The 144,179-nt window shown below is 41.5% G+C and overlaps 3 protein-coding genes across 4 annotated transcripts; 1 reads left to right on the top strand and 2 right to left on the bottom strand.

Moving 5' to 3' along the window:
- Window positions 1-32,358: 32,358 nt before the first annotated feature.
- Window positions 32,359-34,707, bottom strand: LOC147617879 (uncharacterized). The gene is made up of 3 exons (XM_086775592.1): window positions 34,191-34,707; window positions 32,850-32,952; window positions 32,359-32,748 (listed from the first exon to the last, which is right to left on the bottom strand). Exons 1-3 carry the CDS (start codon window positions 34,499-34,501, stop codon window positions 32,692-32,694), a joined length of 471 nt encoding a protein of 156 aa, XP_086631718.1. The 5' UTR covers window positions 34,502-34,707; the 3' UTR covers window positions 32,359-32,691.
- Window positions 34,708-48,302: 13,595 nt separating this feature from the next.
- Window positions 48,303-76,868, top strand: LOC147617878 (uncharacterized). 2 transcript variants are annotated; one of them, XM_086776130.1, is made up of 10 exons: window positions 48,303-48,930; window positions 74,656-74,741; window positions 74,869-74,935; window positions 75,011-75,153; window positions 75,417-75,465; window positions 75,555-75,692; window positions 75,776-75,856; window positions 76,076-76,252; window positions 76,436-76,522; window positions 76,621-76,868. In XM_086776130.1, exons 1-10 carry the CDS (start codon window positions 48,673-48,675, stop codon window positions 76,681-76,683), a joined length of 1,149 nt encoding a protein of 382 aa, XP_086632256.1. In that variant the 5' UTR covers window positions 48,303-48,672; the 3' UTR covers window positions 76,684-76,868. The 2 variants fall into 2 exon arrangements, with proteins under 2 accessions (XP_086632256.1, XP_086632257.1); XM_086776131.1 differs by having other exon boundaries at window positions 48,325-48,925.
- Window positions 76,869-127,444: 50,576 nt separating this feature from the next.
- On the bottom strand, window positions 127,445-128,567 carry LOC147617877 (syntaxin-121-like). Its single transcript, XM_086775591.1, has one exon. The coding sequence runs from the start codon at window positions 128,528-128,530 to the stop codon at window positions 127,631-127,633; it is 900 nt and encodes a 299-aa protein (XP_086631717.1). The 5' UTR covers window positions 128,531-128,567; the 3' UTR covers window positions 127,445-127,630.
- Window positions 128,568-144,179: the final 15,612 nt, after the last annotated feature.

The raw sequence follows: 144,179 nt of genomic DNA, 5'->3' as shown, positions 1-144,179 counted from the left end.
GAAACAAGTTTTGACTTTTCACTCAATGCACCTCATAAACCAATCAAGAAACTAGAACCCACCCAACCACCCCAAATTGAAAATCATGATCATATGACATATGCAAAATTCAAAAAGCAAGCTCAAGAGAGCATGCTTAGCTTGGTTGAGTGTCTTATAGGATCACCGGTTGTGATTGAGCCTAATAATGTCAAACCTAAAAAAGCAACCAAAATACAAAACCTAGAGGAGTATCACTTCCCCTTTCAAGAGGAAGACATACTCTCTATAGAGAAGAGTCATTCGAGAAAGAGTGCACGAATTATGCGGTTGAGAAAGCACGTGAGGAATTCGCATTAGGAAAAATGTGGACTCATTTTTGGGCCCTCTAAGAAATGCCAAGTCATCATTCTATTACAAAAAGGGGGATCGTGGATAACTCTATCCATAGTACCTCAAAACTATATCATGTAACATATCATTGGAAAGATCTTGAGATGAGAGGATTCTAACGCACCAACCTCTGATAAATTTTGAGTTTTTATGCTCAAGTTATGGCCTCCCCACCAAAAAGTAACCTCAAAAGTTCTGTAACGGAAGCCTCACCCTCATTGGTCCTTATGGAATATTCCCTAGAATCTCAAATTGCTTAAAAGGCCCAAAAGTGAGTCCAAATTTTCCCTAATGATAAGTCCCTTACAAAATTAAAGCAGTCTCTCAAAATCTCATTTGGAGGAATGCTCTTCTCTCATGGGGTGAAGCTAGCATAACATCAACACTTGCACCTTTAAGAGCTCAACATGAGTTATACTAGGACATAAAGAACTTCATAGAGCAGGACTATAAGGATTCACAAGTTTCCAAACAGAACTCATTTAGAATTGTCAGAGGACCAAGTGTGCCAGTGTACACATTCGGTACTCTTAAAAAAGCTGAGAGCCAAAAAGAGGATGAAAGTAAATGGGAATATGAAACAGAAACGAGATCTGAAGCTGAAACAAAAATTGAAACGTCCATGGTTCCTCTTGAAGATTCTATCATGATATGGTTGGATTTTCCCACAGGCAATGATGTTAAGTGTAAACATGCATTGATTAGGCCTCGAGCTAGTCATAACATCATGACAATAGACACTTGGGTGTCATTGGGACAACCTACACTTATCCCTACAGACAATGGTCTTGCAAGAGAAGCCAATGGAAAAAAAATTAAAGTTCCAGGTTTCTTTAGCTATGCTACTCAAACAATCGGTGGAGATGTGGAATTTACATTCCAATGTTATCCTAGATTTCCTTGAGTATGATGTCGTCCTTGGTGGAACTTGGATACGTGACTCGTTGTGTTCAATATATAAATCCATGGAAACAGTCACCTTGAACACTCCTAGAGGCACTGTACAATTGCTATTACAGGAGGATGAGACTTTGGAGGAGCTAGAACTTCCAACATATCTTACTGAAAAGATCCCTAGGATTTTGGTTGGATTGAAAATTTGAAATAAAATCACCACAGCTCAAGCACAAAGAACACAATCTCATGACCCTCGAGTAATGGGATTTGTTAGGTCAACCAACACTCACGGCTCATCCTAAAAGAATTCCCTTTACACAAGACTTGAACATGCCATGTTTGGGATACTTTATCCAACACGAGAACACAATCTCATGACCCTTGAGTTATGGGATTTGTTAGGTCAACCAACACTCAAAGCTTATCTTGAAAGAATTCCCTTTACACAAGACTTAAACATGCCATGTTTGGGGTACTTTGAACATACAATGAACATACAATGTATATTGAAACTAACCCCTGTACTTGCAAGTTTTTTGCAGTTGAGTATGTGTTGGAATAGATTCGATCTTGGGGTATAGATGGTCTATTGCTGCCCAAGCACCATTGTGCTTTGCTAGCGATAGAGTCATCATGATGGTCAATGATAAAAAGTTATCAATACCATACTGCAAGGAAGAGGATCCAACTTTAGTGGATTTCTCTGATGCTGAACGTAAAGGGTTACAAGCCTCTTCCCACAGAAGCCCCTTTACACAATAACCTATCATATGCGGCATCAACAACCGACTCTGATCAAGCATCTACTCCTTCAACCCCATCCTCATAAATGAAGTTTGATGTTGCTGATACCTCGCAAAAAATCAATAGCGATTCCTGCTGAAGAAGTTCCCACAACGCAACCATCTATCTCTAATAAGGAACTCAAAGGAAAAGCCCTGGAGCCTATGCCTCTTCATTGACAAACCTTACCAAAGGAGAAAGCCGCATGATTGAAAGCCTCGTCATCAAATGCCACTCTGCAAAAGAGACTCAAACTTCATTGTCAAAATTACCCATAAGTCTCAAACCTGCAGCCTCAGTGCCAACCAATGTGAAGGAGGTCCCAAAACCTTCCACTTCCACCAAAAAGAAAACTCCACCAAGATAGCCAAGATCAAGGTAACTTAATGGTATCAAGATGTGGGTGGAGAAGTAGCTACTTCTTTCTCAAGGCTACTATGAAGGTGCCAATCAAATATGGGTGCCTCGACAGTCATAGCCTCTTCCTCAACACAGCACTCAGAAGCCAAGGAAAAAGAAAAGTACTCCGTAACACCGTCCACAAAAGCCTATGTGAGTTCCTCAAAGAACTCCACCAAGTCAACAATTGTGGGTACCAAAAAGATTACTGCAAGCACAGGGTTCTACCAAAGTAATACCAAAACTTGGATTCCCAAGCGCATCACAAAGCCCCATAAGCTTGCACAAAGAAGGAAACCTCAGAACTAAGCACATCAGCCACCACCAATTTATAATGTTCATAAAAAATGGGTGCCTGTGCATGTGCTTCAACAACAAGGATAATATTATGATAATGCCATCATATGGTTACCAAAATCGAACAATGTGAAAAAATCCTCACCATCAAGTTCAACCCCAACAACTTCACCTAAAGTTTCACAAGAATGGAGTCCTAAGCAACACCAAGCAAGTCACTCAACCACTCTCGTAATTCATCACCTACACAAGAGCTTGTGTGTTTGAACAACCCCAATGGTAACCAACCAGCAGTCTCACCTACTGCCTCGAGAACATTTGAGCCAAAAATTCAAGAATCAATTCCCACGTCTACAATGGAGACTTATGAGTGCATCGAAGACAAACTCACAATGCTCTTTTCACCCCTCTAGATGTGAAGTGTAAGAGCAGAAGCTAAGCGGCAGACATAAGAACCTATTCTCTCAAAAAAGAGAATAGCCACAAGAACCTATTGCTCGCAAGGTGGTTTAAAAACACACACACACACACACACACACAAACATAAGGGAGTCATACATATGGCCTATCGAATAACTCCCAAGGATCTTAAATAGCCATTCCATTTTTGTTAAGCTTATAGCTTACTATTCTTTTGGTTATGATAATGTGCTGCTCCATGAGTACATATCCATACTCATGCACTGGAGGACATTTGCACCAAGGCCTCAATATCAATAACTTCCAGGTACATCTCTGGATGGGGGGGCCATGGTGGGTGAAAGCCTGGTCAATGGTACGACCCATCGCCCCCATGAAGTTTCCTTCACAATTACAAATGTCTCCAAACGACACTACCATCTTCGAAAATCAATGATCTCCAATCCTTAGTGAAGATATCTATATTTGCCTTGCAAGTCAATGTAATTCTTTCAACCTCACCAACAAGTGGCTACTTTAACACATATCAATTCAATATCAGAGTCTATTTGACTCAATTCTTGTACTTCATGTATATCTACTTCATAAGAGTACTTAAATATACATAAAAACATAAAAAGCACATGGGAAGAAGCATGCACGAACATGTCCTCCTCAACAACATTTGAGAAGAATCCTACCACACAAAGGGACATCATCGAAGGCAAATTTCTTCAAATGATGAATGTTTCGTCAATCAATCAAATGAGGAATTGACAATCACCATCTCATTTTTCTGATGATTATGTCTACGTTCCTCCAGATCCTTCCCTCTCTTTTCTCCCATTATATCTCTTAGTGTCCCCACTAACACAAATCACATGTAACCTTGCTTATGATTGCCAAAAAAAAAGAAGTGAGCAAAAAATTTAAAAAAAACATGCTCACACAAATATAAAAAATGTAATCATTCACAAAAAACCCCACTGCCACCCCATTAGGAATTCCCAATAAACCACTAACCTTTTCATTCACATAACTAGCTTTTCTTATTCCTTCCGGAGGGACAAAGACCATTGAGCGTCAATCAACATCAAAGCCATCGATAAAGCTTGTCCATTCTCCCCACACAAAGGTCTTCAATGCGATCGCCATCAAGAAGGGGGATGTTAACCCATTCCTAGGGTTAACAAGAGCTATCGCCATTATCTTACATCAAGGAGTCATGGTAGATACACCAAAGGGTCATACATTCAAGATATGAAGCAATGGTGTTCAAAGCTATAACTTGGACGGGCACCCGTAATGGTGTGACATAGTAATTATGGCGATTCCCGCTTCAAGAGCGTGTGGTAGCAAGTTAGGATGAAGTCCTAAGTGATATACTTCATGGATATATTATGAGAGTAGTCATTGTAATAGCATTAGGTCTCTTATGAGCCTAAAGTACCTGGCCGACCATAATTTAAGTGAGTGTGAACACTTATGGCCATGTATATAAGTGCACTTCTCTCATAATACAATATACTCTCCCATTGTACAATTAAGTCTTGCTCTTGCTAATCTCTCTCCCTAATGCATGATGCTAGTGAGTGTGTGTGAGTGAAGTGAGGTGAGAGGAGGGACGAGTACTCGTAGTGCAACGTGGCAGTGTGACAACACTCGTGGGAGGCATGATGGAATTGCTTCTCAAGGAGTTGTAGAGCTTGGAGACCTCAAGGGTAACGAGACCTCAAGGAGTTGTAGAGCTTGGAGACCTCAAGGGTTACGAGCTCGGCCATTGGAAAGATCCTCACACGACAGTTGCGGTTCACCAGGTAATCTCTTGTTTTGGATGTGTTTCAAGGAGAGTTAGGGTGAGCCATAACAACAAGGGCCAAGACAAGAGAGAAATAAACCTGCCCATATTTCTAAACTGATTACCAAGTTTGATGGGACTGGAGACCCCCCATACCCCATCTACTAGAAATGTTCAACTAGATCTGTGAGGCATTCAGCCATATGTAGACGATCAAGTTAAGGTGAGTGCCTTCGGCCTCACCCTAGATGTAAAAGCAAGACAGTGGTTTTGATCACTGAAGGTAGAAGACAAGGCTACCTTTGACGCCTTGAGAGAAGCTTTCAACGTGGGATATTTATTAAGAGACTAAGGTTATGTAAAAGGGGAGGAGAAGGGTGTGTGTGTGAAGGGGAGGAGAAGGTTATGTAAAAGGGGAGGAGAAGGGTGTGTGTGTGAAGGGACTTAAGGTCCACTAGCTCACCTATTTAAAGGTGAAGCTAGGAGGCATTTAGTATGGAGCGAGAAGCCTAGTTGTATTTTGAGCAACTTAATAAGCAAGATATTTTCTTGTATTTTGTGTCTCTCTCTCCTCCACACAATGATCTAGCATGAGCACCACAAAATTCTATCATGGTATCTAGAGCTTGGAAAGATTAGGCCTTTTTGTGGTGTAGAATAGGTCAATTTTATCCCTTTTTCTTTTGTGGAGCTGAACCTCTTGCCAGTGGAGGAGCTCTAGCAACCGTGGAGGCAAGATCCTGGAAAGATTAGGCCTTTTTGTGGTGTAGAATAGGTCAATTTTATCCCTTTTTCTTTTGTGGAGCTGAACCTCCTGCTAGTGGAGGAGCTCTAGCAACCCGTGGAGGCAAGATCTTGGGGAGCTTTCAATTGGGAAGATGAAGGAGACTGCTGGGCGCTCAGATTCGTAAGATCAATCGATGGAAATCTTCCTTCGCTACCGCGGCATTGCCGCCTGAGCGTGCCGATGCCATTTTCAACACTCCTGGAGGTCGTACAGCCATACGCCGTGTGTAGGCGATGATGGCAGACTATGTGGGCTTATGGCTTTTGAAGCCATTGTCTCAAGAGTCTACAGTCCAAATCCTAGCCCTAATGGTTGCTCCAAGCTCTCACAATCAGAGAAAAACCAGGCTGCTCTCCTTGAAAGCCATTGAAGCTTCCATTAAAGCTTCAAAATCAAGTTTTTTCTTGCTCTAATCCTCTCCTCTTTGCTCTAATCACCTAAGTGCTCTTGTGATGAGAGCTTGTTGCAAAGTAGAAATGGGATGAGCTTGATAAGCTCTATGGAGCTCGTGGTAAGAATTCCAAGATCTCACTCAAAATTGAATTTTTCAGCTTGGAACTCAAAGAGGGAGACGGCATTGGAGCCTTCATCTCTCACTTGAAGGGCCTTATGGCTCAACTTACATCAGTAAATGCAAGAATGGATGAAGATGATGCAGTGCTATTTTGTTAAAAGCAGTCAAGAAGGTGTACCCCACCTTAGTCACCACCCTGAAGAACATACCTAATCCCACCCTTGAAGGAGTCATTCAATCTTGTCTTGATGAAGAAAAGAGGCCAAAGGGAGGAGCTGAATGTTCAAATGCAACAACTTCATCAAATATCGAACAAGCTTTGTCACATCAAGTGATCAAAGTAAGATGTGTCCATTGCAAAAAGGTGGGTCATTTGGCAAATAATTGTTGGATCAAATATCCCAACAAAATGAAATGTAACAAGTGTAAACAAATGGGACATATCACTTCTAAATGTCTTAACAAAGAGTCAAAGGCTAACTTTGTATCAGCCTCTAACTCCACTGAGAAATTGTTTTAAATCTTAATGTAACCACACCTATATTCCTAACCTTGTATGCCTAATGTTATAAAGGCATCCTATGTCCAATACCACCTATTCCAATTTTTTTCATAGTTGGTATTGAGGGGGGGATATTAAGAGACTAAGGTTATGTAAAAGGGGAGGAGAAGGGTGTGTGTGTGAAGGGACTTAAGGTCCACTAGCTCACCTATTTAAAGGTGAAGATAGGAGGCATTTAGTATGGAGAAAGAAGCCTAGTTGTGTTTTGAGCAAGATATTTTCTTGTATTTTGCGAGTCTCTCTCCTCCACACAATGATCTAGCATGAGCACCACGAAATTCTATCAATATTCACAAACAAGGAACTTGATGGAGCCTAATAGAACAATTACACAATGTAAGATAGAGGGACGGAGAATCCATTTGGGATTATATCAATCAGGTGAGATATCTTCATTCTTGTTGTAATGATAGAGACAAGTTCTCGGATGAAAGATTGGGAGGTTTCTAGAGAGCCTTGAAGATGTACCCTTGCACAACTCCCTGTACACCCTAGCCCACACTTCCTTTGAGAAATGCTATAGGAATGCCATGGATTTTGAGGATAACTTTAAGGGAACTTGTTCCCTGAGAATTGCATGAGGGCAAGTCTGAGGCATCTTTCAAAGTTGCTAGCATGATATCCAAAGGGAAAGGGAAAGAGTCCTCTTCATGATAATAGGTGGAATAGAGCAGCTACCTTAATGTAGAAAATGTGGAGAATAGAGGCCAAGGTCAAGCTAGGTGCCCAATTTGTCGAGCTAACCATACCTATAAGGAGTGTCCACACTTGAGACCCCAACCTACTCTCTATTGTGCTTACTGTCAAAGGTGGGGTAATCATAAAACCACCAATTGTTACCACTAGAGAGCCACCCAAGCACAGGATCTACCCCAAGCCTTTCCCCTAAACCCTAGACAATTGGATGGCCCTGCTAGCACCGGTGACATGTTCTCATACCCTATACCCGTGAAAGCCTAATTACGAACAAGGGTGATACAACCCAGGCAACTGTATCCGTTCTTGGTCTTTCCTTCTCAAATCCAAATCCCCATTGGCACCTTACTTCAAGGCAGCCCAAGCTTATGGAAAGATTTGAAAGATTGGATAGAAGGACGCCTTAAAACAGGAATGGAAGAGCCCATAGAACTAGGAAGTTCTTATGAGACTGAGGAGTATGGATTCATAGAACCATAGGGAATCACTGGCATCCCCATGGTTTGAGTAAACAAATTAGGGCATTACTTTGAAGGAGATGAACTTAACGTAGCACTGCCCCTAACTTTCAATGGCCATCCTAGATGGAGGAGCAGGAATGAGCATTGTTACTAAACAATGCTAGGAGAAATGGAGAGCACCTACCATGGATGATACAACCTTACTCGTGAAACTTGCTGATGGAGCCACCGTTAGGCCCATAGGCCTTTTGCGGGATTTGAAGATAAAGATCATTGGAACCAACTTCCGCCGACACACCTTCGTGGTATTGAATTTTGGCTAGCAGCTTTCTTACAATTGCATCCTAGGACGTCCCTTCATGAGGGAAACCAAAATGATCCATGACTAGGACACGGATCATATAAACATCCAAAAGAAAGATCAAACACTAAAGGTCAACTTGCGCACCTAGAAAGTCCACACTATGAGTGGTCAACCTTTCGCAGTAACAACCCGATCCACTACAGTCCACTTGTGTCAAATATGCCATAAGATGATTGATGAGGAACAGGATAGCATCGAATTTTCACCCCTTCCAGTGCCAGATGACTCTGAGAATTAGATGCATATCCTTGCTAAGTTGGACATACTCCCAAGACGCATAGGTACCATATTTGCTGTGGTGGCTGACGGGTGAGAAATTACATCCCTCTATATACTCAGTGTCGCGTGCATGCCCGATGCCACAAGCCATAATCTTGGGAGTGGTAGTGAGGAAGGACCATTACGGGGAAACCATTTACATAAAACTCGTAAACCCAATGAATTTCCAAGAAAAGAGGCGGCATACATCTTCCCAACCAAGTTGGAAGAACATTGGCTGAGATACGTTAAGGCTATTGACACGCATGCATATTTTTACCATGCTTGGCAAAAGGAGCTTAACGACACCCTCATTCTAGCTACTAGCACAGTAACTGCAAAGCTGGAAGAACCAACCAATTCCCATCTTGAACCTCAAAATCTTTGCTTCTCTATGTGCAAAGAATGAAACAAAATGCTGGCACTAGTAGGAAAAGAAGCCAAAACACTGATGGAAGAAGAAAGCGCTAAAGGTGAGGAGACCCCAATCACTTCACGACCTTCAAAGTAGCAGACCGTTTTGTACAATATGACATGGCCCAAAGAACTCATAATGGGAAGTTAGGAACATCTTATGGAAACTAACCTGGCAGTCCCAGGCAAAGATCCGAGACCCATCTACATAGGGGAAGTCCTCTCTACTAAAGAAGAAAAATACTTGGTCACTCTCCTCATAGAATTTCAAGATTGCTTCACATGGAAGTATACAGACATGAAGGGCGTGCCTCTCGAAGTGGTCAAACATACCATCCCTATGGTATGTTAACTTCCTTGATGGATTTTTTTGGGTTCAATCAAGTTTTGATCGATCCAAAGGATCAACATAAAACAGCTTTTACCAGTAAATGGGATACGTATGCGTACCGAGTCATGCCATTTGGGACTGAACAATGCCTTGGGAACCTTCCAATGCCTAATTTGCATGGCCTATAAGGAATATCTCTAGAAATTCCTTGAATTCTTCATGGATGACCTCTGTGTCAACTCTAAGTGGAAAGCACATTTGTGGTGTCTACTACGAAAAGTGCTAAAGATATGCTGACTCTACAAAATCTCTCTCAACCCTCTCAAATGCCAATTTTGGGTCTGACATGGGGTAATCTTGGGACATATTGTCTCAAATTATAGAATCTCCACTTGACGACAGTAAGGAGAAACTCATTCTTGAGCTAGCACCCCTGACCAATTTCAAAGGAGTTCAGCGATTCATGGGACATGTTGGATATATCGATGTTTCATCTTTATGTATGTCGACATTGCTTGTTCCCTTTATGGACTCCTGTTAATCTTTTAATGGATAGAGGAGTGCCAACAACCATATGATACCCTAAATAAATCCTTGGTAAGCACCCCCATCTTGCGATCTCCAAATTGGGAGATCATATTTCATGTTCAGAAATTGATGCCTCTGCCTTTGCAATTGGGTATGTACTGGTTCAACCCGGTGAACACAATAGGGATTTCCCTATTAGCTTTGCCAATCGCCAATTAAATGAGGTAAAATGGAATTATACCGCCACAAAAATAGAAGGGTGACCCATGGTCTAGATGGTTAAAAAGTTTCGCCTTATCTTTTGGCAACCAAGTTCATTTTCTTTGCAAACTATCAAGCTCTCCTTTACCTTGTAAATAAACCTTGTACCACTTTGGCAAAATCATATGGCTCTGCTGATTTTGCTAGAATTTGACTTAGCCAACCATGGTACGAAAAGGGTCATAGCATGTCTTAGCCGACCATATGTCACGCATCCCCAATGGTGAGCCACTGGTAGGTGTTGCTGATGACCTGCCAAATGCCCACTTGTTTCAGCTATGATTCATTCTTGAATCGGGAGAGGAAATTACACACTTCCTCACTAATGGCCTACCCACTGAAGCACTTATCAACAAAGACAGAGCGAGATGCCTCATCAACAAGGTTGCCCCCTATCAGTGACCAAGATAGTAGAGGCTAGCCAAAATGATTAGGAACAAAATTTTTTGGTAGCACTTTGGGCCTATCGCACGGTATATAAAGTAGACACAAACGCGACACCCTTTAGTCTAATCTATGGTACTGAAGCTATCATGCCTATGGAATTCTTGGTGCCCAGCTTAAGAGTGGCAATACAGGAAAAACTCATAGGAAATGTCCTAAGCGACTGGTTTTTGGAGCTTGAAAAGCATGATGAAACACACCTCACAACTGTGTACATCATGATCGTGGAAAAACGAAGGTGCAAACATTGGTTTGATGACCAACTTAAAGACAAGGAAATGCTAGAGGGGGATACAGTCCTCTTCTACAACACTAAAAATCACAAAAAGAAACTCAAATACAGAGGGCTAGGACCTTTCCTAGTGATTGAAATAACCTCCCAATGTGCAGTGTGCATCAAAACCCTCGACAATGTTGAGATGGTAGGTTATTTCAATGGTAGCACACTAAAACCCTACTACGATTCCCTCACACAAAATACATTAAGGGCCATCCACCTCAAAAAATGGCAAAAAGATCAACACAAAGAAATGAAATAATTGGCACAACACGAAGCCAAATAATGGCAAGAAAAATTTAGGGGCAAACACATCATAGTAAACATGGCCCAAGTACTGGACCTCGAAGAAGAGGACTCGGAAGTGAAACCCGCACGGTTGTGGTTAGGAATGACCACCCCAACGAGTTTCACACAAAAACTAGCGCTTGTCAATACACAAGCTAATCATAATCTAATGTCCTATGGCACATGGCACTCCCTCGAGAGGCTAGCATTAGTGAACACCCTAGCCATGGTCACTACTACTGTTGCTTTGCATTTGGTCCAATGTGTAGGTACTATTAAAATTTTGTTTCACATTGGAAATAACCCCTTGGGAGGAAAGTTTTATGTTATGCCTATAGGGACAATGCATGAAGAGATCCTTTGAGGGCACAACTGGATTGGACATAACCAATGTTAGATTGACTAGGATGTAAGGATGGCAACCTTGGAAATTGGCCTGGCAAGTTACAGTCCTGATGATGATAGAGCCCTTGTCACCCAATCACCCACCCCAAGTTAACCACTCTCTTTCACTAACCCCAATCACCCTACTCCCCTACCAACATAAAACTATGCCACCCAAAAAGAGGCCTCTCCCTCACCTGAATATTCCATTGCCTTGATAAACCTCATCTGCCTCGAGCTCCTCAGCAACTCAAGCACAAAAAGAGGCAACTAACAGTGCTAACTTCACTAACACAACTAACAAGCCATAGGTACACACTCAACCCCACTGCACCCAACCCAATAATCCTCACTGTTGGGTGCCCAAGAATATTCTTAAAGCCCAAGGATATTATGAGGGTGCTACAACTTTGTGGTTTCCCCGAAGATCCAATTCCCCCAAGTAAAACCCAATGCTCATACCTCGGTGCTAGTTGGAACGGATGTAGCTTATGAAGGAACAATCATATTCTTGTAGCAGTATGGTCATTCACTTTACAGGGTCGGCAAGTCCGTGTCTCTTGATAGTTGCCTTCTGATATTCCCCTAACAGTATAGTTGTACCCTCTTTATACCCTCCTTCAATACTCTATATGCTCCTTTTAATGCACTTTATTCCTTTTTAATGCTAACTTCTCTCATTAATATCACATCATGACTAATGACGACCCATTTTGTCACTAGATTATTGTTGAAATATACAAGTGAATAGGGTGTGTGCAGGAACAAGCCCTTGGCAAGAGGCTATAAAAAAGAATCTGTAAATGTGAGAGAACCTATGAAAAGGTGAGAAGCATCTACTAGGAGAGAATAAAGGGTAGCACATTGAGGAGATTTAGGAGGTGTGGAGATATTCTGGGAGGAGAGGTGGAGAGAATCAAGCAAAAGAGGTGGAGTGAATCAAGGAGAAATCAGTGGGATTGGATGCTTGGATGTAAATCCTATAAATTGAGGCATTGGCCTAATGAGAATTTACTGGTTTTTTATTATCCATGCCTACATTAAGCTATCAGTTAATTGCTCACTAATCACATCTTAATTATTGTCTAATCTCTTTGTTAATGATGTTGATTCTAGCATTTGATCCACCATAGCTCATCACATTGCTATAATTTTATGATAATACTATGCCAGTTCACTGGAGCTAGCCTGTGTGAATTGTGTGGGCCATGTATGCATTACATTGGTTATAATGGTCCATTGTCATGACATTTTTTCTTTTTGGGACCACAAAACTAGGTCTTTAGGTGTTTATACACAAAAAATTTAGGTGTGGGATGTTACACCATCCACAATGCCAACTTATCCCTATTTCTCAGTTGAATTTCCCATAAACCATGGAATCCATGTGAAGGAAGCATGACATTGACTTAAATGCCATCTTCCTTTATTACTCACCTATATTGGTGTTGGGGTTACAAGACACATCTTTGGTTGGATGCTATCATCCAACTGAACTATTACCCTTTTTAAAGGTGTACAAAAATCATGGCCATGATTCAAAAGTCACGCCATTCAAAGCTCAACAAATAGTCAAAGGAGCATGTCAACAATGAAGCATAATTTGGAGTGCAAAAAGGAGCATCAACATCACCAAAAACATCAACTTTGGTCACCATGGTTTTGTAGTCATGCCACACATGAATCATGCCGTGATTTATAGTCACACCATAGAGGAATCACATCATGATTTGTAGTCATGATTGTGATCAATAATCACGCCAACAAAGAATCACCCACCTCAATCATTGGCACATACAAGGATGTTGCACATGCTATATACATCTTTTGCTTTCAAATTATACTCTACATGCATATTCTACAATCATTTGTTGTGTTGCATTAAATCTTATTGCTGTGATTTTTTTTAGGAATCACGTGCGTGATTCCTCAAAAATCATGCCAATATATCTTTATCCAAATGTTCAAGTGCATCATATTTTGGCATTCTTTCATCATGTTTGAACTATTAAAGTCATCTCCCCTCAGTGTACATGAAATGTTATCACTATGAATCTTCAAAGAAGCACGCTCATGATTCTTATCTCTCCATAATCACACTAACTTGGCTATCTCAAATTCCCTCAGAATTATCTCTAATATGTGTTTCCCTTGGCATAGCAATCAAAAACTGGTGTAAAGACAAGATTTTCATCACCAATCACAGCCACCATTGTGATTTCTATCACCTGAAAAATCATGAAGGCTAAAACTCACTCAACTGTGCAACCACAATCAAAGGAAGTAGTTGCTCTCAATGAATACACTTTCACTCACCTACTAGTGGAAACCTCGTCATCAAAACCTTCTAGGTACATCTCTAAATGGGGGGACCATGGCAAGTGTATGCCTGACTCATTGTATGACCCATCACCTAGAATTCCTTAAAGTTTAGCCTTGCCACCAACAGCAGCTAGCCAATGATCTCATCCAAATAGCCTCTAATCCTTTACAATAAAAATCTCCACAACATTGCAAGTTGACTGAATCCTCTTAATTCTCTCCAAATATTTCAGTTGTATTAGCTCCAACTAGAGTTTAGAGACTCAACCCTTTTATACTTCATTGTGTCTCAGCTTGACCAATGGGTGGTTAAAGAGCACCTAATTATCGTTAATGGATAAAAAATCACATGGGAAGTAAAGTAGGTTAGGTCATTACAAAATCCTCTCATAATCTACAAAGGGAAACATTAAACCAAAAAGATGTGCTCATAGGGATTTCTTGTCAATGCATCTTTGGAACTCTACCTCTCTTATTCCATTCTTAACCACCACAGAATTGCCACTAACCTCAATAAATCCCTGCAAATCTTGCATGTAATTGTTAAAGAGAGAGAGAGAGAGAGAGAGAGAGAGAGAGAGAGAGAGAGAGAGAGAGAGAGAGAGAGAGAGAGAGAGAGATCACATACAATGGTCCCACCCTAATTAGGATCCCATCTGCTATTAACATTTTCTTTTTCACTAGCTTCTTCGTCATCACTCTGAAGGATCAAAGACTTATCAGCACCAAGCACACATCTACCCTTTGACAAAGTCTGTAATCCGGTCTCATGAGGATGCGACCGACATCAGGGAGGGGGTATGTTAACCTATATAAGGCTTAACAAAGTTTGCCACACCCAATTATATGCAAATCATGACTAATCTACATCAAATGTCAAGGATGGATATATTAAACACATGTAAAAACAAGTCATGAAGCAATGGTTTCCAAATCTCAAACTTGGATGGGCATTCATAAAGGTTTGATAGATAATTAATGGTATTTTCCAGCTCCAAAAGCATGTGATACTGAGTAGATGTACTCCTAGTGTTGTAATGCATCAATGTATTATGAGATGAAGCAATGTATAAGAAATAGGCCAAATAGAAGTTCTGGGTGCCTACCTGTCCGTAGTTTAAGTGTGTGTAAACACTTATGGCCATATATATAAGGCAATTTATATACTCTCCCATTGTGCAATTGGATTTTCCCTCTTGCTAAATCTCTCTCTAATCTTCTCTCTAATGCATGCTAATGAGTGTGGGTGAGTTATTTGAGGTGAGAGGAGGGAGTTGTTCCCGTATTGTAATGGGAAGGCATAACAATGCTCTCCAGAGAGGGCAAACGGTAAGCTACTTGTGGTGGTGTTGAGCTTAGAGACCTCAAGGGTTACAAGCTCGGCCGTTGGAAAGATCACCACCATGACACATTGAGGTGAGTGGAGGTGAGTTCTTCTCTTGAAGGTACGACCTCAAGGGTTACGTGCTCGGACAAACCCCCACCACGACAAGTTGAGGTTCTTTTGAAGCTCACCTACAATGCCAAGAATTGTAGCATGAGTTTGAGAATGGGAAGACAATGAAGGTGATATACAAGAAACTCACGTAGTAATCATGATCATTTCTTTTATGTTTGCCTTTTTGAATATGCTCATGAATCAACACTAGAAGCGATAAGTCTCATGATAAAATGGGAACTGATTAATGCCTTGGTTATATGGTGTGAGGAGAAGTTGAGCTATTGGGTGACTTTTGATGATTTCTTTGGGAATGAATATATTGATGCCATTGCTTTCTTTTGTTATGCCCTTGAGGAAGACTACAACATTCTAAAATTACTATATACATTACCTATTATGAGAGGGTTCAATTGGATTACATTCACACTCCAATGCGACTATCCAGGTTTTGAGGCGGATGATGATATCTTTATAGAGCCTAAATCGTGAGAGGGAGCCTAGCCATACATGTTGGCTACAAATGGGAATCCCATTAGATATGTTGCTGCGCATAGTGAGGCTTTTGCAAGGTAAGTAAAGCTTTGCCTATGGCACTCAATTCATTATAATTCGTTTTAAGCAGTGCAATCATACTATATTCATTATCTTTTTAATTGTTGTTCATTAACACACACACACACACACACACACACACACACACACATATGTTAATGAAAGAAGCATGTATGGCAAGTGGTTACTCAGGACATTCACTGATTGAGGGGGTGCAGTCCTAGATTGCTTTGTCAGAACTAGGACCCTTGCTAGAACATGCAAGGGACTACATTGGCATTGCATCTTTGTGGAGTGGGATGAGGTGGGATTTAGTTCTTATATACGACCACTTTTACACGTTTTTGAAGACTTAGGGAAATAGTATTTCAAGGGTGATATCAGTGTGACTATGCTCAATGGAGCAGCATAGGGACATGGGGACATCGTCTCCATACGTTCCTCACCACCCTCCTTCACCTGCCCCATTACCCATGAGCCCAACAAGGTCAAGTACCTCGTCATCTCGCCACTCGATGTTCTAAGGGAGCCCCCATTTTGTCTTGTTATGCCATATATGTCCCCTTTGGCTTTTTTTACAATGCTCTCATCATGGGCAAAATGTCCCAAACTCGTAAGGCCACTATTCCCACCTACACTTGCATAGTTTGGTAGAGCTCCCCATATGCAGCCACCTTCTTTCTTCCATTATAGCAGCAGAGCAATGCCCTTTTTTATGTAATCCATCTCTTGTAATGACAAAAAATATTGATTTACACATTATTGTGATGCACTTTTGATGGCATTGCTTTTTGGCCTTGCTGTGACATTTTAGATAATTGAATTAACAATAGAGAGAGAAAGAGCAAGATGGAGAGAGATGGAGAGGGAGAGAGAGATTGAGTGGAGGAAAAGTTTGAGTGAGAGGGAGAGAGAGATTGAGTGAAGGAGGGAACGTTTGAGTAAGAGGGAGATTGTGTTGTTGCCTTTGTATGCTGCAAGTCACGTGCATAGACATTTGATATTTTTATATGCTTTCAAAAGTTATTTTTATATTATATTTCTGAGACCTTATAAAATAGAATAGAGATTGTCATGTTCCACTACTCTTATGGAAGAATACTCTTATTTCTGAGACCTTATAAATAGAATAGAGTTTGTCATGTTCCACTACTCTTATTGGAAAAATACATCCTAACCCACCTACCCCTTATTCATATTGTCATAGGTTGGGCATAAACTCTATTTTTATGGGTTTATCCACCAATACCTCTAATAATATGACATTTGCAAGCATCTTAATTAAAGCTCTTGTATCTTTCATACACCTTAAAGAAAAATAACCAAAGATCGGATGTCCTTTTAGAGGCATGGACAACAATGTCCGAAGTGCAAGAGCTCTATAAGAAGCTCACAATAGAGAAGGTGGTAGACCTTGCACATGCGAGAGGTGAAGTGAAACAACCATTGGGATGTGGAGAGCTTTTGGCATCATTAAAGAGTAAAAAGAGGCTCCTCTTTGAGGAGAAGTTGCCACCTTCATTGTAAATTTAGGGTAGTTAGAGTAGTCCAAGATGATAGTTGAGGTCCCACATGCTTTCATGTATTGTTGCTTGTGTTCAACAAGGTGTTTGTCATAATATGCTATAGTCTAGTAATTTTGATTTGGAATATAATGGAAGTTCTTATTTCTATGGTGTCTTTGTTAAAAAGTAACAGTGATATTATAGTACATTGAGGGAAGATAGAGAGAGAAAGATGATAGAGCTGAGTCCCAATAGTATTACAAGGTTTCAAATGCTTTCTTGCATACAAAAGTCTTGAAATATATTGGAAGTTTCATCTTTTTATGGTGGCTTTTTAAAAAAGAATGCTATGAAATTTGAGAAAATTGAGAGGAGAGAGAGAGAGAGAGAGAGAGAGAGAGAGAGAGAGAGAGAGAGAGAGAGAGAGAGAGAGAGAGAGAGAGAGAGAGAGAGAGATAAATCGCTAGCCTTAAACCCAAAAAGCATTCACCAAAAAATGCTACCAAAAGAATACATCCGAATATAAAAAACTCATCCCATGAGAGTGGTGGACCTTTTGCCAAAAGACTCAACAATTCACCACTCACAAATAACTCCACATAACTAAACATGTGCTTCATGTCATAAAACGTTAGACGAGGACTGTGAGAGCTTAGAGTTTTCTTCACTCCCATAGTAGGATGACTTTGAGAATTGGATGCACAACCTTGCAAGACATCTTCTCAACTAGAACAGGCATGAGACATGCCACATCGAGATTGCAACAAGGAAATTTCTTTGGCCTATATGTTGATACAATGGAAAAAAGAGCTCAATATTTCCAAGGTTCCAGTCAAGTTAATGGCCACACTCTTGTGCCTATATGTTGGGAATAAAGAGCTCAATATTTTGAGGTTCCATTCAAAGCACACCTTGTGCCTCAACCAACTCGTGCAACATCTTACCCATAACCCACCCGTTGCTTCCAAGGCCATCCATGTAGGAACCTTCAACTGCCTACATGTCATTGTTGTCTCTCTATCCAAACCATAGCCTCAACCTCCCATAACCACAATACCCATTCCCCAATCCACTCAAGAGGAATATCCTCTCATCTCTGCAAGTGATATCTAAGAACTTTTTGCACCAAATCCACATCCGAGTGAGGTATGTGGAACCTAAGCCAAATATGCCCATCAATAGAGTCATCAAGTGACCCATGAATAGGCTCCCCCAACACCACCCTTCCCAAATTTATCACCCACTCCTACTTCATCCCAACCTCTACCACATGCCGCTTTTGGTCAGCCTTTTTCCCTGGGGACCATCCCATAACCACCTTCATGAGAAACACTCAAGGATGCCATACATTGGTCTCTCATGGAGGACCATATTATTCCACAGGAATTGACCCATGCCTTTGGTGCTCCCTTCGTGCACTTTTTCAAAAACTGACACTCACTAATGGGTCAAGCTTATTAACCATGTAGCCAAGACTTCCAAGAGCCACATCCTCTTTCATGGCAGCAACAACAACAAGAGCTCAAGACCTAGGATGAAAATATCCAAGAAGATTCTCTCCCCCCTCTCTCTCATGCTGAGAGAGAGAGAGAGAGAGAGAGAGAGAGAGAGAGAGAGAGAGAGAGAGAGAGAGAGAGAGAGAGGAATTCAGAAATAAAATCTAGATGAAGCTACAAGAGTCAGGGAGGGAGGTGGAGCTATAGTAGAGAAAAAGGAGAGAGAATCAAATTGTAATGAATGTGAATCACGTATACCACTATGCATTTCTCCAAAGTTGTCAACAAAATGATGGCCTTAAGAAAATGATGGCATGTTTGAGTTTAATGTGACTAATTTTATTTTTATTTATTTTTCATCTCATTTTACAAGTACTTGTGAGAGTGCCTATTTAAGCACATAAAAAGATCACTAAAAGTGTACCACTTACCTTGTTTTCACCAAGCAAGAGTGCCTATTAAGAACACAAAAATATCACTAAAAGTTCACCACTTACCTTGTTTTCACCAAGCAAGAGAGAGAGAGAGAGAGAGAGAGAGAGAGAGAGAGAGAGAGAGAGAGAGAGAGGAGAGAGAGAGAGAGAGATGCAATAGAACTCAAGTGTGAGAGAGATTGCACATGAACACGGTGATTGTATTATGAATGATAATACTCACACCATGTACAATGTATTTATAGGCACTAAGGCCTTTATCTTTTGACCTAACCCTTAATAAGGGGAGTTCACACCACCTAAGAGGGTGTTAATAGGACAAGACCTTATTACCTTTATACCATTGAGACATAGATAATTCCAACAGAAACCTTGGTGAGCTATGGTGGCCTAAAGTTCAAGGTAGCCATGGCTATGTTGTAGATAAATATGGAGAGACTTTAGAGAGAGAATACAATGCTAGAGAGAGTATAAAGTACATGACTCAATGTTGTGACTGTTGATTCATAAATTTTAATAAAGTACATGCACCTTTATAGGTTATAGGTTACCTTAATGACATCATTGCTTATGTCAAGCACACACAAATACCTAGATATTATTTGTTACCCCTCTAAGAGGTGGTTAACATATAGATACGACAGTATCACTCGTTCGGAGTTGGTTCACACACACATATAAGAAATATCGTGATCCCAACAATCACATCCCTTCATCCTAATTTGGTGGTAGCCCTCAATCTTGGTGAAGAATATTCCACCTTTCAATTCCTCCAAAAGATCACCTATCCTTGGAAAATATACGTGGGATCACTCATAATATTAATAACACTGAGTATAGAGAAGCTCTACAAGTTTAGGAGCTTACTTGGAGTGTAGTGTGTGGAGTTGAGCTTGAGAGAGGAGTGTTGAGATATCATGCTCAACTAAGTGCTACGGACATTCATGATGCGCTTGGGTGATAGCTTCTCCAATTACACCACATTGGCTAGGTTGGTGAGATTATGGGTGATATGCCGCTATAGTAGTTTATAGGATAGAGTTATGGCATAGATATAGTGCTAGCTCATGTAGTGGGGTTCACACTATGGACCACGACATTTGTATGTTATAGTAGGAGATTACTCTTCCATATAGTATATACTATATGGAAGATTATGGGTGATATGCCACTAGTAGTTTATAGGATAGAGTTATGGCATAGATATAGCGCTAGCTCATGTAGTGGGGTTCACACTATGGACCACAACCTTTGTATGTTACAGTAGGAGATTACTCTTCCATATAGTATATAAAAGAAATAATAGTATATACTATCATTTCTTTCATGTTGTGGTTGTAGAGAAGATAATAGAACAAAATTCAACCATCCATCTCTCTTGTGTGGTTGTCTAATCTTGTGTGCATGTGTTTTCTTGCAAGAATCTCAAGCTCATCCTCTCCCCTGCATTCTTCGCATGCTCGAGTAAAAGTACTGAGTAGTCTTTGTAGATGATGTACGCATCCCTCCTTCCTCCTGATTTTAGTAAAAATTGGATATATACTAGCCACCATTGATGATGATGCACTACCTCACAGAGGAACCAAGTTACACAGGGAGACCTAGGCCCCTCAAGTTTGACATTTATTGTAGGCGTTAAAACCATGGGGATGTTGATTCGATAATATTTCATCTAGAGTGAAAATATCTCAGATGGTGATGAGGAGCAATGGAGAGGTTCATGATTTAGAAAATGGTTGAAATAAAAACACTATTATGCTAAGTGCAATGACACCTTGAAAGCTGATGTCTAATGCTCAATGGTGTTTTAGATACATTGAAACCAAAAGAGTACACGAGGAATTCTTTGAGAAGTGGGGTGAAGAACTAAATAAACTAGTTAGTAATGATGAGAAATGAATCAAAATTTGAGAAAAAGATAGAGCCTCGACAACACACCAAGACTAAGAGATGAAAAAGAAATAAAGTCTTAGTCGAAGCTGAAAGGGAAGCCAAGAGGATCATGGCCCAAAAAAAAAGAGAGGAAGATGATGAGGCGCTAGATCTAAGAACACCAACTTTGGGCTATTTCAATTTGTACACGATTGATGAAAGAACTAAAGTTCAACTTAGAGCACAATGCTCCCAAGAGGGACACAAAGGCACATCATCATTTGATAGGACTATAGAAGTTAAGGAGATCAACATAGTAGAACCTGGTGAAGATCCTAAACTAGTGTTCATTACTAAAGGCTTGACCCCTTGTGTCAGAAGAAAGAATTGGTTGATCTCTTATAATAATTCAAGGATTACTTTGCATGGAAGTAAATGGATATATGAATGGTATTGCACTTGAAGTGGTGCAACATACCATTCCTATCATATAAGGTCCAATGCACTAGGGAAAGGCCTTATCAAATGAACCCAAAATACTCAAAAGGAGGAAACTCTTAAACTCAATATAGGGTTCATTTATGAAACCAAGCATAAAATTAGGGCAACAGCTGAGCCTTGAAGAAGAAGCTTGAGGTTTGGTTGAGCGGAGAGTGTGGAATCACTAGCAAGAAGATAACCAAAACAAGGTAGCCATGGCTAAATGATTTTATAACTAATCCTAATTGAGAGAGGATGATTAGGAGTAGATAATGCAAGCTTAGGAGGATAACCTAGCTTTGATACCATGTTGGATTAGGGTGGATTAAGAGATATTATGATGATACTCATTGTATTAGCATAGAACAAAGAAGATGTGAGAGAGTGATTAATGCTAATCACATGATTAATTAAATGGAAAGCATAATGACACAAGAGGTGGGATAATGGAGGTTGTGTACCCATGCATTAGTTGAGAGCCTCTTATAGAGGCTGGAGTATAAGAGATTTGGGTGTGATTAACCCCTAAGCAAAACCCTAATAAGTTCTTGAAGAGAGTACCCAAAATCCTAGATTTGAGTGCAAGAAGAGATCCACCCCGCTTGTTTTAGGTGCCTAGAATATGCTCCAAAAGATACTACTAATCATAGTCTATGAAGTCTTCTAAGGCTAAAGAGACCCTTGGACTGTATGCCCTTATCCCCAATGTCACATGATATATTTTGGTGTATTGTTTTCAACAGTCCTAAGATGCAATCGTAGGAAATAGGCTGTTAGCCAAAGTTCATCACCACAAAGCTGTGTTGAAAATTGGTTTTCTGAGAATCTTAATCTTCAAATCCCACAGAAGACCTATGGCTTTGTGGTGGCTCCATCAACTAGTTTCACAATCAATGCGGTGTCATCCATAGGAGGTTTTCCCCATTTTTCCCAGCATTGTTTGGTAGCAATGTTCACTCATGCCTACCATCTAGGGTGGCGGTGACTTGAAGCTCATCAAAAGTTAGGCAGTGCTGCGTTGAGTTCATCTCCTTCAAAATACTGCCCTAACTTGTTCACCTGGACTGTAGGAATGCCAGTAATTCTATCTAGTTCTATGGATCCTTCCTCATTGGTCTCATTGGAACTTCCTAGTTTTGCCTATTCTTCCATTCTTGCTCTAAGCATTCCTTCCATAGAAAGGGGGAAAGACTTGTAATATCTCTTAGAATGGCCATAGGTTTATGAATCTGGTATCCCTATTTACACTTAGGATTTTCAAGGTGTAGGGTATATGGATATAAACTTAATGTATAAATGTTCTTCTTAGGTGGTCATCCCTCAGATTCTTTTACGATACACAGCAACAAGGTCAACTTGTTGTAGGACTAGTGGCTTTTGGGTCTACCTCTCGAGGGAGTGCTTGGTGGGGTTAGGACTTCTTTTAAGCTCTTGGGTTTCCTCAATTGGTTTAAAGTTAGGTATAGAGGAACTTCCCGCGTTTGAACTGCTTGAGGTTTCTCCTCCAATCAACCTTGATAATCCTTGACTAACTCTTGAGTAGCTTTCAGCCTCCCCTTCTTGATTGGGTTTGGATATTCGGCTAACTTCTTGAGAAGATGATTGGGGTCTATTTGCTCTCTTGCTTGACGGGCAGATGGTAGTATCTTTTCTTCATCAAATGAGGAAGATGACACATTGGTAGTTGTCCCCTCGTCGGACCCACGTTTATGATTATACAGGACTATGTCCCTTTTTCTTTTCAAGAACACCTAGTTTCTCGTGCTTGTTCAAGAACCTCCTTTAGAAGATAAGATCCTTGTGTGTCGGGGGCTTTTTTGCTTTTGCGAAGTAGATGCTTCAACAGCGGTGGCAACATGGGCTGGGGCTCTCCTTCTACATTGCATTTGTGTGACTGCATTTAGAGGCACTATGTGGATGAAGCCGTCCTGTATACTCAGCAAGTTAATGTTGGTACTCAGTTTAAATTCATTTTCCTTTCCTATTGTACCCATTCTTAATAGGCAATCCTTGCACATATGGTCTATCCCGTTCTTAATGGGCAATCCTTGCACATATGGTCTATCCCACAACCTGTGCATAAGGGAGTCAAGTTGGGAGTACTCACAATAGTACTACCCTCCCTTTCTTGATTAGACATTCAGCTATTCGATGAGGTCCAACACAGTGACATAATTGCATAGGCGATTGTTTAGACATGTTGTTCAAGTCTCATCCCCATGTGGTGTTTTAGGTATATGGGGTACATATGCTCACCCTCCATCACGTAGTGACTCACGATTTACGAGGGTGGTGGGCTGCTTAGCTCAGGGGGTTCGAAGATGGTGTTGTTGATAGCTTCTCCCTCCTCACCTTCTTTAAAGATTTTGGTCTCAGGGTCAACTGGTGAATAGGGGGGTCAGTCAAGGTAAGAGTGGTTATGGTCGCGAAGGATTGGGGGTGGCAAAGGGTACTTTGGGTACATTGAGGGTTCCTCGTGCGCGGGGCCACTTCATGGCTAGGTTGAGGTGCATTATGTTGTGATGGGGTTGGCAAGGCGAGCGGTTGCCTTGGGTTCGGCAATAAGGCTTGTGATCCCTTGGTTGAACAGATCTTTGGTGGTAGCAGTTTGAGGTTTTATGATTGCCCCACCTTTAGCAATAAGCGCGGTACAAAGTAGCTCTGGGTCTCAAATGTGGACATTCTACACTAGTATGGTTTTCTCAATAAATCAGGGCACCATACTAGTTCTCTCTTGGGCTAAAGACGAGGTTGCCCATGGCTCTTCATTGTTGGGTCATTTATTGCATTAATGTAGTTGCTAGCTGCTCCACATGTTGTCATGAAGAGGATTCTTTTTCCTTTCCTTCTAATTTTGTACTTGTGGTTTTAAAGGCAGCTTCAGAAGTGCCCTCGTGCAATTCTCGGGAGGAACGAGTTCCCTTGAAATTGTCTTCAAAATTCATGGTGCCTTTGTAGCATTGCTCAAAGGAGGTATGCCCTAGAGCATATAGGGAGTTATGTAGAGCTACATCTTCAAGTCCCTCTAGGAATCGACCAATCAGTCTTTCGTCAGAGAACTTGTCCCTATTGTTATAACGTGAGTGACGATATCTCACTGGGTTGATATAGTCCCGGATGGATTCTCCCTCTTTCTATTTTACATTATGCAATTATTCATTCAGACTCCATAGAGTTCCTTGTCTTGAATATCCTACTTTGAAAGACTCTTTCAAGGCATCAAAGGTATCCTTATCTTTTACCTTTAATGATCGAAGCAATTGCTTTTCCATTGAGGGTGAGGCCAAAGTCGCTCATCTTAACCTGATCTTGTGGCTAAATACCTCACAAATTTGGTTAAGCATCTCCAGATGAGGTAGGGGGTCTCCGAACCATCAAACATAGTGATAAGTTTGGAGATGTGGGCCGGTTTATTCCTTTTCAGTCTTGGCCATTGTACTCGTTGTGCAGCTACTGGTGTTACAATTGCTGAAGCTACCCCCTCCCTATTTCCTTAGATATCCTCAATATTTTTGATGCTAATCCTTCCATAGTCGAGGCTGGTATGGGTTGGGGTACGATAGGAAGGGGACCTAGGCCTAGAGGATAGTATCTCATATGTGGGGACCATGCCACATCGACGAGCTGGTGTGTGCTTCCAGAAGGATCTGTATGGTACCTGAGATACACCTCGTGAGTGGGTGGCTGTACATGTGTGTTGTGTGTTGGTGGCTAGAAAGTTCTGGGTGGACTCTTTCTCTTTGGTAGAAGGTCTCTAGACCTTGGTGAATTGATTCTTGACCTAGGCTTGGTGTTGGTCTACGATCCTAAAATGAATCTGTTGACACACGACTGTCAGCATGGCTCCTCAGACCATTAGATCATTTTGGGTTGGATTATCTAGCAGAGGTGTAACAGTTCTCTCTAGTTGATGATCCTTGCTCATGTCGCTAAGATGAGGCTCTTCTGATTGTGTGTTTCCTAGGATAAAGTTTTTCAATCTCAAGTCAAGACTCCTTTGTGAATGTGTAGGGGATCCTAGGTCTTCCTCTTGGGTCAAATGTCTATCCATGCATTGGGCAGCCAATCCTCCTGTCTCTAAGTCGGGGGTGATTCATCACATTCTTGGATGTTCTTCACTTTCATTGGTGCTATCAAGGATCAACACCGTTTGACTCCAAGCTATGTTGACCAAAGCGTCAGATCTAACAAGTGATTGTGTATAGGATGGTTCAACATCGTCAAATAAGGGATTGTTTCACACCAATTTCCCTAAGGATAGGTGCATGAATGTGTCGAGTGAAAATGTAGAATCACACTACAGGGAAATTTTTTCCCTTTGGGAGCTTAGGAATAGTTCATTCAGAGAGGAACAGGAGTTTGCCTGATGTTGGTACGGGCGTGGCTTAATCAAAGCTACGAGCGTTCATTGTCGTAGATACGGTCGTGGCTTAACTGAAGCTACAACCATTCGTTGTCGTAGGTATGGTCGTGGGTTGAAAACAAGAATGGACCTTCGTGCATCAGAAGGGTATGAACGGGGTGTTCCCCGGGATGAGGAACGATCATTCAATTAGAAAAGGTATGATTATGTTCTGTGTTAGAGCAAAAGACTTCACAAGTGGGGGGAATGGGCGTTCACTCGTGAAGGTATGGCCATTCACTTTGTGAAGGAATTGATGTACATATGTGAAGGTATGGACGTACGCTCATAGACTAACAGGCAAGTATCTTAACTTCACTGAAATGGTGTATCTTCTTACAGTCGCCTTTAAATATTATCCTGATAATTTAGTTGTACCACATTTATGCCCTTTTAATGTATATTTATTCTTTTTTTAATGCACATTACTCTCATTTATGAGATAGAATTGGAAAGATTCTCCAATAGGAAGTGAATAGGCATGGCTTAGGAAAGGTACGCCTACCTGTACCTCTATAAAGTGAACAGTCGTTCACTTGTCAAAGATGCAACCCGAGACTGAATTGTGCCCAATGTTTTCCTGGTCTTTCCTTTATTTCTCCCCCTCAATGATGATTTTTAGGGTTTTCTTTTTATGGATGGCTTAGGCTAGTCCCAAGATACCTAATAATGCAAGGAATGCCTAATTAATCCTAATATCTTGAGGATTAATGGTGGGATTAAGCTAATATGTAGTTTTTTAACTACTTGAAGAAAAAACCAAAATTAATGGAATCAAGAGAAAAATTAGGGCACTTACTTGTAGCTTCCACTTTTGGTGTAGCCTCCGAAGCTCCTCATGCTCCCAATGCTCCATTGCACTCCATTGTATAATAAAGAAAAAAAACTGACACAAATCAAACAAACATCTCATAGCCAACTCCTACCGGTGGATTCGCATTCCATTCGGGCAAATCAAGACTCTAGCTTAGGGGGGAATAGATTGTGGAGGAACCTAAGCTAAGTGCTATCCTGGCAAACGGTGCCAAAGATAGTCACCTAAATGAGCATTCTCCTTGCATGAGCAAGGAAAAAGAGAGGAGAAGAGAGACAATGCAAGGGTTGCTTTGGGAACATGCACTTAGCCAACCCTAATGAGGGTTAACTCCTTGATGTGAAGTCGCTAGGGGCTCACTATACCACCACTTGTGTCACTCAAGTAGTGGAGCTTTCCTTGAGCTCTCGGTAGGGAGCAACGAGAGAAGGAACTATGGAGAGCTCAATTCCTATCTCAATGCCTTGGTGTGTGTAAGAGTCAAAGTGAGATGGAGATCAAGAAGAAGAAGAAGAAGAAGAGGCAAGAAAGGGAGCATCACCTAAAAGCTCACACATATAATCAAGCAAGCAAGCATGCATCAACACACAAGCTCACCACCATAGCCACAAGAGAGCAAGAGGGGGAGAGAGAAGAAGACTCAATTATGATAATGGGATGGTATAGCCTTTTCATATTTGATAAGTCACTTGTATACATGAGCTCTATTTTTATAATGACCAACCGCCCATTTAACAATTGGGGGCCCGTAATTGTTCTCTATCTCTATATACACCTAGGCTTGTTACTCATGGCCGGCATTACCACTTGTCATAAGGTCAATCATCCCATATTTTTTACATGAAGTGCTTAGCATGGTTTTACATAAAAATGAATTACATGAAGCGTAACCACGCTTAAAATAATGTTAACCATTGTGGTTAATAATAGCCTTGATTGATAATGTTAACCATTGTGGTTAATAATAGCATTGATTGATATGGAAGCATTTCATAACTTATTGTCCTATGAAACATGGAACGCTTTGGGTTAACCAAAACTTGATCCCACAAGTGCTAAAGTGTGTAGTGTTACTTCATGCATGGTTCAAGTTGAGGGATTTTTATAAGTTGATACCTCTGTCAAAAATAATCCCTTACATGGAAAGGTGTATGTGTGATGAATACAAGGACCTATGTAAGAACACGTACTATTCGGCCCAGTACTACTTGTTCCATAGTCCTATACTCAAGTGTACCATCCAATGGGTAGAAGAGAAATGGCTTAACTCAAGAAGGACAGTGACATAATCATAATGGATAAAGACTCTAGAAGAACAAGTATTACAACATCCACTCAAGAAGGACAATGACACAATCATAGTGTCAATTTGGATCCCCATCAAAGCTGTAGTACCTCAATAGGAAGTCGTCACACAATCAATAGGGAGTACCATACAAACCTCAACATTGTCTTTTTCTATGGTCTGAAACTTAACAACCCTGCATTTTCACGTCTCCATGCATTTATGTGTTTGAATTGTTTTTTGTTGGCTAAATGCACTTCATATATGAAAAAGGGTAAGAAAATCTTAAGGTTTTCATGTCGCAAAAAAACTAGAGTTTTTCACGTTGCGAACAACTCTACTTTTTCATGGGCTGAGAAAATGCACTCCAAAAGAAGGGCTCTTCAAGAAGTGCAAGTTGCAAAAAACACATCATGCACATTTACATGAAAATAATACTCCAATCATGCTATTGTAAGAAGCACTATCCGTTGTTACTAGGATACCAGAAACATAATATGGAATACATAACATTATCACAAATAAAAGATGTAGCAAATCTCATGTTATTAAGCCCACTATAATTTTAAAACTTAAACACATAATATGAAGATTAAAAACCTATGACATGATAGGTGTTTCCAAATAGGCATTTAAAACTTGAAAGAACATAATTTTCAACACAATAATTTATAGTTTGAGCACAGAAACACTTCATAAATATTTAATTCTCTTTTAATATTATGGCATTTGATACATGCTATGTTTGCTCTTTCAGTCTCATGTATATTCAAGATATAGAATGTTTTCAAATTGTATTATGATATTTGAATACTCTAACAAGAAACATATAGGGTAGTTTTTATGCAAAAGGTTACACAAACAAATGTATTTCTATATACATACCACCAAAGTTCAATATAAAACTCTGTTTGAGGATCTCTTTGAGGTGTTAAAATGATCTTATACAAATAGAAGATATGAAAATCTCTTTGAGGACATCTTTGAGGTGGTGTTGCAAATGATCTTAAATAAAATAGAAGATATTGATTTGTCATGTTGTTGGAGGTTTTCACGCTGATTTTATAAAAAATATTTAATATTGAACACACATGATCATGACTTTAAAATTCCTTAAACCAAAACCACACACTTATTTTAGTGGTGATAGATCATTTGCCAAAATATACTATTATAAATGGCACCACTAAAACAAAATTTACAAAACCTCATTGTCATTTGTCAGCTTATGGGACAAAGGTAAGACAAAAGAACTTATTTTTGGTGTTGTTTAAAAGTATACCAATGCCAAAATTCACTTAACCAACTTATATATACTCACTCTTTATAAATGGAACACAATTTGCTTTTTGGGGATAGATCATTTGCCAGTATACTCTTATACCACTAAAACAAATTTACAGTCATTTGTTTTAGTTTGTCACTATAAAGGCAAGACAAAAAATATATTTTTGGTGTGGTTTAAAATCATATAGTGCCAAAATCCACTTAACCAATTTCTACAAAATTCTCTTTTAATCCCATTGAATCTACTATTCTATGCTTGATCTTTTAATCTTTTGTACATGCAAGTCATGCGAAGCCCTATAATGTAACATAGTTACTCCTCCCAAAAGACATTTAAAACTTTTAAGTGGACACACAAATAGCTACAAAGATTAATAATATAAATTGAAAGATGTTTTCAGATAGACATGCGTAACTTTAAAGAGCACAAACTGAATAATTTATAGTTTTAACATGCAAGCAAATGGCATACAATATACCATGATTTACTTCTTAGCCTAATATTAGTATATGTGAGTCATTGGAGCTCTATATTGTATTGCATCATTCAACTAGTCCACCAACAAGGAAACCTACAAAACAAATGAAACTGAAAAAATAAGGGCAATTTTCATGACAAAAGACTCACAAGTAGGCATACTTTTCATAAAAACACAAAACTCCAAAATCCAAAACTTGATTTGAGGAGGAGGGGCCAAGTCCGCACTACTACACTTGTGGGTCCACTAGCTAGAGAAAGAGGAAGACTTCCACAAGTAGAAGCTACGTCACAACCTCTTCCAAAAATTAGAGAGGATGTAGGAATAAATACGAATAAATACAATAGGCTTGCCAATGTTAATAAGCAGCAACTTGTGTGTCCTCAATTTAGTGGAGCTAGAGCTTCCTTCCCAAGTGAGCATAATAGGAGAAGAAAATATAACTTAGGAACAGAAGAAAATATAACTTAGGAATAGCCCAGCCATGGGACCCACTTTAGTGCCCCTCACTCAAATCCTAGAAAATTTGGGTGTAAGCATAATTAGTTTTTTGATAAGGACCCAATTTAGGATGTTTCAAATTGTTGCATGTCCACATTAAGTGGGAGTAGAAAAATATCGGTTGTAGCATAGTGCAAGCTCAAAGAAGGTTGGCACACATTTGTTCTTGAAAGACTTGTCAAGCTTGCAAAGAGGAGCCTCAGTGAAGCTCCATGGAACGTTGTCAATGGGAGTGGAAAAATATCGGTTGTAGCTCAAAGAAGGTTGGCACACATTTGTTCTTGAAAGACATGTCAAGCTTGCAAAGAGGAGCCTCAGTGAAGTTCCATGGAATGTTGTCAAGGGGCCAAGGGCAATGAAGAGCACCTTGCTCTAAATCATCATATCAATGAGACTTGACCTACCTTTATGGAGGTTGAATGATGAGATTTCATGTCCACTTGGCTCAAGCAGTATGGTCATTTCTTCTTACCCATAGGAAGTTGCAGATAAGTCATTTCTTCTTACCCATGGTCTATGAAGGAGTGCAATAAGAAGCTATGTAAACACCCGCAAGAAATTTTGGATATGCTGTAGTGTTCGATGTTTCATCAAATGCTCTGACTAGAGGGGCTATTTACTACTCTAGGGTTGATATCCATGCTAACCTTACACCCTAGGTAACACTCTTAGAAGTTCCCCTAGGTACCTTATGAAAGAGGGGGAAGATCCCATCCACACACCATATAATTTATGCTAGTAAAGTTTAATTATAGCTCCTCAAAGATTTAGATGGGTAGTTCAAGGCCCCCAAAGAAATGTTTACGGCCACAATGAGAATTGAGCAAGAGATGTAGAAGCCTTGTAAGCCCTAGGCGAGTACCTGGCTATAGGTGGAGGGTTATAGAGATAATGCTTCCCCTTACCAAGGTAGCTAAAATTCCATATAGACCATAGTTCCCTTCAAGAGGGCCAAGTTAACCTTGTTAGAGGCCTTCTCAACAAAGTCTAGCAACAACAAGTACTACAAGAGAATTCAAGCTAATGACTGTCCTAAACGAATCTTGTCTTGGTGCCATGAATCATGTATAAAATCCTTGCCAAAGCCATTAATAGCAAATCTCCCCTCAAGTGGATAGCACCCTTTGAAAGGCACTCTAGCAGGAAGTTGGAACTCTAGCGGGACACTCATTGCCATATTATCATTTAAGGCCATAACGAGACTGGCTTCAAGGGATCTAGTGCTACCAGAGGAAGAAAATTGTGAGTCCATTTTTGCCTTAGCGCCTAAAGATGTTTTTCTAGGACATTCTTTGAGGTTGTTGACTCTAGGAAAGAGCTCAATAATCGAGGAATGATGTTGGCTTAGGATGATTCTTTACTTCTTATTTAGCTATGTCCCTTTGGGGACATGAAATTTGCATCATAGAATTGCAGAGTCAATGCTTAATCGTAAGGGACTAATAGTTTTGAGATAGGTCTGAAATTGCTAGCTCTACACACGAGCTCCTTGAGAAGGCTGATGAAAAAAAGATACTAGAGCTAGATGTGAAGCTCCTGCCTTGTCTTCTTGACATGCAATGCATTCAAAGCAGCAGTACGCAGACATCATGCATTTCGGCATGCAGTGATGGGCACCAAAGTTCTTTGAACTGCAAACAAGAACAGGCCACCGCCATTAAGTGTTGAATTGGGTGAGGGGAGGAAGAGCTGCAACTTGCAACCTTTGTTATGGTTCTTAGGCAAAGGTTGCTTATTTGTGTGGGATGAGGTGTTCCTCAAAGGGAGAGAGCTTGAGGTCAACCATTAAGTGTTTGTAACTCTCTCTCTCTCTCTCTCTCTCTCTCTCTCTCAACATTGAATGGCAAATACCTGTCACAGGCACACACACACATATTTAAAAACAAACCAAGACCCCTAATTTGACATTAGGTTTTGAATAAAACAAAAAAAACTTCAGAAAACACACACACTGAAAAACAAACGATAATTCCCTTTTTAGCTTCTGAATAAAACAAGATAAATTTCATTACCAATCTGAGCTATGAGCTATTACTAATAATAGTCCAATACATTTCTCCTTCAAATTAGGCCCAAGATGTATATCACCGTGAACAAAATCATGACAATTATTCTGTTCTTAAAAACATTACAGCATAAACCTTGCCCTTTGAAATTAGTGCAGACCCGTACATATATTATATGAAAAGATGTGCGACCATCATTCTTTCAAAGATGACAAGAAAAACATTCAAAGAACAATGGAAGCCGATCATATGGGTTGCTATGATAAGCTGTACAAAAGCAGAAGGAAATTACAGCTGCTTTTTAAGCTGTGGAGCTGGTATCGTCAAGTTCTGCATCCTGAAATGTATGGTCCAAGGTCTGCATTGGCAAAAGAGAGACAGCATAATGAGTATGTACACATATAGTGAGTACATGGATGTCCACAAGTGCATATGGATGTGTATCAGCAGTCTCTCTACCTTAGGAGGAACAAAAGCTGGGGGCGGCCTCATGGTCCTCCGGCTCCTAGCTAGCAAACCCCTCGATATGGGTGACATGAGCGAGTCCGTGGGGCTCATATACCTGCAAGCAAAAACTTTATGTTAGGAAGTGCACGGGAAAAACCTGTATTCCTGTTTGTTTTACAGTTCAAAATCTTGTATCATATCAGAAACCAGCAAGCATTGATCATAGACAGGCCCAAGATACATACATTCAAACCCCTCCATAGTCAGAAACCCACATCAAGTGCATGGAACCTACATGGCACACGTGCATGCAAATGCTTATTGCGAACCCCATTAAATATCAGAAACCAGCAAGTATGCATGCAATGATCATAGACAGGCCCAAGATACATACATTCAAACCCCTCCATAGTCAGAAACCCACATCAAGTGCTTGAACATACATTGGCACACGTGCATGCAAATGCTTATTGCGAACCCCATATAATATCAGAAACCAGCAAGTATGCATGCAATGATCATAGACAGGCCCAAGATACATACATTCAAACCCCTCCATAGTCAGAAACCCACATCAAGTGCTTGAACATACATTGGCACACGTGCATGCAAATGCTTATTGCGAACCCGCACAGCAAGCGGAGCTGCAAGTTCTAACAACTTTCTAAGCTAAACTGGTTTTCTTGGGAACCCTAAAAACCATAAAGCCTGAAAAATCAGAACACAAAGGGTTGGTCTGAGAGTCGTTTGCGATTTAAACCCCTCTGCTGCACATCCTATTAATTTCCATTAATCCACTGACAATCACTACACCATTAAAATCAGTGGGTTACGGAGAATTATTGTTGGATTTTTGTGGGAAACACCCTGATTAGCATTGATATCAATTGATTAGGAAGCAATTTTCTTGAATTTCTGGGGTTAATTATCAGTTCGATTTTGTTGAATTTCACTACAGAAACACACACATCACCATTAAAATCAGTACGGGGAACTATTGTTGGATTTTTGTGGGAGACACCCCGATTAGCATTGATATCAGTTGATTAGGAAGCAATTTTTTTGAATTTCTGGGGTAGACCCTAATTATAAACGGCTAATCACGCAAAATCCCAAAAACTTCGGGTCATCATTCTGCAGCTAAGCCCTAGTAATCACTTGCCTGAGAGAGAGGAAGAGAAACAACAGAGGAACCCTAAATCTAAACCCAAAAAAACCAGAACATTAAAGAAGACCCTCACCCCAATATGCTAGAATAATTTAACAGAACATAATAAACACAACAAGAGAGAGCCCAACCCCCAAAAAAAAAACCCTAACCCTAAAATCAGAGACAATCAAAAGAGGGCGGACCTTTCTGCAGGAAACCCTGCAAACTTCTTAGGAGGAACCTGGACAGGATCAACGGGGTTGGCAGGGGTGACCCTCTTCTCCTGGTTGCGTCGGAGCTTCAAGAGCACAGGAGAGACCATCTTGTTGGTGTTAGAGATGGTGCTGTTCTCTGCGTTCCTCTCCATAAGGACTGGCACAGGAGGAGCGATGGCGGGTGCATTGCCTTTGCTGTCTGCACCAGCAGGGGAAGCCTCCATCTCCTCCTTCATAATCTTCTCCTCCACCACAACCTTTACTGTCGCAGAAGTAGCGCCTTCTGCGAGGTTCTCCATGGTTTGCGATTAGGGGAAATCGGGGTGTATGCAGAGAAGTCTGCTAGGTAACAAGAGGGGGAAGCTCAACGCATTGGGCTGCTTCTGCACCTGCTGTAGGGTTAGCTTTTGTGCAGGGGGGTATACCAGAGTTGCCTGCAGGGAGCAAACAGGTGGGCACATAAAGTAGGGAATGCATTGCATGCTGGGTAGACGTTGGAGGTCCAAACGGCTATACTGAGCGAGAACGGCAATAATTATTGTCCTAATACAAGATTAATTGGGTAACAGTATTTCCTGATGGACGAAGTGTTCACACAGGCCCAGGCCAAGTTGGCTTATGGGCGAAGTGAGTTCACACACTCCAGAGCCTCCTTACCTTGCGAGTCTATTTACTGTAACATGAGTGTTTAGTGCCGCAACCAAGCCTTCGTACTTTTGTGGAAGAATTTGGATACACCTCTGGGCTAATTCGTCACTAGTCTTTGTAATCCCCACTCTAACCATTTGATCCTACAGATTTTTAATTTGCGTGATAAATGTTTCAGTAGCTTCTCCTTCAGCAAACTTGTCAGCAAAATCAGCAGCAGCAAGTTAATTCTTTAGGTTCTGAATCTTAGGCTGATTCTAGGTCTCATACTGATTCCTTAGTATGGTCTAGGCCTTCAATGCCTTAGTTATGTGTGAATCATGAGAAAAAACATAATCACTTATGTTGGTGATGATGATGCAAAGTGTATCAGCATTACACCTCTTCTATGCTAAAAGAAGTGTAGCATCTGGTGAAAGCATGTGTGAGGTGTTGTTAGGGTCGAGGGTTTCCACTGGTTCTACATCTCACAGAATAGTTTTTAGAAGCTCAAAAGATTCTAGAATGACGTTGATTTTGAATTTTGAGAGAGTGTAGTTTGTCCCACATTAAGCTTACCTTTTGTGATGAGGGCTAGTGGACGAATACACATAATTGGTGTGCAACACAATGACTGAGGTAGAAGCCATCACTCCTAGTATTCTATGCAAAGAAAGACTAGACTTCATGCACTATTTCTTTTAAAAGAACCTAAGCTCTGATATTATATAAGAATATAACACAGTGGAAAGATAGATAGCAAAACAAAGTGCAATAAACAATGTAATAGATAGAGAATTCAAAATTTTGAGACAGGTACAATGTGATGGTGCTATCCACCCATGCACTCTCAAGAAGAGCTTAGATGGCAATCTACACATACTCAAGTTCTAAGTGTAGAGGGTGTGGATACTCACAAGTATTGGATACCTTAGCTTGTGATAACTATGTTTATATATAGTGCTACCAATGGTGTGGTATGCAATGCGGACGGGTACACCTATACATAGTCACAGTATCCTCAAAATTTGACCAAATCCTACCACTTCCCACCACTAATAATGAACCCATACCATTGGGTCGGGGATTTTCGCCCCTACTAGGGGGACCACTCCTGGGCCCCCTAGGATTATCTGACTCCCCGGGCCCTAGCCACTTAATGCTTGTACCCCTGACCATCTCCTAACCATCAATGGTCACAATAACAACCCCATCAGTGTTTAAGACATGTACACCAATGGCTTCTCCTCATAATAGGGACCTTTATAAATGTGTACCAAACATAGATATGAGATACATGCTGAGAAGAGAGCATTGAGTGTATATGAACAAAGGTCACTTACACTCTCATTCATAAGAGTGTGTACACACGCTCGAGGGAAAAACCTCCTAAGGAGGGAAAAAGTGCCTCAGCCCATTAAATGCCTACATCCATATATCACTACCATATTCTATCATAATCTCAATATTGCTTTTAATAAAACCTTAGCAACATCAAGGGAACAATAGGTTTTCTTTAATAGAACTAATTGGTCTATCTTGTTAACTACAACCAAGATAGAATCATATCTTACGTAAATTGAAGACAATATAACCAAATCTATACTTATGCACTTACATTTCATCTAAGGATTGTTTAGAGAGGATGCAATTTCCTTCGCATTTAAACCCTCTTCGCTTTAATCTTCTAATATGTCATGCATTGATTCACATAATGTAATGCATCCCTATTGAGTCCTAGCCAGAAGAAACTTTAAAAACCACCATATATGTCTTTATGTAACCAAGATGTCCTGCTATCAGACTGTCATCTGCTTCATTTAAAATCTTGTATTTTATCTCACCTACATTGGGAGTACATAGCTAATTGTTGAAATAAAGGCATCCATTCTTTAGCTTTTATCCCTAAATCTTTCTCATTTTATGAGGAGTTTTTCTTTCCTACATGAGAAAGGTGATGATGGGGGTATGAAGAAACTATCATGAGAGATCTTGTCTTTCACCTCATTCAACAAAAGGATAGAAATCATGATCATTGCAAGGAAGGGAACTTTTCTACTGAGTGAATCTACAACCACATGCCTATATCTGATCTTAAAATCAAACTTTTAAAGAGCTTACATCCATCTTCTTTGCCTCATGTTCAAGTCATTATGGGTAAGGATCCATGTTACTACACTCTTAGTTAACAGTATGAATCTTTGTCCAAGAAGTTATTGCCTCCATAACTTCAAATCATACACTACATCAAGGTAGTTACAAGTCATGGATATCATAATCCCTTTCATGGGGTCTAATCTTGTGGGTTTCATATGCTAGGTGTCCCTCTTACATGAGGACTCCACTAATGGTAAATCCACTGGCAGCAATAGCTACCTCAAATGACTTTTTAAGCTCACACAATTTTAAGATAGGTTTAGTTACCAAAGTGGCCGACACATGGGGGTCCACTGAAATAAAATTATGTTTCTTTAGTAGCGATGCCAATGGAGATGGTATCCTGGCATATCTGGGTAGTATGAAAATTTGATACCATCTTGCTAGTATGAAAATTTGATACCATCTTACTAGCCCTAAAAATCTTATTAGCTCTGGCCAATCTATGTCTTGCACCTTGCATCCTTGGAAATAATAAATCCTAAGTACTCACTACAATCAATGAAAAAAGTACACTTGCTTCTCTTAGCAAAGAGCTTATACTACCTGGGAAATTTTAAGACTTTGCTTACATGTTTCTCATGATCAGCAATATCCTTGGAGTAGACCATAATATCATCAAAGAAGACAAAAACAAAATCATCCATGTTTCTCATGATCAGCAATATCCTTGGAGTAGACCATAATATCATCAAAGAAGACAAAAACAAAATCATCCATGTGTTCCTGAAGATTTCCTTGCATTAATTGATTAAGGTAGGTGGAGCATTTGTCAATCCAAAGGAAATCATTGTAAGCTCATAATGCTCATATCTAGTATTGAAGGTTATTGTTAAGATATCTTGGTACTTCATCTTGATTTGATTATCCCAATTTTAGATCGATCTTAGTAGTGAACAACTAAGAACCATGTAGTTAGTCCAAAAGTTCAATCCTAGGGATATGGTATTTGTTTTTGATAGTCAACTATTTAATCCTTTATAATTAATACATAAAGTGCCTCATCCATTTCTTCTGAAAGAGAATTGGTGCCTCATCCATTTCTTCTGAAAGAGAATTGGTGCTCCCCACCATGGTGACACAGTAGACTATATAAACCCTTGTTTCAAGTGTTGCCTGAATCTCTCTTTGAGTTCTATTGCTTTAGGAAACATCCATTTTATAAGCTCAATTAGATGTAGGTTGGGCTCCAAGCACCAACTTGGTGACACAGTAAGCTATATAAATCCTTGTTTTTGCAAGTGTTGCCTTGATCTCTCCTTGAGTTCTATGCTTTAGGAAACATCCATTTTATAAGCTCACTTGGATGTAGGTTGGGCTTCAAGCACCAACTTTAATTCATGGTCCACATCACCACAATCGAGTGTGGAATTATGATAAATTCTTTCGGAAATACATCTATACATTCACTTAACCATTATGGCTTCTTGGTATTTACCTCTTTGCCTAATGGGTTTAGTTTGACAACATATATTGCTTGTTTCTTTCTAAGTCCTTTCAGCAATTTGGCAGCCTCTACCAGACAGAGTGATGGAAATTCTGATTTTCCATCCCATACACCTTATTTTCGCTAATATCTAGAAATAACGTAGTCCCCTTATAATAATGGATGTTGGCTTGGTTCTGAGTGAGCTAATCCATTCTAAATATTACATCATACAATCGTAAGACCCTAAATTTGCATTCAGTAAAATTCCCATTTAGCACGACTTGAATCTTGTCTATCTCATGGTAAGTGAAAAGAGGTTTTCCACTTGTCAGTTTCACTTGCATAGGCATCCAAGTGACATGAATGAATGGGTACTACTAGAATCAATCAAAATAATTTACGGTTAGAACTGTTAGTTTTGTCCTTGGTGCTCTACTACAATGTTAATCCAGCCTCTACCTTATTCTACCTCAGCAGCAATGGTGATAGCTTTAGAAGCAGCTAATTGAGTAGGGGCTCTTCCTCTCTAATTTTCCTATCTTTAAGGACCTCCCTTAATTGCCATGACTAGAAATATCTGGTTTTGAGGATTGATTTAGGTAATCCTTGATTTGATGGCCCTAATGTTGTCATTTTAAACATCTATTCTCTCGAAGAAGTTTACCACACTACTCAGGAGTCAAAAAGGGCATATTCATGGGAGGCACTTGAAGGAAAGACCTTCCTCCCAATCCAATTGCCTAAGAGAACGATCTCCCTTCTAGTCTAGTCTTCATGATTCATGACTTTGAATTTGACTTAGCCCAAGGTTTATCTTAGGCATTGGAGGATTGGTTGCTCTTTACTGAAGTTATGAATGGTTTATATTTCTCTGAGTGGCTTCCATGGAAAATACCTTGGCAAAATCTTTCGCCATTGTCACATATTCAAGGAAGGCTTTGTGTTATTGGCCAAGGGATCAAAGGGTGGATTAAGTTTTCAAACAAACCAAGTGAGAAGAGTGATCTCATCCATTATAGGAGAAAACCAGAGAAGTTGATGATACTCTTATATAGACTTTCCCTCTTGGGATAGCTAAAAAAAAATCATCATCTTATCTTCTTGAAATCTCACAAGGCAAAATCTTTAACGAAGATATTCCTTCATAACCTCACCAAGACAAGTGATTCTTATCTAAGTGGTTGAACTCATAATAATTCTTTCATCCTATGGCATTCCATGTGACCCTTAGTTGGGAAAGAGGTTTGTTCTTTCACTTTAATGAGCCACATCAAAATACTCGTCCATAGATTCAATCTAAGTCTTCACTATATGAGCACTATATCTTCTAAATTTTTCCCTTCACCTTTGGCTAAGACTTTCCCGGCTCATATGCGTGAAATCTATGCCTATTTCTCATTACTCAAGGGTATGACTAGTCCTCAACCATAACTAGGAGCCTACAATTCACAACCCATCTTCTACTTGTAACTAGTGTATTTTCTTAATTTAAGTTCGTTACTCAACTGATTAGAAAGAACCAAATTCTAGACTCTTACCTTAATGAACTTCAGTATTGTGTTTATACAAGGTGAGTTCATTCCTCCTATTATTGTAAGTGAACTTACAATGCGAGGGGTATATGCTCAAATAATTGAGACTTCTAACATACTCGCCTAGAGTCAAAGCTTGGTTTCTTGAAATAAAATGTCTCTTTATCAACTTTAAATTTTCCATAATCATTGGGAGAATTAACTCAAATATAATCTTGAGAGCTTATGTCAATAATAAGAATAAATCTTTGATGTTTGATCCCTTCCAGCTTCCCACATAAAGCATCATTGGGTTCTTGAAATAAAAAGTCTTATCTCACACATTTTTCATAACATATTCCCTAGTTAATAGGGGGCTATAGGATAACCTCTTGTAAGGCTATCTGATCCTACCCCTCATTGATTCCAATAAGCCCTATAACCAAGTAGCCATTACCATTCAATTTTCATGTTGCTGAGAAGACTATACACACACACACACACACACACACACACACACACACACACACACACATAGAGAGAGAATGAGACATAAAGAAATCCAATATGCACTGAAAATAAGACCTTTCTTAGTTATATTATTATTTACTTACAAAGACACTATCCCCTTTGTTGGCTATGGTGATCGCCTTGGGATAAAAGCCTACCACTTCTTTAACCCTAACACTCGGTCCTTCTTTTTTAGTCAAAGTGCGACCTTGTATGAGCTAGCAGCCAATAGGGGTGATGAAACAACCATTCTAGCTTCTAGAGCTTAGACTCACACTCTCATGGAGAGACAATATAAGTTGGATGGCACCTTGTGCAATAAACATAAATTGACGCATGGGTAGCGACTTTAATCCTATATCGAGGTATAAAATAATTAATAACTTGGTACATCTGATGACAAAGTCTAAGACTACAAGATCAAGATCAAGATCCAAAAAGTACCAACTCCTTCATAAGTCTAGCCTCTCTAAATTATGACAAGGGAAATATTTTCTCTTAATCTCTAGCTAGTGTAGGCAAGGACCCATTGTCTCGCCCACCGCTTGAGTCCCTGCTCTGCTAGGGGGTGGCTGGCTCACTAGCGTAGGCAAGGACCCATTGTCTTGCCCACTACTTGAGTCCCTGCTCTTCTAGGTTGGGGAAGTAGAGTTCCTTAGAATGTCTCACAAGCTCCACTCAAGCCTCAGAATCTCTTGAAGCAAGGTGCTAGAAAACAAATGATATCATATCGTGTTCTTCATAGAAAGCCAAGGGACCCTGGATAGACACGGCCTCATCATTTGTTACTAAGCCATCTTAAAAAAACCCAATATGATAACAATATCTAAAAGTACACTCAGATAGCAAATATAAAACCCCTACATGCGATCCTAGTGGCTCCGCGAGGCTCAATTGAAAAATTCCTTGTTAATAATGTTGGAGTGGAGATCACGTAGCAACACACACATATATGTAACAAGCAAGGAGAGATAAATGAAAGTATAACACTAATGTAGATTGATGAGAATGAGTGAAGTATAAGAAAAGTGACATGATAAGGTCACTTATACGCACTCATAAAAGTTTACACACACTCATATGAGTGTGTACATATGCTTAGGGAAGAAAACCTTCTAAAGAGAGAAAAGGTGCCTCGGCAATTATTAGCCTAATTCCACACATCACTACCATATCATTATTAGCCTAAGTCTACATATCACTACCATATCATTATTAGCCTAAGTCCACATATTATTACCATATAAATGGCTGCAAATCCCCCTTTAGTGATGATGTGAACATGTTTAGGGATCATGTGGCTGATCAATCCCAATAAGCCCAAAGCTTTATAAAAAGCTTCAAACTTCTCATGAGAGAGTCTTTGTGAACATATCTACCTCATTGTCGTGTGTAGAGACATAAGTTAAGGTAATCTCTCCTACAATGAGCCTCTCCACCATGACATAATGATAGTGCGCCTCAATGTGCTTTGTATGTGCATGAAACACTAGGTTTCTTGCATTGGCCAATGCACTCTAGCTATCAATGAAGATAGAGGTCCAACACCAAGATCTACTAAAAGGATCTAAGCCATACACACTTTACAATCACTAAAAAAGCTACCCTGTAATAATCAGCTTCATAGCTTGAAGTGGCCACTGTCAATTGCTTCTTACTGAGCCATGATATACATGAATCACTAAGATGAAAGTAAAAGCCACTAGTGGTGGAGACATTCGCGTGTTATAACATTCATCCCAATTGGAATCACTAAAAACATGTAGCTGAATATCATCCCCCTTAGCATAGAATAGGTTAAAAGTCAATATTAGGTAATTTGGGAAAAATCTCACATTTTGGGAATCAATTACTCCATATAGTTTTGGACATATCTTAAACATACTAACTCCAAATTTGTCGGAGATCATAGATTTAGATTCTACTCTTCAAGATCTTTCCTATGATATGTCACATGAGGGGGTTTTGACAAACTTTTGGTTGGACAAGTTCACCATGCTCCCATTTTTCAAATGGGAATGGGATTTTTCCCAAATTATCTAATATGGTGTTTTAAGGGAGTGTGTGCTCTGTAGCTTGTATCGAAATACTCGCTTGCCAATGCTTACTTTCAGGACTGTGTATAAACTTACTCAACTGGAGACCCCAAACTGAATGTTTGGCCTCATATTACATAGATAGATGAGTCACCCACAACAAATTTCTGATAAAGTGATGCATAAAATGCTTCACCTACATCTTGGAGTCTAAGCCTAGCACATGTCTCTACTAGTGTAGCAACAGGATTACAGTCTTCAAAGACCAAACCATGTAAGCAACCTCTGTATGTACTTTGAGTGTAATGCCACAATACCATCATTGTGCTACATAAACTGTACGCCTAAATAATAATGCAATGAGACCCAATCTTTCATCTCAAATGACATTTGTAATTCAACCTTGAAGGCTGAAATCTTCTCCTCATCAAGGCCTATGAGCATCATGTCATCAACATATAAAACGATAACCATAAATAATCTTTATTTTTCTTTACATAGAGGGTACTCTCTATTGGACTATTATAAAAACCATTTGCAACCAAGTATTACATTTATCTTCTCATACCATGCTATGGGAGCATGATTAAGGCTATTTAAAGCTTTACTTAATCTATATACTTTAGAATCCATCCCTTCTCAACAAATCTAGGAGGTTGAGATACATAAAAATCCTCATGCAAATCACCATTTAAGAAGGTAGTCTTAATGATGTACATTTCAACCATGATGTGTTGCCCATGTAATAATACACTTGGTCGTAGTCATATGAGAAATGACCTTCTCTTGAGCATCTCTCTTTACAACAAGCCATTCATTGTAGTGATCAATGCTACCATCAACTTTACGTTCCTTAAGTTTATAAACCCACTTTCTACCAATAGCCTTTTTACTATAAGATAAATATACTAAATAATAAGTATCATTTTTTAGAATTGAGTCATATGCATCTTGCATGGCCTGCATCCAATGATCATTTTCCTATGCTTCTTCAAAGGAAACAGGTTCCTCTTCATTGCATATATTGGCAATGAGAGCTCGATACACAATAGAAATGCATGATGAGTATCCCACAATGTCTGCACCAGCCATTTTGGCATACTCTTGGATGTCTATATGGGAGCCCTTTCCTCATCCACTGCATCATCCATAATCGCTTCATCAATAAGCTAATTTGTAGGCTCAAATTTGAGTTGATTTTCAGCTGATATGGGCTGACTTATATTACTTTATTGAGCATTCATTTGCTCCACATATGGCTGCCCGACACTATACAAAGTTAGGTGTATCAAAGATGTCCTATTAGTATAATTTTATTGGTTTTTGCATAAAAGGATGGCTAAACTAAGTTCTCAACAAAGACAACATATGTTCTCTACTCACCAAAATCAGCTTTGTGGCCACATGGTAGAGTTTATACCCTTTGCTAAATTTTTGAGCTGTATCCCACAAAAATACATTTTATCGTGTTATCATCCAACTTATTGCATTGTTGCTCAGAAACAAAGGCATAAGTAAGACAACCAAAAACATGTAATTCCAAGCTTCATAAGGGGTAATTGTATGTAAGGCCTTGGTGGGGAATTTGTTTGGCACATATAACTGCCTTTAACCAAAAAATATAAGGCAAATCTTGGCCTTTAACCATGCAACATGAGAGATATGTTCTTTCTCTCAACCACACCATTTTGGTGAGGTGTGTGTAAGGCAATATGCATTGATTCTTTCTCTCAACCACACCATTTTGGTGAGGTGTGTGTAAGGCAATATGCATTGATGTTTTATGCCTCTTTCAGCCATATAGACATGAAACTTCTTTGACATATACTCACCCCTCGATCTATATGAAGGGTGTCAATTTTACATGTAGACATATTTTTAGCCATAGAAACAAAGTGCCTAAAAGCATGTAAAAACCTTTAACTTTACTTTCAATGGATACACACACATGTGCTTGGAGTACTCATCAATAAAAGTCACAAAGTAGAGATATCCCTCAATCGATGGTCCTCATAAGACCATCGATATATGTGGTCCTCATAGGACCACATATATCCCTATGTATAAGCTATAATTTTTGGACAACCCTTCATCTTTCGAGAATGATGCCCATTTCATCTGGCCCAAAATGCACCCCTAATAGGGGCCTCAAGCTTTGGTAAATCTGACACCATCTATTAGCATTTAAAGCATAACAAGCTTCCAAAATTCAAGTGACAAAATCGAGCATGCCATAGCTTCGCATCACTTATAGCTTGTTAAAGCATAACAAGCTTCCAAAATTCAAGTGACAAAAGCGAGCATGCCATAGCTTCGCATCACTTATAGCATGTGTGGCAGTAACTGAACAAGCATTATGTACCAATCTCTCATACTTGTTTAACCTATAAAACCCATGGCTTATAGTAGTGGATATACCATAATAATGTCTCCATCACTTTGATCATGAACTATACACACCTCTCATTATCATCAACAAATCAAATCATTAGGCCTACCTACCCTAGTAATGGCAGAGACTAACAACGAGTTCTTTTTAATATTGAACAAGACTTCTAAGAGAGTGATTGTCCCACCATTTGTAGCAGTTGAGAACAACCTTACCAACTTCTTTGACTAGATATAAGGAGTTGTTTACATATGTGACTATACCTCCTTGAGGAGTAGACTCGAGGAAGGAAAATAAATCATGTTGAGAAGTAATGTACTTGCTAGCACCACTATTAAAGTACTAGACATGTGGTGGACATAACATCCACGAGCTATATCCAACTTGTGTGGTACTATCTCTCTCACAAGTTACCCCACTATTCCACAACACCACATATCAGAAAATAGCTCATAAAATAATTGAAAACATGCTTCAAGAAAATTTCTAAACAACTATGGTAAGTAAACAGTTGCAATTTAGACAAGATAATTCAACCTTCTTAGATGAGTCTCGACCATGCTCCACATGTTTCGTTTCATAAGATCTCTTTCCTCTTCTAAATGATTATAAAACTAATAAATCCATGCCAATCATCTTTAATGATGGGTATAAAATCTTCCCTTGTATTCATGCTAAGTTTGGGTTATGCACCAATGACATGTCTCATCCTTAAATTTATACATGATCTACTACATTTTTTAGATTATGACTTTTTTAATATATCTTGGCCTATATTTTAATCCTAATATTTTGAGGGTCCATTATAATGCTTAATACCTTAGAATAGCTCTTTAGACGTGATTCTAGGAAATGATTGTCCTAAGGCACCATTCACTAGTCTTCTTATGCACACAATCGTGGTTTATCCTTCTCAAAAAGAGGTTTAGTTTTCCCTTTATTATAGTGATTAACCTTCAAAAATGGTTAGAGGATATCTAATCTCGTTAGGGAGGTACAACCTTTCATGTGCATATTACTAGTAAGCTAGATACACATTTATAAGGGAATTAGACCTAAGTTTCTAGACCTAAGCTTCACCCAATGTTTTTGGGGGGGAGATAATAAAACATGATTATACTAGCTAAAATATACAACTTTAACCACCAAAAGATAGTCTTTTAATAGCCTTGGTTAGATAAAAAAAACCACGTGCCACTAAGTGAAATGCACTACACGAACACAATTAGGTTTTCACATTAATCTTTATCTCAATTTCACCCTAATTCTAAGGCCTAAGATAATTATCTACTAAAAATATTCACTCATGTAATTTGAGGATTTAACCTAATTACCAAAATTTATAAGGTTCACCCCAAGGAAAAAATTTCCCACTCCTAAAATATCCAAATCCTAACTCATAAGGATAGCATTATGTTGTGAATCTTAATGTGTGAGTACGTTAGTGATGAGGAGAGGCGGGTTTGCCAGAGGGCAGTCGCTTTGGGCACTGTTCTCAGAGGTTGGCCACTTAGCCAATGTTCTCAAATCTCGATTGAAGTTGTTGAGCCGAAGGTGCTCTGAGGGTTGAGCTAAGGTGTTGGCTAGATCCTAGTTGAAGGAGGCATTGAGGCCTAGAATAAGCTTGTGTAGGCTAGAACTACGAATTGCGGGAGAAGGCACCAGAGAAGGCTTAAGGCAATGTTGTAGCTCATCTAAGGTTCCCATTGTTGAGATAGGATAACCCCCCCACCAGCAGGTGGCAGGATACACCCAACGAGGATATATATATATATATATATATATATATATATATATATATACTAAGTAGTAAGCTAAAGCTTGTTTGAGAGATTCAAGAGAGAGGAAACATGTGTCTTAGGGAACATCAAGAGGGGGAACGAGAAGGAGAAGGAAAAAAAGAGAGGGAAAGAGGAGAGAGAAAGAGAGGAATATACATGCATAGAGAAAGATAGAGGAAAGTGCAAGTTGTTATGAATGTAAATGGTGGGGCTAAGGGAAACACCTATAAAAGTCCATATAGTAAAGAAAGGCAGATGCCATGGGAATCCCCTCATTGTCATAGATGTTTTATAGGATGCTTTATAGGGCAAAGTCATTCTCCTATTTGTTGTCATAGTTGCATGCACCACCAACTTCTTTAAGCTATTAAAACTCTTGTATTCTAACCAATACTTCACCAACCTCTTTGACTGAAATCAGAAAGTGTATCTCAAAAATTTTCAAGAACTTTCGTGTGTGAATAAGATTAAGTAAACCCCTTAAACTTGGTTACAAATGAAGTTTAGTGCTTAGGGTGAGCTAAAGGGGATATCATTTGGCTCACCATGTCATCGTTGGATTATAATGCTCATTGACAAATGAGCATATGTGTAATATGAGGCCGGTTAGACGTTGTCGAGCTGAAGAATTATAGGCAATCATAATCATTTATAGAGCATGGTCATACAACATCCACGCTTCCTTCCAAAAGCTTTTTTGAGAGCTTTAAGAGAGATGAAACATGTAGTGTCTTAGGGAACATTAAGAGGGGAAAGAGATGGAGAAGGAAAAAAAAGAGAGGGAAAGAGAGGAAATATGCATGCGTGGAGAAAGAGGAAAGTGCAAGTTGCTATCAATGTAAGTGGTGGGGCTATGGGAAATACCTACAAAAGTCCATATAGTAAAGAAAGGGAGATGCCATGGGGATCTCCTCATTACCATAGATGTTTTATAGGGCAAAGGCATTCTCCTATTTGGTGTTATAGTTGCATGCACCAACTTCTCTAAGCTATTAAAACTCTTCTATTCCAACCATACTTCACCAACTTCTTTGGCTGATATCAAAAAGTGCATCTCAAATGTTCTATCTCATTTTTCAAGGACTTTCGTGTGTGAAGAAGATCAAGTAAACCCCTTAGTGCTTAGGGCGAGGTAAAGGGGATATCATTGGGCCCATGTCATAGTTGGATTATAACACCCATTGACAAACAAGCATGTGTGGTCATAACAATATGAGGCCGCTTAGACATTGTCGAGTTGAAAAATTATAGGGCAATCATAATCATTTGTAGAGCATGGTCATACCATCCACGTTTTCTTCCAAGTTGGCATCTAGCTCTTGGCCACGAGCATTACTAACCACTTTGGCATGATAATCTCTAATGTGTAGAAGAGACACCCGATTATTTTTGTGGCTGCTATAGCTTTTGTGGCATAAAGTTAGTGCAATCACATGTGCTTACGTGAAACATCCAATCAAAACGAAACTATCGAGAATCCTCCTCTATGAAAAGCTTGTTTTTTCATGCATTCGAAGGGACCAAGTGGTCAATAAATGGTGTAAATTCCTCCATCCGGTGTCTCACTGTGTAGTTGTATGTGTAGTTGTAGTAGGCCCACTTGTTGATGGGTTTAGAATGACAAGTACCTCATCAATTCATTTGATGTGTTAGGATCTAAACCTCCGCGGAGGCATTTCTTTTTAAAAATTTTGCGCAAATAATTCCTAATTGATGAGAGGACTCCTCCCCATTTTTTGACAGTGGCGCCTGGCAGTTGTACTTTTAAAGCTTCTATGTGCCATGAAGTTGAGGGAAGTTGGGCTACCGACTGCCCAACTAGATGTGTGTGGTCGCAGACCAACGGTAGCATTCAAACAGACACTCTGCATCATGCAAAACCGAAGTTAAAAGCTGTGGGCAGCTCCGTCCCCTTCACCTTGCATTTTCCGCCCAACCCAACAAAAGACCGAGCTTGCATTGTTGCTGATCGGCTCGAAATCGGAAGCACCAAGTAGGGTTTCATAGAACACAGAGCTCAACGACCAGTCATGGCTGCCCTCTCGGCTGCTAGGGTTTCTTCTCCTGCCATGGAAAACGCCCTCGATGCAATCCAGGCCACTCTCCTCCATCGCTGCCGCGCCGTCAGCGCCAAGGAACACCATCATCTGCAGCTGCCATGGAGCCTCCGGAAACCCTCAACAATAGCTAGGGTTCGCATGAGCGTTAGTGTTGGCACAGAGTCTCCCGTCAGCGATGCTCTCTTCGCAGACTACAAAGCGTCTTGCGCTTTCATGTTCCCAGGTCAGGTTGGGGTTCTGTTACTCTCAATTTTTATGTTTTCTTGTATGCTTGTATGCATTAGGGCTTAATTACCTTCCATCTTCTTGATTTCCTCTTGCATGTTCATCCTCCTTACTTATGTGCTGTTCTTATTCACAACACACACATGCATGCTCGCAGCTTCCTTCCTTTTGTTTCTTCCTCAGATCTTGTACTCCTCACACCTGTTCAGGAAACCCATGATGTGCTCAGAACCTGGCCGGCAGGTTTAAACAAATGCGGAGGGGGTGAAACTTCTCTGTCCCCAGTCACTGTAGTGATTGGCTTTTTGATGGGTCAGTTTTTACTTAGGCACGTCAGGCTTCTGGTGATTGCTCTTTAGCTCCATATCCTGGGCTAGCACGAGCCTCTTGGAAGGTTCTGGGTCGGAAACACTGGACATTCCATTGAATTTGCGTGTGGCAGCGGGAACCACTTGCATGGATCCTCTACAAAATGGTCTGACCAATAAGTAACCACACCGAAATCATTGGTTTGAGCCAAAAAACAGCCTTGCCACTGCCACTGCGTACACGCATCACCAATAAGGTGACATTTAGCTAACAATACCTTCTCCCTCTCCGACCTAGACACGATGGCAAATACACTTCAAATTGATGTAACCATGTGTCAGGGATTCACATGCCAGAATCTGTGATTCTCACGGACAGAATCGTCCCTAAGATCTCCTAAACACAAGACAAAATGCATGGTTAGTTTTCAATTAGAATTCGGCAGGCTAGCTCACCATCCAACCATGATCAGAGAAAGTCGGATCACCCTTGAGCGTAGGGGCTAAGGCTCGGTCCACACAGACCACACCTAACTAGCGCTGGCATCCGATACCGCCATGGCTTGCCTTGACGGGGCCATCGGTGGACCATCTCCATTACGATGGACTAACCGGAGTGGGTTAACACTCATGGTCTAGATATGGATGCCCACAATGTGCTGAAACGCATGTATGTTGCATTTATGCCCACATGAGTGAAATGCTCACCCTTATACTGCCGGCTGACTGGGCACATGCTCTCTTGGGCTGGGTGGCTAGGCACTATGGCCAATGCTAGGCCCCTTTGATGGCCGATGGGCTGCCCTATGATCAAGGCCCTTAGTGTAACATGCAGCGGAAGTATTTGTAATTAAGGATCCTGTCACACAAATTCTCACACCGCCTTCTGTATCCTGAGTTTCGCGAGTTTAGCAATCCACTATTATGACTTCAAACTTTGAGAGAGAGAGAGAGAGAGAGAAACTGTACACCATATGGGGTCCCGAAGTACCCACTGAAGGGCCCCCTATCCTGTTATTTGCTTTATTACTTTGAAGAGACTGACTTTGGACTGACGATAAGCCAAACACAAAATCTCTGAGGACCAAGAGTCGGGCTGAACTATACACAGCTGTAGAAGCACCAATGATGACTAGTCTCAAGCCTATGGACTCTTCCCAATGGAATGAGGGAAGGCTGCAAATCTGAGGCTGAGGTAGGGGCTGATTGGGACTGTTCTAGGCTATGTATGAATGCTGAAAATGAATATGAATACTGAGTTTTACCTTCAACAATTGGTTGTAGAAAATCGATGTAGATAAGGATGCTGAAAACTGTATGTATGCTGAAAACGCAAGGTGATCTGTAGGGCTGAATGCTTTAGATGCTGCGTTTTGATGAATGAAGGCTGAATGCTCAAGTGTTGATGCTCCTATATGATGCTGATGGATGAAATGCTGAATGCTCCAATCGCTTATGCTCCTTGGATTGAAGGCTCCAAGCGTTGAGGTCTTGTTGCGTGAATATGATATGAATGAATGAATGATGAAATGCTCAACTATTTATATGGGCTTTTGATGCTGGTCGGCTGGCTACAGAGCTGGCCGACTACATCATGTCTTGGATAAATAGATAAATAAGGTAAAAATGCCAATTAAATGCTATAAATTATGGGAAAATATTGGAATAATACCAAGTAATATTTTGATACTTCTGCCATGGTCTATGTGGTCTTATGTGCCTATGGGATGAATGATATGCAAAATGCAACCATGAACTGATGCAAACCCTAAGGCTTCTACTGACTCTACATGCATGAATGCATCTCTTCAAGTGGATTAAGGGACTTGACTGACTGACTGACTCACTAGGGCTGAGGAATGACCTACGTAGCTCGTGCTTGACTTGTCCTGGATTGAGGATTACAATGGGGTCACGGCGTACGACAAATATCATCCTAAAGGGTGCTAATACTGTACAATGTTGCACTGATGTTGATGAGTCATCTTGTCACCATGCACTACGGTGCAGAGTGCATGTGACATTCCCTCCTGCTTAGCTTGGTGGCAAGTTCATGGCTTCCAAGTAGTCCGCCAACCATAGTTGTCAGGTATGATACCGTACAGTTCGTACGATACGATATCGTACGGAAAAAATACGGTATGATGTAAAAAAAATTCTTATTGTACGGTCTTTAAAAAAAATACTTACAAACTTTAGTATTTTCAATTTCAAAGAGAAGACAAGTTGTCACATGACTCAAACCAAAATTCCATTAAAACCAAGTTGAAAACATACATACATGTTAGGCTAAAGCCTAAGTGTAGGCGCATGTAGCCGTAGTAGTAAGTACAAAAAGTGGTGCACAAAAAAGGGAGGCTAGAGGGTTGGGACTAGAATCTAGATGGAGAAGTGATCACTATCAAAATCAGAGCTCTCGCTATGATCATCTCCATCAGAAGAGTGCCTATCGGAGCGCTTGCAGAAGTCACCTCGCTAAGGATGTTGCTCTTGTCATCAAACTTGGGCTCTCTAAGCTCCTGTGACAAGGCAATCGAAGCGTTCTCATTTGCAAGAGCGGAGAAAGAACTACCGGAACCTTATTGTGTGTTATAAACTTAGGTATTTCCAATTTTGAGATATGGAGTATTTTAAAAAGGAGGGAAGCATCATAGTACAGAGGAAACCTCAAATAGCCATAGACAAGCAAAAACAAGACCATTACTCCAAAGAAAAAAAAATCTTTTTGAAATTTTTTTTTTGGAATTTTTTTGTCCATAGAAATGTCGATGAAAGGTCCGCCGGGGATAGGCAAAGGTTGAAGTAACCTAGCTTTCTTTATATGTGGAACCTTAACTTTTTGACAAATCTTATAGGCTTGAACATGTGAATATACATCACGTCTCATTTTTAGCCAATAAAAGGACCGTTCTAATTTCTCAAGAGTAGTGTTGATACCTCTATGTCCTCCAACTAAGGAGTCATGGACATCATGGAGAAGAGCTGATTCCTTTTCCCGAATGACACAGAGGCGGTTCTTGAAGAACAATCAACCGCTCCTGCACTGAATAATGGCCAGGGCCCAGGCTCAGAAGTGAGGGCCAAATTGTATTGAGTACCAAACTCAGGGGAGTCGACATACTAGTCTTTCATGCTATCTATGTCCTTCCCTGTGATTTCGAGAATGGTAGACTCCTTGACTGTCTAGATGCTAGTCTTTCGACTAAGAGCATCTGCAACAACTGGGTTATGCTTACTAGGGATGTAGTCGATCATTCCTCCAAATTGTCGGAAGAGTTGACTCCACCTGGCTTGCCGATCACTCCACTGGGCACTTGGCATGGTTTGAAGCCACTTAACTACCTGGTGGTGTGTTTTGACTGTGAAAACCTGTCCATAAAGGAAAGGCTTCCAATGTTTGAGCGCTGTGATCACACTCAAAAGCTCTTTGTCATAAACTGAATAATTCTTTTCGACGACATCCAAGTTGACTGTAGTAGGCCACGGGTCTATTGTCCTGCTGGAGAACTGCACCTATGGCTACATTGCTTGCATCGGTAATGACCTCAAAAGGTTCATCCCTGTTAGCATTATTCATCTCCTGGTAGTGTGCCCAAGTTGTGTATTCCTCATGTTTAGGCCCTTGGTTGTAGGGTTGGCCACCCATTATCACATGTTTATTTTTGTCCAGTCGTGAGACTTATCTGGAGCAAGTCGGCCAACTATATAAGGCTTGCTCCTTCTCATTTGTACTCAACCTGACAGGGGCTTCCAGGCCCAGGTCCTCCCTCAGGGGAGTAGTTCATCATGTCCACACATACGGGGACCACCCCTTGCACAGAGCTGATTGTATCATTGCTTCTTCATCATTATGCAAATTTGTTTTCTCTCTCTCTGTGCCTATGTCTCACGCTTTCCGCTGCGCACTTTTGACATGGTATCAGAGCACCGGGTTGAGGCTCTTCTACAGAAGCTGTTCTAGCGTTTTTTAGAGAGGAGGAAGGAGCTTTTTTCTCCAGAATAGGTACTCTCATGGCTGCGTTTTCTGCCCTTGTGAGCAGGTGAAGGGCAGCCGGCATGGCTGCGTTTTCTGCAGATATGGGGCAGCAAGCAGGGCAGCCAGCCTGGCTGTGTTTTCTGCAGATATGGGGCAGCAAGCAGGGGAGACACCGTGGCTGCGTTTTCTGCAGATCTGGGGTAGCAAGCAGGGGAGAGACCTATGGATGTGTTTTCTGTAGATCTAGGGCAGCTAGAGGAGGTGCTGAAGTTGCTGTGTTTTCCTCTTCCCTCTCTTCTTCTTGGTACACGTGTTGCCGGCTGTTTACAGCAGCGTTTTTTTGCATTCTCTCATGTGCATTCTTGGAGGCAGTGGAGGCGGGTGTTCTTTTTGAGGAATGGTGCGCCCACATGGCCTTGAGCCCTTGCTTGGCCAATCTTTGCTTTGTCAGAGTTTTCAGACTCATGGGTGCACACTTGGATTCTCATCCTCGAGGTGTGTGTGGAAGACAGTTAGTCCTTTCTCGACAGCAGAGGGGGTCTATGAGTTTGTGCCAGTTCAACATAGTTTTGCTGTCTCATGCTCCTCCGCAGTGGCTGAGAATACAAGTATGTCATCCAGAAAGATGAAGACACACTTAGCAATGAGGATTGCAGAAATCCTGGACATCATTTTATTGAAGGTTGCAGGTGCATTTGTAAGGCCCAAAGGCATGACTACGACTACGAACTCGTAGTGACCATGCTTTGTCCGGAAAGCTGTTTTTGGAATGTCAGCTTCAAAAATGCGGACCTGATGGTAACCACTCTTGAGGTCAATCTTAGTAAAAAATTTTGCACCATCTAAATGCTCCGCAGCTCATCTTGTTAGCCAACTGGGGAGAGATGGTGTCCTCAGAACTACCCATGTCAAATAGCACTACATACTGCTGGCCCTTGGTAGAGCCATAAGCTCGGATGAGGCTTTTCTGTGCAACATCGCTCTCACCCTCCTGCTTAGCATCAAATACCACAGATGGCATAGGATGCATAGAAGGTAAAAGCTGAATTGCATTTGTGGTAGTAAGCGGGGCTGGAGGAGCTGGAGATGCTGTGGCAACTGTGGCAAAAGGAGCTTTGGAGGCTTACTCCGCTTGCCATTTGTGGCAATCCTTCTTACCATGTCCTTTAGTATGACAGAAAAAGTATATGTTTTCTGATTGGTATTTCCTTTGCTCCTCTGGAGGAAGATAGCCTCCAGTGATGCCTGCTTTAGCCTTTTACTGAGGGGTTTTCCTAGGCTTGGATTCCTTATCCTTCTTACCCCCTAAACTAGAGCTATTACTGTCGTTCTTCTTAGCATCTTTAGAAGATGCATTACCTTTCCCTGGTTGCGCAGCAGATTGCTGCTGTTGGGGTTTGGTATTGGACTGTGACGTTTGCTTGGGCTTGCCTCCGTTCATCTTCATTTCTTTATTTTGAGCAAGAGTCAAAGCTCGGTCATATGTACTGGGTTCAAAGTTGCGAACTGTAAACCGGATGTTGGGATCTAATCCACGAATGAATTGATCCATCTTGGCCTGCTTAGATAACCCTAACTGTTGTGCTAAAGTTAAACCTTTCCGGAAAACTAAAGCACTGGAGACCCGTTCTGTCTGAGTCCATAGAACTCGTCTGCCAGGCCGGTCATATATTGGGGTGGGAGAAATTTGGTCTTAGGTCATGAACAAATGTATCCCAGTTAAAAGCTGTGACACCTGTGGTCTGCTGGTCTGTATGAAGACTAGACCAATGCGGCAACCACCAAGTCCACCAAGTGACTGCCTTATCCATAAGGTGGGGAGCTGCTACGTGGACTCTGTCCTGAGGATCTGTAATTCTAGCTAATGGAAAATGAGCAGTTAATTGATGAATGAAGTGATCAACTGCTAAATGATCATACTTACTAAAATTTGGTTGACTTCGAATGACGGGAGTTGATGTCGGGGGTGCTGGCTGGTGGCACACCTAAGGTTGGGGAAATTGAAGAGAGGTGCTGGTATCTAAGATGCATGGCCTCCTTTTCCCTTTGGTGCTCGAGTAACATAGGTTCTCGATCGAGCTCTCGTTGGTGCTCCCGGGCGGCGAGTTCAACTCGACGCCGGTCTTCTTCGATCCTGCGTTGGGCTTCCTCATAGTCCCGTCTATCTGCTGTTTCTTGTTGCTTTCTTGCTTCGGTTTTTGCTTTTTCTTCTCTCCGTCGAGCCTCGTGTTCTCTTCTTTGTTGTTCCATCTGAAAGAAGAGGGAGATGTAGTCAAGGGTTGCTAGAGGCGGAGGAGGACGTGCTGCTGGTGCCTCCAAGAGCTGGAGACGCTCCATGAGAAGGTGGTTCTGAGCTTTGAGTAGAGCTATGGTGTCTGAGGTAGTCGGAAGAGCAAGGTCTCCTTTGGGGCTTCTACCGGCTGATGGGTACTCTCCTTTGTAGACGTGATGTTGAAGTCGGTGGTCGTGCCAGAACGCAATCTGACCATCCAAGGATGCCTTCACGCTAGGATGTGGTGTGTGTGGACAAGCTGAATCTGATACCAATGTAACATGCAGCGGAAATATTCGTAATTAAGGATCCTGTCACACAAATTCTCACACCGCCTTCTGTATCCTGAGTTTCGCGAGTTTAGCAATTCACTTTTATGACTTCAAACTTTAAGAGATTGAGAGAGAGAGATAGAAACTGTACACCGTATGGGGTCCCGAATTACCCACTGAAGGCCCCCCTATCCTGTTACCGGAATAATATTTGCTTTATTACTTTGAAGAGACTGACTTTGGACTGATGATAAGCCAAACGCAAGATCTCTGAGGAACAAGAGTCGGACTGAACCAATGATGACCAATCTCGAGCCTATGGCTATAGAAGCACCAATGATGACCAATCTCGAGCCTATGGACTCTTCCCAATGGAATGAGGGAAGGCTGCAAATCTGAGGCTGAGGTAGGGGCTGATTGGGATTGTTCTAGGCTATGTATGAATGCTGAAAATGAATATGAATACTGAGCTTTACCTTCACCAAGTGGCTGTAGCAAAACGATGTAGATAAGGATGCTGAAAACTGTATGTATGCTGAAAACGCAAGGTGATCTGTAGGGCTGAATGCTGTAGATGCTGCGTTTTGATGAATGAAGGCTGAATGCTCAAGCGTTGATGCTTCTATATGCTGATGGATGAAACGCTGATGGCTGATATGCTGAATGCTCCAATCGCTTATGCTCCTTGGGCTGAAAGGCTCCAATCGTTGAGGTCTTGTTGGCTGAATATGATATGAATGAATGAATGATGAAATGCTCAACTATTTATATGGGCTTTTGATGCTGGTCGGCCAGCTATAGAGCTGGCCGACTGCATCATGTACTGGATAAATGGATAAATAAGGTAAAAATGCCAATTAAATGCTATAAATTATGGAAAAAATATTGGAATAATATTGAGTAATATTCTAATACTTTTGCCATGGTCTATGTGGTCTTATGTGCCTATGGGATGAACGATATGCAAAATGCAACCATGAACTGATGCAAACCCTAAGGCTTGAATGGGAGAGAGAATTAGGGTTAGAGTTCATGTGGGAGACATACACAGAGAGAAGAAGGGAGAGAGAGTTGTGGGGATAAGTCAACTCACCAAGTGTGAGTGTGTGACTCCCCTATCACACATGTATATTGCACTAGTACACAGTGCACTTAGTACATTAAAAGTACTAAGTGTACTATGTACTATAACTTATGGGCTTGTACACACTATAAGGGTGGGCATAATGCCTTTACCCCAACAACCTCCCACTTAAAGGCAAAGTGCCCTTAAATGAAGGAAAAGAAAAATCAGCATGTACATGATAATATACAAGGCCATATCAAGGCTGAACCTGGCCTCATCCAATGCCCATTAAGTGTCTGCAATGAGTAAACCGCTCTGAATTTGCTTGTTCTCTATCACCTCTCTCATGAAGTGATACTTCACATCCACATGCTTCGTCTTTGCCGCATAATACGAGACATCAAAGCATAGTTCACCTGAAGAAGCTCCGCTGTATTGCTTTTATCTCGGACTCTCTGTGATCTTCGAGGGCCGTCCTCTGTGGTCCACTCGGAGGGTAACTCCGTGACACCCGACTCCTGAAGGGTGTCTAACAACCACCTAGGTACTTGAATAGATCGTGGAGCCTCCTGGTCGCGGGGGCTCTACTCCAGCTGCGGGCTCAACCTCCTGTACGGACTGAGGCTGATCAACCAGAATAATGGTCTGGGAATCATCATCAGACTCCTCTGGATCTCCAAGAAGTGGCGGCTCCTCGACAGTGGATACTGGAACATGCTCGTCAAAGACCACATCCCGGCTGACAACAATCTCGTTCCTGTTTGGATCATACAATCTGTATCCCTTGGAAAGAGAATTATACCCCACAAATACAAGCTTGCGGGACTTGGAGTCAAGCTTCCCCCTCTGCTTCTTCGGAATATGTACATACGCGTCACTCCCAAAAACACGGAAGTGTGAGACATCAGGTTTCCTGCCAAAGTATGCCTCAAATGGAGTCATATGGGGTACTGAAGTCGTCGGAGATCGGTTGAGGGTATGGACAGCCCTTGCCACAGCCTCTCCCCAAAGTGGACGAGGAAGATCACGATGCTCCAGCATGGTCCTCGCCATCTCCACCACAGTCCTGTTCTTGCATTCGACAACTCCATTCTCCGAAGGCGATCCTGTATTGGCTAGTTCCCTTTTGATGCCATGATCTGCACAAAATCTGAGAAATACAGTCGAGGAGAATTCACCTCCTTTATCAGCCCTGAGAGTCTTGACCTGAAATCCAGACTCTTTCTCCACCATCACGTGCCAATCCTTGAACCGTGCAAAAGCTTGGTCCTTTTGGGAAAGAAAGTAGACCCACGTGAATCTGGTACAATCATCCACAAGCAGCATAAAGTAGAGAGATCCTCCCAAAGATGGTGTCTGTTGAGGTCCACACAAGTCAGTGTGAATCAACTCCAATGGTTTCGAAGCCCGCCTGGAAGCCTGCTTCGGAAAGGATTCCCTGTGCTGCTTACCACGTATGCAAGAACTGCAACGCCCTTGCCTACTACCAACATCTGGCAAGCCAACCACCATTTGGTCTCGGAAAGCTCGCCTCAATGCATCCACATTTAGGTGGCCAAAACGAAAGTGCCACAAATCTCCGACCTGAGAACCTGTCTACGAGGAGAGTGCAGAGAGCTTGTAGATACCATTCTCCACACCGCCTTCCCAAACAACCTGGCCAGTCTCACGGTCCCGTAGAGCAACTGAATGCTCCTCAAATTCCACCCGAAAGCCAGTCTTGCATACTTCATGCACTGACAGAAGATGTAAACCCAGAGCAGGGACATAAAGAACACGGGAAGCATGCTTGCTCCCCTTGCCGTCGGGAATAATCTCCATCCGGCCCTCACTATGTATCGGAATAGTGGAGGTGTCGCCAATAAAGATGCGACCTGACTGCCGTTTCAGATCCAGAAAGAAGTCACGGGATGGAGTCATGTGCCTGGAAGCACCACTATCAAGAATCCATTCCCGAGTATCCTTTGCGGTGAAGCCAACTGCCTCCTCGCTCGAAGATGATGAAGCGTCGGAGTCCATCATCTCTAAGTGCAGAAATGCCGGAGTCTTTGCAGCTAAGGCTGAGGAATCAGCACTCCTCCCTGTTTGCTTAGGACACTTCCTCCAATAATGGCCTTTCTCGCCACAATCATTGCAGAATCTTTCGGCCTTCAGCTTCTCTCGTTTTGAGTCAGGCTTCTTCTCAAAAGACTTCTCCGGTGAAGCCTTTCCTTTGCCCTTGTTGTTATTCCGGCCTTTCGACCGTTGGCCAGTTAAGGCCTCCGAACCGCCGTTGTGAGGAGGGTTCGTAAAATGTTCCTCCTGGTCCAAGACCATTGGCACAAGCTCCTCCCAGGTAATGGTGCTGAGCGTGCCACTCGTAATCAACGAGGAGTAGAAAGTAGAAGATGAGCAGGCAAGTGGGACAGCAAAGTGATGGCCATGTCTTCAGATGATATCTCCTTCCCAGCTTGTAGGACTTCTTGCTGAAGGGCCTGCAGCTTGTTAATGTGTTCCCGCATCGTTGAGGATTGTGTTGGGATCATAACCCGCATTTGCACTTCCAAGGAGATCCGTTTCATGGGTGATACCCTGTTATAAAGAGAAGCCAAGTGCTCCCATATGCCTCTCGCCAGCGTCATGTGCTTTACATGATTGATCACTTGTGGTGTGCAGTTGAGGAAAATAAATGACCGGACCGTGGCGTTGACACGATCCCACATGTGTGCCTGTGCCTCTCGGTCCTTCCTCATCGACAGTAACTCCCCTTTCTCTGCTTCTGGCTGTGGAACCCCGATGATGATGAAATCAGCAAGGTCATATGACTCGAGCACAGACTCCATCATAACCTTCCAGATGCCGTAATTGGACCCGTCCAACTGACGGTCCACTGGGAACGTGGGGAGAGTCGGGATCTTCACGTGCTTCTCAGCCATCTCTAGTAAATCTGCCATCGCGGGGAATAAACTGAAAAGGGTGGGTGGGTGGGGAAAAAAAATATCTAAAACTTGCAAGTGGCTGTCCAGCACCTTAGCCCGCCTTCCTCTTGCACCTTCTCTTCCCAAACAGCCCAAAACAGTCCACCAAACAGCAGCCTAGCTATCCCCCTCTTGCTCAGAAAACTCCCAAGATCTATCACGAGCCTAGGGCTCTAATACCATGTCAGAATATGCAGCGGAAATGATAACCAAACTTGGGTTAACAAGAGCAAGTAGAGTGCAGAAAATAGACAGCACAAGAGACACAGAGAAATAGGCATGTAAACTCTTCTCTATACACAAGATCCCGCAAATAACAGAATGATAAAGTGGTGGGGAGCATGGGGCCTATTTATATGCCCCATGCCTGCAGTCGGCCAGCGCTAGTGGCTCTCCACGACTGCATGAAGCAGTCGGCCAGCAGTAAATACCTCCATGACTGCATAAAGCAAGTCGGCCAGTAGAAAAAAGTGCACACTTGCTGATTCGGCAGTCGACCAGCCACACGACTGCTGAATGGACAGTCGGCCAGCTGTTGGGGTAAAGGCATAATGCCCACCCTTATAGTGTGTACAAGCCCATAAGTTATAGTACATAGTACACTTAGTACTTTTAATGTACTAAGCGCACACTGTGTACTAGTGCAATATACATGTGTGATAGGGGAGTCACACACACACATCTTGGTGAGTTGACTTACCCCACAACTCTCTCTCTCTCCCTTCTTGTTTCTCTGTGTATGTCTCCCACATGAATAACCCTAATTAACTCTCCCATTCAACTGGTATCAGAGCAGGGGTGCGTGTCCACAGGCATTTTGACGCCAACTGCAAGGGCCACCGTTTTCACCTCTGTAGCTGATTTTCTTCAGAAACGCCTTGCCATCAAAGAGGAAAGCGTGGCTCTCTCTCTCTGCAACTTACGCAGGCTGCAGCTGAAGCAGGTCGACTAAGTGTTGACGTGGCAGAGCTACGTGTGAGCAAAGCACAGGGTAGAGCTGCATCGCTTTATCTGCAGCAGCAGCAGCAGTGCTCGTAGCAATCGCAGGCAGGTGAGCGGAAAGAAAAGGTGGCGGGTGTCCATACTCAGGCGATGAACCAGTCGCTCGCAGGTAGTCGAGCGAACATGTCTATGAGTCAGCACACGCAGGTGAAGGCGGCGGTGAACGAACACGTGACCACGTGGTAGCGGGCGGCAGCAAGAAGCCACCAAACGAAGGAGAAGGTGGGGCTGCATCCACCCGTGGGCGTCCCAGCGGAGAGGCCTCCTCTTCCCCATCGCGTCTTAACACAGGGCATCAACCGCGTGCATGGGTTGTGTCGAGAGCAGGGACGCAAGACCAAGCACGATTCTGTAGATGGGTTTAGGCATTCAACTGGTCGCTATTGTCATCCGTCGCTATTGTCATCTGCAACAAAGCTCTCCTCACTACCTTTGGCTTCAACTTTGACTGAAGCAGCATCAGCTCCTTCAATTGCCCACCTCCACAGCAGCAGCATCATCACCCCCTTTCCTGCAACAAAAAAAAAAAATCAGAAAATTACAAGGTATTTTGCTTCAATTTTGGAATTTGCATGTCCAATTATCAATTGAGCAGGTACATTCATCAATTGAGCAGAAACAGGTCAAAATTGCTCAATTTTTGAGCAAAATTGGCAAAATTGGGTGACATTGGTCACAATCAAGATCAATTTGCAGGAAATTGGATGTGGAAATTTGGGGCTTTTGATGTATTTGTGCAATTAAACATTCATACATGCTGTATGATGTGAGAAATCGCACATTCGGGCAAAATTGCAGCAAATTGCAGTGCAAATCAAGGAGCTTTTGTGCCGATTGGGTTGATTTGCATGCAGGCAATCGCATTTGATGCTGTGGATAATGTGTTGATGCCTTACAAGCACTCAATGTGCATGTAAATCAAGGGGCTTTCATGTATTGAATGTATATGTGGTCTGGGGGAAGCATTTCGAAGACTCTGGATGCCTTCATGTGCGTTAATATACCATGCATGATCAGAAATTGATCTTAAATCAAGGGGCTTTTCAAGATCTTATGCTTGTTGAGCGCAGCAGGCAAGACATTTATGCCTTGAATCCTCAGAAATCAGCTTGCAGTCAAGAAGCTTTTGCCCAATTTCTGTTTGGGACTGTTGTATGCAGTGTTCGGGACTGTAAAAGTCTGATTTTCACTCATTTGGACAGCCAGGAGAGCATTTATTGCTACTGTACCTGCTGGTACAGATTTGGTACAGCTTTGTACAAGTTTTGGCATGGCTGCACATTGATTTGAGTGAGGAAAAGGTTCAATTTCAGCTGCTGTACTTGTCGGTACAGGTTTGGTACATCATTGGTGAGCACTTAGTACTGCTGTACAGTACTTTGGAAGGGCAACAGAGCACATTTAAGGTGCTGTCCTAAATCTGCAGCAACCAGATTTTGGTGATTTCATCACATAAAGTGGGAGTAGAGTTGCATTTGTGCTTCCGCAGTGGGAGATAAAGCTTGGGAGAACAACTGTGAGCACTTTGTGTGCTTTTGGTGCAGTGTTTGCACATTTTGCAGGGAGTCAGGCATTGACAGGTTGCATTTTGCTATGGCAACCACAGGTGAGAGCTCTTCATTGCTTCACATCAAGAAGCTTGAAGGCTCACATAACTATGATATTTGGCAAACCCAGTGCTATAATGTGTTGCTCTAGAAGAAGCAGCACAAGCCCATCAAAGAAAGGGGTGTAATGCCCGCTTCTCTTATTGCTGAAGAGTGGGAAGATATGGATGAGCTGGCAAGATCTACTATCATGTTGTCTGTGTCAGACTCTTTACTTTTCAGCATTCGTGAAGAGAAGACAGCTTGGGGAATGTGGCAGAGATTGCAGGACTTGTATGCCCAGCAAAGTGCCTCAAGCAAAGTGTATTGGTTGAAGAAACTCATAGGTCTTCAAATGAAGGAAGGGGCGTCTATGGCAGCCCATCTAAATGAGTTTAATGGTATTGTCAGCCAAGTTATAAATCAAAAGTTGGCAATGGACGATGAGTTCAAAGCCACTTTTCTGTTATGCACTTTGCCAGAGAGTTGGGACACATTCAGGAGAGCCACTAGCAATTCGAATGCTATGCTGTCATATGCAGATGTTGAGGGTGCTCTTCTTCAAGAAGAGATGAACAGGAAAAACAACTCTGTTGGAAAGTCCAATGCAATGAATGCACGTGGGAGATCCCAGCAAAGGGGTAAAAGCCAAGAACGGGGAAGGAGCAAGTCTCGCTTCAAAAAGGACTTGGAATGCCATTATTGTGGCAAGAAGGGACACATTAAAAAGCAATGCTACAAATGGAAAAATGATCAAAAGGAAAAGGGAAAAGGCAAAGACAAAGACAAAGATGAAGCCAAAGATGTAAAGCCAAAGGGCAAAAGTGGAGTCAAGATTGAAGAAATCAATGTGTCACATGGAGGTGACAGTGAGGATGAGGTCCTATTCATGTCTTCACTTGATGCCCATTCACTTCTTACAGGAGATGGTCATGGTATGCACTCATGGATCATTGATTCAGGTGCCTCCTTTCATGTCACAGGTTGCAGAGACTTGTTTGTCAGGTATATTGCTGGCAATGAAGGAGTGGTTTATTTGGGTGATAACCATGCATGCAAGATTCTTGGCAGAGGTGATGTGAGGCTTGTGTTTTCAAATGGCTCACAGCTTATGCTCCATGATGTCAGGCATGTGCCTGAGATCAAGAAGAACTTGCTTTCTACTGGACAGCTTGATGATGCTGATTATGTTACCACATTTGGTCGTGGAAAGTGGAAGATTAGTAAGGACTCACTGGTTGTTGCCAGAGGCTCTAAGGTGGACACTCTTTACTTCATGCATGCAGGTGTTTGTCACCATGCTAATGTAAATGCAATCGAGCTGCCGGAAATCTCTATGTGGCATAGCCGATTGGGACACATGAGTGTCAAAGGAATGGAGCAATTGTCTCGTTTGGGTTACTTGCCTTCTCTAAAGTTTTCAAGTTTTCAGTTTTGTGAGCATTGTATTTATGGCAGGCAACTCCAGTGCCCCCACAAGAAAGCTCTTGGACAGAAAGATGCTCAGTTAGAGCTTGTGCATATAGATGTATGTGAGATGCCTCAGCTTTCTTTGGGAGGGGCAAAATATTGTGTGTCTTTTATTGATGATGCCACACGCAAGGTGTGGGTCTATCCTCGTCGTTTGAAGAGTGATACATTCTCAGTGTTTGAGAAGTTTGTTGCTCTTGTTGAGAATCAAACTGGCAAAACACTGAAGGCTTTGCGTTTCGACAATGGTGGAGAGTATATGTCCAAACAGTTTCAGGACTTTTGTGATGCTAAAGGCATCAAGAGGGAGCTCTCTACTCCTTATGATCCTCCACAAAACGGGACAGCAGAAAGGATGAATAGGACCATACAGGAGAAGGTCCATTCTATGTTGTCACATGCTGCATTACCTCATGGTTTTTGGGCTGAAGCTGTTATGACAGCCGTTCACCTTATAAACAGGTCACCTAACACGAGGCTTGGTGGGAAAGTGCCAGAGGAAGTATGGACAGGGAAGCCTTCGTCATACAAGCACTTGAGAGTGTTTGGTTGCGTTGCGTACGTGCACATACGCAGGGAAATGCGCACCAAACTTGATCCTAAGTCTCACAAATGCATATTCCTAGGATATGGTGACAGAGGTGAAATGGGGTATAGACTTTGGGATCCAGTGAATAGAAAGATTATACGCAGCAATGATGTCATTTTTGATGAAACATGCATGTATAAGGAGCTTGCAAGGCAACAGGAGCCTAGCAGAGTCATCTTTGATGATGATGGACATCATGGACAACAACCAAGGGCTGTACTGTAAATCAGCCATTACAGCAGCAAAACAAGCCCTTAAATGGTGCTGAAAATGGTCCAAATGGACAGCCAGAGATGGCAGAAGATATCCCTATGGATATACCACAGTTAGAGGAGATACCGGGCATGATATTTCAGCCTTATGGCATGGAACAGGAGCCACCAATGGGTGATATGTAGGCTGGACAGCAACCTGCAAATGATGGTCATTGGGTACGGAGGTCCACAAGACCCTCCAGAGCCCCTGACAGGTTTGTTCCAGGGGTTGACTACTTGATGCTCACTGATTGTGGGGAGCCCTCATGTTATAAGGAGGCTTTATAGAGGGCAGACAAAGCTCTATGGGAGCGTGCCATGAAGTCAGAGATGGATTCTCTGCACAAAAATGGAACGTGGAAGTTGGTGCATTTACCTGCAGGCAAGAAGGTTTTGCCTTGCAAGTGGGTTTACAGGCTCAAAGTTGCACCAGATGCAAAGCCAAGATACAAAGCCAGGTTAGTGGCTAAGGGCTTCAAGCAGGAATATGGTGTGGACTTTGATGAGATCTTCTCTCCAGTGGTCAAAATGACCACACTTAGAGCTGTGTTAGCTTTGGTTGCGCATGATGATCTGGACTTGATTCAGATGGATGTGAAGACTGCTTTTCTTCACGGTGATCTCCATGAGGAGATATATATGCAACAGCCAGAGGGTTATGCAGTAAGTGGAAAGGAGAAGCTTGTATGCAAGCTGAAAAAGAGTCTTTATGGGCTCAAACAGGCACCAAGGGAATGGTATCATAAATTTGATACATTCATGAAATCCCAGAATTTCAGGAGAAGTGACATAGATCACTGCTTGTACACCAAGAAAGCTTTGGATGGCAGTCTATTGATACTCATCTTGTATGTTGATGATATGTTGATTTCCGGGAAATCTCGTAAAGAGATGGATGCCTTGAAGAAGAGGGTGCATTAAACCTTTGATATGAAGGATTTGGGTGATGCAAATCACATTTTGGGTATGCGGATACTTCGGGACAGAAATCAGCATGTGTTGTATTTGTCTCAAAAGGAATACATTGGCAAAATTTTGCAGAGGTTCAATATGGACGGGGGGAAGGAAGAAGGCTGGTACTTCTTTGCCTCCATATGTGAAGCTCAGTGCTATGGACAGCCCACAGTCAGATAGTGGCAGGGCTGATATGGCCAAGATTCCGTATGCTTCAGCTTGTGGCAGTCTCATGTATGCCATGGTTGCTACTAGGCCGGACATTGCATTTGCAGTGGGAGTGGTTTCTAGATACATGGCCAAACCTGGCAAGAAGCATTGGGAAGCAGTGAAAGGTGTCATGAGATACCTGAAGGGCACACAGGATATGTGCATATGCTTTGGCAAACAGGATGCATTAGTGCATGGTTACACGTTGGTTTGGGCTATACAGGGGATATTCCATTGTTGCATTGTGACAGTCAGAGTGCCATCCAGTTGGCAAAGAACCCTGTCTTTCATGCAAAGACGAAGCATGTGGATGTGAAGTATCACTTCATCAGAGAGGTGATAGAGAACAAGCAAATTCAGCGTGTTAAGATTCATACGGATGACAACCCGGCTGATCTGTTGACAAAGAGTTTGCCTCCGGAGCGGTTTGCTCATTGCAGACACTTGATGGGCATTGGATGAGGCCAGTTTCAGCCTTGATATGACCTTGTATATTATCATGTACATGCTGATTTTTCTTTTCCTTTACTTAAGGGCACTTCGCCTTTTTTTTTTTTCCGAGAAAAGATCCTTTCATTAGTTATGTAAAAAACGCCCGAAGGGCTACAAAAGAGATCTCTCCTGCTCCTAACAGAGAGAAGAGCAGTGAATACATCATGGCAGCCCGGGAGACTCTCCCTAGGTGCTGCAAAATACAAGCATCAGTCTAAAGGACTGAGCGGCTAAATCATACAATGGGGGGGGGAAAGAGCCAAACAGGTGGCCTGTAGTGCCAACGGGGGGATCCCGTGTGTAGGGTGTAGAACGGGCCGCAGCGCCAAGTGGTATGAAAGGCCTGGCGCCGTAAGATCGCCTCATCCGAGTCTCCCCGGATGCGGTCGTACTGTCCTCGCAGGGTGTGGATCAACTCCTGCCAAATCCCCCGAACAGTCTCTGCTGGTGGCTCTAATCTCCCCTCAAAGGCCGTAAAGCACCGGGCCCTCCAGGTGAACCAGATGGTGAGGCTGCTGAGGAGCTCCCATCGTAAATCCCTCTCCTGTGTCCAGCTGGCGGACGAGAAATCCGGTGCCGGAACCAGGCGAGGCTGGCCCCTAATAAATCTGATGGCCTGACTGCCCTGCTCCATCTCATAGCCCATAGCAGGCCCTGACGAAGTCGACCAAGCAGCGGCACCCCACGTAAACATACCCTCTGGAGAGAGGGGGGCCAGAATACGCAGCATCCGCAGCCAAATCTGCTGTGCCTGAGGGCAGTCCCAAAGGCAGTGTCTCTGTGTCTCCATAGGGTGGCCGCATCGGACGCAGGCCGCCGGAAGACCGCTGTAAACAAGCCAAGTGCCAACTGCTGAGCCCCGTGGGCGACCAGCCACTGAAAAACCGAGATCCTGCGGGCCTGTCGACTAGCCCAGAGCCGAGCCCAGAAATCCTCCAGGAACTCCTGTGATAGTCCCTGCAATCGCCAATGCCCCGCTGCCGCTGGAGAAACCGTCGTCCTCGCCGTCAAAATATGCCGTCCCAGCCGAACAGTATACTGGAAAAATGTGATCTCTGTGGCCTCAAGGGATGCATAAGGATCATGCCACTCGTACTCTCCGGGGTCCCACTGTAGCCGGGCCAAGGGGCGCGTTGCATATGCCCATATGCGCCAATCCGGGAGCACGTCAGCAGGGTCGGGGTCAATATGCCACTTCCGAGAAGCGGCAGCCACTACCCGAATCCTCTGAAAGGTGCACTCTGCAACCAAAGGCGACTCCACCTCCACTCTCTGGAGTTTGCCCTCATCCTGAATCTCATAATAGAGGCATCTGCCATCCTCAGTGCTAGCTCTGACAGCAATCAGGATCTCCAACTGCGTAAAGGCTCCCATCCACCGCTGGCTCGAGAGGTGTGAACCACTCCTCTGAAAGTGCCTCCTGAATATCATCCCTCATAATCAACCCCCCTCTGAAGTGACTCAGCCTCTCCACCTGGGTCTCCTCTGGTAGACTGCAGAAAGCCTGCCAGTCTCCAAAACTACGAGCTGGGCCTGCCGCTAAAGGTCCCCAGGCTAGACGAGGCCGAGAACCCAGCATATGACCCTGCTCTGTACGAACCGCTGGGCTCCAGATGAGCGGCTGCCTGGCCCGCTCCTCAACACAAGAAGGAGGCCGCTGAGAGAGCCCCGGTCTCAGCAGCTCCCAAGCTCTCAGGATACTCAAAGCAAATCTGTCCTCCCATCCTCTACTGAGGCCTGTCCTCCTCATCTCTATGAAGATCCAGCGAATCTCTGGTGCCCAAGTACCCCCTGCAGGAGGCGCCCGGGCCTGCAGTCGCTGCAAGAGGAGCTCTTTCCAAGGCTCCGCGCCTGGAAGCAGCCCCCGAACAATAAGCTTCCCCAATAAGGCTCTACTCTGATCGACTGGATCTATAATGCCCAAACCGCCCTGAGCCAGCGGAAGTGTAATAACTGCCCATGCAACCTTTGCCCGAGCTGGCTGACTGTCCCGCCCAGACCACAGAAAGTTCCTGATCAGCCTCTGTACCTGGCTGATGCAAGAGCTCGAGAAAATCCAGCAAGACGTAATGTACCACATAGTCGCTAACAGCACCTGATTTGCCACCACCACCCTCCCAGCCAAGGATAGTCGAGCTGTACTCCAATACAATAGCTTCTTCCGAATGCTCAGAAGAAGCGGGGCAATCTGCTGCTCTGGTGACAAGTCGAGGCCAATCTGGCATCCCAAATACCGCACTGCTCTGCCGGGAGGAATCCATCTAAAACCGGGGTCCGGACTCCATGCCGGAGTGGGAGCACTACTGATCCAAAAGGCCACTGTCTTGCGCCAATTGATCAATGCTCCCGAAGCTGCACTAAAAACCTGGAGCGACTGCTCAGCCCGAATAAGATTGGCCTCTTGGCCATGCAAAAATAAGCCCGTGTCGTCTGCAAACTCAGCATCAAGCAAATCCTCCCCCCGGACTGGGAGCTGAAGTCCTCTCAAACCAACCTCCTCTGCCGTCAAATACATACTCATAGCCTCCGCAAAGAAGAGAAAAAGGAAAGGGGCGAGAGGACACCCCTGACGGACTGATCTGGTCAGCTCAAAACTCGGCCCCCGACCTCCTGCAATCAGCACCTGGCTGCGAGCTGTGGAATACAAAGCTGCCACCCCTCTGATCCATCCTGGCTCAAAGCCCAGGCGTAGCATAGTGCCCTCTAAGAATCCCCAATCAACTCTATCGTATGCCTTCTCAAAATCGAGAAGCATCACGACCAAGTCCTCGCCAAGAAACCTAGCTCGGGCCGTCGCCTCCCAGAAAGTAAAGATGTTGTCAAGGATACTGCGCTCCTTGACAAATCCTGTCTGAGTAGCATGAATCAACTCCCCCAGGAAGGGCTGGATCCTCAAACTCAAGGCCTTTGCCAAGACCTTGTAGACAGTATTGAGGATCGTAATAGGCCTCCAATGCCGAATATCATCTGATACTCCCTCGCCCTTGGGGATAAGATAGATCAAGCCCTCTGAAAAGCTCTGCGGCATCACCCCAGTGTCCAAAACATGCTGAAAGCCCCTGCGGAGGCCTGGCCCCAAAAGGTCCCAATAGCGCATAAAAAAGGCCGGCGTCATTCCGTCCTCCCCTGGGCAACTATGTCGCGGTAGGACCCTCAAGGCCTCGGCAAGCTCAATCTCTGACAGAGGCGCACCTAGAACTGTGCGCATATGGTCTGTGACCCTCCTCTGCACATGGGCCCACACAGTCTGTCTGCATACATCTCGATCCTCAGTGGCTGGCTCCGCTTAAAGCAAGTCACTATAAAAAGCAGTGGCAATGGCTCTGATCTCCCCGAGCTCAGTAGCTATCAATCCATCCGGTCTACCAAGCTGGCGAACCCCTGCTCGCGCATGACGGGGTCCAGTGATCTCAAAAAACTCCCCAGTCACTCTATCACCAAGCTGCGTCCACTGAGAGGCCTGACGACGATAGTAAAACTCATGTCTCTGCTCCTCTGCCTCTCTAACCTCCTGGCGTGCCTGGCTCAGCTGGGACGCCACCCACTCACATGCTGGCTGCTGCTCCTGAAGGCGCTGTAGCGAAGCAAGGCTGCGTCTCAGCCGTTGCTCCCGCTCGCGAATCTCTCCCAGTCGTGTCAAAGCTGCAGCGTGCAGAAAAGAGCTAAGATCAATGAGTCCCTGGGCACACTGGCCCGCTGCATCCTGGTCAGAGCACTGACTATCATGCCAGATCCTCTCAATGTCCTCAGCGAGACTGGGGTCTGCAAGTACCCGCTCTGGGATCCTCAACTGCAAGCTGGGCTCCCGTGTCCCCTCCTCCAAAGTCAATATAACTGGCGCATGATCTGAAAATGAGGTGCCAGCAAGAATGCCGACGGAGCCCCCTCGCTCCCCCAACCAATCGCCCACATAAAAGCGATCAATCCGAGATAGATTAGTCCCTCCCTGCCGGCGATCCGACCGAGAGAAACTAAGACTGTCCTGAGACCGGGAGAAAGCCCCATGCTGCCATGCATCAGTGATCCTCAGTGACATGCAAAACCGGTCCCAAGCTGCAAGCTCCGTGCCGTGCACTGTAACATGACTGCCTCCCACCCTATCTGCCGGGTCCTCAAGCATGTTGAAGTCTCCCCCAACACACCAATGTGCGGCCTCTGGCAATGCATCTGTAACCTGAGTCCAGAACTCTGCTCTGGCACTAGCATGATTGGGCGCATAGATGTTGAGCACACCCAATAGCTCATCATGCATCCTCAGAATGACATACTGTGCTCTACCAGGCACAATGATCCCTCGATCCACAATGGCCTGCCGCCATGCATCTGCAATAACCATGCATACTCCTCCCTGTCCACCCAAAGGACCAAACCCTGCAGACCAGAAAGTGTCCCATCTACCAGGCATCACCGAACCATATCTCCGGATCCTGCTCTCACCCAAGTGGTGCTCCTGCATCATCAGAATGTCAATGCTGCCACCAACCAGGCATCTCTGTAGCTCCTGCCTCAAGCAGCCTCGATAGCGTATAAAGTGTGCTCCGCCAAGGCCCTGTACATTCCATGAGATGATCCTCATGGATGTCCTACTGAGGTGGATGCTGTCTCAGCCGTGCGGCGAGCCTTCGCAAGCGGCTTGGATGGAGAGTAGTCCCCATCCGAACGGCTGCGAGTCTGCCCACCCGGTGTACTGCAAGAATCCCGGATCAGGCGCCAGTGGCTGTGACCCATGGCGACTGCCTCCTGCTCTGACATAGTAACCTCGTGTATACTCACATATCCTGGGTCGCGTGCCAAATCTGCAACTATGCGCACGACCAAATGCCGAATCCCGGATGTATCCACACTCCCGGGATCCAAGAAAAAATGAGCCAACTCCCAAAGTCGGCCTATCACATCTGTAACCTCCAAATCGCTCATGTGATGCGAAAACTCAACTGCCTGAGTCTTCAACGTGCTGAGAGCGAGCTCTAGAGTCCACTCCCGGTCACAAGGTCCACATAGAGGGAACGAAAAGGCCACCGCTGAGTCTAGTGCCTCCTCCCCGCGGGCCGGAGGTATCACTACATGCACTCGGATGGGTGCTGGCTCATGAGGGCCCTCTGCTCCAAAAAGCCGTGTAAAGGTATAATCAAACGCCTCCGAGCGCTGTCGAATGCCGAGGCGACTCAGCCGACTGCGGATAGATGAAATCCGTGAGGCCCTAATCGGCATGGGTCTCCTCTGTGATGCTCGAGCGAGGTCTGTGCTCAGCGCTCTCCGGACTGCAGGTGAGCGCCAGGGAACTGCCAGGGTCTCCCGGGAAGGGGAGGCGGGCGGAGGGGGAGGAGGGGGAGGCGAGGGAGGTGGAGAGGGAGCCGCTGCCGAAACCGGAGCGGGGGCGGGGGGCGGAGGCGAAGGTGGAAGCGAGGCGGTGGGAGGGGACGGGGGTGGGGGAGGTGAAGGAGGGGGAGCTGGCATCTCCTGGTCCTCGGTCGCTGCAGGGGTCTCCTCCTGAAGGGGAGCAAAGCTGTTCCTCACTGGAACCCAGTGAGACTGAGACTGTGGCTGCTGATGCAGCGGTCTCTGTGCGTGCTGCTGTGGCTGTCTCCCTCGGCGGCGCCCCTGTCCAGGCTGCCACTCCGAGGTCTCTGTGGCCTGAGCAGGTGTCCCTGAGGCAGCCTGCCGAGCCGAATCTGTGGGCGGGCCATCAGTAGCCTGCTGCTGTGGTGCGGGTCGAGGTCTCCTGCGAGGGCAGGCCTTGGCCAAATGACCGACCTGCCTGCAAATGAAGCACTGGTTCGGGAGCCCCGAAAACTCCACTCTCTGATCTATCCACCCCCCCCCTATCCTAGGTAGCTGAATGACCTTAGGAAGGGAGGAGATGTCAGACACCAACACTCTGACCGAAGGTAGCCCAGCTGCTCTGGCCACCACTGAAGCAGCTGAGGGGCCCGTCTCTAGTACCGAGCCCACCAATGCTCCGAGCCTGGAGAGGAGCGGAAGATACTCCCGGCGGAGACCAGGGAAACAGACTGTAATATGGAAGAGGCGCTCTCCCTGCTCCGCCGCTGCTGGGTCAAATCCATGCTGCCAAGGTCTGAAGAAAGCCCGAGCACCCCTGATGTCCAGAGGACTCATGGCAAGGACCTTGGCAACGCTTTGGGCGGCCTCGAATTCGATCTGATAATGGCCCCGGCCCAGGAGCTGTACATCTAGGATCTTGCCCACATCTGCAAGAAGGCGAGCCTGAAGAAGATCCCTGATCTCCCCTCTGCTGGGGCGAGTGCCGACTATACGGCAGATGGTGGAATGAGCCTGGAGGCGTTCCACCTCTGCGGTGAGGCTCGCTTCCTCTTCCGGCGAAAGAGAAAGCCTGATGGGGATGTCCTCGGGGGCGGGCGAGGGGGCTGCGGATGAGTCCCTCTGAGGCGAGGCGGGAGGAGTCTCCATCAGAGTCTGAAGCTCAGGCGAAGGCGAGGCGAATGCGGGAAACCTGCAAGAAACGGGCTGCACACGAAGAGGCGGGAGACCGGAAGAAAATGAAGAAAAACAAGAACCCCCTGGGGGTGAGAAACAGCACGAACGAGGAGGGAGGGGGGAAAAAAGGAGGAGAAGCCCTGAGGGGGGGGGGGCGGCAATGAAAAAAGGCGAAAGGGAGGGGAGGCGAGGCGATGCTGAGGGGAGGCGGGTGCGAACAGGTGGAGAGGGGGGGAGGCGGCGAACAGGCGAAGAGGGGGCGGCTAGGAGGGGGGGACGAAATGGCGAAGAGGGGGAGGCGAAGCAGCGAGACAGGAGGGAGGGAGGGGCGCAGCGGCGAGAAGAAGGCAGGCGGGGGATTGGAGGGGCGAATAGGCGGAGAGGAGGGAGGGCGAACAGGCGAGAGAGAGAGGGGGGACAGGCGGGTGCGTGCAGAGCAGGGTGGAGGCGGGGCTTCAGCGAGCTCGTCTATACCAACTATTCTTCGGGCACTTCGCCTTTAAGTGGGAGGTTGTTGGAGTAAAGGCATAATGCCCACCCTTATAGTGTGTACAAGCCCATAAGTTATAGTACATAGTACACTTAGTACTTTTAATGTACTAAGTGCACTATGTGTACTAGTGCAATATACATGTGTGATAGGGGAGTCACACACACACATCTTGGTGAGTTGACTTATCCCCACAACTCTCTCGCTCTCCCTTCTTGTTTCTCTGTGTATGTCTCCCACATGAATAACCCTAATTAACTCTCCCATTCACTAGCCACCAGAGGCTCCTGCCAACATTTGGCATCCATCCACACCACCGAAAAAATGGGGAAAAAATACGGGGAGTGAGGAAAAATGATAAAACACCTATACAGGGCGGGCACACCCACAACAGAGGCCCTGGTGTATAAAAATAGACAGGAGATGACTTCTAACATCCTAATCAGGGATTATGTTGTTCATGCTGAGGATTAGCCAGGGCACGGGTGTGCTTGTAACATCCCCTCTTGCTAAACTTGATGACAGGGTGGACACTCTGTCATCCTTCCTCCTTTGATTTCTGACTTTGATTGATGCTCTGACTTTGGCCTTCTACTTTGACACTTTATCTTATCTCCACTTCCTAGTGTTGTTGAAGAACTGAGCATGTGTTCCATTGCTGTCCCCATGCCTGCTATCCCTTCCCCTTAACATAGTGACGGGTCACCTGGCGGTATTGATCTGAGAGCTTAATGATGTATTGGACTGAGAGAATGCTTTCCTCTAGCTTCGCCTGTTGCGGACCACTCCATATGTTGCCTTGGCTGCATTCCTCTCATGGATTTGTGCACCTCCTTGGGACTTTCTTAGTGGTTGAGTGTGAATGCTCTGATACCAATGTTGCATGCGCGGAAGCCTTGCTGTATTGATCCACAGCCCTAAGCCTGATTAAGAACAAGATGCTGATTAAACATGATTAAGACATAGGAGAGAGACGAAGAGAGAGATAGTTGGTGTCAGGTTTTCATGTATTATATGGTACAAAAAGGTGACTGAATGACTGTAGATTTTCAAAGGCTGTTGGTCTATCCCTCAAATGTACAGTAAGAGACCACCAAGGGGAAGGATTTTCGGCCAGATGACCACCACCAGTAAGTTTCATCATGTGTATACACCAATGATGAGCCCACCACCTAAAAACATGCATCCACAGTAGAGAAGAAGCTGCTCCACCTTTTTACAATGAGCTACTTTTATCAAACCTTTCTGATCTTTGAACCCTTTCTCCTAAGGTTTACACATACTCTAGAAATCATTGATTCAAACCTAAAATGAGAGATCACAACTTTAACACCCTCGCTTATTGCATGCGTTTTTTTGTCCATTGAATGGTAGGGTGCACAAGCAGTTGGAATGGGTAAAGAAGCAGACAAAGTGCCTGCTGCTCTGGAAATATTCGGCAAAGCAAGCGAAATCCTTGGGTAATTCTTTTACAACTTCTCAAGATGCCTGCTTGTAGTAGATCTTGTTTTTGTTTTGTGAAGGAAAATATTGGTGTATCACTTTTCTGGCTTCACTGATTGGGGCTTTTAACTGTGAATTGAGCAGTTATGATTTGCTGGATGTGTGCATTAATGGGCCAAAAGAGAAGCTCGATTCAACTGTAGTCAGCCAGGTAACTAATTTTCTTTATCATAGTTGACTAGCCCTTAAAGATAAAGCTGGAAGTCTAATAGTCCGTGTTTTGCAGCCAGCTATCTATGTAGCTAGCTTGGCAGCTGTTGAAGCTTTCCGTGCTGATGGTAAAGGTCAAGATATTATTGATTCAGTTGATGTTACTTGCGGGCTAAGTTTAGGAGAGTACACGGCACTTGCCTTTGCTGGGGTTTTCAGGTATTTATAGCTCTCCATAATATCTTGTTCTCTTCCGGATCCTTCAAAACAGTTGGCATTTCTGCACCTACTCTTGGGCGCTGATGATGTGAGTGGAGATGTCATAGCATGTAATTCATGCTATGCAGGATGGAGTGGATGATTTGAAGCTTTGTGAGTAGACTCTCATGGAGTCAAGGCTGCACTTTGGTTTTTGTTAAGTTTGGGGAATAACTTGAACTTCATTGCTGTTACTTTTTGTACTGAGTTATGTTGGTTTGCAGCTTTGAGGATGGCCTTAAGCTTGTGAAGTTGAGGGGTGAAGCCATGCAGGTAAACTGTTGTCTTCCTTCGTTTCACAGGAGTGTGGCTGGAACTGAATGATTAACACTGATGTTGAAGGATACACTGGTTTTCTTTAGGCTGCAGCGGATTCTACACAAGGAGGCATGGCTAGTGTTATAGGATTGGATACAGAGAAGGTGCAAGCTCTTTGTGATGCTGCAAACGAGGACGTCAGTGAGAAGGAGAGAGTGCAAATCGCTAACTACTTGTGCACTGTGCGTTTACTAGCTTCTTGACATCTCTTTCTCAAGAGATTATTGGTGGGAGATGTGATTAATCATCTTCAATCTTCTTATAGGGAAACTATGTAGTCTCAGGTGGACTTAAGGGAGTCGAGGCAGTTGAAGCAAAGGCCAAGTCTTTCAAGGCCCGAATGGTGGTAAGACTGATTGACATGATACCCTAAACCTTAAAACCTTGAACTCCTAAAACCCTTTCAAATCTGATATTTAACTTCTTTCTTGCAGGTATGAAACCCATAATTCTGAGTCTTATGAAACGTTAAACCTTAAACCCTGAACCCTTAACCATGAAACCCTAAACTCTTAACTTTAAACTTTGAAACCTAAAATCCTTTTGAATCTGTTCTTTCTTCTAGGTGCGTTTGGCAGTAGCAGGAGCTTTCCATACATGCCTTATGGGCTCAGCCGTACCAAAGCTTGAGGCTGCTTTGGCAGCAACAGAGTTCAAGGTCCCCAGGATTCCTGTTATTTCCAACGTGGACGCGCAGCCTCACTCAGATCCTGCTGTCATCAAGACCATCCTTTCTCGACAGGTAGAAAACTGCCCAAGTTGTGATCTCTTCCTAAGAGTTGGTTAGGGTACAACAGTTTCCCATCTGCTGTTGCATATTATATTTACCCAGTAATGCCTTCTCTGCTTGCTTCAGGCAGTTTACTTTTGGGGCTTGGTTTGCATCTCCCTGCATACATGTGACACTAGTTTTCTTGTTGTGCAGGTTACGTCTCCAGTGCAATGGGAAAGTACACTCAAGACACTTCTTGGGAAAGGGGTTAAGAAAAACTATGAACTTGGACCTGGAAAGGTATATAGATATACACGTATATCCCCTTGTTGTCCTGAGAAGCTGCCCGTCTTTTTTTTAAATTAATTTTTCTTTGTTTTCTTATGAATCCTTGACAGGTGATTGCGGGTCTACTCAAAAGAACTGACAAGTCTGCTTTGATTGAGAACCTCAGTGTGTAGCTTTGGCAGCATGCCATGGGTACTGCTTTATGAATGGTCCTGTTTACCTTGATGGCTTCTCTTCCAAATTTATGCTCTTCATGAGATTTGCTCTTTCTCTGTAAGCAGTAGGCTTTCTAGCAATGCCGGCCATGTTTATATGAGTACCTTGCTTCAAGTAATCAATCTACTATTTACCGGTGTGATGACAGCCATCTTGGCTTGGTTGGTTTTGTGAAGTTTTTTTGTGTTTTAAGCACCCGCTAGAGTTCTGTTCATACCTGTGGAAGGGGTTTAATCAACCCTGTTTATCTCCTAAACTTGATCACGAGTGCTTTGAAGCTCTCAATACAAACACTTGGGCTGTTTCAAGTAGACGTCTTGTTGATTGCCCAAGGATCGAGCTAGGCATATCTGGGAATTGTCCTTGACTAGAGTGACATGACGTGTATACGTTTAAGGTGTATGCTTGAGTTTTGTATATATGAGGTAATTATAATGTACTTTATGGGAAGGTGTGCATTTGAAACAACAAGAGGATCTGTTGCAGTCTTGCATCATGTGTATGTGCATGTGTGCATACATGTATGACATATTATGGCCATGCTCTAGAATGAATCCAATATGAGACCAGTCATAATTTAAGGTCGAGGTGGGGGATCAGCACTACTCATTTTCTTAGCATAGAACATGTTTATGAGGAGATAAAGCCTAAGGAAAAGAATTCTTTAGTGGATAAATAATGGAAATCCACATTTATTCCACCCCAAGAGTGAGGAGCTGTGATAGTGAGGCTCATGAAGGAGCATTTTGTCGGTGATAGAATATTACAAGTAGTCTACACCATTTGAAAATGTTAATGAATTTTGACAGTTGTGACCATCACCATAGAGGGAGGCCAATGCCCAAAGATATGATGCCTCTTAAGCCAACTTTAGCTTGCCTGTTTTGACAAGATGACAACATAGAGGAACGCCAATGTCCAAAGATATGATGCCTCTCAACTTTAGCCTTAGAGCCATCCTAGAATTCGCATCGTGCTTGTTTTGACGAGATGACAACATAGAGGAACATGTTGTAGCCACCAATTATACTACCAAGTGAGGATAGGCAAAGTACTGCCGCATAACTCGGCTAGAAGTATAACCCTACTCTGTGTATTGAAATTATAGCCATAATGTTTGCATTCCCATCAGAAATAGTTTTCATGCCCGAAGGGCACCTAATTGATCAAGTTCATATATCTACACAAAGAATGAACAACATATTATCCAAGGTGTACTCGTGAGGTAGAGAGACTTCAAAGACGCCAGCATGACTAGAATTTCTAAGAAAAAAATATAAATTGGGGTTGAAAGTTTGTTAAAAGGCTTATAAGATAACACAACCCATACACCCTTCATATTAGCTATGGTTTGGAGGCATTGGTATCTTTGCAAATTCAAATTAAGTGATTTAAGTACAATGGTTTTGAAGATGTGGAATCACTTGACTTGCCCAACTTGCCAAGTAGGACTACCTAAACTTGAGGAGTTTGGGCCAAATAAGTCATACCAACTTGGAGAAAGGTATGCATGATCTGCTGATTAGGGTCTAATTTTTTCAAGCATAGGCCTAAAAATAAAACCAAATCTTAAGATTGCTTGGGAAGGTCCACACATATACACCAAATCTACACAAATGCCATGTGTGTTGACCATGGATTACAAGACTTATTATTATGGGTTTCAAGTTTGTACTATGGGAAAACTGTTCTTGGTTTCAAATGTTCTTATACATCATTCATACCATTTTATGTTTTTTCATTGCACAGAACATAGATGTAATATTAAGAGTGCTAGGTAAAGCTTCAAAGACTGGTTTTTGAAGATTAAGACAATGTGTTCTTTTCAAAATCAAGAGAAAGATAACCTCTAGGCATTACACAAAAACACTAGCTCTTCTACCAAGCTCAAACTGGATTTCGTCCTCTGCCCCTCTATGTTGGAGTTTGAGGATACAACACAAAACACACATGACACAACACACAAACACATTATATACAAAACATATACAAGCACAAAACAAAGTCTTAATACTTCCTCTTTTAACACGACTTATACATACATGAGTTTAACACAAACAAAAAAACACACACATAACCAACATTCTTGTGCGATTGCCATAAAAAAACCCTCCACAAACAATCTAGTAAATAAATCCTATATCCAAAGTGCAGATATGGGTGCACAAAAGAGAAGGAATCGAATTGTAGACTGCTCTGCATAACCGCAAAATTTGATGGCGTGTAGGTGGTTCAAATTTCTGTATTCTCTTCGATTTTCCAAAGTGTGGGTGCATCTCATTGAGGAAGATGAGCAAGGGGTGCATGAAAGTTCAAAGCCTTAGGCCTTCTCTCCAATCTACTCATGATCCTTGATCTTAGTCACAACCAGCTCCAAGGAGAGATTTTCCCATCTGCCTTGAGAATTCTATATTTAAATCATAAGTTTATCTATAAGGCGTGTGGATTGAGGATGGTGCATGTGGACAACAACCAGCTAAAGGTGGTGCATGTGGACAACCATGGGTCTCTCAATTGGGTGTCTCAATTTTCCCTCGTACCACATTGGCACCATGCTCTTCTACACCTCTCTTATTGGTGAGTGCGTGCTACTTTTTCTTCATGTGCATAGTCTAGTGCTCATGCTTTGACTTCACTTCAATCGACCCTAGAGTGCTCTAGAGAAATGGCCATCTTTTTAGAATCTCAACTTTTCGGTATTGTTTTATATCTTATAGCCTTTGGGGAGCGGGTGTTCACAAAGGTGACTCGTCGTTGGAAACATTTACTTGTGAGCTCTCCTTGTGTTCACAATAGTTTACTTTTGAGCTTTCCTTCTTTTCTATTCTTGCTTACTTGCACTAGTTTACTTGTGGCCTTTCCTTTTTTTCTCTTCTTGCCTACTTGCATGCTATTGGATTGCTAGATGGATGGTTATTTGAGTTAGGTTTGATTGTAAGTTTTCCTCTTCCATTAGCTTCTTCTTCCCCCGCATTTTGTGAGAGAGAAACATCGCGAAGACATATCTCTTATGGCCTCCATCAAGGTATAGAGAGCTCTATCTTCACTCCTTTGGTAAAGGAGCATTCTGGTGTGAGAACGGAATAAGGACACGAGGAATGAGCTAGCGCACCCACATAGAGAAGTTACAATTTGTGGGTCTAAGGCAAGATCCAATGACACATGCTTCGGCAAGGCTAAGATAAGCTCTTGACTTGAACATATTTGGCACCACTGTTGGGGACTAGCCTAAGGCTTAGCTCTATTTATCTGTCCACTCTAAGCTTTTGGGATCGTCCAATATTGCCCAGTGGTGATTAGGAGGTCACACTCCAAAAAACATATGGTTGTGGAGTATTAAGGCATTCTATTTTCATCTCTTGGAAGGAAAAACCCTACTTTATTGGTGATTTACATGAAATGGGAGCCCAAGAGGCTTAAATTTCATCGCTTTGTCCTAAAAAATAGCTTAGCAGTTGTGATTAGGGGTGGAATCCACTCCAAAAACATGAGCATTGAGCTCCTTTAGGGTGGATTAGAGTAAAATAGTCAATTTTATTCACATTGCATAAATTTTCATGCATTGTTTGAATTGGTAACTTAAAAGCATGCAAATCCATAAAAAAAAAGCTTAATTACTTGCATAAAAACCATTCACTAGGATTAGAACCATTAATCACACCCCATCAAGTCTACAAAATCTCAAAAACCACCAAAAACCAAGCCAAACTAGCTCTTGGGTTGGGGACGTGAGCTTACAATCCCTTACAAAAAGATGTGAATTTGGACATGCGAGCATATAGATGTGAGCCATGAGCCTAGATTCGTGAGACAAGAGCCTGAACACGTGAGTTGTGATTTTGGACACACGAATGTGTAGACGTGATGCATGAGCCTGGATACGTGAGACATGAGGCCGAACACGTGAGCCGTGAGTTTGGACACACAAGTTTGTAAACGTGAGCCTAGAGACGTGAGTCTAGAGGTGCTATGCCTCACATTGCACGAACCAATTATTAATGCCATAAAGACTACTTACTAAGGTTCTTGGAAGATTTTTTTTCATACAATTTGTACTAGCTGTAAATTTGAAGAAAAATTTTTATCCTTTGTAATTATTGAAAAATTAAACTTCAATTATTACCTAATAAGTGCACATCAATCTTACTAAACTATAATTAATAGCCATTTACAAAAAAATTAAACTATAATTAGTACCCACACCAATACGTGCATACTAATCTATCATAGGCATAGTGCCTAGATTTGTTTTCCCCAGGTAGGCTTATTTCATATAAGGAAAGTACGTGAGCCGAGTTTATAGAAAAAAACACATGAACGTGACATTAGCTTCTTGAACACCTAAACCTGTATAAGTGAGGCTTGTAGACATGAACCTGCAGACGTGAGCCTAGAGCCATGAACCTGGACACGTGAGCCTACATATGTGAGCCTGTAGATGTGAGCCTAGAGGCATGAACCTGGACACATGAGCCTACATATGTGAGCCTGTTAGACGTGAGCCTAGAGGCATGAACCTGAACACGTAAGCCTCTAGACGTGAGCCAATTAGCAAAAAAAGTGCCGAAAACTATTTTTGACCTATTCTAGAAGCACTAAAAAGACCTGTGATGCGAACCCGATCTAAAAAGACATGTGATGCGAACCCGATCTAGACTATAATTATTGAAAACGATAACACAGTCGACTAATCTAAAGTACTAGAGCGCTCCATATAAATTACCATTGTTTTAGAATCTCAACTTGTCGATATTATTTTATATCTTATAGCCTTTGAGAGCGGGTGTTCACGAGGGTGACTCATTGGAAACATGTTTGATAGGCAGATTCACCACTCAAAAGTCTTATGTGTGGTATGTGGTGGCATTCAAGTTTATACATACATAGAGATCTACGCAAGTTTTGAAACATGCATAGAGCTCTATGCATATATATATTCCCATGTATGCATAGAGCTCTATGCATATGTAGAGCTTTATGCATAGATACATAAGATCTCTTATGTATCTATATGTATAGATACATAAACTGACTTTAATAAAAAACATACTAACACAATTGGTAGGAATCAAGTTTGCCATCAAGGAAGACATTGCAATTGCAGTCTTACTTAAAAGTTTGCTAGATAAAGAGTATAGTAACCTTGTTATTACCACTATTGAAATTTGTGGTGCCGTTGAGGGCAAGGTATGAGTACCAGGATCAGGAGCATGCAGCCACATCACACTTGGACATTATCCCACATGAGCACATTTACTATTTTCAAGCAATGAACATAAGAAGTTCTCAAGCCTCTCTCTACTATAAGTACAAGTTTCCATCTTGTAACCTTATTGCACTTGAGTCAAGCTTGATTAAGTCATTAATATTATCATTATGTTGTTAATTAAGCTACACCCACTGTCACGTAGGCTGTAACGCCTGTGATGACCGACGGCAGACCGGATGGCTATATCCGGGGTTCAGTGGGAGAGGACGCCCATGCGGAGTCATGGGCGGCCAGGCTAGTGTGGATGGCAGGCCACACACTATATAGCTTGGGGGATGAGGGGCAATCCTCATTCTTCCTCTATGGCTGGGTGGTGAGCCAGAGGCCGTCCCCTCTTGTGGTAGTGCCCGTAGCGGCGTTACGGGAATGTAACACTGGTATCAGAGCGTGGTTCGATGGGATTGTCAGAGCCCGCGCGTGACCGGGGGACCGGAGCCCACTCGATGGTTTTCAACCATTCATCTTCTCACCCTTATCTCGAATGGAGGGTGTGGAGGGAGGCGGCCAAGGAAGACTGGAAGGGAAGAATTCTCTCTCTCTCTCTCTCACTCTCTCTCCCCGTCACACACAGCAAGCAGCATCGCAGGTAAGCAAAGCAATTTTTGTTTGTTTTTTTTTCTCTGCGTTGAATGGCTGCGAAGGAATCGTTCAATCTGTGTGGAAGGGGGGGGCGCAGACCCGAAAGCTTTGTAAACACACTGACCTTTGCGAAGACCACAGCGAAGAGCTGCTGTGTGTGAGGCGTAAACACACTGACCCAGGCGAAAAGCCATTATGTGCGACCTGTGAAGCCTGCTGTGTGTAAGGCGTAAACACACTGACCCAGGCGAAGAGCCATTATGTGCGACCTGTGAAGCCTGCTATGTGTGAAGCGAAAACACCCAGGCAAAGAGCCATTATGTGCGACCTGTGAAGCGAAAACACCCAGGCGTAGAGAGAGGGGGGGGGGCGCCTTTGCCTGTGAGACCTGGCCTACGTGGCCAGCCAGGCGGCGGTGGCGGCGAGCCAAGCGGCGGCCAGCCATGGGCAGCCAGCCAACGCCAGCCAAGCCAGGGGCCGGCCAGCCATCAGCAGCAGCCAACCAACGCTGCAGGCGGCCAGAAAAAGAAAAAGAAAAAAGGGTTAAAAAACCTATATTTTTTTAAAAATATATTTTCATTATTCATTTTTATGACATTAAAAATGAGAAAATTTCAAACGAATCCTCTCTCGGAAGGGGAGGAAAGTTAATCCCGCAAGGGATAATCCCGGCAAAGCACAGCCTCTCGACCATTTTTATTTTTGTTATGAAGACTCTGGGAGCGTAGCCTCACCAGATTTCAATTTACACTTTTGCGAACGTCGTCTTGCTAGAGTCAAAGTTTTGTTCCGACAAATTTGTGTTTGTTTTGTAGTGACAAACAAATGTGTTCTTCTTTAGACACACCTTCTCTCAATGTCACCACTCAGGTCTAGTCCGGAGTGACTTGGTCCTAGTTCGAAGTGAATTGAGGGTAGCACATGTGGTGATCACACATTTGGTTCAGAGAGAGACTAAATTTAAGCTGAGCATAGACTTAGTATTGACCATCAAAGTCACGTAGTTTGGCTATAGTGTAAATCTAAAACTGCGGTGTGTTTTACTTGGGCTAAGAGGACCGGTAATGGCGTCAGTTGTGCCCAAATTAGACGAAGAGCTTATCACGAGAAATCAAGGTAAGCCTAATTGAGCCGTAGTGCTCATAACCCTTCACAATCTTTTAACAATTGGATTGTGATAAACTTTGGCAAACGAGAACCATGTACAAGCGTAGTCTTGATGTGGTTATGCCTTGTGTCCAAACAAGTTGCTTACTGTTTGTAGCAACAAGAGAGCTTTGGCCTGTAGAGGCAAGCTGGCCCTTGTTGGTAGTAACAAAATAGTGTCACTACTTGGGCCTAGAGAGTAGTGACTAGTTTGATTTAGTCACGTAGATTGCCTTGTCAAAGTAATCCCTAAGGTGTGTATTACTTGGGATAAAGGGGCTAGCAGTGCTGCTAGCAGTACTCAATTGAATGGTTTATCTAGGAGTACTAATCTGAGGGATTAGCATACGCCTAGATAATAATAGCAGATTTAGGATTGATTTGTAGAAATCAAAGGTAAATCTGAAGGGGTATAGTCTTGAGATGTAATGCTCAATGCCCTTATAGAAGTTGATCGACGAAGAGAACTGTTCTTAAACTTACTAGCATGGTTTTCTCTTCTTTTTATTGCCATGCGTCGACATCCCACTGCTCGAGAGTTTGTGGTGATCTTTCGAGGGGGGAAAGAGTCTTTTTATATGTCACATCAATTGGTTTGGTGGTAATTTGATGGTATGGGACATCAAATTCTCACGGAATCGATTGTAGTCTTGGTGGAATGGGACGCCAAGGCTTGTGCATGTAACTTGACTCTTTGGCAGGTCTGTATGTACACTTGTCTGTAGTGATAACGTGTGCAAGATAAAATTTAAACTTTGAAAATTACCAAATATAGCTATAAGTTGGGATAAAACCCAGTTACAGAGTTCGGAGAAGCTCTAGGTAGTAAGACCATGATGGTGTACTAGTGCTAACAGAGTGATTTAGTTCCGGAGTGATCTAAATCTAGAGGTTAGCAGTAAGACTAGTTTGGTTGGACAGTTTCATGCATGGGGGACGCCCTATAGCATTTTGCAAGTGTAGTCTTGCCTATGTTCAACATAAGTGTGCGATTGTAAGCACATTTTAGTTGCTACCATATGAATTTGGGAAATATATTACTTTCCTACATAAGCAATTGTAATATTGCATGACAGGCTATGTTGCTTACAAAGTTCATGTGTGTGTAAACCCTATAAGTCGTATGACCCCTAAGGAATGAGTGGAGCATTTCTAGGATTTAATAAGGTTTTACATGGCAATAGTGAGTAGTATCTCACTCCAGATGAGCCTGGTTGTTTTAATCGGATCCAACATATGAAGTGTACATAAACTTGGGCTGAGTTAGGATAGAAGGCTAAGCCGGAGAGCTTAGTGGTAAATCCTACTGTATCTAGTCAGTTTTGACTTAACCGGAGTGTTAAGAAGTAAACTCAAAGTCTGGGGCTGAACCGGAGTGTTCGGAGGCAGACATATCTTTTGTTAAATCGGAGAATTTAGCAACAGATGAGCTTGGGGTGAACCATGGTACCCAGGAAAAAATCTCTTCACACTAAAATAGTGCACAATAATTTTAGGGTGATAAAAATCCATCACAGGAATGTTTTACAACTTTCCATAGATGATAGATGAAGACCATGTACTTTACGGAGTTAAAGTACATAGGTGGTGACTTCGGCGCCACATTTTTTGTAGAAAGTCACCAGTGGTGTGGTTAGGTCAGCCGAGACTCCACAAGACCTATGCACTAGTTTTTAAGTTGACCTCTATGATAAGGACGTCCAAAAATTTGTGTTGTAATACCAGAAATTGTACTGCAATGTGCAATGGAGGGGTCACTTTGTGTAGTCACTTCTGAGCAGCAAGTGACTTAATCATCTTGTTATAGATGGTTATATATGGTACTCCCACTCGGGGGAGGTACGCCATTGGGTACGGAGTTACTCACAGACTAGTATGGAGCTACTAGTGTGATGATAGTGGGTACGTAGTTACTCACTACTAATACATAGCTGCTAATAAAATTAAGATCCTCGAGAGAAGATACTCTAGATCAACATTTTAAATTACCGAACCACAATCCATGAGTATCGAGGTACTCATAAAGATGTTGACGTTGCTCAAATCGAGGGACCGATTTGTTCGATGGTATGGAATAAGCAAGGGAGTGGAGTAACTTAAAAGTTACACATCACTAGTCCTAGTGAGTTGTCGAGGTCATCCGTAGTTTGATGATCCCCTCTACCTATCAGATAACATTCAATTTTGCAAGCACTGGCATTTAATCCGTAGTGATTATGAGTTTGGTGTGAGATATGGTTATGAAGTTCTTACAAGAGTACTCGTTTATTTGCTTGTCATTGGTTATAGCTTGGTAGAGATTGCCACCTGTGATGGGTAGGTAGCTTTGCCGCTATGATGAGGAGGCAGCAAATAATGTTCTCATAGTTATACTTCATACCAACACCAAACAGGGATAGGATGAAATTCCTAAGTTCATCATCACGAAGTACTGTGATGTTTGCATTTATATTGAATGTATGATGTAATGAGACATTGGGCTTGTGTAATTACCATCAATTATCTAGCAACCTATGGCTTCGCAACAAGCTCAGTCATTATTTGTGGATTGATAATGTGGTTATTAGTAGTTTGGAATTTTTCTTGATAGATGGTACAACCCACCCAAATGATTCATGTGTGTAACCGCTTATAAAGGGTAATAATATGCAACAATGAAGCACTTTGTTACAAGTGTGAAACCACTGATCTGTTGCAAAGCAGTTTATCAATAGTACCACCATATGTGCGTAGACACTATACCACATCTTCGTTGCAAGATGTTTAAAAGTTTCTTGGAAGGACTTGAGATATAACATATGATATTAAACACGGTCTAGATTTGTTCTTGGACCTATGACACTAGCGCGTAGTCCGCTTGAGAGTAGAGTTTTTGAGGACAAAAACCTTTCTTGAGAGAAAGGAGGGATATCCTCAAATATCACATAAACTCGAATAGTTGTGTGAGTCCAGACAATACTTGAAGGGATGTGTCTGGTAATAGCAACAAAGAGTTGTAAGTGATTGGATGTAACTCCAGACACTCGTAGTGGTGCAAGAATCTTTATCAAACATCTCCACATACTATATGACCGCATATATAGTATGGCATAAGAGATAGGAAGTTTGATTGTTATATTTGAAGGGAAATTTTCAAAACTTACATTTACTTTGAGTTGGAGTGGAGTTTAACCATCCGTAGATTGATGGTAGTTAGAAACTCAACAAGATTCTAGAGCATATGCTTGTGCAAAGATGTTACTCTGAGAGGAAGTATCTCTCAACTTTGGAACTAATCCTTGTGATGCATGATTAGATTGGCCGTAGAGCTTTCCAAGGAGAAGTTTTAACAAGTTGGTGAAGCAACATGGTAGCGTAGTCTACAAATATCTAGTAGCATAGTCTAAGAACTTGCGCTACTAGAGTGCTCTCCAGTACATTAGCTTCTGTGCTAATGACATAATGCAAAATCAAGGCATGAAATTTGCCTTAAGGTTTTGGTTGAAATACCAAATCATGTCTTGTGTGAGCATGATCCTGTCTTTACAGGAACTGGCGCGCTGTACGCGTACGCACTTTGTCACAGCCTCGCCCACCTTCCTCGCTAGCACGTAATGCTAGTCCGGAGAGACTGGCCGTAGGTGCGGCGGGTAGCGAGGCGAAAGTTAGTCCGGAGAGGCTAGCCGAGCCTTCGGGGTATAGTTTTGATTGTCCAAGTGCGGGTCACCCTGGGATTCAGAAGACCTATGCACTAGTAAAAAGACGGTTTTATTGGCCTAGTTTGTTTAAGAACGTCCGGACTTATGTGCTGAAATGCAGTAAGTGCCAGGTCAATAAACATGCACGTCTTAAGGTTGGAGGACTACTCCATCCGCTGGAGATTCCTCAAGGGAAGTGGGAAAGCATTTCCATGGATTTCATTACCGGTTTACCCAGGACGAGTCGAGGGAATGACTCGGTGTGGGTGGTAGTGGACAGGTTAACTAAACTGGCAAAGTTTATTACCACGAGAAAACTGTTAAAACGCCAGAGTTGGCAAAACTCTTTATTGAACATCTCTACAAGCTATATGGCCTGCCCGCAGATATAGTGTCAGATAGAGATAGAAAGTTCAACAGTCATTTTTGGAGGGAAGTCTTCAAAAAGTTGGATACTACTCTAAGTATGAGTACGGCAGATCATCCGGAGTCTGATGGTCAAACTGAAAGAGTTAACCAAATACTCGAGGATATGTTGCGTTCTTATGTAAGTAAGAAGCAATCAAATTGGGAAGAATATTTGCCCATATTGGAGTTTGCTTATAACAACTCCATGCATTCAGCGACGACTGGATTTACACCATTCAGTTAATGTATGGATTCCAGCCGAGATCTCCGATGGCTGTAGGCCTAGAAAAGGAGAAGATTCAATCTGTCAAGGATTCCCTTGAAGATATGAATGATATGCTCAAAGCTGCACGCGAGAGCATTCGTAGCGCCAGGATCACGCTAAAACATTTGCCGATAAAGGACGCAGACAAGTGACCTTTGCAGAAGGTGACTGTATTTTTAAAGGTTCCTGCGCAGTCAGCAACCATGAAAACGGGAAAGTGTGATAAACTTTCTCCTAAATATTGCGGTCCTTTCAAGGTCCTTAAGAAGATTGGGGACGTAGCCTACAAACTTGAGTTACCGGAGAGTTCTCAAGTTCATCCTGTCTTCCATGTCAGTAAACTGAAGAAATCAGTTCACGGGTTAGAGAACGTAGTTTCTCCAGAGATTTTGGTGGACTTGATAGAGCCACCAAAGATACCACATGAATCTGAAAAGATTCTATAGTATCGTGACAGACAAACCCGACATAAAGTGTACCATGAGGTACTTGTTAAATGGACAGATAGGGATGAGGAGTAGCAACCTGGGAACGCCGTAGTGCAATTTCCAAAAGGTTTCCCCAGTTTGTTTTCGAGGACGAAAACTCTTCTTAAGGGGGGGGTAATGTCACGTAGGCTGTAACGCCTGTGATGACCGACGGCAGACCGGATGGCTATATCCGGGGTTCAGTGGGAGAGGACGCCCATGCGGAGTCATGGGCGGCCAGGCTAGTGTGGATGGCAGGCCACACACTATATAGCTTGGGGGATGAGGGGCAATCCTCATTCTTCCTCTATGGCTGGGTGGTGAGCCAGAGGCCGTCCCCTCTTGTGGTAGTGCCCGTAGCGGCGTTACGGGAATGTAACACCCACCATAGGATTAGTGTTCTTTAATCACAATAATTAAGGTTAAGTACACCATAGCCATGCATGCTTGAGGATTCATGTTCAATCTTTTGACATGGTATCAGAGTCACTCCTCTCCACATGAGCTTCTCCAATAGCTTAGCTTTAGTCCTCTAATCATTTTTGAGTTTCTTAGTGTTGATCATGCTCATTAAACTAATCAACCCCAAGTTTATCCACACACCTCCTTGTTGTGGACCAAATTTGAAGAGCTCCATTCTCCCTATCCTTATAGCCATTGCACAAGCTATTCAAGGGGAAACTTCATTACTTGAAGGCGTTGCATTTAACTAGAGGAATCAAATAATTTTGCTACCATCTGCCTGAATTTCATGTTTCTCCCCTGCTGACTTTTTGTGCCATTCGTCTTTTGTGCATTGAATGGAGGTAAGACCCTTTAGGGTTGCCTAAGCAATGGTATGGGCTATCTCCAGCCAAGGCTTCATTCCATTTCATCCACGGATCACGATGTTAGAAGCAAAAATACAGTTGGCCATTTTCTAACTAATGCACCATTTTTAGGGTTGTTTGAGCTACTTCTCCTTACTCTAACCTTTACAACTTATCAAGGTTAAGAGCTCTATATAAAACCCCCCATCAAGATTCCTTTCCATGAGCTCAATGGAGTCCTCCAAATTCCAGTCATGCTAATTACTCTGTTTTCTCACTAAACACAACCATTAAGTGGTGATTAGTTAAAATTATATTCAATTGAGGGTAAAATTAAATTCTTTGGGATATACTAGCTTTGTAAAAGCATCAACATTCATTTGGTTGGGTTTTGGGAAGCCTTCAAATCAAACTTCACAAGATCACATAACTACTTGCAATAATATTCAACTTGCCACTCTTGTAAGCAATTAGACACTACCAATGACAAAATCTGGTAAGACCTTTGCAATGACATAAGGCACTATCACAAATGTTAAGAAATTCTTTTGGGAAGGATTTCACACCTGGGCCACACAAATGAAGTATCTTCTCATGCACAAGAAGATATGGAAATTAATTAAGGAGAATGCACCCACTAATCCAACTGAGCATTGGACTGAAAAATATGAACATGTACTATCATTAATTAGATTGCACTTAGGCACTAACCTTATTCATCACATTGATTCCAATTTCATAACAAAACAAGCATGGGATGAGTTAAATTTAATATTTGGTTTCCAAGGCCAAAAATTAGGAAATCCATTTGAAAATAGAATTTTATGGCTTAAAGATGGAATTTCATGTTGAAATTTGAGCATAATGATGAGCTATGGTGGATCAAACACTAGAATCAACATCATTAAGCAAGTGATTAAGAATTGATTAAGACGTAATTAGTGAATAATTAGCAAATAGATTAATGTAGGCATAGATACTCAAAAACCAGCAAATTCTCATTAGGGCTATGCCTCAATTTATAGAGTTTACATCAAGCATCTAATCCCATTGATTTCTCCATGATTCACTCCCAGAATATCTCCACCTTTTGCCTAATTCTCTCCACCTCTTCTCTTTTCCCTGAATATCTCCCAAAATATCTCCACACTCCTAAATTCTCTCATGCTACCCTTTATTCTCTCCCAGTAGATTCTTCTCACCTTTTCACAGGTTCTAATTGAGATTATACAACACCTTTCATATGAAGAAGATAATGTTAAATACTATCTCCACTTTGAGACATTGAAGTAAAAACATGGGCTTTATTTAATTTGCCAAAAGAATTCTAAATATCACTTAAAAAGGAACCTTAGAAATGAGAGATCTCTAAAGGGTGTGGTGTTAGAAACAACAAAACAAAAAGTAAATCTCAATGACAGTAACAATGTGCTAAGTTTACGATTGATCCAGAGGTAAAAACCCATCTTAGACACTATATCAAGATTATAAATCATGATATATATGCTCAAATTTGAGGGACATTGAAGTAAAAACATGGGATAATAATGCCAAAGAACGCTTGGAAAAGGAACCTTAGAATTGAGGGATCTCCAAAGAGTGTGGTGTTTAGAAACACCAGAAGCAATCAAATTTCAATGAGATTGTTACATTCAAGTTTACAATTCATCCGAAGACAAAAACCCTGCGTAGACACTTTGTCAAGATAATAATTGAGTACAAATTGTATCTCAAACATAGCATTTTCTCATGTATTGCTCCAATACATAAAAAGTTTCTCTATCATAAGCTGCTTCATTTACTAAAGTGTTGCAAGTATACTCCCGTTTGTTCTTTGCATAAATCCAACCAAGTAACCATGCGCTAATTGTTGTCTCCAAAAAACTTTGAAGCTCCTCTATATTTTGATTCCACATCTTTGGAAAAATCAAGTAGGTTCCGGGCATATTCCACATTACATTGTAGAGGGTATCATAAAAAATTAGCGTGTTATTTCCATCCAGGTCATGAAAAATTCTCCATGCTACATACAAGTTTTTGTGGTATACAAATTGATATCCAATTAGAAGATCCGTCTTTTGACACGCTGCCTGCCCTCCTGCTATGACCTTAAACTTTTGATGGTGCCGAGGAAAGCACAACTCAAGAATGCGTCGAGTCCTTTGTAGTCTATTAGTACTCCAGATCCATACCTCAAACCATTGCATACAAAAATCAAGGAAAGTGAATGCATCTTTGCGAATCAAATGCCAAACACTTGTATTCTCTTCCATAAGATGCATATGTTTGGCCCAGTCTGGACATACATCACCATGTTGCATCTCAATGGTCTTAAGTAAAACATCATTGAGTTCAAGTATCAATACTCTTCTTTGTTTCCTTATTGTATCTGGGGGTGGTGGAACTCTTTTGCTTCTAGGTACATGAGTCACCAATGATTGGTGCCACCTAAATAGTAAGTTTTCTATACACTTGAAATCAAAGCTATATGCTTCAAAATATCTTGTTGAAAACAAAATGTATGGTTAATGGACATTCAAAATTTTAAATAAATATATTATATGCCAACAACATAAATTCATCCATGATATGGATGGTCTTAAACCTTCATAGACAAACGCTCCAATACCTCAGAAGTTCAACCAAAAAAATAAAAGAGTGAGTATCAATGCTAAATTTCATCAAATTTATTGAATATGATGTATAAAAGATTTTCACTGTTGAGATAATTGAGTCTATCCAAATTAAATTATAATATTCATAGCCTTACACCTTGATAAGGCAATATCTTTAATAAAAAACAAACACATCTTCATTGCAATATCGAATTGCAAATATTAACAAAAGAGATAATCAAATGACAGTAAGTTTGGAGTACAATGGCATTTGATTGCTTGATACAATAGTGTAAAGATTTGGCTCGTACAATCCAAAAATTAAACCCATCTAAGCATATTGTTTTGGCCAAAGCCTAAGTCTATCTTATGGGCTTTTAGTACAAAATGGCTCCAAACATTCTGCACCCACCAACAAGTCTTGATATTTGTGCAGATCCCATACTTCAAACATTCTGCACACCCAACAAGTCTTGATATTTGTGCAGATCCCAAAGCCTAAGTCTATCTTATGGGCTTTTAGTACAAAATGGCTCCAAACATTTTGCACCCAACAAGTCTTGATATTTGTGCAGATCCCATACTTCAAACTGCACGTTTAGACCTCAGCAATGGTTTCCTTTGACCTGCACAGCAGCAACAACTAGTATGGGTTAGGTTGGAATCTGATTATACTGTCACTCAATGTGTAATGAAACCAGACATTATCCCACCCATAAGCTCAAGTAAGCCTTTTGTAGCCTTGATATGTATGCTTTTGCTGCAACTCCACTTATGAGATGACCACGATCATATCCCAAGTGAGTAGCATAAGCAATAGCATGTTGATCACTCAAAATCCTTGTTTTGTAACACACTTTTAACAAGCTTAGCTGGTCTTTGGATAGTAATGGTACTCCAGCTTTGGATGCCAACATTGCTAGATCCTTGCTTATGGATTCTACTTGTCTTTTTTCCCCTCTTGATTGGACATAATTTAGCTTATCACCATACAATGGTAAGTGTGAAGATGCACAAGATGAGTTTTCCACTTCATCTGAATATTCGTTGAGCTCTTCTCGCAAAAATTGGGAGGTGAATTGGAGCCATTCTTCCAGTACATCTTGAAAATCGATAAATAAATTATGACCATGTGTGATAGGAGATTGACCTAGCCAATTAAGCAAAATCATAGACCTAATGTCATTTGTATTATTTAGATTTATTAAAAGGTAGGGTAGAAGGTCATTGCACAGTACGTAGTCGTGCCCTCCTTGAAAACTTTCAAGGAAGAGACAGTTGTCTTTTGGATTAACACATCCCTTGAAAGGGCTATCATCAATAAGCAATGTATTCTTCTTATTGCAAATATCTTGGCACTGATTCCAAACCTTGAGTAAAGATTTAAACATAGCCTCAACAGTAGGCTTATCTGGCCTATACACTTTTCAAAGATTATGGATATAACATTCTTCTTGTCCCCACACTATAAAGAAATGATATTTCTTATGTGCATACTGTTCAAGAGTGTTTGCATAGGCACAAACATTCTTGTGTAGCATGGTGGACCAAATACCAACATGAAAGTACTCGCAAATCTCATCCAAAAATTCAAAACACCCTGGGCGAATAACAACTGTGGTGCGACCAATATCAATTTGAATACAGTTTGTTTGTGGATGCCTCTTCTCTTCCTTGTTGAGTAAAACTCCATTAAGATCAAGTATAAGTGCATGTTTCTTTATGGTGATTGCACAAGGAATATTTTCTGCATACGATACAGAAGAATGATAACACTTTAATGTGTTTACATACTTAACGATGTTAAAACAAGTGATCCTATATTATCAATGAGAGCTAATTACAACAAAACATCCACAAGTTTACTTTCGTTTCATGCTCCCATACTCATCTATGATGATGGATCCTAGACTTGATTGTATTTCCCTATTGATTGGTGAAGATTGAAATACTAATTTATCTCCATCTCTCTCAAAAGAATATAAACTTCCTAGAGGCCTACTCTTTTGTGTATCAGAATGTAGCTCCTCAACACGTTGCTCTATTTCTTGCGCACTTAACTTGTGATTGTTAGAAGTAGCTGTACCTGCAAAAACAACTCTTGCTGAGAAACATACTTTTTAACACACAAAATTGCTGAATAAATCATCTTAAATAACATCCTATTGAAAAAGATCTACCTTTAGTTTTCTTGGCACCCTCTGCCCACAGAGTCCTTGATTTCAACTATTCTCCCTTTATTCGTAGCATATGTAGCGTCGTCAATTTCTTCAGCACCCTCTGCCACAAAGTCCTTGATTTCAACTATTTTCCCTTTATTCGTAGCATATGTAGCCTCATCAATTTGTTCGACAATCTCTTCTTGTCTCTCCTTGGTTGCAAAAGTCTCTTGAAGCTCTTCATTAACTTTATCTTTATTCTCACTAACCTCAACATTAACTTGCAAATCAGGAATGTCCTTAGTCTCTTTAGTCCTATCACTTGAAGGCCTTGAAGATGTTTGCAAAGCTGAATCATCGATGTCATCTACCTCCACCATGTTGTCTTCATTATTTCTAGCATTTGTATCATGAGAGTTGATCGCTCTAGTAGGGCATTCATGATGATGTTCTAGTTGAGCAATGTTATCTTCGTCTTTCTATTTGTAAGATTAAAATAAAATGCTATTACTTTTAGGATTTTAATAATACACCAAGGCTAATACAGTACTAGTCATTTTTATATCTACACATATACTTTGTATCCAAACTTAGATTACTCAACATTGAGTGATGTTCCATAATGAATTAGGAATCATATTACCTGCCAAGACTTTCATATAAGGGTCAAACTTGAGTTTGAGCCTCACTTACAAGGGCAAAGTAAAGATCGCTCAACTTGAGATTGTGCCTTGTGTTGGAAGACATCCCCAAGGTTGGACATAAGTGGAGGTACGTTTGAGCCTCACCGCTACACTAGGATATGGAGTAAGTGTATTTTCTTAATAGTAAGTGTGCGTCATCATTTGTATTAGGCTCAAACTTAATTTTGAGCCTCACTGTGCTAAAGTTCGAGCCTTAAAGGCCGGGGTACACTAGCATGGAGAACGAAGGCTCAATCTGAAGTTCAAGCCTTAAGGCCGAGGTGCACTAGCATGGAGAGCAAAGGCTCAAACTCAAGTTCAAGCCTTAAGACCGGGGTGCACTAGCATGGAGAAGGAAGGCTCAATCTGAAGTTCGAGCGTTAAGGCCGGGGTGCACTAGCAAGAAGAGCAAAGGCTCAAACTCAAGTTCGAGCCTTAAGATCGGGGTGCACTAGCATGGAGAGCAAAGAAGCAAAGGCTCAAACTCAAGTTTGAGCCTTAAGGCCGGGGTGCACTAGCATGGAGAGCAAAGGCTAAAACTCAAGTTCGAGCCTTAAGGCCGGGGTACACTAACATGGAGAACAAAGACTCAATCTAGGTCGAGCGTTAACACATAAGTTCTATGTAGGGGAGGCTCGAACTTAAGGTGGAGTCTATATCCAAGTTGCACACTCAGATATGTGACACATATACCATGTTTATATAGGGAACCCTTGCTATTTAGATTATATAATGTGCACAAAGATCAGTTTTACAGGTTCTCGACATATGTGAAGATACAAAAGAGAGCAGCAAGAAGTGCACACAAAGATCAGTTTTACAGGTTCTCGACATATGTGAAGATACAAAAGAGAGCAGCAAGAAGTGCAAACAATCTACGACGACGAGCAACGATTGACAAATGGCACATTTAGCGTGCAATCAAGTAAGCATTTATATTGATTACTGTAATCAATTAAAGAAGGACTTACTTGTTGTGTAAAGTATTCAATTAGATGAGGGAACACACGAAATACAGATGGGCGCACGAAAGTCTCCGATGTCGCACAGACGTGACGGATGCTTGAAGTCTCCGATGGCATGTGGGCGTGATGGTTTTGCAGGAAATAGAGGTCGGAACCAACGCAGACGTGTCGATCGTGGGAGAAAAAGAAACTGTTTGAAATGCAGGAGGACGCAAGGCTGAGCGAGTACTTCAGAGACAGGAAACAGAGATGATTATTGCATACGATGGCATGCGCGATGGCGATTACAAGCATTGTACGCTCATCACATAGAATCGCTTTGGGTGTAGAATCACGTTTAGGGTTCGCAGGTCCTTTGGTTTGGTTCAAACGCGAGGTCGGTTGGACACTTTGTTTCTAATTAAGGCGAGACATTCTTTTTTTACATGGATGGTATGTGTCTTCACGGTGTGGGCGGTTGGGGGACGGTGTGGGAACACGGACATGTCTTCACGGTGTGGGCGGTTGGGGGACGGTGTGTGGACAAAAATAGAGGCTGATAATGTGTACATACGTGTGCATGGCGTGTGTGAAGATTTTGCTTTTGAGAGCGTTGCCAAGTGTACAGGCTGGTGGGTGGTTTGGCAGTAAGCTGGTATATGCACATTTTTTTTTCGGAGCAGATGCGGGAGATCTGGAAGTTTTATGGCAACAGTGTGGTGTGCGAATGGTTGCTAAAAACAGGGCACCGATTGGGAAATTATCGGATTTAGTAAGTGGGTGCTGATGATGATGAGCTTGTGGGCAGCATTGTGTTGGAAATATGTGGGCGCCGTTTCTTCTGGAAAAAAACACAAGCAAAGGAAGAGCCCTTTTAGTATTGGTAGCCATTATTATTGAGCTTTATAAATAAAAATATAATGTAGAGTGGCCACCCTATAAATTGCCACGTGGAGATTATTATGGGCCACCAGCTCGCTATCCAGAAGCTGGCGAGAGCGTGAAGGAAGGAGTTGATGGCTGGCGAGTAGAGGTTCTAGTGGGTTCGCCGTGTGTAGCAAGGGCCGGGAGAGGAAAAAAGGGAGAGGCTTGCTGGAACACAGAAGAGCTGGCGCTAAGGGTGAGTCGCTCTCGGGTGCTAGGTGGTCATCGTGCAGAGAAGAGAAGGCTTCTTCGGGTGCAGGCAAGAGACAACCATAGCCATACACAGAAGGGAAACCACCCTTGAGGTGACAGAGCAGTAGAGTTTGCCGCCCAGAGAAGGCTCGTGGTGATCTGCAGAGAAAGAGGAAGGTGGCGCCCAGCTGGAATCGAGGAGGAAAAAAAGAAACCGCTTGGTTGATGTAGGCTCTAGAGGGGTTCTACTGTGAAGGTGCTGCAGCTGCGGAAGACGTGAAGAAGTCTGCTTTGGTTCGAGGCCTGGCGAGCGAGGAAGCATGGAGTGTTAGCTGGGGCAGCCCCTGGGTGATTGAGCAAAGGCTAAGGCGAAGCCGGAGGGACGCTGCAGCAGGTTAGATATAAAGAAAGAGAGGGCCCCGTGGAGAATCCGGGTGATCGTGTGAAGGGTGTGAGCCGTATATACAGTGAAGTGAAGGTGGACGAGTGAAGCACCCTGATGTTAGCAGTGAAGGTACACAGGCTGGTGGTCTGCAGGCACAGAGAGCCAGAGAGAGGGTGTGTGTGTGGTTTTTTTTGTGGATTTCTACCTCTTCTGGAGACTCAGGCTAGAGTTGTAAATTCTCTTGATGAGCTGTGGGGCTGGTGTTTGGTGCCCATTCCAGACCCACCACAATGGAGAGCTTTCAGCGCAGGATTTTCCATGACATTCAGTCAAGCCTAAAGGCTGCATATGGATCCCATAGGATAAGTGTATTTCAGTCAAGCCTAAAGGCTGCATATGGATCCCATAGGATAAGTGTATCTCTTTTCATGCCTTTACATGTGTTTATTGCTATTTTCAAAGTAGGCAAGTTCCATCGCACCCTAACAATGTGGATAAGCAAAGATGGGGCCTTTGAAGCTCTAGATACATTTCTAAAAGGCGATTGGACCACTAAGGTGGCAGAACATCAGGGCGATGTAATAAAGTGCTCAGCGGTAATGTCAATGGTAAGATGCAGGTATCAGATAGGCAAGCAAAATCTAACTATGGTGTACCCAATTAGAAGGTGGAAATGCTCGCATGGTGAATAGGAAGCTTTGGACTCTGATCTCTATGGTAGGGAGGAGGTAGAACTTCATATTGAAGTTCACCCAGGAGAGGAGCATACAGTGGTAGTTAATGATGATTGGAATTTTGCTCAGTTGAGAGATTGTATTGTCATGTCCTTTAATGTAAGGAACCAATTCAAGTTTGTTGTTTCTAATCGACCTATGCGTCACAGGTCAGAGAAACATACACTCTGTGTGTCATTGGAGCCCCCTAGGGTCCTTAGCTTGAAAGACTATTAAGTTACAGACTTAGGTAACATTTTGAGTGAATTTTGGCGATAATTTGTAGTGTACTTTTGAATACAAAAATTTTGATTGCACCATAGCCTTAATGTCCTCTGTATTTCACTCCAATTTGGATTTTAATTTTATTAATCTTAAAATTTTTAAGTATGTTTTAAAAATTTATTAAATGTTTAAATGGAATGGTTTATAAGAAAAGGTTTTGGTTTCTAAAGCTCATTTCATTCTTAAGATCTCACAATTTCTATTTCCCTTCAATATCCTGCCATGGCTTCAAGCTCTAACTCGCTACGTGCAAAGCTTGAGAAAATTGGGCTCTCAGCAGGTGTAGGTCAAAACATCCCCATTTTTGAGGGGGTGATTGATTATGCAGAGAACTATAGACCTTCATGCAAAGGTTTTTCAAGAGCAAGTCCAGTACATGAATGATGTAGTGGCACAATATGTCATGCAATTGCCTGAGTCCACCACTAAATGGGTTCATCGGGCATCTGTACCATGGTGACAAGTTGTTTCGATTCAGGCTCAACCGATTTTTGAAAGGACTTACATCTATAGCAATTACAAGGTCGAAGATGATGACACCGTTTATGAATTGCAGGTTGGTAATGTAGGCACCACCTTCCTTTCATGGGATATGACATTAGCACTGTTTCTGCAAGAAGCCAGGGATGCAAAAAAAAGAAGGGAAAGGCAATGAGTAAAGAAGTAGCTCTTGTGAAGGAATCCAAAGGCGAGGTGGAAGAGGTTTTCTCAGATGAAGCTGAAGCGTCCATGGCCTTGGTGCTTCTCCAACAAGGGTCAACTAAGGATTAAGAGCCTCATCGTGACCTCGAGGGGGATGAAATTGTGGAAGAGATCCCTGAGTTTGGATGTAACCACTTTGAATCCCATCATCATGGATAACAAGGAATTTCTTTTCCTTGATGACATTTGTAAATCCTTGGGGTTAAGGGAGGATGAGGCCCTAAGCATATTAGTAATTGGGTCTGGTTTCTGCAAAGAAGACACACCTGAGCAATAGACTTCAGGTGTACAGATAGATTTTGATGACCATGATCTTACCAAAGCGCTAGCATTCCAAGGTTATGATACAAAATGTACAATTGAGGAAACTGTTTCCAATGCTCTTGTTGTTATAGAAAATGTAGTAGTAGAGTATGAAAGTGTCCCTCAAGAAGCATTTCAACCGCATAAGCGCTTGCATGTAGATACATCAGTTGAGTAGCGTGGAAGCAGTATAGACATATGCAACCCACGCACAAGCCAATGTGATGATGACATTGAGGTGGGGTTAAATCAAAGTTCTATAAGAAGCCATGCCTTCATATTTATAAGTGAGTTGTTACTAACACCTAAACTTTTTCTCTTGTAGAAAGCTTATATTTTTGACAAGTTTGCTGCACGTGGAGGTGGAGTTCGCGTGCAATCCGATGGATGAGACACCTCCCTGATTCATTACCTTCCTAGCCTCTCTCCATCATTTATTCTTCGAGTAATCCATTTAGAGTACTCTGAGGAGGCACAAGCAGAGCTCATCAAGTGTAAGGCTCTAAGTGGGGTTCTCACCGAAGATGGGCTAGCAAATAATGCAAACAAATGTATACTTATTAGCAGGGAGGCAGCTATGTATACATTTGCAGGCAACTACACCGGCCATGTGCTAAGCCATTGTGCTACATCAATCTCCAAAGGTGTAACCAATCCTAGTATTATAGCTAATAGCCTAGGTGAGAAAGCCATGCAAAGTGACCAAGATAAAGAAGCTCTAAGAAATCTTCTCAGGAACTTGTAATTTTCTTTCTACGAATTCAATACAAAATGTATAATTTTTTGTAATGTTTTTAAGAATTCTCAACCATTTCTCTTGTTTATTTGTTGTGTCAGCACTGTGCCCTATAAACTATTGGCAGCCATGTGAATGTGTAGGAAATTTCATTGATAATGATCAAATATTTATTCAAATATTGTTAATTAACATCCAGCTGAAATCTGGCAGTACAAAATCTGAACAATTTTAAAAAAATTATTTTTTTTACATTTTTTGATGTTTGTAGGCAGATTAATCATCAAAAAAGTGTACACAAGGCATGAATGAGTAGAAAAATGAAAAAAAAGACTTGTGCGCTACAGCGTGAATTTAAGCATTTCAAATCTGAAGAAAGGCTTAATTTCATGCCGTAGCGCACATGCCTTTTTTTTTAAATTTTTCTACTCATTCATGCATTGTGTACACTTTTTTGATGATTAATCTGCCTACAAACATTTGGCTTTTTAACCTGTATGGAATCCTCATTCGGACACCCTTTCAACCACGAAAGGAACCCTGACGGCTTATCAAGCATACATTTATTCACCTGTTTTGGCCTTGAAGGCATTCCTTCCAGCAAAAAACATTTGGCATCCTTTCCAGTATTAAAGAGATCCTCATGCACACCCTCTGAATGTATACCGAGCTCTGCCATCTTCTTCATCTTCTACTCCTTGTCCCTTGCAATCTGCACAGCATCCTCAAACGTTTTGGGTTTCTTCCCTTCGATCTTGAGCTTCAACGCAGGAAGCAAACCACTTACAAACAATCCTTTCTTCACAAACATCAGGGGAGCCTCACTCCGCAAAGAAAAGCACCATTGATCCCACAACCCTGTGAACACATGCAAAAAATCATCCACGTTTTGTCCTTGTCCCTGTCTCGCAAATCATTGAGTTCCTACCATAGCACACTCGAGTCTTCAACTCGCTGCTGGAATCGCTCCAAAAGAGCCTTTGTCAACCTTTCTAATGTCACAACACTAGGTGGTACAGCCTTAGCTTCCTTTGCTTCAAAACCTTTGAGCCAATCTCTAGCATCACTCTTCAAAAAGATCCTCAAAAGTTTCAACACCTGCTCTTCATCATCAACAAGGTTGCAACCTCGAACCTCTCAAGAAACTCACCCACATCCTCATCTTTATGCCCATAAAACTCAGGATACATCAACATTGTGAAAACCAACATAACACTACAAGAAAAAGTAGCTAGCGAGTCGTGCTCCTATGGGGCATACACCCTCTGGAGGTGGCTACTCCTTGCTAATCAACACCCTCAAAAAACTGAGCTCTCCTCAGTGAGGGCACTAGAAAGATGTGAGGTGAAAACAAGAAAAAAAGACCATGCCTCTATAGTCCTTCACCTCCCAACTTTGGAAACACTAACACCAACGGGGGCACCACCAGCCCACAGGCTGGAACACTTCTCACGGTTCACCACACCACCCACACCAGAAAGACGGCACAAAACAGGGGCACCATAGACAAGGTAAACACCCAGCAACTAAATTCCAAATCAACACTTCATACAAGCTTCTCTCGACACAAAAGCCTTACTCACACAACCATACAAACACTCAGGCCTGGATTTACTGCCAAGGGAATTCGACCGTGGCCACACCACCTTAGGAATTGCAACCTTGCGTCTGACGACCAAGCCCTTTCAACCACAAACACCTCAACACTTTGACCTGTCTCACTGCCCGGTGTCGTAGGTGAGCCCCACTTGTCTCCAGCCCACGCAAACCAGGGACCCTGCTCCCTCTTCTCTCTGCACTCCTTTGCACCTGCAGCTGTGCCAACCTCACCAGAAAGAACCCGGCCACTCTCTCTCTTCAGAGGGTGCCCCACCAGCAACCCTCAACTCCTATGTAGCCCATCACTTCTATGTGTGTCGCCAATAGCAGCTACCCAAACACCTCTCTCTCTCTCTCTCTCTCTCTCTCTCTCTCTCTCTCTCTCTCTCTCTCTGTGCTGATCCTCTTCCAGCCACTTCCTCTACCCCTTGAACCCCTTCTCTTTGACGTGCTATCAGCCCCACCAGCCTTTACACGATCCTTTTGTGGCGAACCTGCCCTCTCACACGTGCTAGCCACGGCCAAAACCCTTCATCAGCACCCCTCTAGGCGGCTCCCCCACCTATCTCTCCAAACATACAAACACTCACTTCACTTCACTCCTGCGCATCCAACTTCTGGTCGCTGCAGCAAACATTCTCCTAGGCGGCCTCCTCTACAAGTAGCCAGTCCTTTTCTCTGGTACCGCCAAGACGACCCCTTCTCACCTGCGCATGAGAGGTGGCCCTCTCACCAACCCATCCCACACATTCAGCCATGCCTCTGTTGAAGCCGCCAGCAGCTGCAGCAGCTTCGTTACCAGCTTCCACACCCTTCTCTCATTGCGCTGTCAGCCACGCTACCCACTTCAAAAGCAGCCTCCCTCTGGTCTCTCACCACGCCTCTGCTCTCCGCGCTACAGCTGTTTCCCTTGGCTCTGTCCGCTCACGAGAGCGCCTTCGGCTACGCCTAGCCACACACAACCTCTTCTGCAGCTCTCTCCTGTGCTTGTGGCTGCACACGCCCGAGCTGCTCTGCGTAAGGCGGCTACTTTTTCACTACTTCTACCCACTTCCACGCCAACCTTCTAGGCGGTTCTTCTTTCACATGCTGGCCAACGTGTTGGCAACATAAACAAGCAACCAAGTGTCTTTTTCATTGCAGGCCATGTTGATGGGTCATTTTTTTTATTTTTCCTTTAAGCCTGGAGGATGGCTACTAAGACCTTCCTTTCACACCAAATTCAATGCGACATTGGCCCCTTCCACTATTAATTTCCCATGCTTTCCACACACCTTCAAATACAGATTACGAGTGCCAATTTTTTTGGGATGCGTACACAAACAAAGGGCCGAACAGTTGATACCACCTCCAGCAGACCACTTTCCAGACAAACCTACACAAGCCTACAGCCAAATCGTTCACCCTGTACACCTGCCAATGCATTCCAAGGCCGAGTCTTCACACATGCCATGCATCCATATGTACACAAGCCCAAAACACTTCTCAGATTTTCACTTGACACCTAGCATGCTAGTATCCGACATGCAGGTACTGGCATACAAACACTAAGAGCTTCCAATGTATGTTGGCATGCTTAGGTAGCTTCCAATGCATGCTGATAGCTTTATGCTTAAGACTTATATATTAGTCTCTATGGGAGTTCTCTCTTAATATTACATTTTCATGTGTTTAATTATGTATAAGGGATCATGCATAAGCCTTTATGCATAAATCTATATGTATAAAGTCTTATGTATAAACCATATTCATATGGCCAGTATTCTTATCCACTCTTGGTTTCTACCATTATTTCTTTTTAAAGGAAAAAACAAGGACAAATTGGAGAGTCATCATGGGGCAGATTCTGCCCCAGGTTTTTCTTATACATCATAATCTCTTATGCATAAGCCTTATACATATAGCCAATAACCTTATCCACTCTCATTATTCCTTTTTACAAGAAAAATGCTAAGGAAAATTTTAACAAACCACCACATTCTCTAACTCTGTCATGTTATAGAGCTTAACCATTGCAGATTGTACCTGTGGCACACATCTAACACAAAGTTGTTGTATGTATTCAACTTGAATATTACCTCCTTTGAGCCTGATTTACAAATGTGTGTGTGACAAAGATGAACAAACTCACCGATGAGCTCCAAGATCTTTGCATGCCACACTTTCCGTTCTTATGATACATGAAAGGATTTTGGGAGAGGCCAAACCCTTTTCCTCTTTAACACTGCCTTAAGCCCTTGATCCAAATTATTGGTGATTATAGAATATGATTACGAGGATATCCCCACTTTATCGCACAGATACCTTGAGCATCACTAGCTATAAAAGTTTTACTAACCTTGTGTAAACAATTCTTCACTATATCCTCAAAGACTTATTTAAATTTCAAAGATTGAAGTGTAGACTTTACCATGCATTTTGTGGCAGTGGAGCTATCCACTTTGTCATCTTAATTGGTGAAGATATGATATTTTACCTCCTTTTGATTCGACACTTCCATTGTTCACCTCCAATGACCGACCTATTGATTAGTTCGAGGTCCTTCTAGGTCCTTCACACATTGACGACATGGCTCCAATACAGTCCTCTTCACCAACATGGTTTGTATCTTCCTGTTAATGTTCTCTAATCTCTCCACATTATTAGATAACTGAGCATTTTATGGTAACTTGCATATCATGATGTGCATCTTGTAACTTCACACTCTGCACAATCCTTGCTTCTTTTAACCCATCAGCAGACGTGTTGCTGCGTCTGGCACTGAATTAGCTGTGGACTCCATGCGCATATTTTTTTATCTGTAAGCAGGATGAGCCCATTTCTCAGAGGAGACTGCATACCGCAGGAGGAGAAAGACAAGGGAAAGCACCATCCGGCCGGCTTAGCAGCGATCCTTCCAACCGAAAACGTTGTCTCTGGCCATAGGAATTTCCCTGTGAAAGCGGACGCAGGAAGAGCTTAGCTACACGTGGAATCCTTCACATGTAGTCATGGGTTTTTGCTCATTGCCGCCTTTTGTAATTCATGTGGACAGTAACCGGGGTCGCAGGAGTTGGGGACGAAGGTGATGGAGAGATGTCGTGAGCTATGGCGGGGGCGTGAGGCGTAGGAGGAGGCAAGTGGGCAAAGATGAAGTGGGACGTCGAAGGCTTGAGCGTGGCGGCAAATGGCGTGAGCGATGGAGTGGGGCGCAGGGCGCATGCTGTAAGGCGGGGTTGACGGAGTAGGGCGCAGGTGTCGGACGTGGGAGATGATGGCGTTGGCGGGGAGGGGGGGGGGGGGGGGGGGGGGGGGGGGGGGGGGTTGCGTAGACCGTGGGAGACGAGGAGACCTCCCGGTGGACCTGAGACGTGGGAGAAGATGGCATGGGGAGTTACGCAGACCGTGGGCGACGAGAAGACTTGCCGCCGCCGAGAGAGATGGGGTTTTTTCATCTTTATGGGAAAATTAAAATAAAGGGATGGGAAAAAATGTAAGGGTTTCCTTTATTAAAAATATAGGGGAGAAATTTATTTTTATGGGGAAAGTTGAGTGGAGGTGAAAAGAAAAAAGGAGAAGGGTGTAATTTAAAAAAGTTAAATCAAAGGGAGGGGGTAACAGGAAAAATTTTGGGGGGAGCCAAAATAATAAAATTAAATCAAAGGGGAGAGGATAAAGGGAAAAACTTTCCAAGGGGTGTATGTGCATGTGTGTTTGGGTATAGAGTGTGGACAATTGCTTGGTGTGTGTGCACGTGCGTGTAGAGAATGTGAATGTGTAAATGTGTATGCATGTGATTATGTGTGTGTTGGGGTTGTCATTGTGTGAACATGTAGAGAATGTGAGTGTGTTAATATGTGTGCATGGGGGGGTTGTTTGTGTGTGTGTATATGCCTGTAGAGAATGTGCATGTATAAATGTGTGTGCATGTGACTATGTGCATGGGGATGTGATTGTGTGTGTGTGGGGGGGGTGTATACGTGTGTACAAGGGCACAAGTGTGAGTGTGTTTAGAGAGTGTGGTGTTAGAGAGAGTACATAAGTATTTTGAGTGTGTGTGGGGGTGTGTATGTGTGTATACGAGTGCACAAGTGTAAGTGTTTTTAGAGAGTGTGACATTAGAGAGAGAGAATATAAGTATTTTATGTGTGTGCACATGCAGGTGTGTGGTTTTTATGATTATGGACATACGGGTAGGTGGGTGGGTGTTGTGTGTACGTGCGTGCGATTATGTTTTTTATGATTATTGTGCACATGCGGGTAGGTGTGTGAGTGTTGTGTATACGTGCGTTGTGTGTTTTTTATGATTGTGCACGTGTGATAGGTGTGTGAGTGTTGTTTGCACATGCATGCAATTGTGTGTGCTTAGAGAGTGTGTGAACGTCCCAGTGTCTTATGTGTGCATGGAGTAGAGGGGTTGTCTACACATGTGTATGGGTGTGTGAATGTGTGTATACGTGTGTCTTGTGTGTACGCCTATGCATGCAAGTGTGTTTTATGATGGTGTACATGCATATGTCTTTGGTTTTTTGTTTTATTTTGATTTTTAAGTTATCAATCATTCCTGGGTATATGTGTCTGTACAATTGGCACATATACCCAGGAATGATTGATAACTTAAAAATCAAAATTGGCACATATATGTAATGTAGCTCCTACATTACATATGTACACAATGAAGGTTTAAGGCTCTCGGCTTACCTTGTGAGCTCATTGAGAGCAAAGATCGAGAATAGCTTTTCCCATTCATGATGAAAGCTTCAACATCACCGTTGTTGACTTTGCGAGCATATTTTATTGAGCTTTATACTTCCAGTTCTAGTTAGCGAGTTAGTGTAACGGTGTGGCACCGCATGGGGGCATTGCAAGACCATGGTGATCCCTCTGTAAAGTTGTCCGATGTAAATCCCTTTGTGTGAGTATCAGAATGTAATGACTGCCTGATCTCTAGATACCGTTATCTTGGAGATGTGAGATGTGAGCCCAGAGACATGATCCATGATTTAAGAATGTGAATCTATAAATGCGATGTAAGTCTCTAGAGGTATATGTAGTATTATATGAGCCAATTTGAAGACTTATAATAAGAACATACTTCCTCATGTTTCCTATCATACAATCTATACTAGTAATAAACTCCATGGAAACTTCTTACCTTTTGTAATTATTAGATCATTAAGTATAAATATTGGTGGCTAATAATTGTACTAACCCTATCATTAGGCCAAGGGCCAAATGCACCATATGCCCAAGTAGACCCATTTCGTAACAATTAAAAACCGTGAACTATTTTATAAAAGCATCCATGAGCCTAGCAAAACATGAGCCTTGAGCCCACAAGACATAAGCCATGAGCCCAAAGATGTGACCCCACACAAGACGTAAGGCCATATAAGACATAAGCCCAAAAGACATGTGCCTACAAAAGTGTGATGTGAGTCTAGCTCACCAGACTTGTATGAGACTCATGAAAAAAAATGTGTGAGTCCACGTAAGACATGAGTTCAAAGATATTATGGGACAGCAAATTAGCTACTCCACCTAGCAGGATATATGTAGGTTCTCATCATGTATCGCTTATTCTTTTGTGGATCATGCTCTCGTTGCCAATGTATGCAATAAAGAGAAACCTGTTTCCTTTAAGAAAGCACAAGAAAATCATCATTGGATGCAGGCCATACAAAATGAGTAGACTCAATCCTCAAAAGTGACACTTGGTATTTAGCAAATTTGCATTATGGTAAAAAGGCCATTAATACAAAGTGGACATATAAGCTAAAGGGTAAAGCTGATGGTAGCATTGATCACTACAAATCTTGGCTTGTTACAAAGGGTTATGCTCAAGAGAAGGGCATAGATTAAGATAAGACCTCTCCACCCACATCTCGTATGACTATCCTCAGGTGTATTATTGCCGAGATTATTGCATTAGCATCACATCATGGTCAGAATGTACATCAGTTGGATATCAAGATTGCCTTCTTAATAAATGGTGACTTGCATGAGGAGGCTTATGTATCTTAGCCTTATGGTTTTGTTGAGAAGGATAGGAATCTAAAGTATATAGGTTAAGAAAATCTTTATACGGTCTTAAAAATAGGCCGCTCCTTGAGCATGGTATGAGAAGATAAATGCATACTTGGTTACAAATGGTTTACAGTAGTCCACCAACTAAGAGTACCCTCTATGTAAAGAGTACAGATTGTTTTTTAGTCATCATTTTATACGTTGATGACATGCCCTAATTCAACATGTATCATTTGAGATGATAGATTTGGCTCATTAAATTATTATTTAGGCATACAGATCATACAGTATGATGATAGTATTGTGCAGTCAAAGCACATACAAAGGTTGCTTATACGATTTGGTCTTGAAAATTCTAAGTGTGTTGCTACACCAGTAGTAGACACAGGTGTTAGGCTTAGTCTCCATGATGCAGGTGAACCATTTGATACATCACTTTATCAGTAGGCTATTGGGTGCCTCATTTATCTATGTAATATAAGGCTAGACATTCAATTTGGGGTCTCCTAATTGAGCAGGTTTATGCAAAATTTTGAAAGAAAGCTTGACAGTAGGCTACTAAGCAAGTATTTAGATACTTATAGGGCACTCAACCCCTTGGCTTATTCTATACTAAGGGGGGTGATGTTCAGCTGCATGCTTTTTGTGATTTCGATTAGGCTGGATGTCATGACATAGGAATATCCACTAGTGGCTTTTGCTTTCACCTTAGTGATTTATATATATCATGGTTTAGCAAGAATTAGCCAACATTGGCCACTTTGAGCTGTGAAGCTAAGTATAGGTCTGGAGTGTATATGGCCCATGGCAGATCTTGATGTTGGATAGTAGTCTTCTCCCACCTCCATCTTCACTGATAGCTAGTGTGCATTAGGAACGCAGTATTCCATGCTCGCAAAAAGCACATTGAGGTATATTATGATTGTATCATTGTAGGAGAGATTAGCATGGCTTATGTCTTACACATGACAATGTGGCAAATATGTTCATAAAGGCTCTCTCAGGAGAGTGTTAGATATTTGGTAGTAACTCAAATTTAGGAATTTTGAGAAATATGCACAATTTTGGGACAATTCTTTGTTAGATCCAATACAATGTTTACTGTGCGATATGCAAGATTTATTATTGGATGTTCTCAACAAGCATTTGAATAATGCGATATGATTTATGTACTATTGTACATTTGTAACAAGTATATTTGATGTTGGTGGGATGTAAATTTGCCTGCACACACACACACACATGCACACCAAGAATTAAGTTTGTTTATATCACATAGCCTCCATCAAACACAGAAACTTTAACAAAGAAAGGATATTCAATGTAACTTTAAGTTGTAAGAAAGACTAGGTGATAGAATTAAAAAGATCACCATCTGTATTGAATCAAAATTCTTGAATAATGGGTGAACCATAAATCTAAAAGCTTAAGAAAGCCTTACAATCTGAATAATGATTGAACTATGAGTTTGGTAGCTTCATACAACATTGCTAAAAGATTACAAAGCTAGTTGCCCATGCGCTAACAACAAATCATTCTTGCTCAATTGCACTGACGTGTGATGGTGCCTCACTTTCATGTTGATTCAATTGATTCTGTTTGGCCTTGAGTATTATAGCCTTTGGAATCTTGATTTTCTCTGGAAGACGTCCACCCTTGGGCTTCCATGCCCAAATGATGCAGCTAGTGTCTTCCCAACGCTGAGGATCATTTCTGTTCTCTCACCAATACTTGTTCCAGCAATCCTTATAAACCTCCACATCACTTGCATTCTTCTTCTTTGAAATTGGTGCCCAATATTGTATCTGAACTTGTAGGTAGTTTATCGAGTTGTTGTTTTGATCAACATCACTTGTTGTCACTCCCAACCATATTGGGTAATTTGCATCACAAGGTTGTACAAGCACAAAATCTCCTTTAGACACATCAAGAGTCGGGTTGAACTCTTCAGCAAGTCTGTTGCGCATTGGACCACAATAATGGTCCTCATTTATATCAAACCTTTCATCTACATCATCCTCCACTTGAAGGTTAAAAGGCTCAGCTTTTTCGCATACACTCCTTGGCCAAAAGTCATGAAATCCAATGTCTTCCCTTGCACTAGGGGTTTGCATGTGTAGCATAAGATTCTCCCAATAGGAAAGGACCGGATCGATCCACTTAGCATAATCACTTTGGCCTCCTTTCTCTTGCAAGTGCTCTTTCCACCAATTGACATGTTTTTTTAAGCCCTCCACAATCTTCTCATTTTCCTTAACATACTCAAAGGGTGGCAATACTTTTGGAAAACCTTCAGGAAGCTTGGGTCCTCCCTGGTCATTTCTCTTCCATAACTCTATACCGCTTTCTGGTAACCAATCAACATTTTTGGGGTGTATTTTGTATTGCATCAAAGGTATTCCATCACTCATATAAAACCTGAATTGCAATGGCTTTGAATGTCCAATCAAGCTATTGGCTCCATCATGTAAGCATCCCTTGACAAAGCCTTTGAAGTCTGCCACCTTTTGTAAGAGAAAGGGTGTTGGATGCATGCTAACACACTCATTAAAGATCTTCATCAAATGTGGAAATGTGAAAATGGTTTGTTTCCTCAACTTCTCACAGAAGCGACTAAACAATGCATAAATATCTTCATGAGTATGACCAACCATAAGAAAACCAAGCTGCACCATGTCAAACACTCCTCGTGCAACCAATAGGGATAGATAGGCAAATACATAACGATTCTTATTTTTAGAACCACAATTGTCAAGTTGCAAGAACAACGTCCTTGGCAATCTCTTGAAAAATGTCCTTGAATTTGATGGCATTAAACTTGAGGCATTGCCATTGCCCCTATCCTACACATGTGTGGTAGTATGAAAGACTGACTGCATATGTGAAGAACAATTTCCCTCTGTATCCACATTTGTTTCTACATGTGTCTCTGCATCTGCATCCTCAATGCTCTGCTTGCAATATGTGTTTCGCCTTTTTCTAAGTTTCTTAAACATTTTGAGAGAGATGAAATTGTGAAGTTAGGATCACTTGGCCATACCCCAAGGCAAAGTGACCATAAGTTATTTGTCCATGTCCATGAGTGAGCATTCCTGTTAAGGATACTGGAAGCCTCTCAACCCCATTGAGAGATTTAGGGACTGGTTTAATTTGTGGTATGGCAGTCTTGCTCTAGTCCATCTTATCATGTATAATACACAAATACCTATTTGGGTTCATTTCAGAAGAGCTCCTTCAAGCATAGTGTAGATTTCTACAACTCATTTACTGCAACATGTGTGCCCTTCTTTGTGCCATGTATTTGGCACGCTCTCGGGCACGCTCCTCTTGATTTTTTGTTGATTCCAACTTGACCTTGATTTCCGTACAAATGTCGCATTTTGAGAAGGTGCTAGTTTTTTATAAACTAACTGTCTTGAACGATGTGTTCCACAATCTTGAGAATGATGGTTTTGTGACAGTGGCCGGTATTCGAATGAGACAAGTGTGTCATTCACTTCACGCAATATGTCCACCTGTTTGTACATTGTTGGTAGAACACGTTGAGTCTCGCGGGCTCCATGCATAGTTGTCCTTGACCTATGTGGCATTTGATCGACATTATTATCTATGAAGCCCTGTATGATTGATTTTGCCATCTCAACATGTGTCATGCCCTTCCGTATTATCCCATTGTTGCCATGACTGACATTACATGCACCATTCAAGAACTTCTTTCTGAGCCTATAGAACGTTGACTTACCAATGCCATGCATTACATACCATGCTTTACCACAAACCTTCTTCCCATCAAATGTGAACTCAAAGCACTCGTCATCTTGACCTTGTCTATAGGCCATGCCCATGCAATCCGGTACAAATGTGTATCGTGTACTATAGCTATGTCCCCAAAAGTGTACCCTAGCTTGCATGATTTTGGATCTATCTCCAAATTGACATCGCTTCTCGCAACAATCAATGGTTGCGACGTTGTAAATGTTTGCAACATCACATTTTTTGCTAGCTCCATAGGTTTTATCGTAATTTTTCATTACCCTTACCCTATGGACATAGCTCCTTTTCTTATTTGTCCCTTCAATGATAGTCATCATGGCATCATGGTGTCTGTCATCAGAACTATCGCCATCATTTCCCTCTACATCGTCATCCTCTTTTTCATCACTTGAATTGTTTAGGCTGTCAATATTTTTTTGCATGAAGTGATCTTGAATACCCTCATCAATAGAAGAAGATTATGTGTCCTTCACTAATGGTTCACCATTCTCAAATGTGAGTTGCCTGATTGGCCAACTAACCGAATTCAGACCTGAAACACAAGTTGAACTTGGATGCAAAGATCCTTCTATAATGACACCCAAGCTCCTCTCCCCTAGTTCTCTACAATGTATAGCGTCGTATGGGTGGACGAGCAATACTACTCCATTGCCAAGTTTTGTAGATCTGTTGTCATCCCCAGAGGATGACACTTTTCTCTTTCCAGCTCTCCCTATCTATAAAGTGATCTTCTTGATCAACAAGAAGTTCCGCAAAATTATCCTCTTTGGTATTAGTAATGTCTTTGTCCATAACAAGGTTGACCAATGGCCATTTGATGATGCTTCCAACTGCTTGAGACATTGTTCTTGGATCCATTGTGGCAAATGGAATGAGAAATGTGTCATCAAAGCTTTGTTGAACATATATTGCTACACATGTCTCACCAATGAATTGAAAACCACATGTTTGAGATGCATCAATGGAATGAATAACCCCACGTGCCTTCCTTGCAGAACCATCAATGAGAAACACTGAAGCACCTTGTTTTAGACCCTGCAATCCCTGAGAAAATCAAGATCTCAACATAAGAAAGATTGAAGCGATGTTTTTACGGTAGTACACAAAACTATTGTAATTCAATCTCAACATGAGTTCAGGCTCCAACCAAACTTTGAATCTCACCTATCAATGCTAGTTTGCTAGGAGGCTAGGCTCCATCTAAAGCTTGAGCCTTGCCTGCATATGCTAGCTTGTTAGTAGGAGTGTTAGTAGGAGGCTCCATGAGCCTCACCATCATATGTTAGTTTGCTAGAAGGCTCCAATTAAAGTTATCATCCTCACTTGCATAATATATTAGTTTGCATATGTTAGCTAGAAGGGTAGGCTCCTCCAAAAAAAGTTTGAGCCTCACCTGCGGATGCTAGTTCGCTTCTAGGAAGCGGAAAGTAAAGTTTGAACCTCACCCACAGATGCTAGTTTGCTTGGAGGATCCTATTTATAGGAAAAAGGAATGAATTCGTAATCAAGTCGGTTTTGCCTATTTTCCCCACAAAACATTGTCCAAATAGTCATTTTTTGTGTCCAAACTATGCCCAAAAGGTGTCCCAACCATTGGGCTATGTCTTGGGCACTTCCGGGAGCTTGTAGGGCTGCAAAATCTGCTCTAAATCTACCCCTGAATCTACCCATATATTTGCTAATGAGAATATACATGTCTATGAGCATTGGGATGAACGGATGCACATGACATCATCTTCAAGATGTATTTGGCTTGAGGTGTAAACATGTTGCACCTTTGCAAGCCGCTTTCCATCCTTGTTGCAAAAAACTTTGAATTCTAAGATCCTTCCTTTCCCAGTGATGGCTTGTGGAAGCCATATGCCTTCGGGGAACCTTGTGTGCACCCTCAAACTGGGTTGCATTGTTATCCACATGAACCGCTTAAAAACGGTAGGAATCCAATAACCTTCATCATCCTGTACTTTGGAAATAGCCATGGACTCGATAGTGGAGGATGACCTTTGTACACAGCCTTTGTACGCACTGAAGAGCCATAGATTGCCCAAATGAAAAGAAAGTGAATGGCAAAAAAGCAAATACCTGCTCAGAGAGAGAGAGAGAGAGAGAGAGAGAGAGAGAGAGAGAGAGAGAGAGAGAGAGAGAGAGAGAGCGAGCTAGCTAAAGCTTCAAAGAAGATCGCTGCAAATCCATACACACACACACACACAATACACACACACACACACACACATGCACACACACAAAGAAAGCTAAAGCTTCAAAAGAAAGGTAATGAGAGATTGCATTAGGTGCCTGCTTGTTGCAGAGAGAGAGAGAGAGAGAGAGAGAGAGAGAGAGAGAGAGAGAGAGAGAGAGAGAGTCTGATAATAACAGAGCTTCCTCTAGACAGAGAGAGAGGATGATAATAGAGCTTCCTCTGAGTAGCTAGTAGCAAAGAGCTTTCCTCAAAAGAAAGCTATTGAGAGATTGCATTAGGTGCCTGCTTGCACAGAGAGAGAGAGAGAGAGAGAGAGAGAGAGAGAGAGAGAGAGAGAGAGAGAGAGAGAGAGAGTCTGATAACAGAGCTTCCTAGAGAGAGAGAGAGGCTGATAATAGAGCTTTCTCTGAGTAGCTGGTAGCAAAGAGCTTTCCTCAAGTTGAAGATGAAAATAGGGCTGCAAGTGAGGGTGTAGAGAGTGGTAGATGGGGAAAGTGGGTTAGTCTAAAAGGGAGGAGAGAGAAACATGCCCCTACTTTTGGAGGGAAAAGGGAAGTGAGGGGGGTAACTTTTTAAAACTTTTCCTTTATAAAAATATAAAAAGAAAAGATATTGAAGATTTTCTTTGCTGGGTGCAGATCTGAAAAAGGTAAGATTCTACCTTTGACCATAAGATTTAGGTTCTTAATCAACCCAACATTTTTGTCCACATGTATTTTTCCTATTGGCCTTCACACTAATTATCTCTTTAATCTCATGGCAGCTTAAAGGGCCCCCATAGACCTCAACCTTCCTCTAATGCATTGGGAGCTTTGATGCATGCCAAATGCTATCTAAGCATGTCAGTATAGCCTAAGCGTGCCAGTAGTAGCTAATACCACCATGCATCGGGATCTCCCAATGCATGCTGCAATAGCTATCAGCATGCATTGATAACTTCAGTTAGCACTCAGCATCATGTATTGATAGGCTATCAACATGCACCAAGCATATATTGAGATCTCTCAACATGCTTAAGTAGCACTCAGCATAGATTGGGAGATCTCGATATATGACGGTAGCTACCAATACACTTAGGTTGTATCGGCATGCTTAGGTAGCATCCGCCGACTTGCATCGAGAGCTACTGACATGCACTGAGAGCTCCCATGTATACCAGTAGCTATGGACATGCATCGAGAGCTCCTATGCTGGGTGCTAGCTAAGTATGAGGCTTATGCATATGGCTAATGCATTAGTCTCATGCATAAACTTTATACATAAGGCTTTTGCACTAGCCTCATGCATAGGCTTTATACATAAGGCTTTTGCATTAGCCTCATGCATAACCTGTACGCATGAGGCTAATGAACAAGACTTATGCATGAGACTAATGCATAAGCCATATGCATATAGCCTATGTATGAGACCAATGCACAAGCCTCATGCATATAGCCTATGTATGAGACCAATGCACAAGCCTCATGCATACTATGCATAAGGCTTATGCATAATATTCATAGCCTCCACGAGGCTATACATACTATGTATAAGTCTCCTGCATAATATGTGTAAGCTTTATGGTTTATGCATGAGGCTTTATGCATAAGCCTCGGTTTATGCATACACCTTATGTATATGCTTTATGCATAAGCCTCATACATAAGATTTTTCCATAAGGCTGATGCATGAAAGGCTAATGCATACGGCTCATGCATGAGAGGCTAATGCATATGGTTCATGCATAAGCTTTTTACATGAGGCTAATGCATAAGCTTATGTATGCGGCTTATGCACATGGCTTATGCATAAGACTCATGCATGTGGCTTATGCATAAGTTATATACATGAGGCTTATGCATATGGATAATGCATAAGCCTCATGCATGAGGCTTATTCATATGGCTAATGTATAAGCCTCATGAATAAACTTTATGTAAGCTTTACACGAGACTAAGGCATATGGACACCTTGTGAGAGATGCATAGCTCTCTAAAGGCTAATGCATAGAGGATTATGGCTAATGCATAAGCCTCATGTATAAGCTTTATGAATAAGGCTTTATGCATAAGTTTCATGCATGTGGCTTATGTATGCATAAGCCTCATGCATGAACCTTATGTATAAGCCTCACGCTTGAGGCTTATGCATATGGCTAATGCATAAGCCTCATGAATGAGGCTTATGTAGTAGCCTCGTGTATGAGGCTTATGCATATACTTAATGCATAAGCTTTAAGTACTAACCTCATGCATGAGGCTAAGGCATATGGCCACCTCTTGAGAAAAGCATAGCTCTCAAAAGGCTATGCATAGAGGGAAGAAAAAATAACAAACTCTTGATGCATAGCTCTCAAAAGGCTATGCATAGAGGGAAGAAAAAATAACGAACTCTTGATGCATAGCTCTCAAAAGGATATGCATAGAGGGGAGAAAAAAAAAGCTATACATAGAGGGGGAAAAAATAACAAACCCTAATCTTTAAAACCCTAAAACTTATAAACCCTCATACAACATGTAAAAGCACAAGAAAGGATCTCTTACTTTATGAGGCTTGTATGTGTAGATAATCTACAAAATTAAACCAAATAAAGAAAAGAAAACCCTAATCCTAACCCATATATAAAATCCAAATCTTAATAGAAAGGTTAATAAAAGCTTTTGCATAACATAGAAAACTTATTGAATCTTTCTTTTTTTCTTCTCATTTAAGCTTAACTCTAACCCTAGCTTCTACATAGAAACCCTATTAGAGAGCTTTGATGGAGAGCTCTCCATCATCAAAGCTCTCTATTAGGGTTTCTATGTAGAAGCTAGGTTTAGGGTTAAGCTTCAATGAGAGAAGGGGGGGAAAAAAAGAAAAAGCCTTAAAAGAGAAGGAAAATACTCACAAGAAAGCTTTCATGGAGAGCTTATACCATGAAAGGCTATATGCATAGGAGACGAAAGAAAAGAGAAGACATACTTTGCTTGAGCAGAGTGATTTTTTACAGTGCATCAGCATTTTATCACTGATAAAAACACTATTGAGCAGCGTTAGTAACAAAAAATATTATTGTGTAGAAAAATTTTGTCAATTTTGGTCAACGTTAAAAGCCCCGACATTCCCCCTTCTCCAAAATGATGTAAAACGCTACTAAAAAATGTTGTACCCTCGACGTGTTCTAGTGAAGTAGCATCACACATTACATGAAAGGAGTCATTCTAATTTAAGTATTATACACATGTATATGTTATTTAGTGCTTTAATTATGTATAGGTTGATGTAGTAGCACATCTTGGAGGTGTTGGAGTGGAGGTAGCAACACACACACACACACACACACACACACACACACACACACACACACACACACACACACACACACACATAGATGCAGCAAGCAAGCATAGAGTTAAGCATAACACTCAAAGTAGATTGATGAGAATGAGACAAGTGAAGTGACATGATAAGGCTACTTACACACTTACTCACAAGAACTGTGTACACATGCTCAAGGAAAAAAAACTCCTAAGAAGGGACAAAGTGCCTTGGCTCATTTTATGAGACTCCTATGTCCACATGACACTACCATATAAATGGCTACAAATCTCCCCTATAGTAATGATAAAAACATGTACAGAGGGATCACACAGCTATTTAATCTCCCTCATAGTGATGATACAAACATGTACAGAGGGATCACATAGCTAATTAATCTATAAGAAACAAGAGTAAAAAACTAGGATCAACACAATACAAAGCCCTAAATTGCAGAAAGAACTAGAGAGAGTAAACAATATTGTAAATTGATAGCTATCCACCACCACCCTTGTGCTCAAGGTGAGAATCTTTGATGGTGATCTAGACAGACTCTGGATGGACAATGTCTTACTTACAAGAGTGCTTTCGATGATGAACTAAGGTTACCAAACTAGTCTTTAGTGCTTATAAGACTGCTTTCGATGATGAACTAAGGTTGCCAAACTAGTGCATATATAGTGCCCAGGGTTCACATGGACATAGGTTGGCCATGTTGGTCAACCCATGACTTGGTCCAAAAATGACCGAGCAACCATATCATCCAATTGGGACCATATTAGGCTATAACTATGTCCCACAGAGACTTGGTGCACCTCCCATAGCCATCTGTTTGAGACTATCTCTTAAATGGGCCCCATAACCCAAGATAGGTTGCACTTCATGTTTATTATTTTTTAAGATGATTATTCTCACCCACACAAGCTCACTTATATCCTTATAGTTAATTGGAAAACCTTAGGTCTTGCATATGCTTTTTTTAGAGAATGTCATCCATTCAAATTTTTTGTTTAACCTTGTAGATACGTTGGACTCAAAAAACTTTTTTTAGAGAATATTGTCTAGATTTTGTCGTTTAGCTTTTGTTGTTTAACCTTGTAGATATGGACTCAAGACTTGGATTTTGTGTTGTTGATATTTACAAAGTAGCAAATCTCCTTTCCCATGTGTAGGTCTCCTTTCCCATGCGTGTACTGAGGCTCAAGACTTGGATTTTGTGCTGTTGATATTTACAAAGTAGCAAATCTCCTTTCCCATGTGTAGGTCTCCTTTCCCATGAGTGTACTAAGGATCTGATACCATTGAATGATCTTTGGGAGTTGCAGGATAGCTAGTATTGTGGGTGATTCCATTATAATATTGATCATACTAGTGTTATTGGTACATGAGTTTTATACTATGCTAGAGACAATCAATATCATGGGTGATTTCCATGATCGATGTCACTAGTTTTATTGATATTGTGTTTATTTGGCAAGCATTAACATGTTGGGATCAATTAATGTGTTCATACTCAATTTATTATAATAACTAGGCATCTTGAGTTTTCTATGATAAACAATGCGAGTGTGTTGATTGAGAATTTGCATGATGATAGTGTGAGGGTACCAAGAAAGGTGTTGCTATAATGATGATAGCACAAGGGTATTGATTGAGGTGTTACCCAAGTGAGGGGGATAAAGATACTCACATTGAGAGGGAAATGTGAAGAATGCAAGGGAGAAGATGACCTTGAGATCCTTGTAAGAAAACACACACATAATGGATGGCTAAATTTTGTTTTATTGTCTTCTCTTCTCTCTACAATCATAAACTAAAGAGATAAGAGTATATACTATAAAGGAAAGTACTCTCCTACTATCATAAACTAAAGAGATAAGAGTACATACTATAAGGGAAAGTACTCTCCTATAAATAAACATACAATGATCAGTCCTTAGTGTAAACTTGACTACATGAGTTGGTGCTATAACGATGCCATAACTCTAGTACACCAAAATGGTTATCATAATCTCACTACCATGCTAGTGGCATAAGTGCGGAAGCTATCACCCAGGTGGGTCATTAGAGTTTGCAACACTAACTAAGCTCGATATCTCAACACTCCCCCTCAAGCTAGAGTTTGCAACACTAGCTAAGCTCAATATCTCAACACTCCCCCTCAAGCTCAACTCCACATTGCAATCCAAGTAAGCTCCTAAAGTTATGGAGTTTCGGTGTACCTAGTGCCTCCATGAAGATGTCAGCCACCTAATCCTTGTGCTAACATGCACCAGATCCACATCACCTACTAGAACCTTCTCCCTCACAAAGTGATAATGTACCTCAATATGCTTCATCCTAGCATGATATACTTGGTTACTAGCTAGTTGTATATACTACTAAATGGCTCTATCTACAGGCTCATCCGTATCACCAAGTAGCTTCTGAAACCAAGCTACCTCACAAGCTACCATAGCAGCATCCCTATACTTTGCATCTATACTCAACGAGCATATCACCAAGTTTTAAAACCACGTTAACTCATAACCTACCATAGCATCACCCCTATACTCTGTCTCTATACTCGGGCGATGATTGTTTCTTGCTACTCCAACTCACAGCAATACTCCCAAAAGAAAACATAAAGCCGTTGTTGGTGGTGTATTAGATCTCTTGTGTAATACACTACCAGCCTGATTAGCATATATGCATACCCATGTAGTTGTATATCTCTATCAGGCTCATAGAAAAGCCATAATCAACAATGGATGTTATGTATCTAAGAATCCATTTAGGCACATCCAAGTGTGGCTTCCTGGGGGCCTGCCTAAAGTGACTCATAAGTCCAATAGCATAGCTCAAATATAGCCTACTAATGGTTATGTAGATCAAGCTACCCACTATGTGCCTATACATAATGGGGTCCCCAAAAATCTCACCTGTATCTGTAGAAAGCTTAGTGTTCTTCTCCAATGGCACTGAAATAGGCTTACACCCTGTCATACTATACTTGGACAACGTGTCTAAGCCATAATACCTCTCTAAAAAGAAAAATACCATCAGGTGATCTCACCACCTCTATACCAAGTAGGTTGCCCAAATCTTTCATCTCAAACTTCTGCTTCAAAAGCATCCTAACATCATATATGTCAACACCACTATCACACGAGCCATCAAGAAGTCATCCACATAAATGACTAACTACATAATCTCTCTATCTATATTTTCCACATAAAGTGAAAAGTCTATATTGGATATCTAAAATCTAATGGTAACAAGATACTCCTCCATCTTATTTGACCATGCTCTGGGTGCCTCCTTCAAGCCATACAAGGCTTTGCATAACTTGCACACAAAATTTGGATGCGTATCACTCTCATAACCTAATGGATATGGGCCATGTAAACTTTGTCTTATAAATCACCATGCAAGAATACATTCTTTGCATCCATCTGATGAAAAGAACAACCCTTTGATGTAGCCATAGCAATGATACATCTCACAATTGCCATTCTCAAAATTGGGTTGAATGTCTCCTCGTAGTCAATGCCATATATTTAAGCATAAGCCATATATTTAAGCATAAGCCTTAGAAACTAGTCTTGCCCTTATACCTATTCATGGATCCATATATGAGTTATGCTTGGCCTTGTATACCCACTTACATCCATTTGCCTTCTTATCCTCATGCAAAGGAACTAATTCCCATGTCACATTTATATCCACATTTGTATCCAATGCTACTATCTCCTCATTATCAAACACACAAGAGAGATGGATAGCTCAATTTTCTTATATTCTCTTCTCTTCTCTACAATCATAAACTAAAGAGATAAGATTACATACTATAAGGAAAAGTACTCTCCTACTATAACATACAATACTATAAGGAAAAGTACTCTCCTACTATAACATACATACTATAAGGAAAAGTACTCTCCTACTATAACATACAATACTATAAGGGAAAGTACTCTCCCACTATTGCATACAATGGTCGGTCCATACTATGATCTTGATTACAGTATAAGGGAAAGCACTCTCCCACTATCGCATACAATGGTCGATCCATACTGTGATCTTGATTATAGTATAAGGGAAAGTACTCTTCTACTATAACATACATACTATGAGGGAAAGTACTCTCCTACTATAACATACAATACTATAAGGGAAAGTACTCTCCTACTATAACATACAATACTATAAGGGAAAGTACTCTCCCACTATTGCATACAATGGTCGGTCCATACTGTGATCTTGATTACATGAGCTTGCACTATAACTATACCATAACTTTAGTACACCAAAGTGGCTGTCACACAGCCTATAATATCACCCATAATCTCACCAACCATACAAGTGCAAGATATTTCATATACCTAAAGGGAAGGCATTAGAGTTCATTGAAGAAGAAGAATTCGGCCTAAGTGTGCTTTTATTTGAAACATTCATTGTCCCAACACTTAGAGCTATATTTTGTTTGAACAAACTTTACCCAGTTTGGGGAACCATCAGTGTGGAAGCTACCACCCAAGCATGTCATTAATGTTTGTAGTGATCTTGATATCTCAATTGGTAGAGGGTTGTGCTTATATCTTGATTTTGATCTTTATCTTCTTGATTTTTAAAGTTAGCTATCGTGTTTTTTCAATATTTGAAGCTTTATGAAACTAGCATGGTACACATTTCTAGTATGGACCAAACAATAATTATCATGTGGACATCCTAGTCCATGCCCTTTGGATGGATAACAACAAATGCCTTAAAACTAGATTATCTTTAGTGAGCATGATTTGTAAAGATTTGCCAAGTTTCCTTTATTATTATTTGCAAGGACTTTATAAGGATAACTTGAATGTTTTCAATAATGTAAAATGGGTCCTGAAGAACAAGGAAAAAAATAAGGGCTAATCTTCGCCAATTAGCTATTTTTTGGGGGGTTTTTTTTCCAAAAAATCGTATGGCATCTTAAAACATTCGCCCAAATTTTGGTTGTTTTGAAGGGTTTTAGAAAATATTCACCCAATTTTGGACATTTTAGGGCATTTTTTGAAAAAGTTTGCCCCATTTTCTATTATTTTAGATTTCTCTAGGAGGAATAATCACCAATCCATGAAAAGAATATATATGATCACTTTTAGTTGATTTATTATACCACAAGGAATAAAGGCCTACATGCCTAATGTTTGGACATGAGAAAGAGGAAATGCATCAAGGTAACCACCAATGAGCTTTGGATCATGTTTGAAATAATTTGCCAATGATACCAAGTCAGTAGAGCAGAATGTTTGACATGGATTGGCATGTTGTATCATATTTATCCTCAATTGGTTAGAAACATGTAAGATTTCCATAATCACATTGATATTTGGGTAAATATTTTTCAATTTAATCGTACGATAAGGTCATAGTGATAAAACTTTGCATAGATAGTGGGGAACTTAATTACTCAGTTATATAGCAATAGTGAACATGAGGTTATTTGATTCTCTTGGCATGAGGTGTTCAGGATATATGGATCCCCTCACATCTAAAGATTTAATGGAAAGAAAAAACCAAAAATTTATATGTATGTTATTAATAACCTTATGTTTCTAGAACAAATATAGCTTAGAAAAGTCATTCATTAACTAATTTCACATACAATGGTGTAAAGCTTCCAATGAAGTTTATTCCCTGCTCTATGATATATTTGGTTAATCTGCTGTAAAGGAAATGAGATAACTTGTTAGTTTTCAAGAGAGTTATTACTTAGTTTCAGATATTACTAAGTTGCAAATTGATGACTTTGTTAGACCCCAAGAGCACCTGTAAAGGAATTGAGAGGGTTATGACTCAATTTAAGATGCTAATAAGTTCTAAATTGATGCCTTATACTTGGATTGGAATGATCCATAGACATGAGTCTTTCAAGAGGGTTATTACTCAGTTTAAGATGTTACTAAGTTCTATTGATGCCTTATACTTGGATTGGAATGATACATAGACATGAGTCTTTCAAAAGGGTTATTACTCAGTTTGAGATGTTACTAAGTTCTAAATTATTAGAATGATCCATAGACATGAGTCTTTCAAGAGGGTTATTACTCAGTTTGAGATGTTACTAAGTTCTAAATTATTGGCATAAGAACTTCGATGTCTTCTGAACTTCTTACGGGACACCTTTTTAGTTTCCTTGCTAGAAACCTTAACATTTGACTAGGATGTCTGGATACTTTAAAGAAGGGAATTTGTTGTTATGAATCGAGAAGGCCATAACAAGATGGCTTCATTACTAGGATGTTTAGATACTTTAAAGAAGGGAATTTGCTGTTATGACTCAAGAAGGCCATAACAAGATGGCTTCATAATGAATGTGCCGTGGTTGAGCACCCAATATGTAAAGAACATATAGTAATAATAGGAGAAATTTGACTTGGATCCTATTAGGCTTATGTGCTAGCTTGAAAATCAAATGTTGGGATCTGATAAAGATAGTGGGGTTTTAACATAGTGTTATAATTTGTTGGTTGACATTTGAATCGACCCTACATATTGAGATGTTGCTCTAAATAGAGCTAAGGATGGCAAGTGATCGCATGTGGATCACATGCAATGCATTGTGATGAATCAGTGTATGCAAGTAGGGGTTGGGATAATAGATATGCATAAGGGTTTTCTTGATGAGCATGCTTACGAGAAAGCTTGAGGTAGGATGTTAGAAATTTTGGCTTTTTCTATACTAAGATAGAATGAATAAAATGGGCTCGTAGAAATAATTGCAAGATGTTGAGATATTAAGCTCAACTAGTGCAGATATGGATGATATGCCAAAATAACACTACACTTATGCCACTAGCATGGTTGGTGAGATTATGGTTGATATGGTGTCAGTGGTTCACAAGCTATACGGCATCCACTTTAGCCACTAGAGTTATGGCATAGTTATAGCGCCAACTGACATAGTCACATTCACAGTATGGACCTTGTATGTTTTAGGAGTAGAGTACTTTCCCTTATTGTATGTACCCTTATCCTTATGTTATGGTTGTAGATAAGTAAGAAGAAAGAACAAAATTTAGCCACCCTCTTTATCTTGTTGTGTGATTGCCTACTCTTGTGGGTGTGTAAAGAAGTTAATTTTGCAAGGAGATCAAGCTCACTCTCTCCCCCACATTCTTCTCATCGTATTAGAGAACCGATTTGTGTAACAACACCATATTAGTGAATTTGGGAATTTCCCAATTCCCATTTTTGAATACTTAAAAAAGGGGACATGGATAACATGTTTATAAGTTTCTCAAAACCCTATCATATGACCTATCGTTGGAAAGCGCTTGAAAAATAGAATCTAAAGAGCTATAAAGTGCTCATTTTGGATTAGTGGTGTTCAAGTTATGGTTAATCCAAACTTTTGACCACGTGTCCCAAACTTGTGGAAAATTCCCATATTCCCCAATATGGTGTTTAACAAGATCAAGATGCAAGAAAAGGAAGAAAGAAAGCGACAAAGCACAAGGAAGTGGTTTGTGTAACGATGATATTATCTTAGTGCCCAAAGGACTTGATTATCGTTATTTTGGACATCTAGAGTCGTTTTAGACCTCGTTTAATGGCTCTACAAGGTTTTCATAGGCACCCTACAGAAGTGTCGATAGTAATAGTTCTTAGTTGTGCAGTGTTTCTGTGCATGTTTCACATAGACTGTTAATAATACATAATTGTTAATTGTTGGAAGTGCCTACATAGATTTTGAAACCTACACATTTATGACAAATGTATGTTGGTGTGATTGGTTCACATACAATAGCTACATAATACTTAATTATGTATGTATCTGTCAGACAAATTATTGGAGATGACATAAAAAGTGCAATAAAAAGTACAAAAGTTATTGCAAGATCTGTTTGGCCTACAAAATACCATCTTTGGTTTGGGTGAATATCACTGTAGTAGGTAACAATGTCTGATAGTCTATCCCAAATTCTAAGCAAGAAGTTTGACAAGAACAACGTCCAAGCATGGAAGTTCAAGATGACAAACTTCCTCATGGAAAAAGAATATTAGGAGTTTATTAAGGTGATGAGAAGGAGCCCAAGCTTTCGGAAGAAAAATCCATTCCACAATAGGAATGGGCCTTTAAGGCATGGCATGAGAGGGCCATCAAAGTTATCTATTAGCTCTCCATTAGTGTGTCCAATTCTATGATTTATCATATAGAGCATATAGCATATCACATATCGCATATTGCATACAGCATATAGCATATAGTGCTATTACTGTGGAAAACTAGGACATAATAGAGCAAAGGATTATAATAAAAAGTAGTATGGCATAAAAAGTGGGAAGTCATAGGCAAGAGAACTATGCATCATCAAGTAATCAAGTAGTGAAGATAGAAGTGAGCAACTTTTTGTGATGCAACATATGCTTAGCCTCCATGATTACAGATGCAAATAATTTAGGAGATGTATGGTATGTTGATTCGGGTACCTCTAAATACATAACCAACCATGGTGGGTGGTTCAAAGAAGTAAGGGATTTGAAAAAAGTAGGTTATATAGAAATAGGTGATGATACAACTCACCCTATTGTGCATGTTGGGAGAAATAGCTCTTTGTTTATGCAGGATGGCAAAAAGAAGTATCTGACTGATGTGCTTCATGTGCCGAACATAACAAAGAACTTGGTTTCCATTAGGCAAAAAATTGAGCAAGGTGCTAGGTGTGCCCAATTTGTGTTCTCCTCTATGTGATAGCTCCAACTCTTTTGCTTTCTTCGACTGTCATACCATGGGCCATGCTTTTGCCCACCATGGTCATCCCATGTGAAAGGATGTTAATGGTGATCAGGTTATGGTGCATACACACTTTGTCATCCTTTGGCATGTAATGAGCAACAGTTTTTGAGAAGAACTATGAGATGCTTCTTGAGGTGGCATGTTCATTTGGTGGATTAGTTTTTGACCTCTTCAGTGTACTTGCGTTCCTTGTACATGTGTCTTTGCGAAGTGCACCAATCAAAAGTGAACTAGCCCAAGAATAAACAAAGACATAATTTTTTGTTGTGTTAGAATCAACCATGGAGAGTTTGAGAGTTAGGGATGGTGTAACAACATAAAACACCAAGTAGTGTGATGATGAGAGAAAGAATAAAACATGGGGGCATCACATGTTTTAAGCTTGGCACCGATGGTCTAAAAAAGGCTATTTTGAGCTTGGTACCATTGTTTTGAGATTGACACCACGTAGGGTGTAAAGAAGATGCATATGAACCCGCTTTTTGATGAAGGTTACTTGCTAGGTTCTTTGGTGTGTGCTGTTGTAGAAAAATTCACTATTGAAGATGGGGGCACTCTCAACAAAAGTAACTACAACTCCTTATTTTGATGGGTTGGTGAAAGTGTCGTCTTTTGCATTGTCTTTGCCATTTTCTTCCTCTTCCTTTGTTTCTTTCTTGCTTTTCGTGATGCCTCTCCTTGCTTTCTCTTTTTCTTCTCTACCTCTTCTTTTTTTTACGTTTTTTCATGTTTTTTTCTTGTGTGTGTGTACTTTTTCTTTTCTTTTAAATCACTCCTTATATATATATATACAATTGCGAGGGGTTGCTATGCTACATATGTACAATTGAGGCTAAAGCTTCCATGCCTACCTTGTAAGCTTAGTGAATAAAGATGAAAAATCGCTTGCCCACCCATGACAAAAGCTTTGATGCCACTTCCGGTTTCATTAGTACTCTTGAATGAGCTTGGGCCTTCCAGCTAGTGACTTCATGTTGTAGCATGGCACACAAGGGTGTTGTGGGACTTTGGTGACCATGGTGATCCTTTTGAGCCTTTAGATCACTTGGCGATGCCCATGGAGTTATTGTGCAACCCTCTTGAAGGTTTGGCACCATGGGGGGTGGCTCCTCTTTAATGAGAATGAGGATATGAAGGGTCACTACACATGGAGTTGATATTGCCTCTTGTTGCTCGATTTCCAAGAAATCTTCTGATCTTTCGAGAAGAGCCAAGCAAGCTTTGGGGGTGGCATCAGAGGCATGGCTTTAGGTCTCCACTCCATTTTTGGTTTGACATTTGATGGCGTTGTTGTAGAGGCTTGTAGAGTTCCTTGAGCTTCTAACAACTTCCTCGAGATCCTTATTCATGAGAAAAATCTTTGATGGTACGTCTAATGTCAAAATCAAATTCAACACTTCTTCTTGATCGTTTCTTATAGAGTTCGGGACTGTCTCTAGACTTTCTTCCGGTTGGGAGTTTGTAGTGTGGACATGCGAGGTTTTTTGAGGCTTCTCTTCTTTGCACGACATGAGCTCTACTAGAGCATATACACCTACATTGTTTGTCCTTGCACACTACAAACGTGTAGGCTATCTCTTACTTGCTACCTTTAATAGCACAGATTATATGTGTTGCTATGTTGCTCTCTCTCTCTCTTCCCCCAACAATTGCCTTTGTTGTGTTCATGGCTTGAATAATTACAAAAAACATTAAAAAACCTATATATAATTAAGATTACTCTTATTATCATTATTGCTCATTTTACATCCCTCCAATGGGGGATCTATTGAATTATTTTATGAAAATAATTTTCAAAAAGTCTCGTGTACAAAAATTCGTAAGAAGATCTAAAGAGACCGAATGTTGATGGGATTAAAAAAATGCTCAGTGGTGGATCCAGATTATGCTTTGGAAGATCCAAAGACTATGGATGTGTTGATGGGATGAAAAATGCTGACTGATGCCTCCAAATGGGGGAAAAAAAGACCTCAAAGTGACAAGATCCACACAAACAGATAGATACTTGGACTTGCCATATCCTAGTTTTGTACAAGCAAGACAACAACAAGCACAGTGACACCAATGGTTAACAAGAAGCCAAGGAGGAGGAGAAGGATCACCAATTTCCTTGCGGTGCTGCGGTCGGCGTGGGCAGCGCCATCGACGTCCTCGACGCCAATTTTGATAAAAGACATGGATTCAAGCATGTTCTTCTCAATGTCATTGAGCTCTTCACCTTGCACCTCAACAAGGACAGACATGTCAATGAAGATCTGGTGGAGGGCATGCAGGCTCTCTTCAAGCTTCTTCACAGAAGCATGTCTTTCTTGGATTTGATGTACAGTGGGGGCATAGTTCTGCTGGCCCCCTTTGCCCTGCTCTTCAATGGCCTTGCGCAGGAAACCCTCACTTTCCCCTGTTTCCATCATTTCATCCACAACCTCTTCACTGGCTATTTGCCCTGTTAGGGCAAAAAGCCTTCGGCGTATATCATCCCTGTGATCCTCTCTCATCGTTTTCTGCAGAGCAGAGAAATCCTCCATGAAACCTCTGAGATTTTTCCTCAGGCTGTTGGTGACAAAAACCCTAACCCTGTCCACAGAGCTACCTTCGTAGCACCCTGCAAGCTTCCGGTTCTCAACATTGTCTTGGTCGAGGGCATCGAGGCTGAGCTTGATAGATCTGGCCTGTGTTAGGGTTTCCTCCATGTCCATCTCCATGTGGTTGCTCAGGGCTTTCGAGTTCTTGAGAGCCTGCTCTTGCTTCAGGCTACGAAGGGCCTCGCGGAGGGTGTCCGTGCTGCACTTGATAGCATCAACGCGCTGGAAGAAAGAAGACAGGTTTTCATTGGAGAGCGTGGTGGTGATGCTGTAGCAGTTGTGGGTATGGGACGAAGAAGAAGCAGAAGGGGAGAGGAGGGGCTTGTGCAGGTCGTTCATGGTGGTGGTGGTGATGGTGGTGGTGGTGTGAAAAAAAAAATTGCTTTTCTTATGACGGATGTATGTTTCTGATGAGACCCCTATCTACTCGTATAAGTACATTCCTTAATCCATAGATGGTGGACATACCCACTTCTAAAGCTACCTCCTAGTGCACTTCAATCATTTCACCAGCACATACTACATTCTACCCAAGAACATTAAATCATTTCACACTCCCACACTACATCCTAGACTAGATTCAAAGCTCACACCTTAGAGTCTGCATTTCACATGCATGTGTGACGGTGAAATGGAGAATTAGAAGCCTAACCATTGAGCCTGCGGCGGGCGCGTAGACGAGTTGGTAGAACAGTTGGGTCCCATTGTGAGGACCCAGGTTCAATGCCCTCAAGTTGACGTGGGTACTGTGTTGTGAGCCAATATATATATATATATGTATATATATATATATGTATATATATATATATGTATATATATATATATATCTTCCTACAAACAGAAGCCTAACCGTTGGGCCTCGGCTACCCAAATGGCCACCATGGTTTGTGACAATGCTAAAGAACGCGACTACCATCGGCTTCGTGTGCAAACACGTAGCACATGTCACATGCCACAATATTGATTTAGATAGAACCTACACATAACCACACAAGCAAAGATATGCTTCAATTTTGCATGTTACACTCAAAACAATTCAAGACAACAATGCTTATGGAAACCACATGCATTATAACCAATATTTCTAATTCAAATTAAGCCTTAGTTTTTTTGAAGTCAGGGGGGATACCAAACACAATCTTCTCAAAAGTTTGTGTGGCATTAATGGAACCGGAAGTTGAAACTAAGAAATGTGTTTATGAAACTATGTACAAAAGCAATCTTGTGTGGACTTGCACATCCATATCAAACCGTTGTACTCCGCTTGGATTCCTATGAATCAACCTTTAGATTTTGAATTTCATTTTTTGACTTGAGGGTTTCACTACCTAAAAAATCTTGCAAATCACACGCCTGTAGGAGCTCACCCTCTCCCCCACATTCTTCTCACAAGGTACATAAGTTCTTATGTTTGTGAGCATGCACGATACATGGGAAAACATAAGAGTGAGACTAACAACTTTTTTTTCTCTCATGAAGTGATTATATAGTGTAGAAAATTTCACATCATGTAGCCATAATATCTATGGCTAGGATTTGAAGTATCTCATGATAAGAACAATGGACATTATATCCACCTAAATACAAACTTCACTTTATAAATTTCCCCCTTTTTTTGGGTAAAAAACACATAAAAAACTTTTTCCATAATAGAAACATGTGTCATTATAAGGTAGGCCTATCTATGTGTGAATATAACAATGACACAGAGACATCATATATTTATGTTCACGATTTGAACTAACAAGAACAATAAATGTATCCACAACAACTGCACTTTTTAAAAGTCTCCTTTTTGTAAAAGGCAAACAAATAACTTTTGCATATCATATGTCATTCAGAATCAGGCTCATCTTTATGATGTGAAAGGAACAATGAATTTCCATCCACAACCACATTACAAAAATGGCTCGAATTATGCCAATAATCTTCCATGAAAACAAACAATTTTTGGGGTTTACCTAATAATATGCGAGTTATCACGTGAGTTTAATAGAAGGGACCTAGATTCTCATGGACTTATAGAAAAGTTTGCAAACCTAAGTGTTTTTAATTGAAAAAACTATAAAGAAAAAGTTGTAATTTTGCCTAAAAGGGGTATTTTTAGTACCTCCAAAGTTATACAAAGGATGTATTTTTTATGCCAAAATTTTTAGATAAGAGGTTTTAAATATACCTTTCAAAGCTTTAAGGCTCTGGTTGAGAAAGAAAAAGGCATGCATATAAAATGCCTTAGGTCAGTTGGTGAATATTTCTCCAATAAATTCTATAGTGATTACCTACGAGAGCATGGTCAGTTGATGAATATTTCTCCAATAAATTCTATAGTGATTACCTATGAGAGCATGGTATAAAGAAGCATTTTACATACACGTACACCCCACATCAAAATGGGGTTGCAAAAAGGAAGAACATGCATATTGCAGAACTTGCATGTGCATTGATGAATGAGAAGGAATACCTCACTATTTTTGGGTTGAAGAAGTAGCAAGCTGTAGCTTATATTATGAATAGAACTCCCACTGCAGCAGTTCATGGCATACGCTTAAATAGAAGTTTACTGGTAGAAAACCAGATTTGGCACACTCGAAAGTGCTTGGCTGCATCACATGCAAAAAAATGTATCTTTATTAGATATCCCCTTAAGCCGAAATGGGTTAACTAAACATCTCTTCTCTACATTTCACACAGCTTGTAAACCACTAGTGGCATATCACCCATAATCTCACCAACTATGCATGTGGCGTAAGTGCACAAGCTATCACCCAGGCGGGTCATCAATTTCGTAGCACTAGTTGAGCTCAATATCTCAACACGGGGGATTGTGCTTATATCTTGATTTTGATCTTTATCTTCTTGATTTTTAAGCTTGGCTACGGTGTTTTTTAAATCTTTGAAGAAAAGAAGCTTTGTGAAATCTCTAACTCCCAAAGATCATCCAGTGATGCTAGAAAGTTAGATCTAGTGCTTTTGTAAATATCAACATCACAAAGTCCAAGTCTTGAGCCTCAGTACACTCATGGGGAAGGAGATCTATTGCTGTGTAAATATCAACTTAAAAAATCCAAGTATTGATTCCACCACATCTACAAGGTTAAACAATAATATCTAGACAACATTCTTTAAAAAAAAGCATATTAAGTCTACCACATTTTACAAGGTTAAACAATAAGGTTGAACAATAAAATCTAGATAACATTCTCTAAAAAAAGCATATGCAGCACCTAAGGTGTTCCAATCAAGTGTTATTAGACCACATGGGGAAGGTATTTTAATCAATTGTAAGGGGACCACATGGGAATCAATATCAAAGCATAGTGAACAACTTTATAATGAGCTTCTTTAGGTACATAAAGTGACTATTCCAAATGCCTTTCATTACCATAGTGATGTGGTCATTGTAAATCTTGGTAACACAACATTTGGAATAGTCACTTTATGTATAATAAGATCTTTTTTTCCATTAAGTAGATCCTTCTATAGCAACAATTTTAGTGCCCACCCAAATGTAGATTTGGCAAGAAAATACTATACGCATAAAGTGCACAGTTACACAAAGTAAGAGGCTGATCTTGTAGATTATATATTAAACATGGATCTAGAACCCTCAGGATGGAGCACTTAATATAAAATAGGCTAAGTAGAGGCTTTTACACATAAGATCCTTTTCTCTTTATCATATTGCTATAATGAACATAGATTTTTACACATATCCCATTAACAAGATGACTTAAAAAGGCTTTATTTATATTCCATTGAAAGCCATTAACTTCCTTTTTGCTATGGTCAAGTAAGCCAAAATCGTGTAGAGCATATACATTGGTATTGTATGGAGGAACAGGTTAGCATCACCTTTTACACAATAACCCTACCACCTTCACCTTTAGATGAGATTGGTTTTCACTACACCAACTATTCTTCTTGTAAAGGATTTCAACACATATGGTGGTGTTGGTTTCTTGTAGAATAGTAGACTTGCCACAAAACTACTTCATGAGATGGAGACTTTATTTTGTAAAGGATTTTAACACATATGATGGTGTTGGTGTCTTGTAGAAGAATAAACAGAAGAATAAACTTGCCATAAAAGTACTTTAAGATGGAGACCATTGTGATCAAATAAGATGTTTAAAATAAATATTGTCAAAACGCAAAGGTGGCCACATGCATCCTTGGGATCCATAGATTTTACTAGAGTAAGAAGTCATAAGAGGGTTACTTTTTTATCTTACACAAGTCCATTGAGAGCAATAATTTGAACATCACTTGGTGGGACTTCTAAATATAGAGATTTTTTATTATCTAGTAAACCATGGACTAAAGTGGAGATCCAAGCTTCAAGCAAGAGGAGTGGTTCAAGTGGGAAGGAGAGTACATTAAACTTCATGAACTCATTCGTGATGCATGATTAGGGAGCTTTAACTTTCCTTTTATTTTCATGTTTTATTATCATGTTATGGTTGGATTAATTTTGTTATTATGGGATAAGTTAAAGATATTACATTTAGTAAAATGAATCATGACATATATCGAGGTTAAGGAATAAATAGAGCTTGAGTGAATGGTTGTGATTAGATCAGTGGAACTTTGTAAGGGATAACTTTTAGGGATTCATGTACTTGGAGGAACCCAACAAGATTCTGATAGTTAAGGAACTTTGTAAGGGATAACTTTTGTGGATTCGTGTACTTGGAGTAACTCAACAAGATTCTAAATGTGAACTCAAGGAAGCCAAATTTGTTGATTCCAGCCAATCACCACAATCCAAGGAAAATATAATAAATATCTTGATTCTGATAGTCAAAGTGAACTCAAGGAGGCCAAATTTCTTGAGTCCAGCTAATCACCAACCAATCCAAGGAAAATATAAGAAATATTTTTTTCTTTTTATTTATTTTCATATGCTAAAAACATTGTTTATTGCATTAGTCTTATCATCATGAAGAAAATTCAAATACACACACACCATCCTAAAACATGTTGTTTATCATCATGGAGAAAATTCCAAAACACACACACCATCCTAAACATGTTGTTTATTACATTAGTCCTCTCATCATGGAGAAAATTTGAACACACACACACACACACACACACACACACACACACACACACACCATCCTAAAACATTAAGTCACATGTTGCTAAGAAGGGATGAGAGTAAAATTCATCAAACAAAATCAAGAGAGACTGAGTACATGACATGATCGTTTCAAATAAATATTGTTAAAAAAGTGACCCAAAATGCCTCAAATCCAAATGTTGAGAACACTAAGGTCCTATGAAACTTCATCCTGCACAATATAGTTCCCCTCTCCTTCATTGCACAATATAATGACCCTCTCCTTCACCATGCAAAGGGTGGCTCAAGATGTGGTAGTAGTGCAATTTACTATTATGCCTACCTACCACTCTTGACTAGTGGTTGCCCTGCAAATAGTTGCTTCCAAATCAAAGGGAAAGAGATACAATTACCCTTGCCTATGAACTGCTTCCTTTATCTTCCTCTCGAGCTCTTCACATGCAAATTGATGCTTTGATACCATGAGAAGAATGCGGGGAGAGGGTGAGCTTGTAAGAAAACACATTGTAGGCATGCACACAAGAGAGATAAATGGCTGCATTTTATTCTATTCTCTTCTTCTCTCTATAGCCATAACATAAAGATAAGAGTATATACTATAAGGGAAAGTACTCTCCTACTATAGCATACAAGTTTAGTCCATAGTGTGAATCTGACCATAAGTTGGTACTACAACTATGCCATAAATCTAGTGAACAAAAGTGGAATGTCACACAACATGTAAACCACTGGCAATATATCATCCATAATCTCACCAACCATGCTAGTGCCATAAAGTGCAAAATTGTCATTCATATACACACTAGTTAAGCTTAATATCTCAACATATTTATCATTAATGATCCACTCATAGAGCCATCTTGATTGCATTAAAGTGGGCATCGATAGTGCCCGCAGATTATTGGAATATTTAGATTTTATCTCAAGGATTCATAATTTCTATAGGATGAAATGGCAAACAATGATGTATTTGGTATGCTTTTCATTGAGGATAAGCTTGCCTAGATCAACTACTTGTTGTGGTCCTATGTATGATGTGTCATGTAATCATGTATTGGTTGCCAAAAGGCTTTTAAATGCTATTATTGGCATTAAGGTACGCCCTATCTTGCCATCATAGGATAGTACAGGTGCTCTAGATGGTGATACTAGCTCAGATGTAACTGTGGCATCCACCTTTGCACTTCCCATAGCAGAACAAGCTAGGTGGGATGATGGGGGTGCACAAGGACATGAATTGGTGGCACTTTATGTGAAAAGTAGCATTATTCTTCATATTTGCTCATTTAAAACTACCAAGTAGAGATGTGCTTGTTGTGGTTGACTGGATACTTTTACGAGTGGCCTACTTGCACAAGCAATTAGAGTCTAAGCATGTAAATGAGAGAGATCTAATGGATGAGCTTATTTTGAGGATCAAAGATCTCATAGGAGAGAGAGTAGCTTGGATATGTATTGATTAGGCCTATCTAGATAGTTCATTGGTGTTGTTATGAGATTGATAGGAAACACTAAGGTAAGACTAGGAAAGATTATTTATATATAAAAGGTTGCATATAAATAAGGTTTAAGGGATTTCAAATAGGAAATACCTAAGCAATGGTTAATAGGCATTAAAGTTAAAGTAAAAAGATAAGTAGATGTTGCACAATGGAAGCCTAAGGGACACATAGGTAGGGGCCCCCTTCTAGGGATAGTTGAAGAGGCATTATAAAAGAAAAAGGCAATGCCTAACCATTGAAAGGTCAAGGGGATAAAGTTGGAAGGTCTTGCACCACTTAGGTCTATATAACAATGAGTTTAGGGACTATTTGGGATATGGTTGGGTGGAGAATCAAAATACTAGTCTTACAAGTCCTCAAGCTTATAATGTAAGGAGAATTACATTGGTATTAGAGCCAAGTTCTTTCTCTTCCATGTTTCCATTGAGCTACTCATTGCTAACTCTAATCTCTACTCCTTAATCTCTTTTATATTCATTTAATAAGCTAATCTCTATATTTCTCAAATATTCTCCATACAATATACCTCTTACCCAATAAATTGGGCATACTTTGGAGTTCTACATGGAGCAAGTGGAGTACAAGAAGACAACCTTGAAGGATCTTTTGAAACAAATATTAACAAGGAGGAATCAACAGAATTGTTCTTCACATCATTGGGGATAATTCATAATAACCCAACCAAGTAAGGTCCTTGTGTTGCATTTTTTTTTTGCTTTGTAAGAAATTTTCCATTTTGCTCAATGTTAAAGTAAATGGCTTCTCAAGGTGGGAAGGATGAAATTGGTGAGAAGGGGGAAAACCCAATGTCCTCTTTCCACATGATGGAAGAGGATATTACAAAATCAAATGAAATAGATATGCAAGATTTAGACCTTAATGATTATGTGAGGATATAGAAATAGAGGAAATTAAAGAAAAAATCTCTAATATAGAAAATAAACTTGAGAAAATGATGGCTCTTCTTAGCTCCTTGATGGGAGGGGAAGGATTGGGAGTAAAAGAAATATCTAAAAATATTAGTGAGGGAAGGAAAAAAATTGTAGAAAAAGGGTTGAATGAAATCATAATTGAAGAAGGTCCAGTATGGTATTCAAATATTTATAGGCACCCACTTTTAGTGGAGAAGAGAAGGACATGTGGTGAGCTAAAAGCTAGTTTGCTGATTCTTTGTGTGAAAATTCCTATCAAAATTACTTTCTCTAAGTTCAATCAATCCTCCAAAAATCAGTCAGTTAATCACTTGATTTTATCTTAATCACTTGATTAAGATAAAATCAATGTAATTAATGGTCAATTAGTAGTTTTAAGCAAAAATTAGAAGTGTGAATCTTGAATTTTGAGTTGTAGTTGACACATTTAGTTATTCTTGGCACTTAAGACACATTTAGTTATTCTTGGCACTTAAGACACATCATTGCTTATATTTACACTCAAAACTCTTATTTTGTTGCCAGTTGTACGCAATTAGACACTATCGAGAGTCAAACTCTGGTAAGACCTTTGTAATGGCATCGAGCGCTATCTCAAATGTTGAGAAACTCGTCTGGGGAAAGATTTCACACTTGGGCCACACAAATGAAGTATCTTCTCATGCACAAAAACCTATGGAACTTAATTAAGAAGAATGCACCTGCTAGTCCAACTGATGATTGGACTGAAAAAGATTAATATGCATTGTTATTAATTGGATTGCACTCGGGCACCAACCTTATTCATCACATTGACTCCAAAACCACGGTAAAGCAGGCATGGGGTGAGTTAAGTTTAATATTTGGTTCTAAGGCCAAGAATCAAGAAATTCATTTGAAAATAGAAGTTTATGACTTAGAGATGAAATTTCATGAGTCACACTACAAGACAATGCTGCCATACACGCGTTTCATACACGCGATAAATTACGAACGCGTGTATGGTCGCGCCTGTATTTGAATAGAATCGAGCGCGTGTATTTTAGCATTTAAGTTCGCGTGTATATTTGCATTTATAAACGCGTGTATAAACGTGTTTATATACACGCAGTAATACACACATCTATACACGGTAATATTTACGGATTAATACACGCTATTATACACGGATTAATACACGCCACTATACACGGATTAATACACGCATGGCAGAGAAAAACTGAAAAAAAAACTGAATTCCTTTACAAAATTAAAAACTATTTCCTTTAAACCAGCTCATAGTACATTACAGTATACATCATTACACATTCCCACTACATGCATTTACAACAATGAAATATATTCAAAAATAAATCATGCATATGAGATGATAGAAATGTCATCAATTTAGAACGTATAGTGACGGATTGGTTAGGGTTCGATCTCATCTTCAATAAGATCCATCCTTGCCAAACGATCAACATCAATATCCATTTGATCAATTTGTAAGGCTACGATTAAATTTATTCCACTATCGATATTCTGTACTCCATTGATAATGGTATCGATGTCCTGATCATCCTCATCAACATCACCATCATCCTCAATGGTAGGGTCATTCTCATGATCATGAGAAATGGCATGCTCATCCTCATTATCATGATCATCTCTTATTTCTTGATCATCGATCACAACATCTTCAATGGCATGTACGACATCATCTTCATTGCGGCTTGTTACATCCTCCATATGCTCCATATCAGTGAATGTATTATACATCACTTTGGAACGTGGTGCAATAGGGATGACGTACCACCATTTGATGTCATGCACCATTGGTAGATAGATAACCTACTCAAATACACATAGTACAGTAATTAATTAGCATATCAAAAGTCAAGGGGTACGCGAGCTTAGATATATATGTACATGAAACACATTAGTAAAAAAATGCATGCCTGCTCACATTGTTGTGGCAATACGAACCTATCTTTCTTTGTTTGCCAGAACTTTGTAGAGTCAATAGTTACATATCCACTTGCATGGCGTTTTATCGTTGCATCAGGCCCTTTTTCCACCACGTTCATTTGCCATTTGGCATCCAAAACATACACAAAGAAGCGACGAAATTCAAGCCTAAATATGTCTTGGATTATGCCACAATAATCATCCATTTTTCCATTAGCTCCCTCAAAGCTACTAATGACACCGCAATCTTGTGTATTTCTCTTTTCATCAATTCTTTGTGTTCGAAAATGCTTGCCTTCACACCATATAGCATTGAACATAGTGCACTGGACCAAAATAGAAGCAATATTTGTGTAAGCAATGTGAATAAATATTAAAAGCAAATCACTTACAACTAATGCAAAACATTAGTTCTATGCACCTTTGACATGTATCCTCGTGCATACTCCCATTCTTCCGCCGTGATATGCAGCCCCTCGTCGCTCTCTGCTCTCTCCATTTCCTCATGCAACCAATCAACATAGATATCATTCGGAAGTGTTGCTAGATGCTTAGGGTACGCCTTCCGAGAGCCATGTTGCCTCCGAAAGAGAGCTCTTTCTGCTTGCCTTTTTGTCTTTGCATCCTCATATCTTGTAACCCATCTGCTCATCACATCACTATTAAGGATACAAGTGAAATTGAGATCATTAATCAATGTTCTGTCAATTACTTTACTCTGTCCTCCCTTCTGTTTCCCCTTCAGCTTGGTCGCTCCATTCCCTCCGTTTCTTCTGGCAGTTTCTCTTGTTCTTATTATGTTTTGATGGCTTTTTAGGGTTTATGGCTTTTAGGATTTTAGGATTTTTTAAGCTTTCTATACATGTTGAGAGCTCTCTATGCATGCATAGAGCTTTTAGGGTTTTGTATTACTTGTGCATTAGTTCTTAATATTATGTTTAATCTACTAATTACTTTTTTTAATCTTTTGTTTTGTAGGTCTTTCACCAATCCTCTCCTTCGGCTTCACAAAAATGAGGTAAGCCCTCTTTTTCTTTTCCTCATTTATTCTTTCTTCTACGTATTATTGCACCCTTGGGTGCCGAGTTTAGGATTAGTTTAGGGTTCTTACAGGCTTATACATAGGCTTCTTGCAAGCTCTATGCATAGGCTTTATGCATAGAGCTTGCAAGTTTATGTAAGCTCTATGCATAAGCTTCTTGCAAGATTGCATGAAGCTTATGTATAGAGCTTGTATAGGCTTTTGCAAGCTCTATGCATAGAGCTTGCATAAGCTTGCAAACTCTATGCATAGCCTTCTTGTAGGCTTTATACATAAGCTCTATGTAAAGGCTTTATGCATAGAGCTCTATGTAAAGGCTTTATGCATAGAGCTTGTAAGTTTATGCAATCTCTATGCATAGGCTTTATGCATAGGGATTACAAGCTTATGCAAGCTCTATACATAGAGTTTATGCATAGAGCTCTATGCATCTAGCTGGGACTTTTTAGCGAATGCTTTTTGGTGTTTAAGCGAGTAGTTTCTCTCTCTACACTTCCTCCCCTCTATCAGCTCATGGTCTCGCACATTACAACTCATGGTGACAGTAGAGGAGAGGAGTGGATGGATACAAGAGCACTATACACATTGCAACTCATTTACAACTATCAATGCATATCAAGTTATAACTACCATTACAACTCATTTACAAAGTCACCATATTATGATCTTAAACTTCTATTTTATATTCCCTAGCAAACTTACAAGGCCACAACATTACATGGCAAACACCTACGACATGACACGATCATTTGTACTTATTTACAAAGATACCATATGAAAGCATTTTGGGCCTCAACTATTATCTTCACCTTTTCCATCTACCCTAACTTGTGAATGAAGGTGGAAACTTCAACTCTTAGAGGATCCTCCTTTGCCTCTTCAATGATGCCAAAAGCTCTCCATATCCCAATGGTTGAAGCTGCTTTCACCTCTAGCATGTTCTTGTCTGCAAGGTCTACCACTTGGCATGTTTCTAGCTTCTTGCAGAGCTCATTCACTTAAGACGTTGTTGTTCATGCCTCCAAAACGCCATTCGATATGGGTTCCTTTTATTTAGGTTGCATGAAAGATTGAAGAGCTTTACTTAAGATGGTTGCAAACGTTGTAGTATTAGAGGGGTTACTAGATGAAGCCATAACCATAGAATTCACAAGGACTCTGTTGTAATATGAAGATATAAGGGGAGAGTGGTATGGGATGTGTCTAGAAGAACATGGCAATCTCTACTGTTTTTATAACTTCAAAAGGAATAAAAACTTACTTTTTCGCGAACTAGAATTCTTATTTTATACATAATAAAAGCTAATTTAATCACAATTGTTATTATTTTAATGTCTCCATCATACTCTCTCTCTCTCTCTCTCTCTCTCTCTCTCTCTCTCTCTCTCTCTCTCTCTCTCGTGTTGAGGTCTCACTCCAATTGCATCATCTCTCAAAAATCTATGCCATAAAAGAAGTAAAAAACATGGCCATTGTCATAAAATGAGTGAACAACAATAATGTCTAAAACAAATATATTTCAAACATTACAAGCTACTGAAATACATTAGTACACAGACGTCAGACTCCCAGTGAAAGAAGGGAGGCGGTATGGGGTAGGGACCGCTACCAAATGGTGCAAGTGCGGGTGGAAAAAGTGACCTTACAAAATCAAGCCATGGTTCCCATGAGGGAACGACAAATGAAGCTATAGGGGGATGTATGTGGCAAGATACGTCGATATTGGGGCTCCATTGGAACACCAGGTGGACTCATGACAAAGCACTAGACTGTAATCTGAGGTGATGAGATGGAAAATGATATGACTGGATGACAATGAGTACACATATAAATGGAATGTGGAATAAGTAATGTGGACTGATGAGGGATAATGTGGAAAGATGAGAGTTCATTATAGAAACTGTATTTGTGACTTGTTTGTAAATGACTGTATTATGTGAAGAATGCTGGGGAAGCATTTTGACCGTCTTGTAAATGACTATATTATGTGAAGAATGCTGGGGAAGCATTTGACCGTCTTGTGATTAAGGTCGTGGAGACCTAACTGATAAAGTTGCAACAGCTGATGGAGAGTCAACGGAGGACGTCTCGCGTAGCATGGTCGACCGAGGTCTTGACCAGCCTTCGATTTAAATGGTGAGCTTCCGGTATACGGTGGATGAGGGACCAAGGAAGCGGCCTATGAGTGAAGCGTTAGGTGACCTGCGAAGGATCCTAGAGGGTGTTGACCATACGGTGCTCGGGCTCTAGGTCGCCGAAGATACCCACACGTGCGTCGTGGAAGATATTGAATCAAGGAGTAAGAGTTGTTTTCTGAAACCGGGCATGGATCTGGTTGATTGACCTTGCTGGTCCTCAATGGATGAGTCCATGACTCTTTTATATGGATCTGTTGGTTGATCTTGCTAATCTTCCACGGAGATTCTATTTTGTTATGTGAATATATTGCCGGTTACTATGAGCTAGGAACTATCGAAAAGGCCCCTGTGTGAATAGGTGGTGAGCGTTCTGGTTGCCAATGATGCCATAAGTACACCGATGAAGGAATGATTGGAAATAAGGATTCAACCAGAGATTTTGAGGATTGTGATTAGTGACACAATGGTTTCATTAAAGGATTGTTTTAAAGATAGCTGATGCTGAGAAAAAGGTAATTTCATATTGGGTGTGTAAGTGGTGTGACTAGTTTTATGTTTTCATGAACATCCGGCTAGGGGGGCCTGGGAACTCTTTTCCCTGGTACCCGGGACAAAACCTAACCAAATTCCTAATTTGATCCCATCACTCCAGTGGTTGGGTGGTTGGCTAACCCGTGGGACTGGATGGGGTTAGGCTGGATGATGGATCCGTAAATCGAGACTCAATTTCTGTTTAGTTCGATAGATGAAGTAAATTCCAGACAAAAATTGTTCTATGGAAAAGAATCAATGGCTGTGCCTCTCAATGAGGAAAAAAGCGTTGGTCTCTATGATCCAAGTACAGTCTTTTTCCCTGATCTGACTATGGGACTTACGGGTTCGGTCAGATGAGCCTAGTTAGTTAAGGCTTTCGACTACGTTAGGGAAAAGTTATCCTGGTGGAATCGCCCGTGCTTTCCGGGCAAAGGAAGTTTTTCGGGTTCGGTTTTGGAAAAACCGATGGATTAGTCTCTTGTCCGGATATCCGTGGGGGCGAGGCCCCGAGTGTGGGACCCTGCCAGGCGGAAGAAGTGCTACTTCCGCTGCTAGTATCCCAAATCCGTTGCGCGGTGGGAACGGGAATCTCACATGAACAGAAGTTTACAGGCATAAGACCGGATGTATCTCACTTGAAAGTGTTTGGGTTGTTTTGCATATGTACATGTTCCTGATGAAGTGAGAACAAATTTGGATCCAAAGGCAGAGAAATGAATCTTCATTGGTTATGCTATGGAGCAAAAAGGTTATAAATTCTATAACCCTACCACTCGTGAGATGCGAGTAAGCAGAGATGTTATCTTTGATGAGATGAGTAGCTGGTATGCACCAGTAGTGAAGGCAACAGAAGATGCAGATGTAAGAAGTGCTGATGTTGCGCCACATGTAGAGCAACAAATCATAGGTGCTGAGTGGACTTGGGGAGTCCTCGAGCAGTGGATCCAATGTTAGCCCATGGTCAGGCAGGTTGAGGAATGATGCAGGTACACATGTATCACGGAAAGGGAAGGAAAAGGCAGATCAAAATGATGCAGGTACACATGTATCACAAAAAGGAAAGAAAAAGGCAGATCAAAATGATGCAGGCACACATGTATCACGGAAAGGGAAGGAAAAGGCAGATGAAAATTTTGTGCCTGATCTGTTGGCAAGTCACTCATATGTGGCTGGTGACTCTAGTGGCTCTGAGCAAAGCCTTGATGAGGAGCTTGGAATTTCGTCTATGGTTACTCTTGGTGTAAGGAGAACCAGGGCTGTTTTGAGGACACATGTTAGTGATCCAGGTGTATGCAGGTCTACGAGGGTTAGATACCATGTTGACAGGTTGAGATATGATGGATATACAGCCCATCATTATGCTTACATGGTAAAAGAAATACAGGAGGTTGAGCCCACTAGCTTTAAGCAGGCAATTGGAAATAAGAAATGGGAAGATGCCATGGATGAGGAGATGGCAGCATTGGATGCAAATGCAACATGGGAGTTAGTGCCTTTTCCTAAGGAAAAGAAGGCAATTGGATGTAAGTGGGTGTATAAAGTCAAGCACAATGCTTATGGTTCAGTGAGCAGGTACAAGGCAAGATTGGTTGCCAAGGGCTATGCGTAGACTTATGGCATAGACTATGAGAAGACGTTCAGCACAGTTGTATGAATGGCAACCGTGAGAGCTGTCATTGCAACAAAGGGTTGGTCTTTACATCAAATATCCATAAAGAATGATTTATTGCATGGTGATCTACCAGTGGTTCTATGTTCTCATTTGGGAGTACTGCTATGAGTTGCAGCAGTAAAAAGAAGCAGCCAACAGTTGCCTTGTCGAGTACAGAGGCAGAGTACAGGGGTGCTACTATGAGTTGCGGCAGTAAAAAGAAGCAGTTGCCTTGTCGAGTACAGAGGTAGAGTACAGGGGTGCTTCTATAGCAACTTGTGAGGTAGCTTGGTTTTAGAAGCTACTTGGTGACATGGGAGAGCCCGTGGATAGGGCAATTGTCATATATTGTGACAACATGAGCAGCATATAGTTGGCCCGTAACCTAGTATATCATGATATAATGACGCACATTGAGGTGCATTATCACTTTGTGAGGGAGAAGGTTCTAGCACAGGAGATGTAGATCTGGTATATGTCAGACACACAGAGGATCAGGTGGTTGGCATTGGGCACAGAGAAGCTCCATAGGTTTAGGAGTTTACTTGGAGTGCAGTGTGTGGAGTTGAGCTCAAGGGGGAGTGTTGAGATATCGAGCTCAACTAGTGCTACAGTGGACATTGAGCTCGAGGGGCAGTGTGTGGAGTTGAGCTCAAGGGGGAGTGTTGAGATATCGAGCTCAACTAGTGCTACAGCGGACATTGATGACCCGCTGGATGATAGCTTCCGCTTCTACACCATTGGCATAGTTGGTGAGATTATGGGTGATATGTGGCCAAGTGGGATGACAAGCTGTGTGATAGCCATTTTGGATTACTAGAGATTGGCATAGTTATGGCACCAACTCATTTAGTCGGGTTCACATTAAGGACCGACCCTTGTATGTTGTAGTAGTTGAGTACTAACCCATATAGTGTGTACTCTTATATTTATGTTATGTGAGAAGAAGAAGATAGAAGAAAATTTAGCTATCCATATCTCTCTTGTGTGTGTGTGTGTGTGTTTTCTTGCTAGGGTTTGAAGCTCTCCCTCTCCCCCCCACATTCTCTTTAAATTATGCATAACTTATTAGGAACTCAATGGAGTCTTCTTGGGCCCTTTTATTTGGCAGTTTAAGGGAGTCAAACCTTTTCTCTTAAGAAGAAACGTTTTCTAATTTGAAGCTTCAAAACGGCTACTT

The sequence above is a fragment of the Cibotium barometz genome, chromosome 36 (assembly GCF_041138505.1).
Source record: "Cibotium barometz isolate CiBa-2024 chromosome 36, ASM4113850v1, whole genome shotgun sequence".
In the NCBI taxonomy this organism is placed as follows: Eukaryota; Viridiplantae; Streptophyta; class Polypodiopsida; order Cyatheales; family Cibotiaceae; genus Cibotium; species Cibotium barometz.
Note: the sequence above shows the minus strand (reverse complement) of the source record. Positions and strands in the feature narration are given on the sequence as shown.

Bases quoted from the DNA above. Each gene is read 5' to 3' on its own strand.
- LOC147617879 (XM_086775592.1), bottom strand. From the start codon at position 34,501: ATGGAGAACCTCGCAGAAGGCGCTACTTCTGCGACAGTAAAGGTTGTG. The intron at 32,953-34,190 runs GTCCGCCCTCTT...TTTTGCTTGCAG, and splicing joins GCAGGGTTTCCTGCAGAAAG to GTATATGAGCCCCACGGACT. The intron at 32,749-32,849 runs GTAGAGAGACTG...TTGCCAATGCAG, and splicing joins CAGCTTTTGTTCCTCCTAAG to ACCTTGGACCATACATTTCA.
- LOC147617878 (XM_086776130.1), top strand. From the start codon at position 48,673: ATGGCTGCCCTCTCGGCTGCTAGGGTTTCTTCTCCTGCCATGGAAAAC. The intron at 74,936-75,010 runs GTAACTAATTTT...CGTGTTTTGCAG, and splicing joins ATTCAACTGTAGTCAGCCAG to CCAGCTATCTATGTAGCTAG. The intron at 75,466-75,554 runs GTAAACTGTTGT...GGTTTTCTTTAG, and splicing joins TGAGGGGTGAAGCCATGCAG to GCTGCAGCGGATTCTACACA.
- LOC147617877 (XM_086775591.1), bottom strand. From the start codon at position 128,530: ATGAACGACCTGCACAAGCCCCTCCTCTCCCCTTCTGCTTCTTCTTCG.